Here is a 144,179-nt window from a genome sequence, read left to right as displayed (position 1 = left end):
TTTCTCAGCAGCTTTCTTTTCTGACTTCTCACCTTCTCACCAACCTTTCTCTCCTCTCTTTTAGGTGGCCATAAATAGCCAAGAAAATGGCATCTTTTTTCTAAGCTTTCTTTTTATCCCTGTGTTTAATAGCCATGAACAGAGTTTTTAATAATGCAATTATCAGATAGAGGAGGACACCGAAGAATTATGTGGATACCTTAAATGTTTAGGGGGTTTGTTTCCTAATGAAAAACAGAAGTGTTTGCCTAATGATTGCTCTGCACGTCTATCATTGGCCCAAGAGAATTGTTCTGAGAATGAAAGGGGAGAGCTCCCATTCATATTGATGAAAACATATAATGTGGTCAGTTTCATTTATCTAGAGTATAGGGCAGGGGTGGGGAACGTCTGCCCCACAGACCATAAAAGGTCGGCAAAATCATTTGGTCTGGCCCTGGCAAGGCATTAGGGGTGAGTTCATTAAATGTTTGACCAAAAATATCAGGCTAATTTCTTAACTGATAATTTTATACGGCCCACAAATGAAATATCCAAGTGGCCCTTGGCAGAATAAAGGTGTAGGGGAAGGAACCATTATGAATCAAATGTTATTTCCCCATCCCTATAGATTTGTTTAGTCCCTTGGACAATGTTACAAATTAGTCCTGTGTGGAGAGATTGTTAGATTCCCTGAATCAAAGGTTAGATGTTTCCCCTAAACTTGACCTAACTCTCCCATTAAGTACTGGATGGCTGTTTCTCTTCTATTTATGTATTTGGTTATTTCCCTCCTTTTAATATGTTGTGCATTCAAAGTGCCCCCTAATTTCAGATAATGTTTTAAATCTATTGCCTCTGTCTATATTATAGGAGGGGGAGGGAAAAGTTCTTTATTGTAACAACTATGCAAATACAATTCTATATGTGAATATATATACATTATATATTAGGCACTTATGCGAATATTTATTGGTAATAACCACCAAAGTCCTGCTCTTTTCTCTTTATTAAATGTATACTGACAATTAGACAGTAACATATAAATGAGCAGCATTGCTAAGCACTAAATATTAGGCCAGAAATGACAAATCAGTGGTATGCTGTTCCCACATCTCCAAATTCATCATGGACATTTCGAACCAGTTTCTGGCCCTCTCTCACGGAGCACAGACACAGCCTCAGAATTCTTCTTCCCTCAGCTCCCCAAGTGGCCACTGATTAAAACTGTATCATAAAACCTATTTACTATTCCTAAATAAGGCAATGCTTTAATGCAAAAAGGCAATGCAGCACTAAATCAAATTCCTATAAAAAATGAAACCCAGTTAACATGAGTTCAATTGCATAAAGTCTAAGGCTTTGTTACTGGGTTCAAATTCAGTAGAGTCCCGGAATACAGTAGTGAATAGGGTAGGATCTACATGAATCATTTATCTTCACATTCCCAGTCTCCCACACCAATCATTTGAAATAGTTGGCCTTAATTAGTGCTTGTTCAAGTGAATTAAGATTCCAGAGTGGCAATACAATGAGAATACACTGTGTGGAACATGTAATCATTTATGAAAGCAGGTGAGCACCAAGAGAGATACAAATCAAATGACTACTCTACTTTAAACCATTTCCCCAGTTGCAACATCTGTGCTATTCCTTCTTTTCCTTCTACCAGTTCCAACTCCTGCCATAAGGGTGAACAAATGACCCATTCATGCTAACCTTAGAGTTGTATCCCATGGAATGGAGAACAATCCAAGGGATAGATATATAACCTAAGCAAGACCAATCAAAACCCATTACTGGCATTTTTCAAACTGGAATATAATAAGAGAATCTCTCTTTCCCACCTGATGGCTTAGTCATAAGGATAGTAAGTCTGAATCTTTCAGCAGACACACCCCCTACTAAAGAGAGAAAATTAGCATGAGATGATGAAGCTAATAGAAATAGTTGAGGGGCAAAGGGAACCATGAGGGCATTTGAGAATCTTGTTCTCATTTTTTCTGAGCCCAGAATACCCCCGACTCTTCGCATGATTTGACTCTGCTGGCTGACCCCTCCTTTTTTCATTAGCTAGTTTGGGTTGGATCTATATTTCTTGCATTTAGAAGACTCCTAATTAACGTAGCCAACATTGTCATGGTTTATCAAGGGGTGCCTCACAAGTGCGTGAAGCACTTAATTAAGCATGTCTAGAAGTTAGCAGTATCTGGAGAGCTTTTCAGCCAGGCTGGTTGCCAGACCACACAGGTGGGGACACAGAAAGCAGGACCCAAGCTTTGGGCATGAGACTCAAAGAAAGAACATGAGCACTTGAAAGAAGTAGAGAGAAAGGCAGCACCTTGAAAAGAGAGGCCTACCAGGCAGATTATCAAGAGAGGCATTTAATTGTCAGGGAGCTGGATTAGAGGCCTGGGCACAGCTCAGAATCTGGCTGCGGCTAGTATTGACTTCTCAGTTTTCCAGATACACAAACCGATACTGAACAGCTGATAGGACACCTTTCCTTGGAGTGATTAGGTAGCTACCCTACAGCACATTGACTCACTGGGACAGCTGCCATCCTGAAAGGGGTACTACTTTTTCCTCATTAAATAGGCATTCTGGGTATGGATTTCTAATCCTCCTGCCCAGACTGTTACCAGTGGATTTATCGAATGCCCCATCCACTATTATGGTATCCCACACAGCGTTTACTCTGATCAAAGAATTCACCTCACAGTAAATAAAGTGCAGCGATCAGCCCATGTTCGTGGAATTCATTGTTTTCTTTTTACCAGGTTTCCTATCACCTTGAAGTAGTCGGCTTTGATAGAAGAGTGGTGTGATCTTTTGATAACTCAGTTATGTTACCAGTTATGTTGCCATATGGTGCAGGGCTGGGGCAGAATTCTCTGGGAGGCTTTATGTGCTCTGAATTAGAGTTAAACATGTGGGGCTGTTTCTTCCCTAGGTAAGAATCACAGGTCCAGGAATCCAGGGTAGAAATGGGAGTGGCTCCAGTAATCTTACCCCTAGGACTTGCAGAATTATGGTAGTTCTGTCCTGGTTACCTTAGTATTTTATAAAAAACAAAACACCCCAGTATACACAAGGCCCAGACAGGTAACATAAATTAAGGAAGGGGATCAGGTGAGTTTCTGAAAAACTAGAGAAGACACGTGGTCCACCTGAAGGAGCCAATGTCACACAGGCTGGCTTGCTGATGCCAAGAAGGACTTGACCTATGGTTGCCAGATCTTTTGATTTTGTTTTTAAGAGAAGACGATAAAACAACAACTAGATTTTGATGAGACATCTTCCAATTTTTATGTACCTCAATTATTTTTTAAGCACTATATAGTTCAAAGAAAATGCATGTGTGAATACCTGCTTACAACTCACCTCGAATCCTAGTGGAATTGGATATAAAGTAGGATTAGCTTAATCTCATTCCCTTTTCTTTCTTTTTTCTCTTTCCTGGCACTTGTGCCCTCCAAATCTGTCTGCCATATAATCCTTACATATAGTACTTCGGTTTCTCATCTAAGAGCATGAACATCTCAAACCATATAACAAAGTAACTGAAAGGGGAAAATGGTCCTTTTCGTGGTAACAACTATGAACACTGAGACAAGAAACCACATAGCCAAACACTGAGACCCAGCACTTAAGGTTTAAAAAGATCTAGTGATAAATTCAAATGGAGCTTGAAGTTTTACAGAATGTTTCTTTTTTTATTTTTTAGTGTTTTGGGGTTTTTTTTTGCTTTTTGTTTTATGGTCTCTCAGTGGCACCCAACATCATGCAGATGGAAATCAGCTGTTAAGAGAAGCACTCAGAATACTGAAGGCAAGGATCTGAAAGTGCTTATTTTGATGTGGCTCCTTGAAAACTAATTAGCAGCTGGCTTACCTCTGAGATGTGCTCTCTGACCTCAGTTCTACAAGCCCAAGCCTATCTGCAGTGGCTTCTTCCCAGAATTCCTTCTGAAACACCACTTAGAACTGGGGTCCTGAATCTACCTGTGGGATGCATGGATTCCTAAGAAAAGAATAAATGAATTTTAAATAAGACCCTCACAGAGAAGATGAGTATCAGTTACCTGCTTCTAAAATATTCTCTCCCAGCATGAATTTGAATATTGGCAGATGTTTTAAGAGGATGAGCTATTTCAGACCAAGGAGCACAGGGGATAAATTTACCTTAGGAGATGTTGCCAATAGAGAAAGGAGTCCAAAATGGATTTTCTAAAATGTGCGATGAATGAAAATGTCTTGTATTGTTTTGTGTGTGAATGTCCTGCTCTTCACTAAAATCGAACACAAAAGAGTTTAAAAAGAAATCTCAACACTTCCCTGTGGGGTATTTTTAAAACTGCATTCACTAAGGAAGAAGGAAAATGGAGTGCTGGGCGAAAGTGTGAATTTCACAAGGTAGTGAAATTCCAATCTAAGGAGACTAAGTCATGGAAAGTATATCCTCCTGCACGTTTAGTAATGTGTGAACACCTTGATTAGAAATATTGATGGAGATTTTTAGAAATTATTTCCAGATTATCTTTCCAAAGATATTGATACTAGTAATATGTATTAAATATAACAGACATAAGAATGTTCATATCAATACCTGGCCCCAGGGTTATTTATGTTCTATCAGGCTTGTGATTAAGTTCTATTGTAAGATTAAGAGTTCACAGCTGCATGCCTGGTACTGTTATATAAAAGATTTCTGGTTATTATGTTTAGCTTTTCCTGGAGGCCAAATATCAACCAGGCACTTTACAGTAATGTGAGTGGCAGCACAGTTCTTCCTGAGTATTCAGTAACAACAGGCTTGCCTCACCTACACAACTACTGGGATTTGTAGATTATGTTTGTGTAATGTAAGTGTAATTTTTTCAGTGACTTACCATGATTTCTCATTGAGCGGATTTTTATATTACTGTATAATGGCAATGAGCCTTAGCTTATTTTGTTCTTTTTATGTAATTGTGTTCTCTTGAGCAAACCATCACCTTCCTTGAGAAAGAATGAAAGAATCCTCAAGAGGATTAGCAACACGATTGCACACACACAACACACAGAGCTCTAGGAGAGTCCTTCCTCACCTGCCAAGGGACCAGGTCCATTCCACCTCTGTGTACCTATAATATTGCAATTCTAGAACAATGCTTCTTAAATTTAATGTGCATGATTCATTGGGAGTCTTGTTATAATGCAGATGCAGGTTTAGTAGGGCTGGGTGAGGGCCCAAGATTTTGCATTTCTAACAAGCTTCCTGGTGATGACAGGGACCAAGGCTTGACTAAATAATTTTGATGCCCTTCTCCATCAAGGAATTAACGATTTCTTTATATAAACAGGGAAATATACACTTAAGAGAGCTATTATTTAAAGAAACTCAGATGAACCTTTGAATATCATTTTAAAAAAATCTAACCATAGTCATTTATCTGCCTTTTAAAATACAAGAGTTTTACCACTACCTATTTATGAGAATGGCTAATTTTTAAAAAGTAAATACTGACAACTCCAATTGCTGGCAACTATGTAGAGAAATAGTTACTCTTCATTCATTGTTGGTGGGAATGCAAGATGGCACAGTCATTTTGGAAGATAGCTTGGCAGTTTCTTGCAATGCTAAATATAGTCTCATTGTATGACCCAGCAATCATACTTGTATCTGGTGATTTGAAAATCATATTGCTAAGTTCAAGAAACCAATCTGAAAAGGCAAAACACTGTATGATTCCAATTACATGGCATTCTAGAAAAAGCAAAATTATTTACAAGCTAAAAAGATCAGTGATTGCTAGGGAATCTGAGCAGAGAAAGGATTAAATAGGTGTAGCACAACGTATGTATTTTAGAGAAGTAACATTTATTTTTATCGTGCTTTAATTGTACATGTATAACATATTTGTCAATATTCATAGAACTTTATGGTGCAAAGAATGAACATTAATGTATGAAATAAAAAATAGCAATTTAGGAGTTTGGGGGTATTCATATACGAAATGCAGATTTTTAATAAAAGAATCTATATGAGACAACCTCACTGAACAGGGTGATGGGGGATGATGCTCAACTAAGTCACTTTGGAAATGAGTAGAATCTATAGGACTAAATGCAGAAGGAACTGCACATAAAAATACACTCTAATTGATGAAGTTGTTTCTGTGGATCTGTGGGTTAAAAACTTCTGAAACTGCTATACATGTATACTGGGATTGACTAAATAACTTAATGGGAGATGGTGGGAGCCAGATTTCTCACTATTAGAGTGGAAGTTTACAGATAGGCAAGAGAAAGAGGCTAAAATGATCCATGTAGTAATGGGATAGAGTTGGAGGCATCAGCATGAACTCATGTTTAGCTTAATAAAGATACAGACAACTACTTAGAGAAATACTTACAGGTATGTGTACAAACACAGGTTAATATACAAAGGGTAATATGTCCTTGCCTTGTGAACTGAGAGGCCCTAAAAACAATAAGACCCCAGTAGCAACAAGTACACCTAGCACCCAGATCTTAATTTCGAATATCATTCTCCAATAAAGGAACTGAGGCTCCTTGGACAAATGGCTGATTCTAGGACTGGAGAATCTTATAATCCCAGCAAGTAAGGAAGTGATAAAACAATGTAAAGGAATCGACAATTATAGCAGTACATCAGTGGAGCCAATGGAAAAAACTCCCAAAGGCCAAACCAGCAACAATTTGAGGGGGGGGGGGGGGAGTGCATATTTGATTATAATTTAGAGTATAAAATAAATATCCATGATTCCACTGCACTTGCCAAAATCAAGTAAGAATATTGTGAGGCTTGAATGGACAATTTGCCTTCATAACAAACTCCTTATTTTCTCTCCAAGTAAATATTGGTCTCCCTAAGACTGATGTCCTTTGAACATAGACTCTGCTAAACCATTAGCCCATCACTCTAGAGGTTGGCTAAACCATTGGTACTAAAACTGCCTTCTCAATTCCCTAGGACAGAGTTGCTCAGGCAGAGAGGACACTAGCAGAGTACTTGGATGTGAGAATAATTATGTGACAGTATCCAGTTCAATGGATCCTTGCTGGTAAATGTTAAGTCATTAGTCTCAGGCAGGTGTTCTCACAGAAGCACAGGCTTACAGGATATTATGGCTCATCCTTTGTAAGAAAGGATAAACGATTATGTAAAACTAATATGCATGATTATCCCCCAGCTCCCTATAACCCATCTCTGCTTCTGTGTGGAAATGCTAATGCTTCAGTGAGACATTTCAGCCAGACAAATGAAACTCTTTGAGGGAATCATCTTTCTTCTTTATTATGGTATTCGCAATCTCTTTTATGGAATAGCTTAAGGAAGCAGAAGTAGCAAATCATATACTTCTATCACCCTGATGATTGATAGATAGATGATAGATAGATAGATAGATAGATAGATAGGTAGATAGATAGATTTTTAACTCCCATGAATCTCAAGCTAATTTGCCAATTTACTGGCTCTGATTGGTCCCAATTTGAAGCCTAGGTAGGTCCGGTGAGCAATCTCACTGGTCCAATTTTCGTCCATTGCACAAAGACTACATCCTTCCTATTTGGAAAGTGTGTTGATGTTTTGTCACTAATGACTCTGGCCTGCTGGGAGTCTCTAAGGACAATAATGGTTTTAAAGGGGATTTTAATTGTCAGGTTGTGCTAATGCTCCATGAGATCTTTGTTGTGCACAGCAGTCACCTAATACCCCCAATGCACCTGGAGAATTAAACTAAAGGGAAAACGAACAAAACCTCTAGTATGAAGTTGTAATGTGATTAAAGTTTAACCTAAGAAAGGAAGAACCGGAGTGACAATTTAATCAAGAACAAATATTTAGTAAATGCCTTTGTATCGAAAAGTCTGCTAGTGAGAACGATATGCACAGCCATAGAAAAGCCTAGTCTCTGACCTCAGTGAACTCACAATCTAATGGGGAAAACAGATGAAGGGAAACTGTAACACAGTGGGGAAAGTTGCCAGGGACAAAGCTAGTGAGGAAGGACTGATGCTTTATGGGGAAGAGATGGGGAGAAGAAGCATTACAGAGGAGATCACACTAAATTTGGGCTCAAAAGATGAGTAGAAATTTGCCAAAAGAAGAGGTTAGGGAAGGACATTCTGGGCAGATGGAATAGAACATGCTTATGTGTTGGGGGGAAGTCGGATAATACAATAGGGCAAGAATAGTGCAAAAGGGTGACCGTGGATCCGCAGCATCAGCATCAACATCTGGAAGCTTGTTAGAAATGCTAATTATCCAACCCCAGTCCAGACTGCCTGAATGAGACTCTCTGAAGTGGCGCCCTGCGCTCTGGAATTTTTTCCAGCTCTCTGTGTGATTCTGGCACAAGATTGGGAAGCACTGGCCTAGAACACTCACTAACTGTGGAGACGGGCCACAGGGAAAGTGAGCAAGAAAGAGAACGGGGGAGTCGATTGCAGGTGGGGCCAGGCTCTGATGAAAAAGTGTCCTTAATGAAGCATAATTAAGCAAACTGAAAATGTCGTGAATTAAAGACGATTCTGATCTCCAGAAAGTAAAGTATGGAATAGCTTTGGGCATATCAAATACTAATAATGACTGTGCTTAGTACCAAGTGGAGAAAGTCGAGGAACGTGAAAACAACACCTGACCATTAAAGAAGCCTGTAGCCCCCTGGTGCCTGCCGTCATTACATGACCATAGAAGGAAAGCATCATTGATGAAGAGCCCTTTAAGGAAAAGAGAGAAACTGTGTCCTTTTTACATTGTTTGGGTGCTACCTAAGGCCAGGTTTCCAACCCGTTTTACCGTTTTTAGTTATAGGAGATAATATTAAAGCAAAACAAACAAGACAACCATCTTCTACCAGTTTAGATACTATGCTTCATTAGTTGCAACCCAAAATATCCTAATACATCCGAGATCTCCCTTTGCCTCAGCTACTGGTTTAGATCACCCAGAGTGTACTGTTCTCTACCTACTCTCCCTCCCTTCCAGCATGAATAACACAGTGGTGACAAAGAAGACTGTTTATAGGCAGCTTAGAAATATGAAGTTATGAGTAGGTTATAACTACCATAACAACATTATCCTACACAGTTTGGGGCAGCGACAATCCTGAGTCATCATCTGTTTATGGTTAAAGAACTGACAATTTTCTCTTCACATTGAGTAAAACCCAAATATTTTCTTATCTATAAAATTTTTATTTTAAAGTTCTTCCCCTACAGTAATACAGTTTGATATATTTTTTAGGTATTAATCCCGACAATATGTAACCAATAAACCATAAGTTTAACCACAAGGCTTTGCTGATCTGCCTACCTAATCACATAACAAGCTCAAGTTTGATGGGCAAATGCAACTGCTGGCTCAGGTCTCTACCCAAAACTTGTATTTATCTAAACTTTGATTTGAAGAGGTGAGGTTATTACTAAAGATTTCAATCTTTATTAGTAAAGATTGATTTTCTACCCCTTAAAAACAAACAAGTGGATAAAGAAATTTGAAACTTCTTTGGAGGGAATTTACAAAAAGGCACAGAAATCCTTTTAATGGGAAGATTCATCTAGCAGTACAATATTAATCTCAAAATAATTATTCTGAGTTTAAAGAGACAGACAAAACAAGAACACCTACTATAGGAGTTTATTTATATATCATTGTATAAAATGCAAATTGATCTATAGTGTAGAAAGTGATAGATAGTGGTTGCCTGGGGAGAGTATGGTATGGGAAAGGAATTCCAAAAGGGCCTAAGGAAATTTTGGGAGTTGATGGATCTGTTCACTCTCTTCATCTTAGCGATGGGTTAGAAGGGCATTCCCATGTCAAAACTGATTAAACTGTACAGTATAAACATATGCAGTTTATTGTGTGTCAATTAAAGCCATTAAAAGATCATTATGATGACATTTCCCTGATTTAAGGATGGGAAAAATGCCAGTACAGCCCCTTCTCCCAGGTATGGCAGGTCTCAAAACGTAAGTTGTAAATGGCCCCCTATTTTATCTGTTCACAAGGTCACATTTAATATACTCCCTGCAGATCTCTTCTAAAAGGAATGTCATTAAAGACTCTTTAGCCCCGAATTTGCACACATGTTTATATCTACGCCCTTGCTATTGCATTGGGATTAATGCTTTGACAATCTCATCTTTAGGTCATTAAACCCAGGTCCAGATGGCACTGTGTGTGGAGATAGATTGAATTTCATTCTCATCTGTCTTTAGAAGACTGGACAAATGCCCCTGCTCAGAGGTGTTCTGTGCCTCACTGGAAAGAAGCATGCTCATCAGGAAAAAGTTCACCCTTAGAAAGGAATCCGACTTCTAAAAAATAAAGCAAACGCCTAATTTGTGGAAGATGCTTTAAATGCCCCATGTCACACCCCACGCTGATCTCAGAGTGACCATGGTAGACAGCCCCGTGCACTGGCGCTGATGCCAGCCCTCCCCCTCCCTAGGTTGCTTCTGGTTTTCTATCTCTGAGCCTCCTCTAAATCAGGGGTCCTTAAACTACGGCCCGCGGGCCACATGCGAATACAAATATTGTATTTGTTCCCGTTTTGTTTTTTTACTTCAAAATAAGATATGTGCAGTGTGCATAGGAATTTGTTCATAGTTTTTTTTTAAACTATAGTCCGTCCCTCCAGCGGTCTGAGGGACAGTGAACTGGCCCCCTGTTTAAAAAGTGTGAGGACCCCTGCTCTAAATGCTAGGCAGTCCCCACGGCCAGTGACCAGGCACAGGCCAGAGTGAAAGGTATTTAATGTTCCTTCAGGCAACCGTCAATGAATAGAGAATGAGAGTTGACAGAAAATGCTACCTACATTCAGAGGGAAAATTCTAAGGCACATGCTATGTGATGGCCTAGAGCAGCGGTTCTCAACCTGTGGGTCGCGACCCCTTTGGCGATCGAACGACCCTTTCACAGGGGTCGCCTAAGACCATCCTGCATATCAGATATTTACATTACGATTCATAACAGTAGCAAATTAGTTATGAAGTAACAACAAAAATAATTTTATGGTTGGGTCACAACATGAAGAACTATATTTAAAGGGCCAGAAGGTTGAGCACCACTGCCCTAGAGGTTCCCTGGCAAGACTGAGTCCCAGTGCACACTGTAAGCAAATAGGTTATACACTTTGATTGTCCTTGATAACTTCTCTCTTTCCCTCTTTCCAATTCCCCATCCTTGCTTCCGGGAATTATCTTCCTGATACAGTTAAGTACATCTTAGTCCTTATCTCAAGATCCAGTTCTCATCATTGCCACATCAGAGTCTGCACTTTCAAGCACTAAACAAGTTCAACAGCTAGATGATGGGTGGGTCTATAAAATAAGTTGAGCAAAGAGCTTTGGTCATGGAGAGTTCTTTCAAAGATTGATGCCTGAAAAATATTTTGATAATTTTTTCTTGAACTTTTTGAAATAACTTAAAATTTTATTAAAAAGTTAAAGAAAATTTCCAAAAAATAAAATGTCAGTAAACTAATGGACATAAGACACTGGGGGGTAAGGGAGGGTAGGGGTTTGTCAAGGGCGGGGGGGAAAAAAGGACACTTATGTAATACCCTTTGTAATACTTTAAGCGAAAAATAAAAATAAAAATAAAAATAAAATGTCAGTAAATAGAATTCTGACTTTCTATTCATAGGTTAAAAAATTACTTGAGCAAGGAAAATAAGGAACAAATATTTGTATTTAAAATCAGGACCAGTTTTACAAGAGACACTCCAATCAGATAGGTCCCGTCGGGCTCATTATGATTTGACAGTCAATGGCATGGATACACATGAAAACTCACTGCTTAGAAATCACATTGCAGTGCCCAAATTCACGTGTTGACATTAGAATCCTCATTACATACTATCATTTCTGCCTCACATATTGACTCTTTCCCCCCAAAGATTCCTGCTGTCTTCAGATACAACTTAAAACTGAAATTGAGATGCGAAGTGTTAGTCTAATCTAGTATTTAGGATAAAACACATTGATGTCATAATACATTTATGATGATCATTGATTATCCTTGACAGAAATGGGCTCATAGAAGACCATTAAACACTGTCTAATTCCTTCTCTGCATGACTAAATGAACTCTTGTGTTTGATTGATGAATATATTGTTATCCCCCAGATTGATGAGTTACTTTGTCAGCTACCTGTATAGAACTGGTAATTTAGATAGAAAACAGACCTTACGCAGGCTATGCTGGATCATTTGGTATTTGGTGTTTCATTTATATAAAAATCCAACATTTTTCTTATTTAAAAATTATCATAAGGAAAGTTATATAAGCATAGGTGAAGTAAGAGGTTGGGTGAGAGAGAGGAACAAAATGGAAGATGTTTGACATTTGAGTGATGGGGTGTACGCTAGTATTTCTCTGTTTTCTGACATGGGAAAATTTGTGTCTTGCTTGCTAAGAAGGGAAACTCTGTATCCAGTCAAGCTTCAAAGTCCAGGTATTACAGAAATATCTGCCCATAGTTCCGAGAGAATAATCCTGAGACATTACCCCTGCCTTTCATGCGTGTCCTAAAAAAAAGCAAAGCATAGTGGTTAAGAGCCAGGATTTTGGAGTAATACACAGATTCAAATCCAGGTTCTTCACTACAGAACCTTAGGTAAATTACTTAACTCTCTGAGCTTTAGTGTCCTTAGATCTAAAATAGAATTCATAATATCTATCTGATAGAAATATTGGGATAATTAAATGAATACAGTCTGCTTATAAAATGAATGGCAAATAGCAAGTATTCCAAAATTCATCTGCTGGCATGAAAAAGCAGCCATTATTAGACTGCCTTATGGGTGAATTGTGTCCCCCACCCCAGTTCATACATTGCAATCCTAACCTTCAATACTTCAGAATATGACTACATTTGGTGATAGGGTCTTTAAAATAATTCAGTTAAAATGAGTTATTAGAGTAAGCTATGGTCCAATATGACTGGTGTTCCTATAAGAAGAAAAGATGGCGATAGGACATGGACACAGAGAGGGAAGACCATGTGAAGACACAAGAAGAAGGTCACCTACAAACCAAGAAGCGAGGCCTCGGGAGAAACCAACCTGCCAAACCTTTACCTCAGACTTCTACTGGGTGTACCGGTTAATAATGCGGATTTTTTTTCACTAGATGGAGTTACACATATGTTGATGTATGTGAGATTTGATATGTATGTATGCTATTTTGTTGTATTGGCAACAAGCTTCAAAACTTCATATGTCAAATTTTCTGAAGGTGTTAACATCATAGATATTTTTATGCTTCAAAAATGTCAAATTTCATGCCAAAAAAAAGCATTTGCAGGATGTTTTTATTCATTACTTTATTTTGAAGAAAAGTGCTGCTGAAAGTTATCATATACTTTGGGAAGCTTATGGTGAACATGCTCCATCTCAAGATACTTGTGAACCCTGGTTTAAATGCTTTAAACGTGATGATTTCTATGTGAAAGACAAAAAACGTCCAGGTCAATGGAAAAAGTTTGAAGACCAACAATTACAAGCATTATTGGATGAAGATGCATGTCAAATCCAAAATCAACTTGCAGAAAGATTAAACATTGCTCAGCAAACAATTTCCAATCATTTACAAGCAATGGGAAAGATTTTAAAGGAAGAAAAATGGGTGCCACATCAACTGAACGAAAGACAAATGGAAAACCGAAAAGTCATCCTTAAAATGTTGCTTCAACAGCATGAAAGAAAGTCTTTTTTGCATTGAATTGTGACTGGCAATGAAAAGTGAATTTATTTTGAGAATCCCAAATTCACAAAATCATGGGTTGATCCAGGTCAACCATTAACAGTGACTGCAAGGCCAAATCGCTCTGCATTTGGTGGGATCAGGAAGGTGTGGTGTATAATGAGCTTCTAAAACAAGGTAAAACCATTCATACTGATTGATACCAACAACAAATAATTAATTTGAACCACGCTTTGATCGTGAAACTACCAGAATGTGCTAGAAGACACAGCAAAGTAATTTTGCTTCATGATGACGCACACACTTCAAAACCAGTTAAAGACACGATAAAAGATCTTGCTTGGGAAGTATTAAGCCACTCACCGTATTCACTAGACCTTGCTCCTTCAGATGACCACTTGTTTTGATCGATGGCACATGCACTTTCTGAGCAGCACTTCAAAACGCAAGAAGTGGAAAACTGGGTCTCTGAATGGGCTGCCTCAAAACAAGAAAATTTCTATTGGGACGGTATCCACAAATTACCTGAAAGATGAGGGAAATGGATAGCTAGCGATGGACATTACTTTGAATGAAGCACATTTGATGTTTCTCTTGAAATGATAGTGTTTTCTTTGATTACAAAATCCGCATTATTAACTGGTACATCTAGTATATGATAGCTGACAAACCTGAGGCAAACCCAAGAATTTTTAGAGAAACAGTAGCCTATAGATGGAGCACCCAGAGGTCTGTGACAGTGAATCTCAAGTGCCCAGCTCATTTCCTGATACATGAATGCATGGATGGATGGATAGATGGATGGATGATGGGAATAAGAAAATGCTAGGATGGCAATGATATAGAACCAAAAGAAATGGATGATGTGTGTCCGGTATTCGCTGGCACCCTGCCCCGGGGGCGAAAAGACCCCCTCCCTCTCTTGGGCCGGTGAAAAACTGACCTCACCACACTGACGTCCAGAAACTGCCCCACCTTGGTGGAAAGTCCCTGCGGGACAAATGGCTCCTGGAAATGGCCAAAACCGCAGGACAGACCGCAGGTTTCACCTGACCCTGGAAAACCCCCACTGCCACCAATTTCTGCCAGCATAAAAACTTGCCCCTGCTCCAGTCTGGCGCGGCTTCTCCTGCTCCCCTCTCCGAGCTGGTGAACCCGCCCGTGTGCTCCCAATAAAGCCTGTTTAATCTGGTCTCTGATTGGACTCACGGTTTTTCCTTGCGGCGGCGTAAAACCTAATAATGTGAAGCTGTTTGTCCAGGCTAGGGTGAGGTCTGATGGACCTCCTCCAATAGCAATTCCCTTGACCAATGGCCAGAATTGTTGTGACTATCAGGTAGGTTTAGGGACTCTCTCTCTACAACAATGATGGACTATCAAGTTGGCATCTTTTAGCCCAATTTTCTATCCATTACTCCTTTCAGCTGAAACATTCTTTCTTCAGATGAAATAATCATCTACACAGCATCCCCTCCACGGTGTGGGCTCCCTTGATTTTCACTCTGGGGGACAACCTTTCTTCCAAGTATTGAGTAGTTCCCTCACTATTACTACAAACAATTTTTTCTAATGTTTTTAGACATCACTCTCTTCCAAAAACAACTTCAGGTAGCTCACAAGAATGCATAAAATACCACAAGAGAATAGAAATTAGAAAACGGTGAAGGGAAATATAAGTAAAATCTAGGAAAGTGTCACAAAATGAAGCTAGGAATGATGTTAAAATCAATACAACAGGCCATTTTAATTCTAAGTTTTCTTAACACCACAAGGGATGAATACAATTATGAACCCACTAGTGGGAGTCTGGTCTTCATGTCCCCTAGATATCGGCATCTGTTCTCTAGCTGGGACATGAGGTCTTTTGCTCGTTCACACAGGACCCTCCTTCCAATTAAAGGGAGCACATGTTCAAAGACTTCACCGGCTTTCCTGCCAGCTCAAATCAAAACAGCCATCATAAGCAAAGCTGCTGCTCTGCCTTCCCTTCCCAACCCAAGAAACAGCGTCAGAAAGGTGCTGGGAGAATAAATGGACTTAGTGCTCCCTCTGTATTTTCAAAGGCCACACCTCTGACAAACAGCAGCTGAAGCCCTTTGTCATTTGAAGTGAATTAAGCTGAAAAATAGAAATGGCTTTGCTGTTATTCAAACAAATGCAGGCACTTCCACCTCCCTCCCCACCACCCCTCTTCCCATTTATTTTCCTGGCCACAATTTCCAGAGCTTTTCTCTTTGATTCTCTTATAAAGAAATTCACTGAGGGGAGAACAGAGAGGTTTTCGAGGGGAATTATAAACTTGACAGACTATGGATGTTCAAACTATTTTAATTAAATCCTAAATGCTTCAAAAGAACATAGCATACCACCGACAATGACAAAGCAAAGGGTCTTGGTTTTACTGCCAACAAAATAGATAAAATGAAGTAACACCATTCTGTTCAACAGGAATCTTCCTTCCTTTATTTCCCATGCTGTGCTCATAACGGATATGTCCTGGGTGGTTTTTTGTTGTTGTTGTTGTTATGTAGCCTGCTACAGAGCTGTCCCAAAAGCAGTCTCTTCTGTTCTCATCTTTGGGACATGGGATCTTTATAGGCTGAAATGCTGTCTCCAGCATTTTGTTGTTGTTGATAGAAAAGATAACTGTGCTTCAGAGATGCAGAGAAATCTTACCTTGCAGGCTGAGCGGCTGGTCCATTGGCTTATAACCACATAGTCTGCTCAGGGCCTGCTCTGGCCCCGGGGCTACTCTTTGACATTTAAACTTAACCATTGTTCAGCTGAAGTAGCAATTATTAAAACTATATTCAGTCTCCAAAGTTTAAAAAAAAATGCAAAGGATTGAATATTATTCTGAATGATTTGTTTAAAAGTACCCAAGCCGTTCTGAGGGGTTTTGAGGCATACAAAGGTGTTTCTTTAATAAGTGTCAGTTTTCTTAGTAATTAACAGTTTCCACATCTCTATGATAGTGGTAGGGCTAGTACCTTATGAGAATTAAAAAAGAAAATAAATGTAAAGTGTTATACACAGTGTCTGATGCATAGTGAACAGTCATTTAGTAATATTTATTAGTAGCATATTTAAAATGTCATATATTGAGCACATATTCTGTGTCATGCACTATAATCAATACCTTTTTTTGTACAATTATCTTTTATCCTCACAAGAGCCTGAAAAATGGGTTCTATTAAATTGGTATTTTTCTGATGATAGAGTAATACATACTTTGTGGAAATTTTTAAAAATGAATGAATGTATACATAAAAAATAGAAATTATCTATTATTCCACCACCTAGAATTAATCTTAATTAATCTTAATTCCTGCCACCTTTAATCTTTAAGTGTATTTTGTCCCATTTATTGCCCTTATATGTAAAATATATATATATACTTTACAAAATGGAACTCATACTACAAATAAATGTGGTTTCCTATATTCATTTAACTCTATAGCTTTCCCCAGGACATTAATTTTTTTTATAACATTGGTTATTGTACATGCCATAAAAAGGATGCGTAATAATTTCATTAATATTCTGCAAGGTAGCTGTTGTTGTCCTCCTTTTACAGCTGGGAAAATGAAGCCAGGAAAGCTGAGTAAAGAGCTAAGGTAGGGCAGTTTATGGGGAGCAGACCCTGGATTCAAAACCAAGTCTCTCTGGCTACAAAGCAGATACTCTGGGCCCCTCCCATATGCCCCTGGGCCACCTGCATTCCTTCCTGTACATGCCCATGTTTTCTTGCAACTCTATCTGAAGGTGCTCTCTAGCCACAGTGAGTGTGCTTAGCTCTGCAGGGGAGAAAATTTTTTTCCTCTACCTCTCTTAGGATCTCTACTGAAGCCCCTATAACAGAGGACAAATTAACAAGAGAACATCAAATAAGTTTATTAACATGTGTATCACACATATAACATATGGGAGTACTCGAAAATGAGTAACTCAAATAGATAGCTCAGAAATTGGGGTTATATAGTATCTTCAACAAAGAGCAATAAACTTGTAGAGAAATGGCAGAGCAAAGGAAAGATGTCCTTGGCTTCCAATGGTGGCAGACTGAGAAGGTAACCATATGGGAGGAAACTAATGGGTAAAGTTTGTTTGTAGATCCCTCTGGTGTCCTCACCAGTAAAAGAATTTATATCCTGCCGTTAAACAGATAAAGGGTGGGGGTGGGAGGGGTGGAGAGAACTTTTCCTGCTTTTGCTGCTTAGTAATTGCCTTCAAGTCAAAGTAATTTTTTTATGTCAAAGAAGTATATTTTGGGGTGACATATTGTGGTTTGCTTCAGCTCCTACATGTCAAAGCCTGGGAGTGTTGGGAGTTAAGGCCTCCTGGATGGGGTGGGAATTGGTGACTAAATACCTGAACTTTCTCCCTCCGGTGTACAATTCTGAGGAGTGCTGTACTGAGACCTTCAGAGGATCCTGGTAGCACTGAGCCCCTGGTGCCCACAGTGCTCATTTGTGCATCCTTTTTACTGTCCATCCTCCCTGTCCCCCTTCCCCACCTTCTCACAGCCCTTACCAAATAAACAACATGAAAAAAATCCCTTGCCTTAGTGCTTCCTTTTGGAGGATGCTCACACTAAGAAATCTCAGACACCCCCTCATTCTGCATCCCTGGGAGTTGCTTGGTGATCTGCCCAGTAAATGCTCCTTTGTCTACCTCACTGTCATGCTGATAGAGGATTAGCTTCATGGTGATCATCATATTTACAACAGTGATAACATTCATGACTACAGGCTTAAATCCTTAGAGAGTTCTTTCATATGTTGTTATATATTTTTTTTAGTTTTAGTGTTCATAGAAAACCCATTGGATGAGCAAGTCCATTCGCATCAGGTCCATTGTATACAGTAAAATTGACCCAGATGGGTTAGTTATATTATTCAGAGTCTCAGAGAGATATAATGATTATATTGTATAATTTCCCGTTGAATCTCATTACATACTAATTCTCTGCTAAGTATCCCTGCATGGCTCCATATTTCACAGTCTGGAATATGATTGATTGGCCATTGGATAAAAAAATAGTAAGTTAAACAGAAATAAAATGGCTGAAATTCTTAACACCATTACGTTTCAGAATTGTCCCATGAATTCAATGGATCAGTAATGGAGCTTCAGTAACAGTGAATTCAACCTTTCCTGTAAGAAACAATGAATAAAATATGAAAAATGAAAGGTCATGTTTTTAAAAGGTAATGGTCTTTCCCTTTTTAAGGTACTTTTTTTTCTATCTGACAAAATGTCCTGTTAGAGCTAATTGGTCAATGTGAGTGGATCCCAGGGCAGGCTGCCTCAAGATACACCCCAGAGCATATTGATTATTTCAAATTAAAATAACGCAGCAGGAATGGTAGGAGCTTTCTGAATCTCTAAATGCAGAAAATGAATGCCCTATGATAGGTGCCCTCTATGCTCCCGAGGGCTGAGAGACAACCTTGTCACAAGAGTTAAACTATCCGGAGTGCAAAAACCTGTATAAACCAACTTTGTAATGTCTTTACTAATATGCTACCCAAGCTCAAACCTGGCTTAGACTCCTTTCTAATAAGCACTAACTATCTTTGTCCTGTCAATGTCTCACAAATTTATTTTTCATTTGCCTAAAAAGTATACAACGATGCCTGGTTTGATCATTTCTTTGAGCCTTGTTTTGTGATCTGAGCATTATATTATGGTTCTTGTGTGCTCACATACTAAATTAGTGTCTCTCCTGTTCATCTAGTCTTGGGTAAATTTTATCATTTTATTACTAGTCCCGCTGCAAGAACTAAAGAAGAATAGAGGGGGGAATTCTCCTCCTCTCCGACATGTGCAAAAGGAACTTCATTCTATATGAATGGTTTGTGAATTGATAGTATAAGATGGAGTTGCTTTGGGCAAAACCTAAATAAAACTACACCAGAGGTATTTACACATATAAATACAGTACTACACGGCATATCTCTCACACATGCAGAGCTGGCTATTGACCTCTTCTTCTCTTGAGGCTGTTTCCCAGACTCTGTGTGGCTCTCTGCTTTTTTCCCCCCAAAGGTTCTCAATCTTACAAAATCTGGTATGTGAGGGCGATCTGGCTGCAACATCTGTCACCCCATTGATCGCCAGGGTTGAAATCCATCATTTCCATCAACTACCCTCTTTGTGGATCATTTTTTAAAATCTAAAACTCAAGATCCATTTTTATTCTGGCTCCAATCTCTTATCTTCCACGACCAACTGGGGATTTTTATTTAGCTGTCTGTCCTAGAACGGTTACAAACTCAAAATGTTCCAGACAAACGTTTGTTTCTTTCCAACATCACTCACTATGTCTGTACTCTCATTTTTTTCCCCTAGAAATCTTTCATCTTCTTTGACCCATCCTTCTTCTTTGTTCTCCATAACCAAAGACGAATTCTTATTTCCCCATTCCAAAATGGGGCCCCATTGCCACAAAGTCATGTAATCACACCTACCTGAGTTATCCCAACAGCTTCCCTCATTCCACGCAGCCCACCCCCCTTCTCTGCTCGTACTGCTCCTTAAAGCACCACCGGGACATTTCTTGGAAGCAAATTCCCTAGTGACTCCCTTTACCAGGTGTAATTTCCTCTGTTGGATTCTCAGGACTCTTCTCAATATGTTCCCATTTTGGTAAAATTTTATTATTTTTCATTCTTTCTATTTTGGTCAGTGTTCAAAGTCCCAGAGATGACTGGTCTATCAATTCACAGTTTTTTTCAGGTGCACAAAATAGATGCTGAAGGGAGGATTTAGTTCCTATACTCTGTTCACTAAATTGCCTGCGTACAATGTTAAGCATAGTAAAAGGTCACCAATTATTCACTGACTCGTTAAGTTTAAAGGCTAAAACCTTATTTTTGAGAGTAGGAGTATAGGTGCCAATAAATGAATCCATTTCTAATAAATATAATTAATAATTAATAATCCATTCTAATAAATATCCTAAAATTAGAATAAGTTTTAATTTATATGAATTCACCTTTGCTTTGTGCTTTGGCTCTTGCAACTATAATAGCTGACACATTGCCCCTGGGCTTATTGATGTGGAGGGACCCCTGTGGCCCACTCCCCAGGCAGAAATGCATTGTTGTGCAAGCCAAGGCTGTGGCAGCCAGAGAGCACAAAGTCTAGGCCACACTGAGTTGACACAGGGTCTAGTTGGCTCTCTGCTCTCCGCTTATACCCCAGATGGCTTTATTGGATGTTGCTGGTAGAACCTTGAAGGAGAGAGGGAAACTTGGTATTTTCTCCAAGAGGTAGTTGTGGGGAGAACCTTGCTCCCAATCTCATCCTTGCTCAGTCAAGCTCTCTTCTCTTGACTATGGAAGAAAGAGAAAATTCATGTTGTACCTGGAAAGAGAAAAACAAATGAAACACTGCATCAGGGCTCATTTTACAAGTAAAACCCCGTATACATGAGTCCAGTGTTGCTTTAATTTGACCACTTAGAAGCAAGTTCTGAACAGGAGAGAAAGATGAGTTTGATTTTGTTTTTCAAGGCCAGGGAGGTGGAGGGTGACTTTCAAAAGTATCAATGCCTGGGCCAGCAAGTAGCTCAGAAGTGGGATTCAGGCATGTGCATGTTTTAGAAAGCTCCCCAGGGAATTCTGGTCATCCAGTGTTGAAAACCATTATTTTAGATGTAGCAGCATAGGGTAAATGTACATTTAAGTTCCTTTCTATCTAAGGAGTCTATAATTTTACTGAATAAACGAAGTACTGTATCACAGAAGGCACTTCTGGGTTAGAAAAACATGGCTTAGTAGAGAAAAAAATATGTGCTATAGAACATATCATTAATTTTGATTCTCCCACATAGCAATCTCCTTCCAAAGGTTAAAGGAAATAGACTTGTTGGCTAACATTGACCTTATGGATTCTAAATGGCCACAATGTGCAACACCTATTGACCTCCCATCCAGGGCTAAAAAGTATTTTAAACCTAATTAGAAACATCTTCTTGAATCTTTTCAAGTAGGAAAAGGTCAAAATCAAGTCAATAAGTAGTAATAAAGGTTCAAGTAGGATATTTGTCAACAAGAACAAATCCAATGGCTGTCCAGTTAAAGAAAATTGACATGTTTATAAATGAGAAAAAGAGAGCCACTACTTTCTCAAAATAGTGAACACCATGGGTTTCCTTTAATTCCTGGAATGTTTATCACTTTCTCCTGTGTTCCCTTCCATTTTTTTATTCAGATAACAATATGTTTGAATTTCCATATGAAATATCATATTACATCACTATTCCATCCACGAATAAAGTTGTTCCATGGAAACATTCTGATCTTCCACAGAGAGCCTTTGTGCATTTTCCCACTACCTTTAGTGTGCTTTCCATTTAAAGCATCACCAAATGAGTTTTCACTTTGAAATAGATGTGATCATTCCTTAGAAATAGGAGAAGGAGTTTATTTCAGAACTTAGTTGACTCTACAACTTGATTTGAAAGTCTGAAAATACACTCTCTTGGGAGTGTCTTTTATAGACCACTCCACCAAATCAATGGAATTTTAGTGCCTTGTGTCTGTTGATTTAGGGTTGCCTCACAGGAAGGAAAAGATATATTTTCCACTTCAAATAAAGCCCCAAGGATCTGAAGGTCTTGCACAGGAGATAGCCATTGCTTTGGATTCATTTGCTGCTAAATGTTAGATAGTTAACGTGTTCACAGTCATTTATACCATAGTGTGAGCTAGTTTGTTAGCTAGTGACTACCAGCTGCTATTTTCCTTTGGATCAGGAGAATGAGATGGATAGTGTCATTCCCAGGATGTACCAAATTAATGTGATGACCTCCCTCCCGTCAGAGAAAAGGGCATCAATTCCACTGTAGCAATTACACATATCTGTCTGAGCAGTGAAGCAGGACATCCTGGGGCCAAGAAAAGTGTTCCTCCAGCAGAAATAAGAAATGGTCTGAGATGCAAACACATGCACTCAGCCTCTGAATTTCTCTACCCCACTTACCCACCAACTGGAAACCGAAAATTGGTCAGCTCCTGAATCCACACCTGGGTTTGTGGGATTCTCCCGGTGAATTTTTGTAGGTCCTTTCCCCCCTGTGCTTGGTTTTCCTTTTAACCAGTTCTTAACTCTAGGATAGTAGGGAAGTGGGGATGGTGAGATGTTGAGGGATTTGTCTTCAGCCTGCCCCCTATGCTGGGATGGTCCTAGGCAGGGTGATCGGTTTGGACCGTGACCTCTTCCCGAGGTCAGACTGGGGACATCCTGAGGTCTGAGCATCTGGAAATCAACAGAAAGAGGCTGGAGCCTGGGAGAAGATGAGCAGACAAGTTCAAAAGAGAGAAGTGGGAACATCACTTGCAGAATTCTCTGCCTCACTGTGGCACCATCATTTCCCCCGCTCACCCAAGTTGACCCCTTGGAAGTAATCATAGATTCGTTCTTTGCTTCCCCAAGCACAAGCCATGTTTCTGAACATTCCATCAGTGACTTCTCTCTTCCCCAGCTCAACAACTCTTCTCAACCAGACATTTATCACCTCTCACCTGGGTATGGCCATTTTCATTTACCTGATTTCCCAGCTACCAGTCACAGTTTCCATAAATCCACACCAACGATATAGCCAGAAGGATGCTCTAAACAGGTAAATTTCCTGCCTAAAATCCCTCAAAGATGTTCCTGCCACCCCAGGAGGGTTTCCCTAATTGTGGGAGTGTTGCCACTGACAGCTCTGAAGATGCTCTTAGAGACCACTGGTGACATTGTACTTCACATGGGGTCCCACAGCAGTAAGCCCACTCCCTTGCCAGCTCGTCTCCATCCTTCTAAATGAAAAGCTTGCCATATGTGCTCAATGGCTTTCACACTCCTCATAAACCTACGGATTTCCATTTATAGACAAGAGACAGACAGTAGGCTCAGAGCCTTTGCAGGAAAAACCATCCGCAAGAGTTTACCAATATAGTTTGTTTTTACTTTACTACTTGTCTCACCCGTAGCTTATATTTATGGCAAAATTATATGGGTTGTTACTTATAACAGTAAAAGGTAAATCAACTTAAAGAAAATATTAAGAGGATAAGAGAAATTCATGACTCACATCTGGCAAAAATTGGGAAGGTGATACTTACTGGAGTTTGGAAAACATTTACCAGATCATGCTTCTTAACATGCCACTCAAGGCATCCAATACCCATTCCCACCTCCCTCGTCAGCCTCATTTGTTAGCCCCTCACTGAGTCTTGTCACCTTGTAGCTGCCTGGAGCCCTGCCCTCCTGTCAGTCACTGGGCCCCTCCCTGGAGAGAGTGCTCTGGCTGCTCCTGCTCACCTGGCAATGACTTCTGCGTTCTTCCAGGCTCACCTCATTTTCTGTTCTTCCAAGTACTTCTCCTGCCAAGCTCTCTCCCCACTCCTGTCCAGTGGGATAGTTGGCCTTTCTGGATTTATTTATTCTTTATGTTTATTATTTATTCTTTATATACCAGACCCCCTCCTCCAACCAAATTCCCATGGACATGTGGTCTAGTGGGGGTGAGACCCCCCCACATACACACACATATAAAGGAATGATAGGATCACAACAGGGTGCAGTGATCACAGTTCTAACAGTAGTTATTAATATTTATTGAGTGCGTAGTATGTGCCAAATACTCTCCTTATAAGCAGTATCTTAAGTATTCTTCACAATAATACTACAGCCTGAGAAAACTGAGACATAAATAACTTTCTCAAGGCCGCAGAAGTACAAACATAGTAACCAGTCATGCCAGGGAGGCAGTGGAGAGGGAGACCTTTTGGACCTGTGCTGTTGGTTCAAGGCACATTTAAATGTAAATGGACCTGTGGATGTTACCTGGACACCTTAGGGATCGTGATTGTAGAAGCAGATTACATTTCCCTCAGATTCTAAAATGACTTTATCATCTCTCGTGCAGTCTCAATACTCACTGCTTTCAAATAGTGGGGTGCTGCCCTAGTCGGTTTGGCATCACTGTGGGACATCATCATTGTCTAGAGGAGATAGAAAGGATTTCTTCCTGCATAGCCAGGCACCCTCTCTGCTTCATGATCTATCAGGTTCCGGTCTGAGGTTCAGTTCTTACTGGTCTCTCTTCTGCTGCTCATTTCCCATCATCAAGTCCAGTCCAGACGTCTGGGACACTCGCAGTGTCTAGAGTCCCAGCAGCTGGGCTCCGTGCCACTGTCTTCAGACAGTGATGCAGGAACTGAGTATCAACCATGGGGAAAAGGCTGGGGAGACAGAATATGTCTGAGTGCGGTGCATCATCCCACACGGGGCCACTCCCTCCTTCTCCCTGCCCACCACCTCCCTCTACCATTGGCCTTGCATTTCCATCAGTTGAGGGAACAAATGACTCTCCATGAACCTGGCCCTGTCCAGCTTTATCTCTCACCACATGCCCATGCTTTAGCCACACCAGACTCCTCTCCATCCCCTGGAAGTTCATGTCTCTCAGGTCCTCATTACCTTTAGCATTTCTTAGTTGAGAATAATGTGCTCTACCTTTTCCACATGTAAACCCTGCTCATCCTTAATCCTCAACTCAAATGCCACCTTCCTTCATCATTTCTCCATCTATCCCTTCTCTGGAACTCCATAACTCCTTATTTCTGATGCCACATATCACAGAAGTTACAAACATTTGCTTTAGAGTCATCCTGATCTAGACTCAAAACCCAGTTCTCCTAATTGCTAATAATAACACTGGAAAAGTTATTAATTGCTCTGAATGTCTCCTCACTCATTCTAAAATGGGAACAATAATAATAATAGCTTCCTCAGGAAGCTAGTTTGGAGCTAAATGACTTGGAACTATATATATATATATATATATATATATATATATATCATGTACCACAATGTTAATAGAATACTGTAACATTTAATTTTATTTTTTAGCTACCAATAAGATTTCCCACTCTATATTTTGTAGAGCAGTTACTTTGATAGGTGTCATATACTGCAGCCTGCATTTCCCCATGGGTTTAGTCTTTGGCCCACCCCAGAAGAGAAAGTGAGAAAGGCTAGAAATGATGAGACATGGAGATTAGAGTCAGCATAAGTTTTTATTTGCCATCTTCTTCCCAGTAGAAAGCTGCTGTGGACACACCAAAGCACTCCTGCTCCTCCAGGTTGTAGTCATATAACCAAGAACATCCATGAATTTGTCAGCTTCCTCCTCAAGTCCTCTGATACTGTGAAGCATCTGAGATGCCTGGCTCTAGGCCCTGCTACCTACCCAAAATTTTGCAGCTCTGACTTTCCTGGTGGGCAGCCATAAAAACTCCTCACCTTATGTCTTGGAACCCCTCTCAAAATTGCATTTTGGGCTTTCCCTTTTGTGAGCCCTCATTTTAATTCCCAGTGGGAGATTTTACGATCTCTCTCTGTAGGTAGAAATAACTAATACTTACATAGGGCTTATTTGAGCTTGGTATTCTTTTGACCACTTTGCAAGACATTAAGTCATTTAGTTCTCATAATGATCATAGGAAGTAATCTCTATTATTATCCTCATTTTACAGATGAGGAAACTAAGGCATTAAGAGGTGCATTTACCTGCCATAGAACAGCTAGTAAATGTCAGAGCTGGGATTCAAAGCAGAGCCATGACTATATCTCTAAGCCACAACCCCTTAAGGGGAAGGCAGGTAGAAAGTCATACAGATGTGGATCTAAAGATTGATTTAGTTTTCCCTTTGAGACTCAGCTGCAGTACCACTTCCCCTTAGACACTTCTCCTAGCACCTGCCCATCCTCTCCCCCAAACCGAATTAGGTCCTTCCCTTCCCTTCCCTTCCCTTCCCTTCCCTTCCCTTCCCTTCCCTTCCCTTCCCTTCCCTTCCCTTCCCTTCCCTTTCTTTCTTTCTCTTCCTTCCTTCCTTCCTTCCTTCCTTCCTTCCTTCCTTCCTTCCTTCCTTCCTTCCTTCCTTCCTTCCTTCCTTCCTTCTCTTATCATTCTGGATCCACCTCAATTGTAACTTGTGACCCTTCACTAGACTGTGGGCTTTGGAGAACTGACGTTTTATTTATCTTTGCCACACCAGTGTCTAGCACAATGCCTGACACAGCAAATTTTGATGACTGAATGAATAAGTGGTTGAGGCTGTGTCTGTGTATAAAAATATATTGGACTCAATCAATAATATTCCACTTATGGAAAGCAGGGCCTGTGTTTTGTACATTTTCATATGCCCTCAAATGCTTAGGAGCCATCTCATAATAAAGGCTGCCTAAATGCTAGTTGAAGGAGTGGATGAATAAACAGCTCTTTTCTGGGACTCCCAATAAAATCGGCCTCTGCTCCTCTTTCTGCTCTGAGTCTCTTTTGTCTAATGCTTTAGCCCCACAAGCTTCTGTGTAGCTTATTCATGTTTAAAAATGAAGATGGCACTCTACTATCTTAGAAATACTCTTGACTCCAACTGCTATTTTTAAAATGGACAAGTGCAATTGTGGTTACAGATCTATGAGAGGAACAGCAGGAGTTTATCATTTGTTGGTGCTGTGGAATAATTCCAACATTTATGGTTCATTTCTCCCTTTCTCACCCCATCGGGTTTTCTCAGTTCCTGGGCAAGATTATGTCCTGCCATGATATGAGAAAAACAGTACTAAATCTGATGATGAATCTGTGCCAAGTGAGGAGTTTGGAAGTTATCTCTCTCTCTCTCTCTCTCTCTCACACACACACACACACACACACATACACACACAAAATGGGCGTGCATGTCCTGAGAAGGTTTAACTACCCTCAACATATCACACTCAGTCAGTGGTCTCTAAGGCACTGTGAAGAATACAAAAATAACTAATTTATATAGCTCCTCTCTTTCCCTTTTTCCTGGTCTTCTATCAAGAAAAAATATGTCTATTTTAAATAACATATAACATATGCAATAAATTATTTATGAAAAAAAAGAAAAATATGCCTAGATAAGCCCTTCTCTACATTCTCCATGCCAATATATAGCTGATAGGGAGACCTCAAACCAAGGGGTCTGTTGGGTCCCTTTCATGTGATAACTTCAATTCTGTAGGCGATGATGTGCAGCCTCCAACGTGACCCATGGGAGTCTCTGCCCCTGGGAGTCACACACTTCTGCAGGACCCTCCATATTCCATTAGGATTGACCTCCGTGACCAATAGCATTTTATGACAATTGTGCTAACATATCACTTCTGAGATTAGGTTAAACACCTCCTAGAACTTGTATCTTGATATTGTTCTCTCTCTCTCTGTCTCTCTCAGCTCATTCACTCTGGGGAAGCCAGCTCGCATACTGTGAGCAGCCCTATGGACCAGCCTACAAGGTGAGGAGTTTAAGCTTCCTGCCAACATGCATGTGAGTGACTTTGGATCTCTAAGCCAGTGAAGCATTGGGATGGCCACAGACCCAGGAAACATCTTGACTGCAACTTTAAGAGACTCCCTCAATTGGAACCATCTCTGATTCCTAGACCTCAGACAGGTGAGATCATCAATACTGGTTATTTTAAACTGCTAAGTTTGGGGATAATTGTGCAGAAATATTTAATGTGTACAGCTTTATAGTTAGATCGGAGAGTTGAAATCAAACAGGCTGTGCTGGCACTTTCTAGCTGTGTGGCCTCTGTGAGCCCCTGTTTCTCATCTAAAAAATGTCAACTTCATCTCATACCTTAAAGGGACATGATTAAATGGAATAAAAGGCATGTAGAACCCTTAATACTGGGATTTCCCAGGATTAGTGATAGGTCAGTGTTCATTCGTTTGTGGGTTTTTTGTTTGTTTGTTTTATTTTGTTAATCCTCACCTGAGGATATTTTTTTCCTTTGCTTTTTCAGAGAGCATGAAAGGGAAGGAGGAAAGGGGGAAGAGAGAGAAAGGGAGAGAGAGAGAAACATCGGTGTGAGAGGGACACATTGACCAGTTGCCTCCCTCTCTTGCCCTGATCAGGGTCTGGGAGCAAACCCACAATCCAGATAAGTGCCCCTAACCAGGGATTGAACCCAAGACCCTTCAGTGTGCAGACTGATGCTCTCACCACTGAACACACCAGCCAGGGGTCTAGTTCTTAATTTAAAGAAACATCTAGTATAAATCTAGATATTTTTAAAAACACCTATTTCATCTGCATTGGGTGTACAACTAGTTTCTAATGAAAACAGTTAGAGAAAACATATACCAGTAAGCACACAATGAGCAGTAATGATGACATGGGTGGGAAGCAGGGAAACATGTTGGATGCTCAGTGGTCCAGAATGGAGCCCATGGTCTGACTCATTTGCATATTAATAAAAATCACCACAAAGAGATTTTTTGCTTAATTGAAGGTCCTGGACATTTTTTGCATGACGGCCCATACTCTGGGGAGAAGTCCTATTGCTCAGATAGACTTGAACAGCTTCTTTTCTCTCTTTTAAGGATGTTGTGTTATAAATTTTTAAAACCTCTTCTTTTCCTGACACCCCAACAAACCCCCAAACAGGCTATGAGCACCTCATGCAGGTGGCTTCGTGCACTAGTGTGATACCAAGGTTCACCATAACTCAAATACAAGGTTTCAGAGCCTGTTTCTACAGGCAAGTTTCCTATCTTTTTCAAGGCAACGTGCCATATTTATTGTAGTCTTTGTACATTTCTTAACCATTAACATTTGTAAATTGTAACATTGGTTTAATTAGGTTCCTATCTTTTTCTGTGTATCACAGATTGAGTTTGTGAATGTGGTTTCCCTAACCCCATTTTTTTTCCTCATAACTCCTGTTGTTTTCATCGTGCAATTTTGCATACTGCTACACAGCAGGGTCCCTGATCAGAGGTCAGCAAGTTATGGTTCTTATGCCAAATCCAGACCATTTGGAGGAATATAATATTTCTGGAACACAGCCATGCCAATGTGTTTATATATTGTTTGTGGTTGCTTTTGAACTACAGTGGCAGAGTTGAGTGTCTGTGACAGAATTGCCACGGCTCACAAAGACTAATCTATTTACTATCTTGCCCTTTACAGAAGAAGTTTGCTGGTGCCTCATCTAGACCAAAAGAAACCTGGAGGATCCAAATGAGTGTGTCTAACAAAGGTTAGGAGAGTGAAGCTAAGTTTTTCAATCCAAGGTCATGAACCCTTCACTCCAAGGTCAAGATCACTGATTCAATATCAAGACATTTTGCAGGAGGATGAAAAAACTCAGAGGTATTAGTACTGGATACTCAATAAACAAGGTAAATATGGGGGAAATACCTTTGATAAAGTGTTTTTAGATGTTTCCAAAAGCATCAATGTATTCATCATAGGAAAAATTAGGACTTTTTTGGGTGTTCCTTACAGTTTATTCATTTTTTTATTGTTTTAATTTGAACTGCATATGGCATGTGCAGGCAACTCTTCCATGCTTAGGGTTTCTAAAATCTTAATTCAAGGAAGAATTGTGGCTACTGGACTAGACGTTAAGATTAAGGCAGGGCAACAAAGGGTTGTCAAATCATTGTGGCTGTACCTCTTGGTGTATCCCTCTTCCCAAACCACTTGACCTGCCTCTTCTACTTTCTAATACATGACTTCAGTGTGAGTTCCAGCCCCATCATTTTCTGCTGTTTGGGGGGAATTACTTAACCTTCTTCTGCTCCTATTTCTTATCTATGAATTAGAGATAGTAGTATCTATTCAAGAGATATTTCACAAAAAGTCTTTAACAGTATCTGCTACACAATTAAGCATTCAGAAAATGTTATTTTAAATTTTATTTAAGTTCCCAATATTTTTCCACAATGACTACTTAGTAAATACTGGAAGGGAACACGTAGGAGTGAATTCTTTTCTACTTAGAAGAAATCAGGTATTTTTTTTCCTCTAATGATCTTAGATCTTCGAAGTAAAACCATGCTTCATGTCCTAATTTGTATCAAATGGTCCTTTAATCACTTTTCTACCCATAAGAAGACAAACCACTTTTGAAAGGATTTTAGTCCAGAAGGAAAAGAACACACACACACACACACACACACACTGGCTTCTATGCTGCACCAATGCTCTCTATTTAAATCACAACAGTCCTATCTGGTTGATATTATTTGCATTTTACCTTTGAGAAAACCAAAATTTGGAATAACTTTTCTGCTTCCTTGATGGCCCTGCCAGGACTCTGATTATCCTGGGTTTCTTTTGCTTTATCAACCGGGGGCAATTTTGCCCTTTGTGGGACCTTTGGCAACGGGACCCGGGAGAGGTAGGGCATGGGTGCCATTAACATGTAGTAGGTAGAGAGGCCAGCATGCTGGTAAATAGACCCAAAATTTTCATCCCAAAGTGGATATAATGCTGAGGTTGAGGACTCTGGGCCGTGTCATCCTGCTTCAGAGATTTGAATAAATGGAAAGAAAACATATGCAAATGAGATTTCTAAAGGACTTGCTGAAATGGTTTTAGTTAATTATTAGTCAATTAAATGGATAAAATGGACTCCTATTTGAAATCTTTTAGTTGCGTTAACATCTATTTTTCACCACTTCCACTGCTCTCTGCGACTAGTTAAATGGCTGTTTGCAAAATGTGTGGAATATTTCAAGGAGAAAAGGGAATGCTCTTTGGTGTTGCAAATACCATGTTGACATTGCCCAACATTAGCAGAATTCCCTCAGAATAAACTCCAGATGCCAGATGTGATTCTCAAGGCCACTCTGAATAATGCTGTGCCAAGCAGTGATACGAAGAGAACATGCTCTTGGGTATGTTTTTTTTAAAACTGTGATTCATATCTCCTTGGGACCGGCAGACATGAAGCAAATGCTGTTGGTGCTTCATCCAAATCCCCTCTACCAGATAGGGGTGCCCAGCTTCTGTGAATTTTGCTGCTGAGGGTACACAGCTGCCCCCAGGGAACTTGGGCCCCATCCTGACAGCAAAGGCTCCAGGCTGCCCACAAATGGGAATGAAAGGCTGGTCCTCTTGCCTTAAGGAGGACCAGCTCCATGGTACACTTCATATTCTGGAGCTCCCCATGGGATCAAGGCTGAAGCTAGACTCTAACTAAGACTGCATCCTTGCTTAGATTTCTTCCCCTGCTCTGTTAGGCCTCCTACACTTCTCTTCTCCTGAAAGCAGCCCGAATCAATCACTTTTACAAAAATGCCTGCTAGGGCTCGGGGTCTATGGAACTGGACCCAAACCACATGGGCTCAACACATACAAATGACTATGATGAGCCTCCACAGTGACATTCTCCTTGACCCCAGTATATCTCTATTGTTCCTTAGCCAGAGGTAAAGGAGATGCAGGCGTGATCAGAGCTCAGAAAGGTGTGGTCAGAGAGGTGCCAAGTTCTGCCTGCTGACCCAAAGAATACTGGGAGCTTGTCTTCCCAAACTCAAGCTTTTCCCCAAGAGGAGCAGTTTGTGCCTTTGGCCTAAAACCAGGCCTCAAGGCAATTGCAGATCTGCCACATCCCCAGCTCCCACCAGACTTAATGGAGAGAAATTTATCTTACTTCATCATTTTTATTGAATTTACACATTTAAGATTGTCAGCACAAAATAGTCCATGAAACTTTGCATCCCTTAGAAAGACCATTATATTTTATGTGAAATGATTATTTTCTGTTCTTTTTCTGCCATGATTCCTAAAGTTCTTGAGACTACCCAGTCCACCAACACAGATTTTGGTCAGCAGGTAATTAAAATAACAATTAAGACTATTACTTAAATATAATTTTCTAAGCAGTCCTTGGTGAATATAGGATTTTTCTCCAGGAAATGTTGGGCTTTTTTAAACACACAGTCATGAAGTTAAAAGGAAATTTATGAGTTTTCTCTCCTCTGAACACACATTTCAGAGGGGTTTTTTGTCCAAGAGAAGATATACATTTATGTATTAATTCCACGTGTATTTGTTTTTTTAAAATATATTTTATTGATTTTTTACAGAGAGGAAGGGAGAGGGATAGAGAGTTAGAAACATCAGTGACAGAGAAACATCGATCAGCTGCCTCCTGTACATCCCCCACTGGAGATGTGCCCGCAACCAAGGTACATGCCCTTGACTAGAATCGAGCCTGGGACCCTTCAGTCCACAGGCCGACACTCTATCCACTGAGCCAAACCGGTTAGGGCCCACGTGTATTTGTTTAATACCTTCCATGTGCCAGGTGCTGTTTTAGCCACTAAAGATACAAAGATGAGCAAAACAGACAAAATCCCTCCCTTCTTTGAGCTTACTTTATAATGGGGACAGATAAGAACATGAATACACTGATAAACATATGTTATTACATAGTCCTATATATCAGTGATGGCGAACCTATGACACGCGTGTCAGAGGTGACACGCGTGTCAGAGGTGACACGCGAACTCATTTTTTTTGGTTGATTTTTCTTTGTTAAATGGCATTTAAATATATAAAATAAATATCAAAAATATAAGTCTTTGTTTTACTATGGTTGCAAATATCAAAAAATTTCTATATGTGACACGGCACCAGAGTGAAGTTAGGGTTTTTCAAAATGCTGACATGCGGAGCTCAAAAGGTTCGCCATGACTGACCTATATAATAAAAGGCTAATATGCAAATTGTCCCCTCAACCAGGAGTTCAACCAGGAGTTTGACCAGGGGGGCCAGCTGGCCAACAGCCCATGGCCCCTCCCCTGGCCGGCTGCTGCCCCTTCCCCTGGCCAGCCCCCTCTTTGCCCCCCACTCAGATTGGGGCAGGCTGGCTGAACCCCACCCATGCACGAATTTGTGCACCGGGCCTCTAGTATATTGATAAATGAAAGGAAGAAACATTTAGCAGAGTAACACCTCACCTTAATGAAGGGGATACTGATTTAGAGAAGATTATGACATAGTGTAACAGGACCAACGCATAGGAATATTTGGGGAAGAGCTCTTAGGCAGGGAGCAACTAGTGCTAAATCCCTGAGACTGAAACATGATTGACAGGTTCAAGGAGTGTCAAGGTCACTAGCAGGAGCACAGAGAGCAAGGTGAAGAGTGGGGTGAGTAATGAGGCTATTGCATCTTACCAGAGATGCTGAACAGTTCGAGTAAGTCAGTTCTTCATAATCCCTCCTATTACAGGACAATTGGCTTCCTCTGCCCCCGGTTACCAAAGGCTAGTAACACCCAATTTATTAAACAGCCAAACATATGTCCTACTCATTTCCAATAGCACACTGGAATACAGAATTAGTCCCCGTGGAGGACTAAGCTTTATAACAAGGAAGTGACACGGTCAGGTTTATATTGCTAAGGTCACTGTGGCTGCTGAGTAAAAACAGATTGAATGAGTGTAGAGTGAAGAAGATGCACCATTTATAATGCTATTGCAGTGGTCCAGGTGAGAGATAATGATGGCCAGAGCTAGGAAATGTCAGAGGAGGTGGTAAGAAGCAGTTGGTTTGGGAATATAATTTGAAAGTGGTGTTGGCTGGATGTGCTGTTGTTAGAAGTGGAGTGAGTGAAAGAGACATGTCATGGGAAACTCTAAGGTTTGCTATTATTATTGTTCTTCTGCTTATAAGCAAGTGTTAGAAATAATGTAGTTAGCTACTTTATCTTTTTCTGGTTAATTGCTGCATTTCTTGTGTGTGTGTGTGTGTGTGTGTGTGTGATGCAAGCCTTCATATTTGAATGTTACTTCTATCCCTAGATTTTTAGTCTTGACACTGTTTTGTTGGGGAGCTGTTCTGTGAATGGTAGCTCGTTTAGCAGCATCCCTCTGGCCTTTATCCCGGCAGTATATGCAAGTAGTACCTTACTCCTAGTGTGACAACCAAGACATTGTCCAATGTCCCTGGAAGGGGGAGGGGCAAAATTGTCACCAGTTAAGAATCACTGCTCTAAGCAAAAGTGACAGTGAGGCTGTGGTCCTGGTTCTGCCTCTGAGTGACCTTGGGCAAGTCACCAAACCTTCCAGGGCTCTATTTTTTGCAATGTGTTTATCATACATATAAGTAGGGCATCTGTAAACTCAAGATGAAATTGCTATAAATTAGTTAACTAAGTTCGCTTTCCTGAGGAATTAACTTCCATTGAATTTAAAATGAATAGAGTCTCTAAAATATCTATCCAATATAAACATAAAATGAGTTTTCCTTCTGGAAGAGAAAAAATGCCCCACCAATTATAGCTAGCCGGGAAATTTTGCTAATAGGCATTCCCAGATTCTAAAATAGCTTCTCAGCTTTCCTGTTTACAAAGAACAATTAAGAACTTACAACCACAGCTGTCTGTGTATGGTTTTCTATGGGCCTTATTGGGCAATTTGGTTCAATAAAGTCTAGCTTTTGGTTGACAATATTGAATTATGGCAGGAACTGGTGGGGATTATTTTGCCACATTGCGTATGCTCCTTTGCCCAATTAGAGCTGTCCATAAACAGATGTTGAAAAAGAAAAAAAATTGTAAGAACCTCTTCTAAATTATCTTGTAAATCTCCCGAGATTTTTGTGAAACTATTTCCTCTAAATCAGGGGTGGGGAATGTCCAACCCTTGGGCCGAATAAGGCCCATGGAATCATTTGATCTGGTCCTGCCAAGGCATTAGGGGTGAGTTAATTAAATCTTTGACCAAATATATCAGCCTACACTTTAAGTTGATAATTTTGTATGGCCCTCGGATGATGTTATAAATACCCAAATGGCCCTTGGCAGAAAAAAGGTTCCCCACCCCTACTTTAAATAAGGGGATATTTTCCTTAGCTACCCAAAATTTGAAATTGAGGGGTGTTCATAATTAAAAGGATGGTTCTCATTTGAATAAACTGAGATTGACATGATATAGGCTCACCTCTAATCAGAGTGGAATTGGGACTAGAGTCTAGGTCTCTTCATCTTAGGTCTTAGACTTAGACTATGCTCACCACATCTACAATGCCTGCTGCTTGCCAGATATTGAGGAAGCAGGCCAGCACATAAATCTATGGTTGGTTATGAAGGTTTATTTACAAAGTCATGGATAAAATAGTAAGTCAAACTTTATTTCTATATATTAGTGTTTGTGTTGTAAAATGGCAAAAAGCTAGTGTGTGTGTGTGCTCGCGTGTGTCTGTCCTCTATTTGGATGACTTATATGTGGGGTTTCTACTTTATAAAATCTGTGGATGCTTTTTATTAAATGAGAAAGATAAATCAATTTTCTATGTTTATCCCAGCATTCTAGCTTCACTAAGCTTGGCCACTGCCAGAGCCTTTTAACAAAAGCAGAGTCAGCTGGATGAGCCAGGCCCCTTTTTGTTTTTTTTCCTGAATTCTAGGTGGCCAGGGATTTCCTTCCTGGCCATATTCAGTGGTCAGTGCTGGATGCTCAATGTAAATTGATTTGTGGTATTGATTACTCTAAATTAAGTAATATATATATATATATATATATATATATATATATATATATATATAGTGATCCCAAGAGGACTAGCTCTGGTGGCTTTGAGAGGGGAAACCTTGAGATGACTTTCAGTATTCTAGTGAGAGTAAGGCAATTAAGCTTTGGGAAGATGGCAGTGCTGTGACCCACCATGTAAAAGGCCAGGATTACCTGGCCAGTGTGGCTCAGTACTTGAGTGTCAACCTATGAGCCAGGAGGTCACAATTGTATTCCTGATGAAGACACATGCCTGGCTTGCAGGCCCCAGTAGAGTGTGTGCAGGAGGCAGCCCATCAGTGATTCTCTCTCATCATTGATGTTTCTATCTCTCATCCTATCTCTTCCTCTCTGAAATCAATAAAAGATATATATTTTTAAAAGGCCCAGGATTTATGGACATCTCAACTCTGAAGAGCTCTGTGGAGCGGGCTCTCCCTGGAAAAGTGGTGGAATAAGAAAACAACACATTTATAGCCCAAGGCAGATCACCAGCATACCTTAGAATCCATATGGCTATTTACAGGAGATTCTAAATTTTCGTTGGCTAGAGGAATTTCAAAGCACTTATTACACTATTTTTTTTGTTCCATAGACATTTGAATATTTATTTATACATAGCTTAATTCGAGGCAGAAAGGGGAATACAAAGGACAATATGACACAGGGCTTACTCAAGAAATGTATGAAGTCATAAGGGTTAGACTCTCATAGATATTCCTAACTGTACTACATAATCATGGCAAAATAAAATAACTACTGTGATAGAGAGGTAGTCAAATATCATAGAGTAACAGAAGAAAGTACAATTAATCCACTTATAAAAGCTCTAGATAGCAAGTATATTAATTAGTATGCTTCCAACTGCAAGTAACAGAATACCTAATTAAAAGTGGCTTAAACCAGTACTGGGGATCTTGTTAAAAAGCAGATTCTGATTCAGTATTTTAGGGATAATACCCAAGATTTTGCAGTTTTCACACATTCTAGGATATTTTAAAAACAGTTGGTCCACTGACCACCCTTTTGAGTAGCAAAAACTTGTAAAACAAGGTTTTGTATTTTCTCATAACAAAAGTTTAGAGGTAAGTGGTTACAGGGCTCATTATGACATCAATAAGAACCCAGGGTCTTTCCATTGTTTCCCTCCTCAACATGATGGGTACTGTCTTCAGGATTTTTCCCTCATAGTCTCAAAACGACTGTCATAGTTCTAGGCTTCATGCACAGAAATGGAAAAGTACATAATTAGTAGAAGAGAAGTGTTGTTGTTTTTTTTCTCAAAATTCTTGTTAAAGGGAAAAGGCCCTTACTAAAAAATGTACTAGCAGAAAGCTTCCCATTGGTTTCCATTAATCAGAATCATGTCTGATGCCCATACTTCATTGCAAGGGCTTCTGGGAAAGCAGGTTTTCAACCTCTATAGTGAGATATGGGCTCTGTTGAAAAATGTTGGAGAGGAAAATGGTGATTTAGTTGGATTCCAGTGGTATTCTGCCATGTGAGGCTTGAATTCTGTTGGCCATGAGCATCTTGAAGTGCTAGTCATACCCCACTGAGTTAGCACGTGGAAGGGATGATTAGAATCTTTCATAATGTAGGTATTTAGATCATGTGAGATGCCTTAATTTGCCTCATCACCATCTCCCTCTATTGGTTCATGACTTACCATACCCCTTCGATGGTATTGATTCAGAACACTAACATTTCTCACCTGGAGTATTGTGATAGAATGCTAATGATCTCACTATCCCCGTCCCTGTATATACACCTCGCATCCATCTTGCATACAGCAGTCAGAGACTTCTAGCCTGCAAATGTGACTATGATAGGCTTGTTCAAAATTCTTTAATGGCCCCCATACCCTTCAAGATAAAATATTAACTCCATAGTATAGTCATCAAGTCTCATTATAATTTCCTCTCTGCTACTGATCCAGCCTCACTATCCAACACTCCCTACCAAAAGTCAAAGTCACTGATTTAAAGAGAATAAGAGAGTAATTTTCCTAGGACTGATGATTAAATTCTATGTGTATAAAGTCATCTACTTAAGAATTCCTTTCAATATCTCCACAGATCATGAAGAGTGATTACTGGGATTCCCCTGATTTAGAACATCTATATTTTCTGAGCTACTTCATATCTTAGATGCTTAATCATCAAGGTCATCCTCAAATATCCCAGGAGGATTTAATACTGAGGTCTCTTGGGCCTTTCCACTCACTGAGACTGGAAGCCATTAGGAGTCCAAGTTCTTATTTCCTTAATATTAACTTTAGTATGCCTTCATGTCCATGATTTACTATGTTCTACCCTAGAGGACTTTCTGATTTACTGAAGTTTCACTATGCATGATTTTTTTTTTATTCTATTACTTTTATCATTCTGTCAGATGTAGGTCACAGACTGCTTGCTTTCCCCACCTGTCTACCATCTCCTAAAATCGCAAGCATGGAGCCTGACATATATTAATAAGTGCTTAGTAAATGCTCTTTCCATTCTCTTCCTTAGACATTTATTGAGCACCTCTTATATGGTTTGGTGGTAGAGTTGAAAATCCAACTCTAGGTCCCAGCCATTAAATGATCAGACTTGAGTTCACATTGACCATGGTAGTTTGATTATTGCCTTATCGATAGTATGTACATAGGACATTTGGAATGAGGAGTTAATAGTCTTGAGGTCTTCCTGGAGGATTTGGAAATGTAACTTGGGGATGATATAGTGGGAAACACTTAAAAGCTATGGAGAAACTGGCTTCCTGAGGTTAAGATGCTGGACAGTATCTCAGCGAGAGGCACATGAGTGTGGAGAATTTGGGGGGACTGCGCAGCTTAACTTGCTGGATCCTAGAAGAAGCAGAAGTGGCAGAGGTTAGTGCTATTAAAATCCACTGGAGATTATAATTAGACTGTAGGCTGTATAACGAAGTTAAGATTTTAGTATGAACCACTGAAAAATTTTGAGTAAGATGTGCAGGCTAGGGAGAGGATTACTCTAGCTGTTGTGCTTAGAATAACGGGAGGGTGGGTGGAGAGCTGGGGACAGAGAGACTTTTTAGGAGGGTGTTACAGTACTCAGGTAAGAAATGATAATGCTCTGAATCAAGACAGCAGTGGGGTGGAGGTTGGATAATGTGGTACAGATAATTAGAGTGATGTTTGGTGGTGCATATGGAGGGTAAAGGTGAATATGACTTAGTGGCAAGTATGTAAGGAGCAAGGAGAAGACTATGAGTTTCAGTTTTCTTCATTATGAAAAGATCTCCCCTTGCTGAAATTATTGCATGGCTCCTTGTGTACCAAGCTGTGTGCCAGACATACCAACAACCTGTAAACAGAACTCAGTCTTGATTCCGGGTAAAGCTCACTGGCAATATCTCTCCCAATCTAACTCTTGAGGAAATGAGTACTGCGCCTCATAGAAACAGAACATTGGCCACGTGTGAATATTGCACTTGCCTCTGGAGTATGATCTCTATTTTTATTGAACAACTGTCAGTTGGCCATGCAGCATTGCCAACAACACACTGAAAATAGAATGACGGCAATTACCTCAGCAAAGATTAACACAGAAAGTAAAATTGCACTTATGTAATACTCATCTTCCAGGCACTGAGACCAGCCTTCCGTTGGTTTCTCTGTATCAGTTTCAGCATCATAAGAAAATGACACCGTCCCTATTCCCATTGGAGGTATCCACCCTCTCCAATTCCTGCTTCTTTCTTCCAGTGTTCTCTAAACCTTTTCTCAGAGCAAACACCAGAACACAGAGCTTTTTCCAGTAATTATTTCCCATCAAGACACTGCAAACAGATGAAAGATAATATTAGCTAACAACATATCAGCACTCCTCTGGTGTTTGGCAACTACTTGTCAATAAACTTCAGGGAAAAATGCTTGCATTTTAGGGAATGTCAGGACTAAGAGGAACTTGAGAGGTGATTTAGGCCAGTCCTCTCAATTTACAGAGGAAAACATTGAAGCCCAGGGAATTAAGTGATTCATCCATGGCTTCCTTTGCCCCTTAAATTTGGAGAAAGAACTGAAAACCCAGCCTCCACCCCAACAAGGGCATTTCCCCAATGCCCTGGGCTTCTTACAATAAACCAGGGATGATAGGAATAGGGGAAGCTTCCTTGTCACATCCCTAACACCACCAGGAGTAGAGGAAGCTTCAATACAAAAGAAGAGAGTCAACCCCATAACTACATCCAGAACTGACTCCAGACCAACCAGAAGAAATATTGTGCTAGTTTCCACGAGTGCTACCGAAGAGGAAGGAAAGCCTGAATCAGCAGTTACACACTTAGATGTGGATATGATAGAATGATTCCATTTTTATAAAATAATAAAATAACTATAATGGGATATAAAAAAATAAGAACAACTAATTGCTCAGTTTCTTCTTTCTTTTTAAAATATTTTATTGATTTCAGAGAAGGAGATAGAGATAGAAACATCAATGATGAGAGAGAATCATTGATCAGCTGCCTTCTGTACACCCCACACTGGAGATTGAGCCTGCAACCCGGGCATGTGCCCTGACTGGGAATGGAACCGTGACCTTCTGGTTCATAGATTGAAGTTCAACCGCTGAGCCACGCCAGCTGAGCTGTTTCTTTTTTAAAACTCATTGATCCAGTCCCTTCAGGGTCATAGTGAAGGGGCCAGAGAGTTACCCTAGAGGCAGACCCTTGAGATAAAGGTGAGAGTTCCAGTAGTTTGTTTGGAAAGTTCTGGTAGAGGTGTAGGGAAGTGAGGCATGAAAGGAAAGGGAGCCAAAAAGAGTTCACATTTAAGAAGTTAGTGTGTGGGTACTTGGGCACAGTCACACTGAGGACAGTGCAGAACATTCCTTAGAGTCATACCAGCAGAGGAGTAGAGTGTAGGGTATCTACCCATCAATTCTTATCAGTCACTGGAGGTGGGGCAGTAGGTCCCCTGGGTAGCACTTCCAGGCTGCAAGGGATGAGCCATAGAGCAGCAGGTGCTTGCAGGAAGCAGTGAGACTGGGAATGGTGATGCCTAGGGCATGTAGTGGAGCACCAACAGCTACAAGCTTCCATCCTGATGATGAGACTTTCCAAGGAGAAGCTAACTAGCAAGTACTGGAGGCAGCACCATAGCCCTGAACTCACTTGTCTATAAAGTGAGGACTAATTCTGTGTTCACTAAATCCTTAATAATTAGACCTGGAATCATATAGGAAGCAATATTACAGTCCAAGATTACCTCCTTTCAGCTTATTGCTCCCTAAGAGATTTCTGCCCCTTGGAGAAATATGTTAATATGTGATTGTGGTGGGCTAGAGTGAGCACACAGTGTGGAGTTCAAATCCTGATGCCAGTATATAGAATCTGTGTGCAAACTGTTGGATCAAACTGTTTACTCTCTGAGAACAAGTTCTCTCAATTCATAGTTGCCCCCACCTCTACTTCTTAGTCTGGTAACAAATGAAATGAGATGTTTGATGACCCTTAACACAGTGGCTGGTTTTTAGTGTGAATTCAATAAGTAGTAGTTTTGGGGTTTTTTTCCTATTTCTTTCTGGAAGTAAGGAAGAGATGCAACAAAAAATACATTAACTCGCCCTGGCCAGGTAGCTCTGTTGGTTGGAGCGCCACTAAAAGGTTGTGGGTTTGATCCCCAGTCAGGGTGCGATGAGAAGTAACCAATCCATTTCTCTCTCTCTCCCTCCCTCTCTCTCTCTCTCTCACCTTCCTCTCTCTAAAATCAATAAAACATATCCCTGGGTGAGGATAAAAATATTCATTAACTCATTCAACAAATATTTATTAAATTCCTACTATGTGCAGAATTCTATTACAATCACCAGGGTAAAGGCTCAAAGAATTAAAATCCTATCCTCATGAAGCCACCATTCAGGTAAATCACAAAATACTGGAATCCTGTTTGTACGTGTCAGATCCTGTTTTTATTGTCTGGAAAAATAGAGTTAAATTTATGTTATTCTTTGGGCTTTTAACTTCTCAAAATATAAACTTCATATCAAAATGTCCCCAAGTGCTCTCTCTCCAACCGTTAATCAATCATATCCTGAGAAGCATTTCTCAAATCTTTCTTTGATATTGCATTAGCTGGAATTCTTTTGGTCCCAAGTGACAGAAGCCAAATTTGAACTAATTTAAGGGAAAAGGTGAATTTATTGAAAACAGAAGATGAATAAAAAGCTGTGGGAAAAGCGGACACATGGCTCACCCTCCAAACAGCTGGGACCAGGGACTGAGACCCTATGGAGAATCATTCTGCATCTCACATCTGGCCCTGGGTGGTGGCTTTATCACACACACTGCACTGTGGCTTTCTCCACATGGAAGAAGCGTGCCTGCTCACAGCTCCAACAGTTTACATCTTGCGGCTTTAGCCACAAAAGTGAATAACCCAAATCTCCCAATGTTTTTGTCTAAAATTGCCAGGGAAGAGATTCTGATAATCACAGCTTGAGACAGGGATTCCCTATTGGATCATTCAGCTTTGTAGTTACAAGATATTTACCACATTACTGGGGACTAAGAGGGCCCTCATAGAATCCTGTAGGTACCCACACGACTTGTCAAGACATGGAACATCCAAAAGGCTGATACTCACATCATGGACACCTTTCTGGCAGGTGTCAATGATGTGAGAATATAAACAAATATTATATATTTATGTATACATAGCAGCTCTGGAAGCTGGAGAAATGAACAAAACAATAGAGCTGGAAGAGGCCACATCTTAGTCAACATAGGTATCCATGAATAGATTACTTCCTGCAAATTAGTCAAGGATATTAAAAAACATTAAAATGGATTATTCACCATTTATGTGTTGGATAATTAATAATATCTTAATAGATCATATTAATGTTCTTGAGTGCTTCCAAAGTACTGTGGAACTTCCAAACATTTTCCAGTTTCATAGACTTCATTTGCTCCCCTGTGGAGCAGCTCAGGAGCAATATTACCAGTTTGGAGATGGAATGATTGAGTTGGAAAGGCGGGGGGCATTGAATTATTCAACTTTTCTTTTTTTTTTTTTTTTTTTTTAAATATATTTTATTGATTTTTCACAGAGAGGAAGGGAGAGAGATAGAGAGTTAGAAACATCGATCAGCTGCCTCCTGCACATCTCCTACTGGGGATATGCCTGCAACCCAGGTACATGCCCTTGACCGGAATCGAACCTGGGACCTTTCAGTCCGCAGGCCGACGCTCTATCCACTGAGCCAAACCGGTTTCAGCGAATTATTCAACTTTTCAATAAGCAGGTATCAAGTACCCACTCCATGTGTGGCTCTGGGCAGATGGTTTTGTGGGTATAAGCTGATTGAAATCAAGTCTCTTCTCTCATGGAGCTTATAGTCTAGTAGGAAAAGTGAACTTGTCAACAGCTAGCTCTAATACAAGTCAACATAAGGCCCAGATCAGATGGATAAACATGACAAGCTAGAGGAAGCTATGAGATAGGTCTGGGAAGAAAGTTAAATTGCAGAAACTCATGAAAACCATATAAAATTTGGTTCAGTCTGTAAAGTTATAAATTCATATAAATGACTGTCCTCTTATTTTTTTAAATGAATAGTAAACCCATTTCTCATATCCCCAATTTCTGTCTCTGGCAGTCACCAATCTACCAATGGTATTCTGTATCTAATTGTTTTTTAAGTCACGTATGAGTGAGATCATATAATATTTGTCTTTGCCTGACTTATTTCACTTAGCATAATACCCTTGAAGTCCATTCATGTTGTCACAAATGGCAGGATTTACTTCTTTTTTATGGCTGAATAACATTCGTGCGGGGGGGGGGGGGGGGGGCGGGGGGGGGGCGGGGGGGAGGAGGGGTGGGTGCGCGCACGCGCGCGCTTGCGCTTGTCTCACATTTTCTTTATCCATTCATCCGTTAGTGGACATTTAAGTTGTTTCCATGTCTTGGCTATTGTAAATAATGCTGCAATGAGCATAGGGGTACAGACATATGATTATACATAATAATTTCATTTCCTCTGGATAAATACCCAGAAGTGCAATTGCTTGATCATATGACAGGTCTATTTTTAATTTTTTGAGAAACCTCTATATTGGTTTCCATTGTGACTGTACCAATTTACATTCCCAGTTAGTTCTCCAATTCTTAATGGCATGATCTCAATAAATGAAAGAAAAATTGATCCATTTGCCTAAATCATTCAGACAATGAGCTTGTTCACTCATTTATTTTGCCCAGTGAGTTCTGGAGTAAAATTTATAATAGTGGGTGGAGACTAGATTGTTTGTATAATGGGCAACCTGGGTTTTCATTACTCGGGAAAGGTCTTATTTCTATTGGGGTTCTCATTGTGAACCCAACTGCCATGAAGTGAGGAAACCTATGAGAAACTGTAGAGAGATGCATATGGAGAAGCCCAGGTGGAGAGAAAGTGAGGTCCCTGGCCATGAGCTCCTATTGAATGCCAGCGGCCAGCCCATTCTCTAAGGCATAAGAGTGAGCCATTTGGGAAGCGCATCCTCCAGTTCTGAGTTCAGTGGCCCTAAGCTGACACTGAGTGGGCCAGAAATGAACCTTCCTCCCTGAGCCTTGTCCCAATTCCAGATTCAGGCTAATAAAAGATAGTTATTATTTTAGGCCAAGAAGTTCAAGAGTGGTTTGTTATTAAGAATAGTTCATTGGAACACCTTCCACAAAGAATTCATGACAGTAACATTTTTTTTTTTTTGCCTTGATTCCATTCATTCATTAGACAGCAAGGTTTTAGAAACCCCAACCACTGAGATTTCAGAAATTTAACTCAGGATCTCAGAGGAATGCTTTTCCATTTCTGTATACAGTTTCAAAGGGAGAATACAACTCAAAATTCAAAGAATTTCCTTTACATGCAAAATTAATTTTAAAACGATGCACTCCCATTTCTTAAAAAAAAAAGTTAAACTAAAACCACCAATAAATGGTATTTGCCTCTATATATGTAACAGTTGTAATATACACAGACAAGTTTTACATAATCTCCATCTCTGACCCAGAGGGCACTACTGTAGATGTGAAGGTCATTGAATCTCATGACCTTTCAATGATAGGCTTTTGTCTCTAATTCACTAATCAAATGTTACAAATATAGCTTCTGTTACCTCCTCTCTCTTCTTCTTTTTTTATTGGCTATCAAGACAAGGCAGGGCAGCAGCCAATCAGCTCTTTATATTAAACAGTGAATTTTGCTGAGCTGGACTTGACTACTGGTTGCTACAAAACAAATCTAAGTTTATATCAGAGGTGACAAACTCCATGCCCTGTCATTTATCCTTTTTATAGCATGGGTGACACCGATAGTCAGCAAGTCTTGTTGATGATTATGTGAGTCAACTAAAGCAGAAAACATCTAAGTCTATAGATTTCCTATGTTAATTGTCAGAAATTGTTTTCTTTTTAATAAAAGAAAAACTAAATTAAAAACAAATTCCACTGCTTTTAATTACTAGACAAATTTTTTTAAAAGAAACCCATCATCTCAGTATTAACAGCCTTAAACACTATTAACTCTGGGGTGTATTTTAGTCTAGACTTGAGCTAAATACATACATATGTAACCAAAAATGCACTATACCAAGAACTCACCTTTATAAAGGGTGTCCCAAAATTCATGCAAGAAGTAATTTTGATATAAAACACAGGTTTATAATTAAAAATTGTAAATATTTTATTGATTCATAAAGTATACAGTATAGGGTTATGTATGGAATAGAATATCGGGTAAATGGCCTCCACGGCTTTGCTGGCACATACGCAAAGCAAAGCTGTGGTCTTCATTGGTCTTCATTGTCCCTGCTCCTGGGCCATAATTGGTACTTGGTAATGCTTATCAAATTGAAGGGATTGAAATCAAAGGGCAACAGATATTAGAATCTGATTCAATAAACCAAGTAAAATGAGGCTTTTATTTTTTGTTGTTGTTAATGCTCACACAAAATTCAAATCTTGCGTGAATTTTGGGACACCCTTTACATTTAATGATTTCCAAAAACCCCCAAAATATATTGAAGTTTTATTATGTAGTAATAAGCACTGTACTAAATGCTTCATAAATACTATTTTATTTAAAGCAAAACAGCAATCTGAGATAAATATCATCAATCCAATTATATAGCTGAGGTCTTAAAGGTCAAGATCACAGCTAGCAAGTAGAAATGTCCAGCTCCAAACCTAAATTTGTCCAGATTTTAATTTTTGCTGTTCTGTCTCTCATCTTGTGCACCTGAGTTTTTAAACTAAAATTATATTATAATTATCCTTCATGACAATATTCGCCTATTCACTTGTAACAGTTTAATGTCCAACTAGTATTCCATTTATAGTGTTTTAATATATTGTACCATTCCTTTCTTGCTAGATATTTGAATTTGGTTTTGTTTGTTCTCAATTTTCTCCCAGTATAAACAACACTGCAGTGAATATTCTTGTAGATAAATATTCTACATCATGAATTATTTCCTGAGGAGGAATTTCTAGAAGTCAAGTCATTGGGATAATGGCCTGCAAAAATTTTATGTTTTCAATAATGATGCCAAGTTTCCCTTCAGGGAAATTATACCAAATTGCATACCTGCCATCCATATGTACCTATATCTGGGTCCTAAAACCACATTTTCAAAAGCGAAACAAAACAAATAAAACTTCAAACCACAACCCTCCTAATCACAGTATTATCTTAGAAGATATCTTAGGAGTCATTTTTCCAATATCCTACCCATTATGGACCTGTCATAGAGCATCCCGATCTAGGCTATCTATCTTCTATCCTATATAATACATGGGAAGTTCTGGGGACAGAAAATTTAAAAAATGATTTTAAATAGCCCTAAACTACAAAGCACATTTTTAAGCCTCTCAACAATGAAATATTGCCCAAACGGTCATAAAACTTATCCAGAATAAGAGAGTGTCACTGGAAATCGGGAGACCTAACCAGCTTTTAACATACTTGACACAGGTCACCAAATGATAAAGATTTTTTGGTCATTCTTCACCTGGAATGGGTCTGCTCTAGGTTGGCAGCTGAGTACACATCTCTTACTTTATGCTGTTTCCCTTCGCCTTTGGGAGTTCAACAAACAGAGGTAGGGTGGTCAGTGGGAGAAAAAGATTGCCTAGAAACAAAAATAAATTAGATAGTTTCACATTTCTAGGCCAAAGGGGCTGTGAGCATAACTATAAATGTCCTCTCCTCCCCCCAAATCTCTTAAAAATTTCATCACTGAGTCCCACTAATTCTAGAGACACTGGGATTTAAGTATGTTTAAAGGAGAAAATGACCTTCAACTGGTTAAGCTTCTCTTGAATACCCATTAGATACAAAAGAAAGCTGGATGTTGCAGTGGGCAAGAAAGAAAAAGGAAGGAAGGAGGGAGGGAAGGGAAGGGAAGGGAAGGGAAGGGAAGGGAAGGGAAGGGAAGGGAAGGGAAGGGAAGGGAAGGAAGATAAATGGTGATACAGGAGAATGAAGCAATATAAATCAATTTTTAAAAATCTAGAAATATGTAAGTTCTGCATCTGATTGGCAAACACAACTATGACAGCAAAGACAAGGGAAAGATTAATTCTGCCTGGGGTGAAGGGTGAGGTATGGGGACTATGAAAAATGAGGTATTTGTAATGGCTGGTCAGGACAGTTCCTTTGGCCCAAATTGGTTTTGTTTTTTTGTTTTTGGTGCAAATCTGATAAATAATTTAAAATATGAAAGAAGAACATTACTAAAACTAATCTGAAAACACACTTTAAGGGCCATACAGATTCCATTTAAGTTGCACATTTACCGTTATTCCTGGAAGGCCAGGGGAAGATGAATTCTCCTAACACTTTCTGCTTTGGGAAACTGAACTGGTTGGGGTTAGAGATCAGGGAATAGGACTCAGCCCCAAAACTCTGGGCTGCAGGAACTGCAGGGGATCCTTCTGAGATATGCCCATGGAGCCTTCAGGGGGATATCTCACCTTACACATCTTCCCTCCACCCCCAAACGACCTAGTGTAGTACTTGGCACCCAGTAGGTGATCATTTGTCAAATGGATTTTTAAGCATTCTCCTTTTTCTCCAATAGAGGACAACTAGCCCATCACCACGTTCTGTTTCCCTGCCAGCTGCATTTAGCTCTGGTCTCAGTAGTTAGGCAAACAGGAGAAATAATGGGGCCATAGCATCCTGAGAGTGAAGCTATGCAAGGGGGTGTTAGAAAGAAAGGCGAGGGCAGCAGAGGGTGCTAATACTCCCACCTCCTCTCCTCGCCTCCCACTGCAAAAGCTCAGCCCCCGCCCTCTCTCTCCATCCCGGACCCCCACCTGGGAGATGAGAAGGCAGCACGGGCGAGGCAGCGGCAGGGCTCTGCCACATTCATTTCCTGCTTTTCCAGTCCCTCGCCTCTTCTCCCTCCTCCCCAGCCCAGGTTTGAAGGCGATTCCCCTCTAGTGACTGAGCCGATTGCATCTGGACGAGCTGCGCTTCGCCACCCTCACGCCTTTGTCTCCTCCTCCTGCGAGGCTCCAGGCTCCGGCCCGGAGCAGGGTCTGCAGCGGTCACCGCAGCAGCTGGAGCCAAGCCGTGCACCGCCCGGCTGCCCGGGGCGCACCCGCGCCGGGTGGAGGCATCAGAGGACGCCCGCGGAGCCACGCACCGCCAGCCCACATCCCGCGCTCCAGCCGCCCGGCACCAACCCTGCCGCCACCGCGGCCGGGGAACCAGCACTGCCCGCCCACCGGGTCCGGAGCGGGCAACCCAGCTAGCAGTCGGTGCAGAGAGCAGATAGCGGCCGCTGCAGTTCTGGAAGAGCCCACACCCCCAGGCAGACGCACCCCACGCCTCCTCCCTGCGCCGCCAGGATGGAGCTGTCACCGCAGCCCGGGGCTGGCTCAAGGTAAGGTGCGGCCGCCTGTTGCTTTCCGCTAAGCGCAGTATCACCCCTCTGCCCGGGCGCCCAGGGTGCCTAGGCCGTTCCTCCCGGAGCAAGTGGAGGAGAACTGTCACACCACTTCGGAGACACATCCAAACCCCCTGCTCCCCTTGGCGCAGACTTTGGAGAGACCCCTTCTGAGGATGGGGGGGCGGGGGGGGGGGGAAGGGTGACCCTCTCTCTTAGCTGTTGCAGCTGGCTACCACGCAATAGTCGGAAAACTTTTGTGCCCCCCTCCCTGCGCGGTGCTCGCCCCATGCCTGGCAAGTTGCACGCCTAGTTCTCGCGTGCGCCCTCCCCCCGCCCCCTGCCTTGCCGTATACATCTGCCCATTTCACTCTGTGTTCTGGGCAGTGGACTTTTCACTCCCTGCAGCTACCGCCAGACGGGCGAGGGTTTGAGACCCAGCAGTGCTCATCCAGCCTGTAGGGGCAGTTTGGGAGCCCAGGTGGTGGAATAGGGGAGGTGGGAAGTGGGAGAAGGCTGCGGCCACCCCGGGGGACTCTGCCCAGCGCGGCGGGAGTCCTTCCATCCTTGCGTGTGCCACCCCCAACTCCTCGGTCCATGAAACCCTTGGCAGCGCTTGCGGCTGTGCGCCCGGGGAACGGCAAGTGCAGGGTGGGTGAAGTGAGTGGTTTTGGGAGGGAAACGGTTGCTCGCAGGGGTCGAGGAGGAAACTGAGCGTCAGGGTTAGATCTGATTGAGGGGGAACCAAAAAGGCTCAGCTAATGCATGCGGGCGAGGGGCCAGTTCCCAGCAGGCATCTGATAGGCAGGAAAAGGGATTTGAATCCCGAGGGTGCTGGCCCCAATGTGTAAATACTGGGGGGGGGGGGGGGGGGGAGGGGGGGAGGCTGGGTACCTGGGAGGCGCAGAGAGAGGGATGGAGCCCTGGAATGCTGGCCAGGGACCTGGGAAGGCAGGCTTCTGGTGACTGGCATGGGGCGCTCTGCTCTCCCTCTCCAGGGGAGACAAACCTCCGGGCAAGATTCTGAATGCGTTGGTGTCTTGGGCGGCGACGGAGTGGTTTAGAATAGATCGTGGACCAGGGATGCTTTTCCCGTCCTCCCCTCCTTCTCAGGCACCGGCTTCTCTGCCCTTCCACCTCCCGAGTTGGTCTGTGGACCCACGCCCACCTTCCCTGCGGGTGCTGGGGAGTTGGGGACGTCTCCATAGCCGCAGGGTGGGGAGGGGGCTCCTGGCCCCCAGGGGGGCGTGTGTGCAGGGTGGGAAGAGAATCCCCAGCGCCTAGCAACTAGACAGCGGTCCGAGCCGGTGGACCGGGAACCCTGGGGTGGCGGCTGCAGTGGGAACCTCCTCTCCCTCCTCCCCTCCGCAGATTGCACCTGGGCGGAGCAAGCGAGTGGGGGAGCCCCGTGGAGCAGAGTTGAGCAGGGTGTGCAGGGCGAAGGGGTGTGGGCATTGGGGGAGGGAAGGCCCCTCCCCCCCCGGGCCCCGGAAGTGGGCTGTCCACTTCGCAGCCCCTTCTGGGCAGATCCTTTGGCTTGTTCCAGACGCTTTAGCCAATGCCGGAAGGCGAGGCTCTTTTCCCCTTTGCAACCCAGCCATCTGAATGGAAGAGCAGTAGCGGGAGGGAGCCTAGACTGCCGTTGCAAAAAAAGGTGCAGCCCCCGGGGACCCCATTTATCCCGGTAGGGAGCACAGCCGGCTGGGCTACGTCAGGCCCGGACGCACCTCCTTCAACCCTTCTCTCTTCGGGTTGGCGCACGCCCCTCCTAGCGGCGCCTGTGGCTGAGTCCGGCTCTCGGTTCCTACTGTACCTATAAGAGGAGAATTTGCAGGTTGCGTGGATCTGGAGCCTGTAAAACCCTCTAGTCCTCCCTGTTCAAACCCACCACGTGCAGGCTTCTAGGAGCACAACCGTCTCTGCGGTTGCCTGGTGGATATCTCAGGCTCTCCTGTACCAACTGGGAGAAAGCTCAGCTCAAGGCAGTTCCCTTTTTGGGGGGCCCCACGCCTTGGCCAGACCCTCCCGCCAGAGACATCGACTTGCAAAGGCTCCTGGGAGGAGTCCTGAGGTTGGTCCTCCCATCTGGGGGCACCGCGGAGCAAGGAGTTCCCTGCAGCCCAGCCTCAAGCTTCAGAGCCCCAAGGAGCAGGACCGGGGATTCCCTCTGAGCTGGCTCGGGGTGCAGCTCCTCAGTGGGGAGAGAGCCTTGGCTTCTTCTGAATTACCTGGATACCTGAGGTAGGACCCCAGAATTCAAACCGTCAGTGGGCAAGATTTAGCTTCGGATGCCCCAGGATCTGGTGTTGGGGGGCGGGGGGTGCTTATCACATGGATTTGTGCACAAGCCACTTCCGTTTGCAGTAGAAATAAGATGGAACATGTCCTTTGAGAACTCTTGAAGGAAGGTTTCAAACCCACACCAAAGGGATTTTATCGAGGTGTTGAACTATCCTGGGGAGACAGGTAGTAATAATAACAACCAGTGCCAGCATTTATCGAGCTCTTACTCTGTGCGGGCATTATTCTAGGTATTGTATGTGCACTGTTTTAGTTTGAATCCTCCCACCAACCCTGGAAGATATTTAAATCCCATTTTATTGGTGAGGAAACTAAGCCAGGGAGAAATTATCTGCCTCATAGTCATCCAGCCAGTAAGTGCTGGGGCTGGTGTCTCTTGCGAGTGGAGAACACTGGGTGTGTTCCACACTCCCGGCCCTATTTGCTACTAAAGACCCTTTGTCCACAAGGGAGTGTGGTGAGCCTCCAGCCCATCACTCCTAACCCCAGGGGGCGTACTGTCAGTGCCAGCCCTTGCCTGTGAGCCCCTGTGGCTGTGGCACTGGGGAGACTGATGGTACATCTCACCCCCCTCAGAGTCTGTTGGGGTTGATCTTGGTAGGCTGGGATCCTGATACTGAAAGCAGACTTAGGGAACTGGCTGCTGACATTGGACTTCCTTTCTGAACCTTTTGGTAGACATTCCCTTCTGAAATGTGAGGAGAAATGGAAGGAGGGATCCAAAGGTGAGAAGAGATTTGCTGTGTGGTCAGAAACTACAGACATTATATTCTGCAAATAAATCTCTAGTGATGGAATCACAGAATATTAGAGCTAAAGGGAGCTCAGATCTCCCCCCCGCCCCCCAAGTCCAAGGGCAGGGAGGTGATACAGTGATACAGTGATGGGCAAGGCCACTCAGTGTGTTCCTAGTGTAACTAGTATTGGAACCGCTGTCTTCTGACCCTGGTCAAATAAACTGTGTTTGTGCATCAATACATTATGTTCACTGCTGCTATTTCTCAGCATCCTAAAATTAATTAGGGGAAATGGTTGTTAAAAAATAGATCATTTTGCTAATTTTTCATAAATGCCTCAATCAGCATAACCAGAAAAAGTCACCATCATATATAATGGGTAAATCACCACAAATTGCCTGTTTTGCAAAAGATTGCAGTAGAATATTTATATCTTCAAATCAACTAAATCAACTAACCATGCAGCCTTTTTAGATGATTCTAAATAAAAATTAAATGGATTCCCAACCATTTTAGCCAAGTTCTTCTGTCAGGTGGAGTAGGTCTTTCTTGCCCCACTCCCAGGTATGGCTGAAAGCAAGAGAAAATGTTAGCACATCAAAGGGGAAAAAAATCCTTTTGAGCCCAATGAAATGATTTGTTATTATTTCTTTTGGATTTCTGACCCTTCAGTTAAATTGAGGCTGATGTAAATCTGAGGCCAAACAGACTTGGGGGCTCAGAAAGGGGAAAAATAGTTCTTTGCTACTTTCTCACGCATTGAACCCCTTGACAAAGGGAGCTTTCTCCAGGGGCTTCGGGTTCCCATGTACCCCTAGGCATTCTTGTAGGACAGAAATCTGGTTTCTAAGAACATTCCATGTCTGTTCTCTGTGGCTGTATTACCAAGATGAACTCCCCCTGGAGACAAATCAACAGTTAGCTGGAGTAAACAGAGAGGAGGGCGGGAAAAGCCTGTTTCTCAGAATCACAGTTGGGGGGGTGGGGGGAGGGGGGCGGGGTAGAGGAGTAAGAATTACAGGCAGATAGTGGAAACTTGGTGCCTTTATGTCACCAGGACAGGATTTTCATCCCTGATGCTGTGACAAGCCAGGTCAGAGGCCCTCTAGCAGTAACTAGGGGTGGAGGAGGAAAAGGTGAGGGTGAGGGAGCAGTGCTGGCAAGGAGGCACGGGGTCAGGGAGAAGGGCCTTGGTTGATCCAGGGCTTTGGTGTGACAGAAATGGCCCTGGAGAGCCTGCCCCAAGAGATGCTCTTCTCCCTTTCCCTGCTTCCCACCACCTCAGTCTGGCCTCTGTGTTGGGTTGGCTGATCTGAATCCCAGCATCCCAGTGATCTCAAGGGAAGCATTCACTTTCTAGAGAATGCATTAGAAACGAACATTGTCTTTACAGTGTAAGTGGGGGAAATATGCACCAGCTGGCCCACTCTTCAGGAAAAACTATTAAACATCAAATCATCCCACAAGGGTACTCTGTGAAGGTGGGATATTGTTTAGTTTTATTACAGGGGGTGTTAGAGTTAAAAAGATGTAACATTGAAATCAAGCATGACAAAATCTAAAGGAAATGGTCTATCTGTAGGAACTACAACAAGAGAATCTTTTTGCACCTGGATATACATCTTGGATTCCAATTCTTAGCTTTTCCAGGGAGGATAGGGGAGTTAGCTGTAGCCTCATCCTATTTGTGGGGCCCTCGTGCCCTCTACTTATTTTACTTCTGTGTGGGGTAGTATTAAAGGGCAAACACAACACCTCGACTGGGAAAATTTGGGGGGTATGTATTTATCTTAAATCATATATATATGAGTTTGTTGACAGTTGGAATAACAATTTCTATTAAGCAACATGCTCTGGGGAAAAGGTTATGAAAAAAAGAACTTTTTAAATTTAGAACACAGTGAATAAATATGTTTGTGAAATACATAGTATGAATGAAAATTCTCAGTTTTGGTTAGATATTTAAAAATGAAAAAATCCAAGAACCAGAGCCTCTGAACTCAACCTTATTTTAATAACAAGAAAAGCCATGCCCAGCCAGCATGGCTCAGTGGTTGGGCATCGACCTATGAATCAGGAGATCACAGTTTGATTCCTAGTCAGGGCATATGCCCATGTTGTGGGCTCAATCCCAGTGTGCGGTGTGACAAGGCAGCTGATCAAAGATTCTCTCATTATTGATGTTTCTATATCTCTCTCCCTCTCTTTTCCTCTCTGAAATCAATAACAAATATTTTTTAAAAATAAAAAGAAAAGCCAAATAATAAGGTTCTGTGGAGTTTAAAGAAGACCTTAGCAAAGGGGGAAAAAAGAAGAAAACAAGATGACTAAGTAGAACCTGTGAGGCTTTATGTTCATAGTTTTTATTTTAAATAAATATTATAACATCTTAATCTATATTTAGATTGGAATAGCATAAGATTAATAAATTTATCTGCAGATTGACAGCTTAATGAGCTTTATTCTACAAGTGATTGGGAACCAGGATGGAAGCTCTTATATCTGATATGCTAGTTATAGCTATATATGCTTTATAAAAACTTAATGAATTAAAACACAACATGACACCTGAAATGCCTTTGAATATGAGAATAAAGTCTGAAATCTTCTCAAGAGCTTAAAGGCTTGGAACATACTATTTTCCCAATGGGAGTATGTTATCAGTAAGGGCCTTACAATTCATTTAATATAAATAATTGAATAAGTATTAAAAAGAACCACATTGATAAAAACATTTTTTCCTCAAGAGGATAAATGAACAGATCAGTACAGTTTATAAAAGTTATGGTTTTATTTTATCCTAAGCTCTCTGAGCTGCTTTTTATGTTAGCACTAGTCCAATGCAAGTGTTCCTACACTTCAGGTTTTATGAAAGGCTTTGTCCCTTTTATTACAAATAAAATGGAAACAAATATAAAAAAAATAAAATATTGTGAGTGATTCTCACACATGGAGTAACACTTGATAAAACTAAGTATGGTATCATATACAGATTGGTTTTCTTTTTACTCCTTCCTTCCTTCCTTCCTTTCTTCCTTCCTTCCTTCCTTCCTTCCTCCCTCTCTTCCTTTTTTCCTTCCTTTTTTTCCCCTCTTTCTCTATTTCTTTTCTTCCTTCTTTTCATTTTTTCTTTCTTTCTTCCATTCTTCCTTTCCTTCTTTCTTCCTTTCTTGGGTCATTGATAGAACTTTCAGACTGCATGTAAGTATTCAGTACCTAGCTGGGAGAGATGGCTATTTAAGGGCAAATATTTCTCCTGGTGGAGGCAGGGAGAAGGTACAGTGCATTTGTATATTTGTCCAAAGCTAAAACACAAAGGTCATGAAGTCACACTGACCTTTCCTCTAATCCGCTAACCTCAGTTCTGCTTTAGAAAAGCATTCCTGCTACAGAGGGCTCACCCTGTTAGTAGTGACTAAGCAATGTGCTTCCTTTTGCTAGACTGGGAATTTATGCAATGAGAAGAACCCAGCCCTGTCTGCTGACCTCCCCTACATGACTGGTCATCAGGAATTATCAAGAAGAAATGTTTTCCATCCTTTCTACAAATTATATTTAAACTTGAGTTTACAAAGTTATGTGGCCTCCTTCCATAATGTTTCATAGTTGTTTATGTGGGTGGTGAGTTTAGAAACAAAATTAATACCCTTCTCTAATAGAAGGGATAATATAGACTCTTGGTGCCCAAAGTATCTGCTATAAACTCATGAAAGAGGGATGGCTGATCACCAACCAGGTCAAGAGAGTCCAGAGAGGCAACGGAGAAGCAGCTGGGGATGGGTGTAGAGGAAAGGGGGAGGGTGAGAGAGAAAGGCAATCAGGGAAAACAAACCACCCAAAGGAAGAGAAACGAGTGATTGGCACAGGAAAGTGAAGAGGTGTTTGAGAGTAAGCTGAAATTGAAAGATAAGAAAAAGGCATAAAAATAGGAGAAGATAAATAAGGCTAATAGGAGTGATAAAGAAGAAGAGGTGTGTATGAAAAAAAAACAACAACAACGTTGCTAAATAATTCCTCAAGGTCTAGATAACTCAGAGGCAGCCCGACTCCTCAGCTAGGGGATGCTGCTCTTTCTCACATTCCCCTGTCCCTTGTTAATGTGCCTTCTCAATTGCCAGGTCAAGGGCTCTTCATCCTATTTATGTCTTGGTGCCCTTTGTTTTTTTTGTTTTGTTTTTAATGAAACATTTCTTTTTTTAAAATATATTTTATTGATTTTTTACAGAGAGGAAGGGAGAGGGATGGAGAGTGAGGAACATCGATGAGAGAGAAACATTGATCGGCTGCCTCTTGCACATCTCCCACTGGGGATGTGGCCGCAACCAAGGTACATGCCCTTGACCGGAATCGAACCTAGGACCTTTCAGTCCGCAGGTTGACGCTCTATCCACTGAGCCAAACCGGTGCTGGCTCTTGGTGCCCTTTGATGGTCTGACAGGCTGAGGGTCGCCAGAATGATGTGTTTAAATGCATGAAATGGAATATGGAAGATTGTAGTACAAAGTTTATTGAGATAATGATATCGAATGTATAAAACAATGTGACCTATTCATGTCTTTAGAACAAGATCTAATTGTGGGACCACTGGCTACCATCACTTTGAAGTGGGAATGAGCATACATACTGCTATGAGATCATTGCAGGAACTGTGCTATAATATGAAAATATCTGATTTGTTGATGAAATGGTTGGGGCTGCTGCTGCATTTGAGGTTTGTGGCCTGCATTCATTATACAATGAAGTGCTAAATTGTCCCTCAGTGCTCGCAAACAAATTTGTGACAGTTTTCCATTTGAGTTTATGGATCCCTTGAATTCTATTGATAGGTGCCATGGAGGTCTGCCACCCCAAGGTCTGCCACACCCTGGACTGGGGTGACCGTTTAATTTGCTATCTACACCTTGAGTACTCTTGAGAATGAAAGGGATCCCAGTTGTTACCCTGAAACAGCAAATGTGAGTTGGGACGGGCCTGGGAAAACTGTGACATAAGTCCTTTTAGCAGCTTGTCCCTCTCTGAGATCTTTCTCACCAGATCAGTTTTCACTTCTCTGGCCCAAGGAATTGGATTTCTCTGCCCTGTTCATACGGATGATGGTTGTGGATACTGAGTGGCATTGGAAGTGGAGAATAGTTTTAGCTGAAAGAAGGTCACATGTCAGGGCCACAGCCAGGCTACGGGATGCCTTCGTAAGAACTGGAAAATGGGCTTCATTGGAGTAGCAGGCTCCGGCTTCTGGCTGGGTGACCATTGACCTGTATTTCAGTTTCCCCCTTGGCCAGATGCCCTGTAAACTTGGCCAATTTCACCTGTAGTGAAGTTCAACTATCAGACTATATTGCATTTCAGCCAAAAGTTTTATCTTTCCCTCTACCAAGCGTTTTCAAAGCAGAGGGTCCACAATGGCTTTTCAAGGTTCACTTCCTTTCTCTGCCCACTTCCTCATTATCAGGAACTTGCCTCAGTACAGGCAGGTAGATGGAAAAGGCCAAGATCTAGAGAATTCTTAAATTGGACAATAAGGCCTTGAGTGATAGGGAGGGCACCGTGGCCATGCAGAGTTTCCTAAACAGATGGCTCATATTGTCAGATCCAATGACGGGACCAAAGGCTACATCACTTTGAAGGAGGGATGAGCATACATATTGCTGTGATATCATTACAAGATATGAAAATACCTGATTTGTATTGTTGATGAAATCATTGGGGCTGTGATTTCATTAATAATACTGTGTTGGGGGAGGATGACAGGATGCCTCTCCTCCCAGATATCACCATGTTTCTGTCTGTTCTAATTGGTGAAGTGGAACCTGCTCAGTAGAAGAAAAAGATCTTTTAAGAAAGCCTTTGATGCGGCAGGGGGGAGGCCAGATCTAAGAACACACTCTCTTTATGTGCATGAGTATTTGACTGGGAACCAGGCGACCTGGTTCTAATTCCAGCTTTGGTTCTAACCAGCTTGATGGCCTTGGGCTGGTTAAATGGATTGCCTCTCCCCCGGTAAGAGAATGATTGGAAGCTAAATGGTTCCTAAAGCCCATTCGGGCTCTATGCTCTGTAATGTCACAGATGTGTCTGGCATTGTTTTATTTATACTCATATGGTGGCTTCTGTGTTTAAGCTGGTTCAGACCCACTTCTTTGCTTAGGCTGCCCAGCCCTTACATGCCACAGGTGCTACAATGATAGGTGGACACTATGACCCTGAGGGTCTAAGACACCTGGAGCACATGTGGGAGCCTAGAATAAGGGGATGGGAGTGGGGAGGTGGAGGGGAAGATACCTGACAGGTAAAGAGATAGAGTAGGAAAGAAATGGAACCAGTGATAAATTTCCTTGTAGCAATCAGTGTTACTCAGGAAAGAGGAATAGGGGTTTCTAAAATGTTGACTGTGTATCCATCCTGTGTCTAACTCTTTATAACCATAAATCATGTCACCCCCTATTAACAACTTTTTTTTTAAAATATATTTTATTGAATTTTTACAGAGAGGAAGGGAGAGAGATAGAGAGTTAGAAACATCGATGAGAGAGAAACATCAATCAACTGCCTCCTGCACATCTCCCACTGGGGATGTGCCGGCAACCTGGGTACATGCCCTTGACCGGAATCGAACCTGGGACCCTTGAGTCCGCAGGCCGACGCTCTATCCACTGAGCCAAACCGGTTTCGGCCCTATTAACAACTTTTAAATGACTCCTGGTTGCAGAGAGGAGGATTAAATCCATGGTATGGTTTAATAGGTCCTTCCTCACCTGGTCCTGCCTGTCACTTCATCTGTCATTTTCCTTGGCGTATCCTGTGCCCTGATGTGTTAGAGCTGGTTAGCACAGGCGATTGGTCATGAGTCTTCTTTCTAACTCTGGTAGCTTAAAATCAGCTATGATAGCTGATTTACACCACAGATACCATCAGACACTTCAGAGCAGCGCTCCTCCCCTTCACCCTCCCACCCCCAAGAGTTTGTTGTTAAAATTTACCATCAGGGAGCACTGCCCCCACCTTGCCCAAAGACTTGAAGTTTCTATAATAGAAAGTGCTCCTTCACATCTCTCTCCATTGGGTTTGCCATTCCCCATTCCTGGTGGTTCATCTGTCCCTCCCTCCTTTTCTTTCTCTCTTCTTCTTTCCTTCCCTTCCACCCAACTGTCCATCCACTAACCATCCACCCATCTATCCAGAGATAGACAGACTCAGTTCTCATTTCTCTTCTGCCACTTAATAGCTGAGTGAGTGACTTGGGGAAATTTTCCTGACCTTTAATATGCCTCCGTTTTCTCCATGTAGAGTGGGTATAATAATAGGTAGTTGTGAGGCTTAAATGAGTTAATATGTATAAGGTGCTTTGAATGGCATCTGGAACATGAGAAATACGATTTAGTCTTTGTTTTAGGAATTATCACAATATTATGGATTGCTTACTATGTGCCCAGCATTGCATACACTCATGGGATGTGAAAAGAGGTTCGGTAAAACAAGCACAAGAAAATGTTCAAGAGCCTCGAACAAAGCCTGGTTAGTTTTTCCAGAGATATCGAAATTGACTTCATGGAGCCAGGGGCATTTGAACTGAATTGATTGATTACACACACCCACCAAACTGGCAGGACAGACAGAGGCGTCCCAGGAGGAGCGAAGTCATTTGAGCACAGAATTGTGTGTGGCTGAGCATGAGATCATGGAGGGGGCAGGGGGGCCTGTGATTATATTTGGGTTATCATAAGATCCATGGGGAAGTGAGCTGCAGTGCCCTCTGTTTCTGTTGCCTGTGCCAGTACAGGACAGACCTTTGAATTTTCTCCCCCCAAAAGTCAGAAATCCAGATTTTTTATGTGAAAGCTACTAATGTTTAATGGTAGAACTAGTTCAATTAACAACAAAGCACATCCACAGGCTCTATTCAGCCCCCTGTGCAGAGTGGAGTCCTAGGTTCCCAAGCTTGGAGAAAGATGAGGTCTACAGCCTGGCCTGCGTGGCTCAGTGGTTGAGCGTCAGCCTGTGAACCAGGAGGTCACCATTCAATTGCAGGTCAGGGCACATGCCCAGGTTGCAGGCTCAATCCCCAGTGTGGGGCGTGCAGGAGGCAGCAGATCAATGATTCTCTGTCATCATTGATGTTTCTCTCCTACTCCCTCTCCCTTCCTCTCCTTGATATATATTTAAAGATAAGCTCTACAATTGGAATTCCTGGTTTTGAATATAATTCTGCCACTAGCTGTATGACCACAGGTGAGAGCCCTTACGCTCTCTGAGCCCTAGTTTCCTGCGAAATGGCTATCATATTTCTTGTCCTACATACCATGCGGTGAGGAGCCTTTGGACCATGGAGATAAAAGCTCTTGCAAAGAACCACACAAGCTTTGGAATTATTCGTCAGCCCTACATGCTGTGGCAGAGCCCTACACTTAGTGCAGCCTCAACCCTTATTTGAATCACACCCAAATATTCCCGAATGTCCTCACCTGCCTTTTTAATTTTAACAGTAGATGGGGGAAGAGAAATGTAGGAGTCATTTTTCCCCTTCCTTCTGCTAAAAACATCACAAGGAGCTTGACATTCGTTTAGGAAGTCTGTATGTCAGAGAGTCAGCTAAAAGTTATTGATTGCTCCTGCATGGGTCCAGAATCATGGGGGAAAAGCACACGCCGCCTCTGTGTGGTGTGTGTTGGTTGTTTGAGGTGAGGGGGGGTTCTCTGAGAAATCAGCCCTACGTGTTAGTCTAGGTCATGTCAAAATCTGCACCTGCATTTGTGTAATTTCCCCTCTTTTGATCTCTTTCCATTCCAGGCTGGCTTTGATCATGTAGGCTTTTAAGGGAATGATCAGCCTTAGAAGATTCAAATTATTTCTAGTTGAGGGGCTGAGCTTGGAGGGTGTTGACGTTCACACAGCTGAGAGATGGCTATGCATCCAGCCTACTCCATCAGACCTGGTTAAAAGCACAGTGTAACTACAGCTTTGCAAAAACCCAGGCTTGTTCTGATACATTGACTATCTGTGTCACTCTGATTTTGTGTTATCTTTATGTGTTTTGTTGAATTGCTTGATTGAACTTGATCCTGAGAAGCTTCCAAGATGCAGGCAGGGCTTGAAGTACACATACCTGATTTACACAAGCACATCAGTTATGGATTTGGGCCCCACTGCACAGATCTTACCACCTCTGCTTCAGGAACTGACCTGAGCCTCAGAGTCTAGTTCATTCTCTTCCTAAGCTCCCTGGGCTCTCAGTACCGAGGTGTCTGATGCCCCTACAGCTCTCATCCCTTGCTGGTGTCCGGGGTCCTGTCCCCCTTATCCACTGCAGGAGCTGAACCACAGAGGAGCAAAGGTCCCACTATTCTGAGATGAATTGGAAACATGTAGGTCTATTGAATTAACATTATAGGTGAAATAGCACTTTTGTTATTAAGGAAGTGTTAGAGCACTAACTCCTAATGTGATGGTATTTGAAGGAGGGGCCTTTGAAAAGTAATTAGGTTTAAATGAGTTCATGAGGGTGGGGACCTCCTGATGATATTAGTGCCCTGATAAGAAGAGACCAAAGAGCTTGCTTCCTCTCTTTCTACCTACAAACACAGAGGAAAGGCCATGTGAGGAAACAGCAAGAACATGGCCATCTGCAACCTGAGGAGACGGTCCTCACTAGACATTGCTCTTGCTGGCACCTTGATCTTGGACTTCCAGTCTTAAGAACTGTGAGAAATAAATTCCTGTTCTAGCCAGTCTATAGTATTCTGTTATGGCAGCCTAGGCTGACTGAGACAGGAAGTTACTATAGGTTAGATTGGGTTCCTAGCCACCTTGTGAAACATCTCTTTGAACAAAAATCCATCCTTGCTGCTTGACATACCACTATACCTGATTTTTCACCACCAGCCTTTTACATAACAGGCACTCAGTAGCTACTTGTTGAATGAATGAATACTAATAAATGGAGTGAAAACATCCAATTTATGAACAAACATTTAGAAAACCATTCAAGTGTTAGGGATTCCCTGAATTCCTGAAATCATGGTTTGAAATGAAGGGAAATAATTATCTTAAGTATATATATATATATATATATATATATATATATATAATGTAAATTATATATGTAATATATGTATGCATATGTATAATATGTACATATATGTAAATAAATATACATATGTAAAATCAAGCTTTTAACAGCTTGCACTTTTTTACCAGCTCATCCCATGGAGACGTAATGATAGTAAAATAAATACAGTCAGCATGGTTTCCTGTTTACCCAGCATGCAAGCAAATAATGCTGGCTGAGTTGGTCTGCTGACTTACCAAAACTTAAGTTTAGCAAATAAAAAAGTACTTTATTTCTAGGAGAATCATAGCACCTCAATATTGGAAAGGACTTCTGAGGCACCTTTTCATTTCAAATCCCCGATAGGCAGGTTGCATAAGAAATGAGATTTTTCTGAAAGCATGGTGGCTTTAGGTTTCTTTCTCATCCGCCTAAGAAATCGTACAGACTCGACGAGGCATTTGCTCCATGGCTTTGCCATTTGAGAATGGAGAAGCTGTTTCCTCAAGATGCTATTCATCTTTATTCATATCTGGGTGCAGATGAGTTCAGAATGTGTGGGTGTGGGATTTGAAGAATCTGAAGTGCTTAGGTAACAGTTGGCGTGCCAGTTGTATAATGAAGAACATGTATTGACAATATTAAATTGTGGGCTGAATCTTGTTTTTGGTGTTTAAAAAAACCCAGAACAAAATTTCTAAAAGCGACAGCCCTGTTTTCATGCCGGGATGTTTCTAAATGTTGGGACAACAGTGCTGAGAAATACGGGCCTCCAGTATGCATCACTTTCTTCTGCCTTGCCCAATATGGAAACCGTGCAGCTTGCTTGTTAAGTGGTAGGTGCTGTGGTGTTTCTAAATCTACATGCATATTGTAGCCAACTGACAGAGGGAAATAGCTTCGGTGATAATAACAGGTAAGATGTGAGGTCGCTTTTCATATTGAAGCTGGGAGAGTCAGCTGGTTTCTAGAAAAATTGGTGGCAATTTATTAAGTTACTAGGAAGTGACTGTTTGCTTTTCAAGCTTCAAACCCTCTAAGTCATCGTCAACGTCAAGGGCTTTTTGCATATGAAATTGTGCAGCATGACTTTAAAAAAAAACTCATGTTCCTTTCTCTACCTTTGTATGTGTGTACTGACAACAGAGGAGGAATACAGAGAAGCCTTCTTTCTACTCAGTTGTGGGTGGAGTGGGAAGTGTGAGCATGACTGTGACCAGTGAGAGGTAACATTTGCAGATTCCACGTGCAGCAGGCATCTCTAGCTAAAAACACATGGCTGTCAGGGTTCCAGATTAGTCATGTAATACCTAGGGCAGGTTTTATTTAACTGCTTTTTCTTTCAGAAGTCTAGAGAAACCTATGTACCCCTCCTTATTTTTAAAAATTTGTTTACATTAAATGTCAAAATATTTTTAGATGTAAAGTATATAGGATTCTATATTTTTGTAAGTACATAGGATTACAAAAACAAAAAAAATACACAAACACACTGATTCTCACAGAACTTACAATATTTTGCACGACCTACATCTCTTCCCAATCTGTCAAAAATATTTTTAGAATTTACTTTAAATAACACACTTCAGTAGTTAACTTACCCATCCGATGTGTTTGAACTTGCCTGGTCTAGACTTGCAACCCACATGCCTCTCACATTTCAAAAGACAATGATAACTTAGGAGAATTAAAAACTCTCATTAGTATTGTTCAGTTTTGCAAAACTGCAACAAATAATTTAAATGGCTGACTTCTTTTCATGAATCCATAAAGAATAGACGAGTGCAGGCAGGGGAGACCGTAAAGCACTGTAGATGTGGGGGTCACAGTGAGGAGATGCAGCTGCCCCCTTTGTGACCAAATGAGAAGGTGGCCATTAGTTGCCTCTGTGTATTGTGAGAGTCTATAGTCAGAAGAATGAATTCTAATGCTCTTAAAGTCATGATGTGTATAATGATATTTCAGGATTTCTGGAACAACTGTGTTGTCATATTTTTAAAAAGCTGTGAGTTTTATTGGTGACATGATAGTTACTGATAATAGTGTAATCTGTTGCTTGCCTTTAAAATGAAAGGAAGGTCAGGTTTCACTCCCCTACCACCCCCTGGTTTTTGTTGTTGTTGCTGTTAATCCTCACCCAAGGATATTTTTCCATTGATCTTCAGGGAGAGTAGAAGAGAGAGGGAAAGACAGAGAGAAACATGGATGTGAAAGAAACACCTTGATTGGTTGCCTCCCGCACAAGCCCTGACCAGGGCCCGGGCCAGGGAGGAGCCTGCAACAAAGGTACGTGCCCTTGACCGGAATCAAACCCAGGACCCTTTGGTCCGCAGACTGACTGACACTCTATCCACTGAGCCAAACCAGCTAGGGCTCGGATTCCCTTTGGAGATCAATGGAAAAAAATCAGAAAATAAACTTCACAGTTGTGGATCCCGTGCATTCTAGCCATGGACACACTGGGGGACTATTGACCCTGAGTTAAAAACCTCTGTTTCAATGTGCAAGTCAACACCTGATAACATGGCAAATTACAACCAAAGCAGCTTTCAGATAGATGAGACCCATAGAGGGATTATAGAAGAATGCCATTTTCTGTTTGATAATTTATGTGACAAACATGCCAGAATTCTACCTACAGAATGTGGCTGGCTTCAAAACTGGCCCCTTTGAAGAGAGGGATGCTGTTGCCTTTATTCAAAGTAGCACTGGGTCTTTTTTCAGAGGCCACAGTGAAATGTTTTGAATATTCTCATCAATGTCAATTCTCAAGTGGTTTGGAGTGGGTCAGGTGTTTTTAAATAAGCCAAAGTCATTTGAAGTAAGGCTGCTGAATGAAGAGGGTGATCAAAGTGTGCTAATACCAGCCTGGGACTTGAAAATCCTAAGGCTAGTTTTTGGAAGGGGCTCACCAGCTGCCCTGAAGGCTGCTCCATAGTGGGTGGAGGAGGGAAGGGATGAGACCCTGAAAAGATTGCATTTCCAAATTGAGTGTGTCCTTGGAATCAGCCTATAGCCCTCTGAGGGGGCCCTCAATTCCCTCCATTAGGTAACATTCCAAGATGATTTCAAAATATTTAGTGACAACATTTGATAGTCACATTCTACACGTTCTTCAGTAAAATTTTCCAATAGAAATATAATACTAGCTACTCGTGTAATTTAAAAATTTCCAATAGCCACGTTAGACATGTATAATAAAAAAGATGAAATTAATTTTAGTAATATATTTTACTTAACCCCGCATATCCAAGATTATCACTTTAACATAGAGTCAAATTGAAATTTATTGAATTATTTTCTCATCTGAGTCTTTGAAATCCAGGGTGTGTTTTATATTTATAGCGCATGGAACAGAGCACTGAATTTTCATCAGAAACACTTGACCTGTATTTAGAATTCATAACATTTACAGTTGAAAAAGCAGGCTTACATAGCCAAGTTGTTTCAACTATACGTAAACGTTTTCCAGTTACTGAATCGAGTATTGGTTTTTAGATTTAAATTTAAATTATTCACAAAGTTAAAAATTTAGCTCCTCAGTGTCACTAGCCCCATTTTAAGCGCTCAGTAGGGACATGTGCCTAGCAGTTACTGAATGGGGTGGTGCAGGTCTGGATTATATGAGGGAACAACTGGAGAGGGATCCATAGGCACAGTGGGGACGGTTAAACCCTCTGGAAAAATTAGGAGGGTGCTTATCTTCCAGCTTTTTTTGTCCTTTCTATGGATCAGTTGTTAGTTTGTCAATTCAGTATTTTTCCAAACGTTTAGGATCCTTTGATATGACCCCCTAAAGGGCCTTTCCTTGAATATGTTCATCATTTACATCCAAGGCTTTGTAGATGGAAGGTTCAGGGGTGAGTTTAGATGATCAGATGAAGATAGGAAGTTAATGCCCCTGCCCCGGGTTCTTTTGATGAAGCAGTTAAGCCAGAGGAGTCAAGTTTCCTGACCCTCAGCCCACTAGACACCTACCACTCTCGAAGCACTTCATATTCTGAAGATTTGGGTGGGACCAGGGACACTGCATTTTTATCAAGTCTTCCTTGCTTTCCCTATCTCCCTCTACCAAGGGATTCAGAACAGCCCAGTTTAAAAGTCACTACCATAAGCAGCCCTTCTTCCATGATATTCTTTGTGCTCATGGTTCATAAGGTGTGTTTCCAGGATCCCCTTCATCAGAATGCTGTGTCTTGTTAAACTGAAGAGTTCTAGGCTCTGCCCAAAACCAGCTAAATCAGAATATCTAACATACCCCATATTCACAGAATAGCTGTGGCACTAGGAATCTGCACTTTAACAAGCTTTCTAGTAAGTCTTATGCCCAGTAGACTTTACAAACTGTAGGCTCTATGCAGACCCTCCAGCTTAGAAAAATGGAATTTTTCAACCCCACCCTTTCTCATCCACCCTCTTTCCCCATGTCTGACATGTAGAAATCCACAGTGCCGCATGTATTCTGCCTCCCCTGTGTTCAGGTCGTTTAACAAACAGGCATTTGTTCCAGAGAATGGGGATACAGAGATATAGATCATGAGATCCTGTCTCTGATCTCAGAGAGTGTTCAGACATAGGAGGGAGCTATATCTGTGGAAAAAGCATTACAGGTGGAGAGCTACATGTATGTGCTGCATGCAGCGTGGACACAAGGAAGACAAGGGTCATATCCACCTGGATTGTGAGTTTATGATAATGGTTTTAAAGGGCTTTTGAGACCCTGGGTTGATTTAGGAAAGATAAAATTTATATCCCAACCCTGATTAGGTTGCTCAGTTTGTTAGAGCATTGTCCTGATACACCAAGATTTCAGGTTAATCCCCATTCAGAGCACGTACAAGAATCAATCTATGAATTTATAAATAAGTAGAACTACAAATCAATGTCTCTCTCTCTCTCTCTCTCTCTCTCTCTCTCTCTCTCTCTCTCTCTCCCTCCCCCTTTCTCTCTCTTTAAAATCAATTAAAACTAAAATAAAATAGGTATTCCATTAGACAGGAGGGGAAAGACCCCTGGAGACTTGGTATGAATTAGGTTGTGAGCAGGGAAGCGGGCTTATTATGAATGATATGGAATAATGGATTTACTGTAGGGATCAGACCTTGAAGAGTTGTGGGAACAGCTTGAGCTGCAGAGGTCTGGCAGGGCTCAGGTGGAGGAGCAGAGAAAAATCACTGAGCAAAGACCATGAAGGGAGCTGATGAGGAGGTTGACAAAAGGCATTGCCTCTGCTGCTGGTGGCGACCTGAGGTTGCCCATAGGGCTGATGTGAGAGGAAACAAGGACACACTGGCACCTGGGAGGATGAACTGAAACCTGTGCCTGTAGAAGAGGCTGGTGCTCTTCACCCAGGAGCTGCACACACAAACACAGGAACTAAGGGTGGAAGCCGGTGGGAGCTGGGGAGATGTGAGTCCACCTCTGCCCTCACAGACTAGGTAAGTTAGACGATCAGAGATAACATGTAGGAGCTGCGACAGTGCCTTTCATGTGCAAATCTGAGGCTTCACTTCTGCTTCCAAATTTCACGCATATTTCTATTGTGGCCAACCTTAACTTGACCCCACAGTTTTCCACAGATATGTCTCCCTCCCACAGGTAAGGGAATTCCAGGAAACCTGGTCAAATGGAACTAAGTCAACACAATACAAAACCAATGCAGTTGGCTTAGGCAACCTATGCTGGGAGTGGCTAGATGAGACACAGGGTATATTGGGGTGAGTAGTCAGGTAGTAGGTGGGTGATGACCCCTGTGAAGAGATAAAGTTGCAATGGATGGCCTTGAGGGCCTTGCTAAATATTAGGCTCTTTATCCTCTGGACAGCAGTGGTTTATAAATGGAGGAGTAACACGATAAAATGAGTTTGCTTTAAGAAAATTGAAGCAGTGGTTCTCAAACTTTCTGGTGTCAGAAACCTTCTAGATGCTCAACAATTATTGAGGATCCCAAAGAGTTTTTGGTTTATGTGGGCTATATTATTCATATTTACCATATTAAAAATTAAAACAGAAATTTAAAACATATTTACCAATTCATTAAAAATCACAATAAACTCATGATGTGTTAACATAAAAGCACATTTTTTTGAAAAATAATTTATTTTCCAAAACAATAATTCAGTGAGAAGAGTGACATCATTTTACATTTTTGCACATCTCTTTGGTGTCTGGCTTAATAGAAGACTTTCTCATTCTCATGTCTGCTTCTGCATTCACTCTCTTGTGAAATCCCATGTTAGAAAGACTTTGGAAAACTCCACTGTACACTTGTGATAAAATAAGAGTAGAAAAGGCTACTCATATGTTTAGCGTTATGATGTAATACTGTGGGAACAGTCTATATTATGTCTATAGTCAAATCATGTCTACAATATTATAGGTATAATCTCATCCTCATGGATTCATTGTACAGGTTTCAGGGACCTCCAGGAGACCCAGGACCAACCTCTGAGAGCCATTAGTGCAGAGGGTAGCTTGGTGGGCAGGCAGTGCACAGGGCTACAGGAAGGAGTTCTTGTAACTCTTTCCTGGGGAGGAAAATAGGGCCTGCACCAAGGCATATCAGCCAGGAAGGAGAATCAAGGATGGAGAGAGATGCTCAGTCGATGCCATAGACCTTAGTAACCAATTAGGTGTGGGGATGAAAGAGAAGGGAGAGTCTCAAGCCAATGAATGGCTGGATATTTACCAGTCCAGGTGTGGGGTGTTTTTCAATCCATACCTGGGTCAGCCTTCTATTCCACAAGGGTTTGACCTGAGGTAGAAAGGAAGGGAAAAGGAGGTGAGAGGCCTAGCCCTGAGCTGGGGTATTTAAATCTGACTTTTTATAGTATGATCATACATGGGTAGAATTTGGGGTGGCCAGAGTTACTAAAAGAATTTGAATGCAGGCTGTGCAGTTCACACATGCAGGGACACAGAAAGATGGCCGTTTGGTGACTAAAAAAGATGACAAGGCTTGGACACATTTTTGGTTGAAAGAGAAGTTTAGGATGGGCTCAGGAAGCCAGAATGGGGTTTTTTATATATATACTAGAGGCCTGGTGCATGAAATTTGTGCGGGGGGGGGGGGGGGGGGGTTCCCTCAGCCCAGCCTGCACCATTTCCAATCTGGGACCCCTCAAGGGATATCTGACTGCCTGGTGGGATCAGGCCTAAATAGGTAGTCGGACATCCCTCTCACAACCCAGGACTGCTGGCTTCCAACCACTCACCTGCCTGCCTGCCTGATTGCCCCTAACTGCTTTTGCCTGCCAGACTGATCACCCCCTGACCACTCCCCTGCCAACCTGATGCCTAATTGCTCCCCTGCCAGCCCGATTGCCCCTAACTGCCCTCCCCTGCCAGGCTGATCGCCCCCAACTGCCCTCCCCTGGTCACCCCCAACTGCCCTCCCCTGCAGGCCTAGTCACCCTAACTGCCCTCCCCTGCTAGCCTGATCGCCCACAACTGCCCTCCTCTGCTGGCCATCTTTGACCACATGGGGCGGCCATCATGTGTGTTGGAGTGATGGGCAATTTGCATATCACCTCTTTATTATATAGGATATACATTTGTATATGCATGGTTTATATATGTATGTGGTTATATGTATGTGTGCATGTGTATAATCTGGTTTTATATATGTATATGTTGTATATGTATAGGTGGTTTTATGTAGAACTAGCTATACAGGCTCAGGCCTCAGCATGGGAAGTGGAATGAACTGGTCCAAGCATCTGAAGTTGTGGATGAAGTTCCTGGTTTGCCACCAACTGGAAGTGTGATCTTGGACAACCCGCTAACTGTTTCTGGGCCTCCATCTCCAGGGAAATGTGGATGGTGTGAAAGATCAGGAATCCTATGATCCAATATGCATATTTTTCAGCTACAAAGAGTGATCTTCCATCAGTGTCAGAGTTTGCCTGACAAGCCTTTTTCTGAGCCTCGTTTTCAGTCTTGCTGGTTAAGGGTTTGGGAAATGAATGGAGAAGCAATCAATCTGACATCAGGGGACTATAGAGAGATGCTCTGTCTCTCAGGAGCTGCTGGTCTTGTCATTGGTTTGGATGCTATCCCCAGCTTGGCCTACCAACCATGGCACCTTCTTGTTTCCTTAGTTCTTGAAAAGGCAGGCTTTTCTGCCAACTCTATCTACATGTACATAAACACACACGCACTCACACACACACACACCAATTTGATTACACTCTACTCAGAGTTTCCCTAAGTACTCCATCATGGTATCAGAGGTAGTTTTAGATATACACAAATATTTTTTTGATATTTATGTGTACTTTGATAGGCATTAGAAAAATACAGTAAGCATAGCAAAACCACTAATATCAATATTATTTCTTAGGTTAAGAAATAATTTAAATAAGTCAATTGAATTAAATGATTGCATTAATGTTAATACCGGTAGAACTTGGATGCAACAAAATTCTTGAAGGGAGTATGTGAGTGACTAACATGTGGGAAGCACTAACTTAATTGTATTATGAGGATTTTAACCAATTCGGAAAAGGTCTTACCAAGTGCTATCTGAAACATATGTCAGAAGTGTTTTATTCTTCATTGTATTGGCATTTCAGCCTAAAAATTCCTTTAGGAAATCTGAGTTATTTCACATTCACTTTATATTGGTCATGTTAGGAACTTTATTTTATTTTATTTTTTTAAATATATTTTATTGATTTTTTACAGAGAGAGGAAGAGAGAGAGATAGAGAGTTAGAAACATCGATGAGAGAGAAACATCGATCAGCTGCCTCCTGCACATCTCCTACTGGGGATGTGCCTGCAACCCAGGTACATGCCCTTGACCGGAATCGAACCCGGGACCCTTGAGTCCGCAGGCCGACACTCTATCCACTGAGCCAAACCGGTTTCGGCAGGAACTTTAAATGTGAGACTTTAATCAGATATAGTTAGGAGAAACAATTAGGCCAATTAAAATGAAGGGAAATTCTGTAAAACAACTGGACTCTATAAAAATCTCTATGTCATGAAGGACCAAAACAAATAAAAACAAACAAAGCCCAAAAGACCATGTCTGGGGAACCATTCTAAACAAAAGGAAACTAAAAAGGTATGACAATTCTATATAACAAAAGCCTAATATGCAAATCGACCGAATGGTGGAACAACTGGTTGCTATGACACGCACTGACCATCAGGGAGCAGACGCTCAACACAGGATCTGCCCCTAGCCCACAGGCCCCAGGCTGCCAGTAGCCCTGCAAAGGGAGGCAATCAGTGGTGGTGGCGGGGGGTGGGGCCAGTGAACGGGCAGCGCCAGGCTGACCAAAGTGGGTGCCCCCCCCATTGCCCTGCCAGTTGCCCCACAGATCAGCCCTGATCATCAGCCAGGCCTAGGGACCCTACCCATGCATGAATTTTGTGCATTGGGCCTCTAGTTAAATGTAATATATGGCCCTTGATTGGACCCTGGATAAAAAATAAATTGTAAAGGACACTAGGATATACTTAAGGAAATTTGAAAACCAACTTTGTTTTGGAAAATAGTATACTTCTAAATAATAAATTTTCTGAATATGATAATTATAGAATGGAGGAATAACCTTGCTGAAATATTTAGGGATGAAATACATCAATATCTGCAACTAACTCTCAGTTTAAGCCAAAGTATATATACATACACATATACTCACGTGCACATATAATGCCCATATAAACAAACAGATATATACATGTACGTAACACACATATGCACATACATATACACAGATGCATAAACATATGTGCTCACATTTAAACATATGCCGTAGATGCATGTACATGGAGAGGGAAAGCAAATGTGACAGAATATTAACAGTTGGTTAATCTGAATGTTCACTGTGCAATTCTTGCACCCTTTCTGTAGACTTAGACCTCAAATTTTTCAAAATAAAAAGCTGCAAGAAAATATTAGACTTTTTGAGATAGGTCACAGAGGTAATCTAAGAATTTCACTGTGTAAATCAAGAAGTAGGTGTTCACGCCCTGGCCGGCTTGGCTCAGTGGCTAGAGCGTCAGCCTGCAGACTGAAGGGTCCCGGGTTTGATTCCGGCCAAGGGCACATGCCTGGGTTGCGGGCTCAATCCCCAGTAGGGATGTGCAGGAGGCAGCCGATCAATGATTCTCATCATTGATGTTTCTATCTATCTCTCCTTCTCCCTTCCTCTCTGAAATCAATAAAGAAATACATTTTTTTTTTAAAAAAAGAAGAAGTAGTTCAGGAATTGGATAAAACTTTTTTTAAAAATCCTGTATAATAAAAGCCTAATATGCAAATTGACCGAACGACCAGTGGAATGACCAGTCGCTATCACATGCACTGACCACCAAGGGGTAGACGCTCAATGCAGGAACTGCCCCCAGCCTGCAGGCCCCAGGCCATCCAAGGCGTGTGCCAGCGGGGGCTCCCCTATCGCTCCACCAGTCGCCCCACAGACGGGCCCTGATCGCTGGTCAGGCCTAGGAACCCTACCCGTGCACGAATTTCGTGTACCGAGCCTCTAGTTATTATTATTTTTATTGCTTACCTCACCCTGTTTTTAAATTTTTGTTGTTTTTATTTTACCCATCTCCCCTTCCACTTTGACTACCATCAGATTGTTTTCTTATCTTTGGGTCTGTTTCTGTTTTGTTTATTCATTATTTTTTACATTCCACATGTAAGTGAGATCATACAATATTTTTTTTTTGTCTGACTTATTTCACTCAGCATAACATCTAGGTTCATCCATGTTATTGCAAATAGCTAGATTTTTTATTACTGAATAATAATCCATTGTATGTATGTGTGTGTGTGTATATATATATATATATATATATATATATATATATATATATATCATCTCTTCTTTATCCATTCATCTATCAGTGGACACCTAGGGTTGCTTCCATATTTCCATATCTTGGCTTTTGTGAATAATGCTGCAATGAATATAAGGGGCCATATGTCTTTTTGAATCAGTATTTTTGTTTTCTTTGGATAAATACCACCCAGAAGTGGAATTGCTGGCATGAATGGTAGCTCTATTTTTAGTTTCTTGGTGAATTCCCCATACTATTTTCCATATTGGCGGCACCAATTTTCAATTGATTTGCATTTCTCTGACGATTAGTGATGATAAGCCTCTCCATATATCTATTGACCATTTGGATGTCCTCTTTAGAAAAATGTCTATTCAGAGCCTCTGCCCATTTTTTTATTGGGTTGCTTGTTTTTTGTTGTTAAGTTATAGGAATTCCTTATATATTTTGGATATTAACCCTTTATCAGATTATTATTTGCAAACATCTTCTCCCACTCAGTAGGCTGTCTTTTGGTTTTGTCGATGGTTTGGGATAACGTTTTTCTTGAGCCCACTAAGGAGCATGCTTACATTGGTGCAGAGACCCACAACAGCTCCACAGCTATCCCTCCACTAAAATTCCCTCCACCAACCAAGTAACGATTAGACATAAAGTAGGTCTCTGGGCAGCAGACCCGAAGACGAACAGTTCATGGTGACTTCCTAGATTCTAGCTTGCATAGGCCTGACTATTACAGCCGATAAAACAATACAATTATAGAATAGCCTCTGCTCTAGTATAATAAAATGTTTGTGAATTCAGAAGTCCTTCAATAACTATTTATTGAGTGTCTACTATGGTCCAGGTATTGTTCCTAGAGCAGAGGAAGATGGTTAAGATCTACTTCTCATGGAGATTACGTTCTTGAGTGGGAGGGATAGAAGTAGCCAAGCAAATACTGAGATGAATTGGGTGATATAAAAAATTGCCAAGTCTTATAAAGAAAAAGAAAGTATGAGAGTAACGTGACAGGGAGTGATGAAGCAGGGTGTTGTGGAAGGCTTCTCTGAGGAGCTGATGGATCATTAATATCACAAGGAAGAGCTATTTTGCTTTGAATGTCTCTGCTGTTTATTCCTAATTCGCACGGCCTTTGAGCTTGCCTCTGATGTCAAGGTCAAGGATCTTCTGAAGCCTGACTGTTCTGCTGGACTGCCTCAGGGTCAGTGTGTCTGGTGTATTTCACACCAAGTGACTACAGTGTGGGGCCGACGCACAAGTGTGCTCTCGTTCCCCTGTGCTCTTGTTGACGAATGCAGGTGTTTTCTGTGTACTTCTCATCTTTATGATGGACTTTTAAGGAAGTTTAATTCACAAACCACGCAAAGCTCATCATTTGCTCCTACTGACACATGGTGATGAAAGTGAGTTATTGTTCCTGAATAATGCTGCAAGGAAGCCTTCCAACCAGCAATTTTCAATAATGCCACATTGGCACCCCTCTGAATTACTATCTGCTTTGGCTAATTCAATATGACAGGTTTCTAAAGCAATTTGAGTTCATGTGAAAGCAGTGAGAGAGAGTATTCAAACTTACTTAGAGGAGGGCGGGAGGAAGGAACTTATATTGCAATCTCCTGTAACACAGATCGAGATTTACTTGGATTCATTTCCTGGAGACATTCAATATGTTTTATCTTTTTCTTTTTCAGTTGCCTTTTCAGTTACATCTGATAATTATATTCTATCGGCCGTGCTTCAGTTTACCCCAGAGTATAGAATCCATCAGCTGATTCTCTGGCTCAGAGGCCAATATTACTTAGCATGAGAGAAATTCCAGTTTTTAAAAATCAGGTCAACATATGCCCCACATATAGAAATCACTCAGGAAATAGGCCAGCAGGTAAAAAGGAACCTATGTAGGATTCTGAATATCAATGTTCCTTCTCTTTCCCCTGTTTCCACCTGGCTGAACCAAAGCTGGCCTTCCAGATGGCAAGGTGTGGGCCAGGCAGCGTGGTATTGGTATAAACGAAAGGATTTGGAGTCAGAGAACCTGGTTGCAGTCCCAGCCGTGACACCTATGACTGTGAACTTGGCTCAAGGCCTGGCTCATTGTAAACATTCAACAAATATGAGCCCCATTTCCTCCTCCTCCTCCATCTTCTTTGCCTTACCATTCTGTCCCTCAGCTCCCATCAGGCATGCTGGCCTTCTTTCTGTCCGTAGAACATGCCACACATATTCCTGCTTTAAAGCTGCTGTACTTGCACTTCCTTCTGCTGGATATGTCCCTCCCACAGATCACCCCATGGCTTTCTACTCACTTTTAGTTCTCATCTCAAATGCCACCACTAAGAGCAGCCTTCCCACGCTTGGTCACTCTCTAACATATTACCCTGATGGTTTTTCTTCATGGCTCCTCTCACTCTCTTTTGTTACCTTGATAATTTATTTGTTTGTTTTTATTATCTCTCACCCAGTTTCCACCCTGAGCTCTGTGGGAGCAGAGTCTTGACTATTGTGGGTATACCAGCACTGGGACATATTAGGTGCTCAATAAATATTAGTTGCATGGAAGTAATTGGGACCTCCCTGAGAGATGGAAGAGCCTTGTGTGGCTGTTCTGAAGGTCAGATGATACAAATCTCAGGGAGTCATTTGGAAATTATCAAACACTTATTAAGTCTTCTCCATCTCATCCATGAAGCACCTCTTCCCATCACCCCAGACTGAAGTGCCCTTTTCGTATTCTTGGCGGCTTTTTCTGTAAAGGTCTCACTTTTCTGACACGTAATTTAACTCCTGATACCTTTCATTGACAGGCGTTTCAAATGAAACTCGGAAGAATTTAAAGCAAGATGAAAGATTCTCCAGCTTGGAAATTGGTACTCAGCCTACAGTTTAGAGATGTAAGTACACAGAGCAGGCAGCATTTACACAATGCCCAGCAGCAGAGGGAGACCGTATTGAGAATGCAAGCTACACACAGCCTCCCTGTGCCAAGTTAGGCCTAAAAAAAACAGCATCATATGCCTGGTTTGGGGGAGGCAGGACATAAATGCAGAGGGTTCTGCTTGGCGGCAGGCACACTGGTGCCAAGGCCACGGCCACGGCCCATTTCTGTTCCTTGTGTTCTTTCAAGACAGCAGCTCTGTGATGGAGGACAGTGCTGATAATGAGTTGCCGGGGACATCTTGCCCATGGAAAGTAGAAGGATTCTTTTTTTTTTTTTTATCTACCTACCTTCGTGGAAAAATTTCAACCTTTACTATTTATAACCTTTTCCGTCTTCAATCAACATGTAGTATGTTGGCTTTGAAACAGCTTGATTTAAATTATGGAAGAAAAGGAAGGGGAGTTTTCAGAAATCTCAATCCATTATTCATGATGTTTAGAAAGATGTGTGGTTTTCTGTTTTTTCACAAGTGAGAAAATCATCCTGATAGAAGCTGAATCAGGTAGCAAATTGTGTTGATTTCAGAGGGTGAAACCCCTCCCTCACTGCCACCTTGCAGACACAATACTGTATTCAAGGGCCCTGTGCCTTCTCCCCTCCCCATCTCAGTTTTTCCAGGAAAGGGGTCATTTAATGGTCAGTGGAACTTGACATTTCTAGTTTAAGAAAATGTAACCATATTTTGAATTTGGGGACAATTACTTCACCCGTGGTTCTTAAAATGCATCACCCCCCTCTATTTTGAAGTATAAGAATTTTGGTAAACTGACTCCAAAAAAAGGAGAGTGCACATCCGACCTGCTTTCTCCTCTCCCTTTCTCAGAGGGGCAGAATCCTGCCCAAACCTCCTAGGACCTGGGCTTTCATGGATAAACACCCAAGAGAAACCTTATAGAAATGCTCATATCTACTGAAAAAAGAAGTATATAGCACAGGATTTTGATACAAAATGTTTTAATTATATAATTTTTTTATTTGAGTGACTTAAAGAATGAACAATTGAAACATCAAATTTGTAATATGGGCTATACTTTAAAATGATGAATTACACTGTGTATATTCTCTTAAACTCACATTTCTCCCTTTAGGCAACTCAAAAATAAGAACTGGCAATTTTTATTCTTTTGGAGAACTGAAGATTTCTTGTAGGGAGTTTTGTTTAAAGAGGAGTGGTGAATAAGTCAGCACAGGAGAAATCACAAATTAAATGCAGCCCCGAATACAGCTCATTCAGAGGATTCAAGCATACCTCTTTTGTTATTTATTTCTGGAGCTCCTTATGTTTTTAAGAAAACAATTAGAAATAGAAGTGGATCTTAAAGGGGTCCAAGGGTTTCATATTGTATCATCTAACTCAAGGCCAGGCTGCCCCAGGTAGGACCAACCACTGGACAGAATTTCCTTGGAACATCACATGAGTGATTCTTTCTCTTGCTGGCTTGTTTTTGAGGATGAAACGCTTCCACTGGCCTTTGTGAAGAAACTAACATTTGAGCTCCAAGGTTCAAAGAGAATGCTTTGCCCTCTGACTTCTCTGTGCTGTTTCTTTGGAAACTTCAGTTCAGAACATTTCGTCTTTAGTTCAGAACACCACAAGAACAAGGAAAGAGAATTTTTCTAGATGCCCGTTATGTGACAGTTTTCTTCAGGTCCTTTTCACATATTTTCCATATTTAAAAAATCAAACTCTGAGTTTTAATTTTATGGTGTTTGACTTACATACATTCCTATTCTATTTAAAGGAGAATTCCCTCAGTTGAGGTCTCTATCAGTTTATGCCTGTTCTCAGATTTGCTTGTTCTTTACCTTCTTCCTCTACCTCAGGCCTTACTTCAGAGTACCACCAGATTCATTTTCCCAAAATGCCACTTTGAGTTGGTAACTTCCTTGCTTAAATTACTTGGTGACTCTCAGCTATTGATTAAGTCACATTCCTTGACCTGGCATTCAAGGCCTAGCACGGCCTCCTTCTCCTTCTCCTAATATATTTCATGGTGGAATTCAAGGCCAACCATAGCCTCCTCCCTCTCCTATATTTTTCATTTTGCATCTCAGTGCTCATGCTGGATGTGATACACACTACTGATGGTCTTGGCACTCTTTATTTTCTATGCCACTCATGTAGTCTCTGCTTAAGACTTTCTCCCTTCTCTTCCCTTTTACTTGTCCATTCCTATTTTATCCTTTCTAGACCCAGGTCAAGAGCTAATGCAAGTAGTCGAACACCTCTGATTACAATAATCCCTCCTTTTAAATAAACTTTTTATTTTGAGATTATTTGCTCTATTTTTTCCCTTTTATAAGCTGTGTCTTTTATAAGACTACATGTCTTATGGTCCAAGGCCATGTCTCATAACTTTGTGTACCTCTGTTCACTGTGTAGCTTGCCATCTGATACATGATAAGTATTCTACAAATATTTTTTATTTGTTCTCAAAGTGATGTAAGGCTCTTTATAATAAATAGGAAGCCTAAGTGGCTTCCATTTCTTTTTTAAAAAAACTTTTTATTAAATTTATTGGGGTGACATTGGTTAATAAAATGACATAGGTTTCAAGTGTACAGTTCTATGATACATCACCTGTATATTGCATCGATATTTACCACCCAAACTCAAATCTCCTTCCATAAACATATATTTGACACTCTTTACCCTTTATTATCCCCCAACCCCTTTCCCTCTGGAAACTACCACACAATTGTCTGTGTCCATGGAGTTTTTCTTTATTTATCGTGTTTGTTCATTTGTTGCTTCCAGTTTTATATCCCACATGTGAATGAAATCATATGGTTCTTGACTTTTTCTGCCTGACTCATGAGTCAACTAAGCTTTTCTGTTGAACCTCGGAAACCATATCAGGTCACTTTACTTCCAGAATATGGGCTGTTGTATCCAGGGTCTGAAAGGCCCAGGAAAGAGAGTGTGAAACATATTTGGAAGTGGGAGCATGCTAGATCCAGAAATGGGGAGAAATGGGCCGCCCAGCTCAACCCATAAGTGGCATATCTAGGGTGGGGCAGTAGTAGCAGCTTACTGTGGGGGCAGGCAATAAAGGCACATAGAGGATTTAGAACTATCATGAAACCAACTAAGAGTTGTTCTGCTTCTTATCAGCAAACACCAGCATTTCTAAACAATGTCAGTAATGAAGTACTCTTTCCTCCCACAATATGCATATTTATTACTGTTAAATTTTAATAGTATAAGAAAGCTCCAAATTAGCACATCACCATTATTATTGTTATTATTATTATGGAATAAATGCTGTATTCTACACAGAAGTTAATTCGGAGAAGTCCCAGATATGCAGACTGGCACACATGGCCTCAGTTACCCACTCACAAAGAAAAACTGAATGGTTCCAGATCCTTCTCTTGCTTCCCGAATAACTGGTGGCTACAGCCCAGTGGTACTGCGTATGTTTGCATTAATCTAGTAGATTTGGAGCAAACAGTGGAGCACTGTGGTTGTAAAACTAAATAGAACTTGAGTTGCATTAATTCTGCCATTTTCTGTGACCACTTGTGGTTTTTCTCGGTGTTTAACTGTTAGCTATTTCCAAGTATATAATTTTGTTTGGTGAGTGTACATTTTTTAAAAAAAACAGAACAATTTTGTTTTTGTTTTATTATTGATTTTCAGAGAGGAAGGGAGAGGAAGAGAGATAGAAACATCAATGATTAGAGAGAATCATAGACTAGCTGCCTCCTGCACGCCCCCTACTGGGGATCGAGCCCGCAACCTGGGTATGTGCTCTTGTCTGGAATCGAACCTGGGACCCTTCAGTCCGTAGGCTGACACTCTACCCACTGAGCCAAACCAGCTAGCGTGGTGAGTGTACATTTTAGTTTATACATGCAGTTATGTTTGCTCCATTTCATGATGATCGTGGAGAATCATTTCTTCCATATAGGGGAGGGTATGTTAAAATGATTACTCCTAGAGGCATGTATAGTAAGAGTTCCCCTGCATCAGATGTGCTTGTTTTACTGAAGAACAATTTCTGAAGCCTCCAGACAAGGCTCTACACAAATGTCATGTTATCAGGAGGCTTTCTCTGCCACCATCTGAGATACGCAATCATACCCCTACCCCCGCCCACCCTACTCTTCATCATTCTTATCCCAGTTTGTTTTTATTCACAGCACTTACCACCCCTGGCATATTATACATGAGCCTGTGTGTGTGTGTGTTCACTTGTTAGTATTTGTCTCCTCTGCTAGTCTCAGCTTCCATAGGAACAGGAAATTTGCTTCATCAATGCTGTATCCTGGACATCTTTCAATAAATACTTGTTGAGTGAATGAATGAGAGAAGTGTCATAATATATCCCACAGACACCTTTCATTGATTGTCTTCTCTCTAAACAAATGGGTTACAGAAGTACTGTTTGCCTATTCTAAAGAATGTGGTGTTCTTGAAATAGATGGAAAATCACCCAAACCTCCTTACCCACCTATTTAGCCTGCAAACCTAACTCAGAAGGGGGCAGCATAGTCAAAGTGACCATATATTGAGAGTTTACTATAATTAGGCCCTTTAATATGTATTATCTCAATGAATTCTCAAAAAGGCCTTGTTATAGGTGATGAAACAACCACACTTGTGTGACATCTAAGCCCGTCCTGTCCCTGGGACTGGGAAGGAAGGACAGCTGGGGACTGCATTTCTCACAGCCTCGGCTGCTTTGGCACCGGCTTCTCCCAGCATCTGCTGCCGGGAAGTGTTAGGTGTCATCGCACAGCTGTGAAGTGGGGCAGAACCAAGAAGCAAATGGAATAGCACAGAGGAGCCAGGGAACTAAATGCCAGCCTTCAGAGGGTAGGAGAACAGACTCAGCTCAAGTTCTGCAAGAATAAAGGTGCTTGGGGGAGGGCGTGTAGGAATCCGTTAGTCCAGAGTCAACCGCGCATAAAGAGGACGGGCCATTTCCAATGTCCCTGACTCAGTATGCCTCTGCAGAGGTACTCATTATGTTGTCTCACACTTTGCACCATTCACCCACAACCCCACTTTTTAAAAACAATCTTTTTAGAGACATTGTGACAAAACATTTTTAAAGTGCATCCTCTTTTATTTACCAGTTTGAAATGCAACTAACTCAGTTATAACAGCAGAACAGAGTTACAACACTAAGGAAAGTGGACAAAACATCTTCCTAAATTTTATCATACTACAAAACATTTTCAATTTTTTTTCGGGGACGTAAGCTGATCCATATGCATGCCGCTTTTACTGTGGTGTAAGCCTGTAGCCTTACTGTGCTGGAAACTGTTTTCACTGCCATCAGTACAAAGCATTGCCAAGGTCATGGAGGAGGTGAAGGGATGAGAGCATCCTTGGTAGATAGATACATGCTTAGTGAGAGGCCACCCCAGAAGCTGAGCTGGAGACAATAGAATGAGCAAGATGTGAATGGATACACTAGGGAAGGGAGAACGAAAGTGCCTACAAGACTGGATTTAAAAAAAAATTGAAGCGACATAGGTGAGAGAAAAGAAAAATGAGGTAAGAAGAAGCTATTAGTGGGAATTAATGAAAGGAAAATGACTTGCATCTCTGACATTAAGTTTGGCTAACTCATGTTGTATTATGATGATTTTTCCAGGAAATCTAGAATTTCTGACATTTTTCTACAGGCAGAGTAACAAAAACAGCAAAAAGACTGATTTGAGATATTCTCAAAGATGGGCTTGGTTATACATGTGAGTTCAGATATTGGCCTGTCATTAATAATATTTTTGGAGAATCTGACATGTCATCTCTCACTGATTTAAGCCTCCGGGAGACTGAGAGAGATGGAGTATAAAACAAAACCTGTAAACTGTCAGAAGGAAGAACTCACAGAATATAGAGCTGATGGTGTCCTTTAAATCACACTAAGATAAGCCGAATTCCAGCAGAGATTTTGAAACTCTTGACCATGCTGAGTGTATTAGGCTCTTAAATCATGTCTCTGATTACAGCCCAGGGCCAGGGGTTAGATTTTACTATGACCTAAGATGTTACCCATTTAAACGCACTGTTGTTTGTTTTGAGGAACAGACTGCACCCATGTGTGTGTCAGGAAGTGTTAGGCACAGTCATACTGAAAGACACCACGTTGGAAACAATTCATCTCATTGGTGGCATTTAGTTTATACAGACATGAGTTGTATCGTGTCTAAGTAACAACCTAGAACAGCCTGCATGATACATCTCCTAGATGCGGAAGCAGTACAAAGCCTGGTTGAATGTGGTGCCTTCCTGTTTCTGGTGATCTATCTCCAATAACCTGCACAATAAAGTGATAGAATCATGATGGGAATTCATTAGAGATGGGGCTGTGCTGGAGCAAGTCCAGGTCAGACTTAGCAAGCCCAGCCCCAGATCTGGTCAGAATGCTGAAATGGATTCTTGATTGTTTTCCCACCGCCATTCCATCCGTACCAAGGTGAACAGACGTAAAAGGCTGAAAGGTCCAAAGCAGGGGCCGAGAGAAGATCATATGTCTCTAGCGATAGTTCCTGAACTTTGCTGCCCATTAGTGACTCCGGAGAGCATCTCAGATCCTCCAAGGCCCAGGCTATACACTAAACCTGAGTGTCTAAGGCTGGGGCTAAAGCATCTGTCATCTAAAAAGTCTCCCAGGAGGTTCTGACATACAGCTGTAAAAGAAAGTAAGGCATAATGAATCCTGAAGAGCAATGTGGATAGGCCTTAGGAGTACTTCAGAGACGAGAGAAATAGCAAAAACTTCTTTGTCAGGGAGTAAGGAGGATGAGCTAGGCAGAGGGACAACCTAAGCAAAAAGAGAAATAAGAAAGTGTGTGGTGAGTCAGTACAAAGTTCTTTTTTGGCTGTAGCCTGGAGGCATAAAGGAACAGCAGGAGAATACCAGGGAGTATCAGAATATGCTGTAAAGGGCTGGATGTCAGGCCAAGGAAATAGTGTGTATAGTTTCATTGGCAAAGGTAACCATTGGAGAGAGAAAGTGGCTTTTATTTTTATTTTTTCATGAACACAGCACCAGTGTGAATAAATTGCTTAGAAGAAAACCAAAACTATAAAACCTATATCACATTAGGAGGCTAATGTTGCTTTAAAATGACATTTCCTAACTTTCGTTTTTACCTTACATCTTCATGTATTTTGGTGTACAATTGCCTAATGTTTTTTCTTTAAATTGATTTATTTTTACTTAAATATTTATTTAAAGAATACTAGTATCAATATCTATATGTCTGTCTGCCTATCAAATACTTCTATAATGCCCTTAAAGGAAAAAAAACAGTATCACTTTTCATAAATGGAAGTTTAGTTTTAGGAAATAATATCCTAAAAATAAAACCAAGTCGTTTCTTGTTAGATACGCACACCTGCCAGTGATTCTGAGTTTGAGGCCTAGTCTCTTCTTGAAAAGGGAAGATTGCAAGTGGGTTCAGGACAGAGTAGCACTAAGCAGGGTGGCGACCGTTAGGATGGAGAAGAGGGAATGGAAAGGAGACAGCTCAGAGGCAGACGCACCCAGTCTTTGGCCCGTGGTCCTTGATGTCTGTGCAGGGGTGTGATGAGCATTTTGTCAGTGTTACCCCAGCGAATGGAGTCCCAGTTCACCATGCTTCAGCTTTAATGCTAAAATACCGGCAAGGGACGAGGCTGAGAAACACAGTAAAAATCACAACAGCCAATCTTTGAAGGTGCTATCCGATCTAATCATCCCCTTTTGTTCTGCCTGCAGAAAAGGCAGCTCCTAATGGTTTGATAATCCCAGGAAGGATGTACTTGCTCTCAACGTGAATGCATTTTAACAGGTAACATATGATGTCACTAAATATACTTGAACTTAGAGATTGTCCTTTTGAAAATGCAATATTGAATAACATGAGACTTTGGCATGGCATGGCATTTGAAAATAATATACTGCATGGCTATCGTTTCATATGGGCACATTTTATTTTGGCGATGGTTTCATTAGGTTGAAAGCAATGGAAACCCCGTGGTGTCCACGTGTGTGTCTGTGTTATGTTCACTAAGCACTTTGGTAAATGGGAAGTTTCCAAAATCAAGATTTAAAATTATTAGGCAAAGATAGTAATGAAAGAAATCCGGCAGTCACAAAGCAAACATTATGACCCTATCACCATTAAGCCAGTTACCAACAGATAAGAAAATGTAACTCTTTTTAACCCTCTGGAATTCTCTGAAAGCCTCTTAGAAGCATAATATTGAATGTATCTTGAGTTACATGCTGCTTTGTTTATGTAGACTATTGGTAAAATCCAATCTGGAACCTTCTAGGTTTGCATGACTTAGGCATTTTGCTGATAAGTAGATCTTACTTGGCAGGTTGACCCGGGATGATCAGTAAAATCCAGTCATGCTGGAGATAAATGTGCTTCTGTTCATTTCACTAACTCATCTCAACAGCACTTACCTTTATCGCCTTGTCTTAACTGCCTTCCGTAGCTGTGTCCTCTTTAGAATACCAAATGAAGAAGAGCTCGTGCCTCTGATCCATTATTGACAACCCATACTTTCAGCCACAAGTCAAACTGTGTTGTGGTGACAGAAAAGGTCAGCAGGGCACATGCTAAATATGTATTAATAATGCCTATAGATTACCAAGTATCCTTTAGGTGGCAGGGTCTGTGCAAGCATATCATATAAGTTGTGATATGGCTTAAAATTCAACGTAACAGCCCTGGCCGGGTAGCTCAGTTGGTTGGAATATCGTCCTGTACACCAAAAGGTTGCAAGTTAATTTATGGTCAGGCCACCCACATGCCTAGGTTATGGGTTAGATCCCCAGTCAGGGCACATACGAGAAGAAACCGATATTCTCACATCAATGTTTCTCTCTCTCTCTCTCTCTCTCTCTCTCTCTCTCTCTCTCTCTCTCTCTCTCCCCCTCCTCTCTCTAAATATCAGTACAAAAGTTCACCATAACATTATTGCTGCTTATTATCATCTATAAAATGAGGAAACCAAGACTCAGAGAAGCTAAGGGACCAGCCAGAGTTTGAACAGCTAATAAATAACAGAGCTAGACTTCAAACTGAGATTTTTATCCCACAAAGCCTGATCTCATCTACTTCTCTACGCTGCCTCCAAATAGCTGTGTCTGATTGCTCGTCTCCCTGGGTTATTTTGACTGGATGAGTTAATGGGTGTCCCAAAGAATCACTGCAGGGATGGATCTGAGAGTCTCTGTGAAGCAGAGCAAAAGGTATGCGGCTGCTGCTGATGCCCCAGACAGCGGGATTGCAGGGCTGGTTGTGTATCAGGGCCAAGATAATCCAAGTATTAAAACAAGTTGACCCAAACATGATTGTTCAGGGCAGTTTGAGGTTGCTGGTGAGGTGGAAGGCAAAAGTGACTTTGCTCCCTGCAGTCACTCAGGGACCTAGGCTGACTGTGGCTCTGCTAGTGTCAATACATGACTGACAAGAGTGTCACTGTTGTCTCCATTCCAGTTAGTGAGCGGGGAGGAGGCTTAGAAGACTGTGCACATGACACTTGTATGGACCAAGCCTTAGAAGAGGCATACCTTGCACTCTCATTCCATTGACCAGAATTAAGTCACATGGCTGAACTGAATTGCAAGGAAAGCGATGAAATATAGTCAAACCAGGTATCCAAGATGGTTAGGAAATGGATTTCAGAGAGTACTCACATCAGGAAAGCAGAGAAAAGCTCCCCAGTTTAGGAACCCAAAGATTGGAGCTTCAGTCCTGATGACCCATTGCTAGAGCCATTGGACAAGCTTCTCGTCTGAAAATCAGAACACCAGTCCCTGCTGCTTTCTACTTCACAGGGTAATGTTAGGTCAACATTAGAGTGAAGAAAGGTACGTAGATATTCTTGGCAAGCAACTTAGGACTTAGCATGGGAGAGTTCACAAAGACCTAGAGTGGAATATAGAATCTGAGACCAAATTCTTTTTCTGCCCCTTCCCGTCTATGGAAGCATGACTCACTCACTCCGTTCTCTGAGCTGCAATGCCTTTTCTGTTAAGTCAGAAGGAAAAACACTTCCCTTATCTTCTTTATAGGGATCCAGAGTATCTACAAATCAGTAGCCTATGCGTAAGTGTTTGAAAACCATTAAATGTCAAAGAGATATTAAAATTTATGGTTTTGATTTTCACCGGGCCTACTGCTTATGGACCTGTTGCCTGGAGAGTGCTTTCTACATTCCCAGCTTCGCCCTCCCCTCCTCACCAAATGAAGCAGAGTATTTATGCATAAAAATAATAATTTTTCTCAAAATTGTAACAGAGGCTCACTCTTGACACACACCATGAGTGACTGCAGAGCACTTAAAGAACAGCCTGAATCGCCTCCATGTTTGAAATTCCCACCACGCTAGGGATATAGTTGCTGCCTAAGTGACACTTACTGAATTATATTCAATTTTAAAATATACTTTCTTGCCGAAGATGAAGTGACCAGGAGGCTGGCACAGTAATGGTTAGTGACTAACTCCTCTGGGGCTCCCATGTCTCTCTTTGAGGGTAGAGCTTGTCCTGAGTGATCCCATTACAACTTTCTTATCTGCGAAGGTCGCTTCTCTGAATGGATGATGTTAGTCATTTAAACAGATTTTGACTTTCATGCTTTAAGTAGTTCTAGAGTTAGAGTGATTCATTAAGCTTTTTTTCTTCCCCCGCCCCCTCTTCTCACTGGATGGAGTCTCTTGGAACTTCTTCATTGCAGCCAAGGTGTTTATTACCTTCCAGGTTGCCTTCTGGGCCCAGTTTTGCAGAGAGATGATCATCTGGCCTGGCTTTTCATTCATTTCTGGGCCCATCCAGCTATGAATCAACAGGCAGGCCTGCTCTGCTAATTATGGAGTGGGATGACTCATTCTTGTATTTTTCTGGGTTGTGGCAGGTTGAGGCCACATCTGCTGTTTCAAGCTTTCATAAGTAACTAACAAAAGACATTAGAGAAAATCAGGAAGAGCCTGGCTGTCTTTAGTTCTAGGCGATTGTTAAAGTGTACCACAGTTCTGACTATCAAATTTCTGCTAATCTTGACTAACCAGCCCCGGAACAACTAGCACGGTGTTATTCTTTAAATGACCCTTCCAGTAAAAGAGAAATTGCAAATAAACCACCTGCAGAGAGGTAGCCCTGTGCTTCTCCAACTTTCCATGCAAAGGGACCTGAGATCTTTTTGAAATGCAGATGCTGATGCAGTAGGTCTGAAGTGGGGCCTGGATTTGGTATTTCTCACAAGTTCCCAGGTCCTGCTGGTCCTGGGCCAGCCACCACCCTTTGAGAAGAAGGGAAGAGTGGGCGAGTGGGTGAGGCAGGGCCCATTCTTACCAAGGCCTCATTCTTTATACAGAACCTTTTCAGATGACGTGATCTCTGTGATAAGGGAGTAAATAGCAGGCTGCACTTGGGGAGATAGAGAAAAATTCGCAATCAGAGGGAAACTGGGATATTTTATGTTTTTTCAATCTACAGTATTTTACAAAGTGCCTCCTCCTCTGGGTCATTGTGAGTTTGCATAATTTAGGCAGCCCCAATTCTCTTTATATTTTTTAAAAATTTATTTTATTGTTTATACTATTACAGATGTCCCCATTTGCCCCCACCCCTTTGCCCACCTTCCTCTATCACCCCTTACCTGCCCTTACCCCTCCTTCCCGCTGGCCATCACCACACTGTTGTCTGTATCTATGGATTATACATATATGTTCTTTGGCCAATCCCTCCACCTTCTTTCACCCAGTCCCCCTCTCCCCTCCCCTCAGACAGCTGTCAGTCTATTCCAACTCGAAGATTGCATCTACGATGACAATAAACAGGAAGGTAACAGATCTCATTCCATCTGAGTGATGAGATGAGCATGACTATAATCAATTACCTGACAGAAGGATGGTGAGCTGTAAGAGCAGGGCTTTATCAGGATCCACACACAGTTAAGGCTCTGGGTTGGTGTCAGATGCTAACTTGCTAATGATTTTGCTCAGCACGTTGAGAGCTTTAGTAAATACAAGTATAAATATTGGAAACAAAACTTCACAAATATATATCTTTATGTTTGAAAGGAGAGGTGGAACCAAATATGTGTATGTATGTTAACAATAACAGCCACATGCATGGTACTTATGAGGTGCCAAGCACTTTGCAAATATTAACTTATTTATCCTTACAACAGTCCTATGAAGTAGGTACTATTATTATCTCCACTTTATAGGTATAGAAACTGAGTTATAGGGAGGTTAATTTCTTACACGGCCCAAATCCAGCAGGCTGGCGGCTGAGAGTACTCTCTTATCATCCTTTTCCTGGATTTGCATGTGGCAAGGACATGTGAGTTCAAGTTCAGGTTCCACAATTTGTATTTGTCCTTTAATAAGTCCTCTACTCTCTCTGTCTCAGTTCCATTATCTATGAAATGGGCCTAATGATGCCCTGGCAACCTCTTGGAATTGTTGGGAAGTCGAAATAAGTAATGCATGTAAAATTGTATAGATTATATACAACTGCGCAGACAGAACCTAGGGTTAGATGGAAGTACTTGATTATTATTGGGATATTGTAAGTAATATTGTGTAAATAGCCAACTTATGTCTCTTTAGTTTACATTTCTTTATTGTTGTTGCTTCCTCAGGAAGAACTTGTTGTGTCTGGACACTTAAACAAAAAACAAACCAAAAAATCATTTTGGATTTGCTTTCTTTAAGTTTTCTAAAAACAGAATGTTCTGTAGAGACTAAAAATCAATGGAAGATGCACCAGCTGGTTTCATTCATTCCCACTTTGTGAAATATTATTCCCTGTAGTCTTCTCTCCAGTGTTAGCCCATCTGAACTGAAATGATTCTCCAATGCCTCTTGCATTTAGCTCTTCATTTGGAAAAGTGTTTCATCATGAAATCAATTTCATCATAGAATTTTACACTCAGATTTAACCCATGATTTTTCTTGTTGCCTTGTTTCACTCCAGTGTGTTTCTCACTCTGCAAAAGTCCTCACTTTTCTTAGAACCTTAATGTTCCAGCTGCATATTCTTCCTCTAAGTTTTAGTGGGAGACCAAACAGGGCTCCCCTCATCATTATATTACTACATCCTTACTCAGCCCAAGAATTCAGCGAACTTGAGAATAGAGGACGATACATAAGGAGGACAAATTTATGGGGCTTTTGCTTGTGTTACTTGGGCCAAGATTTATTTCTATGCCTCTGGTTCCTGGATGTATGTGGTAGAGGTACCTCCTGATTATTCAATCAAAAAATTATAATTTCCATGGCAGCAAAGCTAGTGTATTTTAAACCAGAATTTTATTCTATTTCCATTCATTTTGCCAGATCAGAATTTGTTTCCTTTTAGGCTAAAAGTCATGACAATTCTTTGAGAATAAATGAGTTGGATACAATTAGCTCTCTTAAATAAATTAGCACCTTTAAAACAGAACAAAGAGGAAGGAATAAATTTTATGCATGTGAATAGGTAACACTTTAAAGATGACTTAATAAAAGAACCCAAACAATTACATCATCATTTTTCTTTAATGCAGCTGCCATCAATTTCTTAACTGCATTTTCTGATTTTCTTAGATTCCTTCAGCTCAAGACTGAAGTCCAAAGTTGGACTCTGACATTTGTCTTGCAGAGGCTGGAAGGTCAGGAAAGCACAGATACATCCAGAATGAAGAGAGTTTACTCATCCTGCCCAGATAACTTGCCCTCATGACTTCTCCACATTCTAGGTTCTGATCTCTGTGACTCCTCGGAAACTCTTAATAATTATCTGAGGGTGCTGAGGCTCTTCTGAGAAATGCTGTTCTGAGAAATGCTGTTGTCCTTAACATACCACCCCAGCATTTACTTCCTAGTATCCATTCCAGAAAACTGGTCATATTAACCTCACCATTAAGGAAATGTAAATTTCAGATCTTTCAGCAAGAGTCCCTCTTTAGTCTTCTCTTGAGTTAGATAATTGAGTCATTTCTTTAGTTATTAATGCTGGTCTGCCCTATCATCTTTGTTTTCTAGATCACTATGATCAATTTAATTCATTACTGACCTTAGACTCTCTTCCATGCCCTACTTGGGCTCCACATTCTGGGATTTGAAGAGTTTAGTAGAAGAAAAACATTCTTGTTTGCGAGGACTGATATTCATTTGATATGCTTGGCTACCAGGCCAGTTGTTGAAATATTGAAATGCATTAGTACTGATTAATAAATAGTTTCTGTTTCTATGTCCCCTTAATGGGCCACCATTTAGCCCCTAACATCTCCTCATTTCCAATATACCCTGGCAACCTCATACCGCCCTCTGAAATCTCTCTACCATCCAGCTCCCCAACTCTGCTGTAGCTATGGCACTGTTCATGTTGATCAGTTTCTGTCCATGTCTTTAGATAGATGATTGATAGATAGACAGATAGATGGTAGATGATAGATAGATAGATAGATAGATAGTGTGTGTGTGTGTGTGTGTGTGTGTGTGTGTGTGTGTGTGTGAGACACTATGCTCTGTTTTATTCAAACTGGGATTTGAGTCTGTAACTATAAATTTCTTGGAGAGAGGAACTCCTTTGGTGGTGGGGAAATCTCTTGATTCCCACGATTGCCTCTTACTCTTACCCACAACCCAGCCTTCTTCCCCAGCAGACAACCTTTTCTCAGATTCTGGTGAGATGTTGAGGCCCATTGATATTTCTCTTATTTTTGTGAAAGCCTGAAAGTGATCTTTCCTGTTGCGATTTCTCTCGTTTTGGATACCAAGCAGTTGAAGTCAAATGGAGCAGAGGGAAAAGAGAGATGTGAGTATATGCATCTCTGTTACTCAGGGAGTCTTTCTAAGAATCAAGAGACTGAATCTTTGGGCAGAAGAGGAAGTGAGTTCTGTGCTGACTCTGCTATTCTGTCACTTTTGCTCCCAATGCATCAGGGGCAAGAGGATGGGACTAGACTGGGTGGTATGTTAGGCCCCTCCAGATACAAAGGCACCAGTATAAAACCTCTTCCAGGCAATTTCCACAGGCTTTTCCCTTTTTTTGCAGGCATCTTTCAGCTTGGTGAAGAGAGTTTAATACAAGGAAAACATCCTTGTTTGCTAGAACTGATATTCATCTAATGTGCCTGGTCCCAGCAGACCTGTTGAAATATTGAAATGCATTAGTACTGATTAATATATAGTTCTGCCTGATTAATAAATAAAGCTCTGTACTGATTAATAAGTCATGTTCTGCCTTTGATGGGAATATTTATGTGCCAGAGTTAGGTGTTGTCTTTGCTTCGTTCCCAATAGTAATTTGTGGGATTCATTTTGCAGTTTGACATATTGACAGCTCATATTGGTTATGTTTTTGTCTTCCCCTGGTTAACACACACACATATATCTTCATTTTACTGTTTGTTCTTTTGGTAAACTTTTGCGTGTCTCTATGTCTCATTTTCTCCAGACTTGGAATGTTATTAATTGAGAAATATTGAACATTTTCATAATCTTTCATTTAAAGTAATCATTCATAAATCGTATTTAACTGAAAGGGTTTATTGATCGTACCTGTTGTTTTTGTTGATTTAATTTAACTTAATTTATTACTGCTCTTAGACTCCTTTCATACTCCACATTCTGAGAGTTGGAGAATTTAATACAAGAAAAACATTCTTGTTTGCTAGGGAAGATATTCATCTGATGTGCATGGTACCAGCATACCAGATGTTGAAATACTGAAATGCATTAGTAAGGATTAATAAATAGTTTCTGTCCCTATGTCCTTTTTAGGAGTCCCTATTTAGCCTCAACTTCCTCCCATTTCCACTATATCCTGGCAACCCTAGCCCCTTTGTATCAGTGGCAATTCCGTATCAATGCTAATCAAAGCTGCCTTGTATCTTTCAGCTCCGACCAAGTTTTCTACTGACTGTAAATTTAGAATATTAGTTGTATCTGGCATTCCCAAGATAGGGGGGCAATTCTTAGCATGACTGTTTCAGTCATCGTGCTAAACTAGCAAAATGGAAATGATTGTGACTCTAAGTTAATTTTATCACTCAAGCCAGAAAACCTGGGTTTGTCCTTACCTGGCTCCTCCCTGTCATTCAGTCGAAGTCTTGCCAATTTCACATCCTAAATATTTCTTGGGTTCCCTATGCTCTAGTTCGGGCCCTTGTTATGTCTTGCTTAGATGATCATTATGGTTTTTGACTTGGTTTCTCTGCTAATAGACTTGCCCCTCTTAATTCAGTCAGAAGGATCTTTCTATATACTCTGGACATGTTATTTTCATGCTTAAAACTCATCAGTGCATACCCATCATGCACATAAGAAAACGCACACTGCCTAGCCAGGTATAGAAATCCTCCTGTGCTTTGGAACTTTCCCATTTTTTCAAGTCCATCACCTGCCCATCTTCATTTTCAACTTGACACCACATGAACACCAAAGGATGTGTGGCTTTTCTCTGTTCCTCATTTCCACGTTTTAGTTCATGGTGTTGGCTAAAATATTGTCCTCACTTTTCATACTACGACTCACTAATTCTTGTCCACTCTTCATCAAGTAGGTTGAACTATTGCCTCATTCAGAAATTTTGAGGAGAAATGTTTCCTTAGCACTATTGAGAATTTCAATATTGCTCTATTGACAAAATCCATGCATGTGTCTGCTCCCCACCACTGTTAACAATAACCCTGAGTTTTCTGAGGGCAGAGAGAGTCCTATTTATATTGTTATGTCGAGCCTCTGGTATACAGTCTAGTAACAATTGATAATGTAATGCCAGGCCATAGGGCCATCACCAATGACGTTAAAATTTTCAGTGAAAGGGGTAGTTTTGGTTTAGTTCCCTATAAGCAGATTCTGAATTGGAGATTCATATTAAATGATTTATTAGGATGTGGTCCTAGGAAAAAAATGGTAGGGGAGGGGAGCAGTGAGGCAGGGAAGTGAAGGGAAGGAAGCCAAGTAAGGTTATGCATCAAGAGAGTTCCACAGAGGGCCGTTTTGGTTCAGTTCTACAGGGCAGTTCTGGGTTCCACCTCTGCTTTGTTCTCACCAGGGGTCAGACAGCCAGGGTGTTGGTATTCCCACATTTATTGGCATTGGCTAAGGGTTGCCTCTTCCAAAAATATTAACTCCCTGTAACTTGGCTTTCCAACTGTGGTCAGTGAGGCTAAAATGGAGCATGTGTCAGGATCAAGTAGAGGGCTTGTTAAAATGTATATTATTGAGACCTGCTCCTAGATTTTCTGATTCAGTAGGTCTGGGGTATGGCCCAAGAATTTGTATTTCCAACAGGTCCCCAGGTGACATTGAATCTGCTGATCTGTGGATCACACTTTGAGAAGTACTGGATTAAGCAAAATGAGTTACAGCACCCTGAGGGTCATCCTACAACAAATGAGAGTGGAGGTTGTAGGAGTGAAAGCACACCAGAAGCTGGTGTACTTGAGCCCATCAAGAGGTCCATGGTGATGAGGGTAGAGCAACTGCTTCCAGGGATTGGTCCTGACTAATGCCCAAGAGGATCTGAGCTGCCCAGAGCAGAGAACTGCTGGCCCCATTGCTCATCCAAGACCAACTGGGATGCGGAGGACCAACTTACCTGAGTATTTAACTTCTAAATCAGATTTAACTTTACTGTGATTAAAAAATCACAGACACTAAAGTATTTCTTCTATCTTCTTTAGTTTTCTTCTTGTGTTCCTCATTTTGTTTTTTTCATTTTTGCTTTAAAAAAATTTCCTAGAGGCACCACTGCTTTGTCTTATTGATATGTTTTTCTTCTCAGTTGACTCTGTGTGTTCTTTTTTATCATAATTTACCAAACAAACTTCAGAATGTTGTTATCTATCAGAAACGGGTGGAATTTATTACTGATAGCTACAGAAAAGAGAGTGGAGGCAACAAATGATAAAATATATGTGGTATTAGAAATCTATCACCAGACACTGAAATTGGCTAACTGAGCAAGAAAGAACCTAGAATTTAAAAAATAGCATGCTGATTTGCCAGACGCTCTTTGGAAATAAGTGAGGAATCTTTTGACAATTGTGGGAATTCCGGTCGAACCTTAGGTACGCTTTTATTTTACTAAAATAAAATAGGGTTTTCTTCGCTGTTTTCGTCCTTGTTGTTTGACAGAGATCATGAACTTGCAGGGTCATCTCCTGTTCACAAGAGTAACTCATGGTCTGGAAGATGTGTCTAACCTGGTGCTTTGAAATAAATAGGAGAGGAATAAAAGTTTAGTGTTGTAATTAAATCTGACATCATGCTGAAATTTTGCAAAGGTAATAAATCATTTAAGAACCATGAAACAATTATTTCACTGTAGTCCATGTTCATTCATTTAAATCAATTTAACAGAAACATACTGGGAACCTCCTGTATGAGATACCCAGGGAGAGAAAGAAGGAGGAAGAAAAGAAGAACTTTGTCCTTAAGAAGCTCACTATAGGATGCCTCTGTGAGGACACTTAGTATGATTCAGATCCCAAATCTAGTCTCTTGTATGGAATTTAGAAAGATGACAGATAGAAAAAACTCCAAGGAAGAATGAGGAATAACTATGAAAAAAAAAACACAAAACACCCACGCAAATAAGCCTGACAACAAATAGATAATTGATGGTATAGAAGAAAAGGGCAGGAAAACATCTTCAAATTTATAAGCATTTATGATAAGAAAATAAGTTTTTCAGCCATACCAAGACAGAAGTACATATAAAAAATTTATCTAATAACAAAAGGGTTGGTGGGGTTTAAGGGTTTACTTGGAAGGAAGGATATTGCCATTTATTGGATCCCTTCTGCAAGCCCCTGGCCTTATACCTATTATCTCAGCCATTCTCATCAACCACTTACCAATATATATTGCTATTTTTTAAATAAAATTTAAATTTAGAATGATTTTGATGCATAAAAGAGTTGTAGAGATAGAACAGAGAGTTTCTGTGTGTCCTCACCCAGTTTCCCTGATTATTCACATCTTATATTAGCTTTATTTGTTACAATTAAATATCCAATACTGGTACATCACTATCAAACAAACTCCAGGCCTTATTTTGATGTCACCATTTTTCCTGCTCTAGTGCTTCTCTCCTCCCCACACCCCACAAACCCTACTGCCCACCCCCCAGGACCCAGTCCAGAACCCACATTACCATTGGTCATCATGCTCCCTCATCTCCTCTGGTCTGTGACAATTTCTCAATCTTTCCTTGTTTTTCATGACCTTGGCAGTTTTGAAGAATGTTGGTTAGGTATTTTGTAGAATAGAAATTATTATTTTTACACTTTAGAAATATATCATCTGTAACATTTTTTTCAAAGATAGGGATTTGGGCTGAAAAGAAAAGTATCACTAATAGTTTCTGCCAGCAACAACATTAAAACTAAGAATGAATTTGAGCTGTTTTGTAGTGATGCCTTGGCTCCTTGAATTCTGGGAACTCTCCCTCTGTGATTTGTTTCACTTTTAGTAAAGGCTTCCTTTAAAGAAAAACAAGAAAAGAAAAACACTCAGTTTAGACAAATATACCCAACCCCACGGTCTTTCAGCCTCTGGGAGGTTTGACGAGGATGCTATCTTTCTAAATGAGCTGCTAAGCATCACTAATACATGATATTAACTAAGTGAACTTAGTGAGTTATTAATTTCATTAAGGGTTCTAATTCTGTATTCTGCTAAAATGCCTGGTTGTCATACAAAGTTTCATATATCTGTTAAGATTAAGGTTGACTACAAGTATAGAGATCTTTAAAAAGAAATTGTCCTTCAAATACCAAGACCTAAAGAATCCAGCGTAGGTGATCTAGAACTGGAATAAGAACTATAGAAATTATTCATTCAGGGACCTAATGTCCTCTGACTCACTATTTTGTCATTTCTAGACTGTGCCTCCATCCTAATGGTCCAGAAGGGCTAGTAAAACTCTACTTATCATTCATCACATACAATTCCATGCAATAGGATGGAGTAAGAATGGGTGTGTCTTCTCACTGATAAGATTTTCTGGAAGTACAGCACAACACAGCACTTGCTTTTAATATTTCCTTGACCAAAACTTAGTTGCATTTAAACTCCTAACTATAAAGAAGACTGGGGTATATGATTTTTATTTTAGGTGGTCATGTGCCAAGCAAAAATTGACTGGAAGTTGGGAGATAAATAGTGGTCACTACCATACTTGGTGCTGTTGTACACCCCTCCCGCATATATAGACATAAATAATTGAGTTACTAACAGTTTTCAGTGCATCAGGTTTTGGACCTGTCATTAATTTTCACGTAACTAGTATTTTTGACCTATATTTTTCAAATAATTAGATGATGGAGACATATCTGGATTGCTGTTAATTCTTTTAAAAAATGGGTTTGCTGTCTATGTAATCTTTCTTGGGAATGCATAGAATAGTGAAGCCGTCTTTGTTCCTACATAAGTGAATGCTATTAAAAGAACTGGAGAGCCTTTGTTCCAGAGGATGTGCTCTGGGAAATGACTACACTATTTTAAGAAATAGCAAGAAAGATGGCTCTGAAGGGCCTTGACAGGTCCAGAGATGGTTACTAAGCAGAGAGGTCAGGCATGAGACTAGGGAGTATCAGAAAGTTTGGGGCATGAAATTACCCTACAGGTCAGTGGGAGAGCCATTGAAGAATTTAGGGAGAAGTGTGATAGGATTACTTTTGTGATAAAAATGTAGTTCTTGCCATAGATTTTGTTTTCAATAAATATGCCATGGTAGTAGAATACACATTTAGATTTCCATAGTTTCCTACATCACTTTGCAGGAATGGGTCCCCATGAGACAGTGAGGGCAGCTATTAGGGACATTTCCCTAGAATCTGGGTTTGTAAGTTGACAGAGGATTGCCAAGGCCTTCCTGATATGGTGGCAAGGAAAACTTTGGTTACGTTTTTTTGTTTAGCTTTTTGTTGTTTTTGTTTGTTTTTACTGTGTAAGGGACAAATAACTATATTTGAAAAGTTGGAAAATACAGAAAAGCAAATAAACCTCCCTAAACAATTCTAAGCCCTCAGTGAATGCTATTACCATTTCAGTGTATAATCCTCTGGCTCTTTTTCAATGCATATAGACTGCAGGTTTTTGCAAGATAACATGCTGAAATGCCTTCTAAAAATCTATTTTTGTACCGTGGAGTCTTTAGTAGAAAGAAAGGGTTTAGTAGTTCCCATCTGGCAGCTGAAGATTCCTGGGGAGCTACAGATTACTTATAAGGGTCCTCAAATCCATCTACTTATTAAACATTGTCTGTTGATTGAACATTTTAATATGACACACACACACACACACACACACATTGGGTAAACATACAAAGATGCTAATTGTTGAGATTTTAAAAATGCAAATTTATTCAAAAGCACTACTGAATTTAGAGTACCTTGCTGTCATTAGTTATTTTTTTCAGTCAATGAATATTAAATAAGTTCAACTATGTTATGGTAGGCTCACAGATGCACTGGTGTTCCCAAGGGGTCCATGAGCTTGTGAAGGTGGAAACAAAAATTTGATGAGGGGATGAGTGACTTGCATAGTCATTGCTGCTTCCACCATATCACACTGCAGCCAGGGCAGACACATGCTTCCAGAACCACCGCCTTTGCCTTTGACTTTCATTTATTTTCTTTTACTAACAGGAAGGAAATTGCTTCCAAAGTTGGGTGGTCCTTCTTCTATAGTTTGTTTAATAAACCTGAGCTGTCTTCCCTAAGTCCAGAAAATGAAAGATTTGGTTATTAAAGCAAAAATATTGTCTGGCCCTAGGCACTTTGGCTCAGTAGATAGACATCAGCCAACAGACCAAAGGGTCCTGGGTTTGATTCTGGTCAAGGGCACCATACCTAGGTTGCAGGCTCATCCCCAGCCCAGGCTTTGGTCGGGTTCCTGCAGGAGGCAACCAATCGATGTGTTTCTCTCACATCAATATTTCTGTCTTTCCCTCTCTCTTCCACTCTCTCTAAAAATCAATGGAAAAGTATCCTCAGGTGAGGTTTAAAATATATATATATATAGTCTAAATGTACCAGTATCTATAAAATAAGGAGATGGTGATTATTACCTGTTTATCCCATTATTACCTCAGAGTCATGGAGCTGAAACCCCACTTTTACAAATTGCTTGTTTTTTTATTCTTTCAGATTTATTTTGTTAGTAAAAAATCTGTCTTATTTGAAGAGAGCAAACCAATAACTTGGAAAATAAAAGAGGTTTCCCATTTGCCATTCTAAAGAAAAAACTTTTGCACACTTCATTACTTTTCTTTCCCTGAAGTTGCACCTTAAAGTCATATGGCTGCTGTTGGAAGATGATTCCTTGTATTTTCCATAAGCAAGATGTGTTAACAGATACCCTTTCCAAGCCAATTATTTCAGTTTAGTTTGTTTGGCTTCACTTCTGTTCCTTGGGGAGTAGACACTGGCTCCCAGGTGAAAGATCAAGTCCCTTATCCCTCCATTATATTCCAACTTTAGTCACATTTCCTTGAGCTTCCTTCCCACGCACACTACTTAGCTTTCTTTTTTTAAGTTATTTGAATTAATATTCCTTCCCTTTCTGTACCTGATTGAGTTTGCCATTGGTTTAGCGCCTCATTCTAATCATTTCTCTCCTTTGTCCCATTCATTTTTATGCTGTGTGTGCCTCACAAGAAAAGTGAGGGTGAGTTAGAAACGGATGTACATTTCCTGATACATGCTCGGTTCCAAAGAGAAGTCATTTCATCACTTTGCCTCCCAGAAATGAGAGACGTGAACCAGTCTCCTAGAATACAGACAGACATATTAGTAGTGTTTCTCCCAAAATAGCTAAAGGAATTTGGTGTTGAATCCTGTCCCCTCCCTCCTATCTCATTACTTACTTGAATACCAGTCGGTGACACAGGTGGCTGGCTGCTCATTGTATTTTTATTCTGAAGCCTTGAATTCTTATTCACTCTGCCACTTATATCACAGGGCAAAATGTTTCTTCTTTCTGAGCTTCGGGTTTGTGTGTGTGTGTGTGTGTGTGTGTGTGTGTGTGTGTGTGTTTAATCTATAAAATGGAGCTAATGATATTTCCAGGTCGTTTGGTTGGGAATCTCATGAAATACCACCTGTGCCATAAAAATATCAGGAATTATTACAGCATCAAAGCTTTTATAATAAGCTGAAGGCAAAAGTCATTTATTTTTGTTTGTTTGTTGTTGTTCTTGAAGGAGATCATGAATCTTGTAGGAAATCCCAGTCTTTCCAGCTAACTATGTGATCTCAGGCAACTCATTTGATCACTTTGTGTCTGAGTTTCCCCAAGCATAAAATAGAGATAATTGTTGTACTACCTCGTTAAGTTAGGAGAAAGAAAAGTAATAATCCACATAAATAGTTCAGTGTGATATTAATAGAAGCTCAATAACCATTAATGCCATTATTATTACATTGAAAGAACTAACAAGAGAATTCTGATATTTTAATGTTTTTATTTAACCATCTTCATTGTATACTTTGCCATTTTCTTTTTTTAAAATATATTTTTATTGATTTTTTACAGAGAGTAAGGAGAGGGATAGAGAGTTAGAGACATCAATGAGAGAGAAACATCGATCAGCTGCACACTCCCTACTGGGTATGTGCCCGCAAGCAAGGTACATGCCCTTGACCAGAATCAAACCTGGGACCCTTCAGTCTGCAGGCCGACACTCTATCCACTGACCCATACCGATTAGGGCTACTTTGCCATTTTCATCATAGTGTTCTCGGCATTGGGAGAGGTTGACCCAGATCTCTTCTCATGTATCTTACAAAAGTAATTTCTATATTTAGAGTATCAAGACTAGCCCCATTTTGCAGATTGAAAAATTGAGGCTTAGAGATGTGAAGCAAATTAGTTTATCCAGGACCACATTCTGGAACTTTGAGTATCTGTCCTAGATTTTTTTCCTCCTATATTTGCAAACTTGAGCTCCACATCCTTCCTGAACAAAAGAGCCAAGAGTTAAAATGTTGTGGATTTTAAACACAAGATCTGCTTTCTTGCTAGAAAATTGAAAACCCAATAAAGTAACAATGACTCATTGTTAAACTCATTTTACAGACCTTTGAGAAACATGGTGACTGTGCACTCTCTTTCTCTCCAGCTCTAGGCTTCAACCCATTGAAATAAAGGAGAATTGTAAAGGGAAATTTGTTTTTCTTTTTCTGCATTTTAAACTTGAATATTCAATTATATTTTAAAAAATAAAGTGATAGGAAATGCTTTAATGCTTGTTTCTTGGGAAAGACCAGCCCTTATTCTAAAATGTTTCCCTTCCTATTTTAAAAGATGTCACTTCTCTTAGGAAATAATGAGGATAGCTGGCAAAATAAAACATGGCAACCCTATATCAGTCCTGGTTGATGTTTGAAATTCTGCATGTCCATGAACACTGGTCTCGAAGCGTGGTTTGGGAAGGTGGGAGTCTAGCCTTCATAGCACACACTCCCTGGATGGCTGTGTGGAATGCAGATGTTTGTGCTTCTGAATCACAGTGTAAAGCAGGTGAGAGGTGTTATGGGGAAGTAGAAGTGGCCCTCGTCCTGGATCAGAGAGCAGGATTCTCATTCCAGCTCCAACATGGACTAGTCATGAAGATGAGTCATTAAAATCCTCATCTGCAAAGTGGAGACAAAAACCACGTCCACCTTACTCACAGGGATGTGGAACAAAGAGAATAATGTTCATGCAGCACTTTGAAAATGGGACAGTGCTACATAAAAATAAGGCATTAATCATAAAGGACACCATGTTTTCCTTTGGGGGAGTGGGAATGTGTGTAGGTTGGTAGAAAAAATATTTAATCACCCGTTATGCTGCAGAGACTGCACTTCCCAAGAGCTACCACATGAGGGCGAAGTCTGAGGAAGGTCTGTCCAGTGACTGGCAATGGTCCCAAAGGAGGGGGAATGGGTGTGTGTATCTGTCTTAGAGTTGAAACGTTTGCTAGGGACAAGCTCGTGACCATGGTTCTGGCCACTCTGGAGGGGCTTGCATGTGAAGAAGGGGTGGTCTGTATGAGTTAAAGCAGATTGGCCAGTGGGCCCTTTGTTTGAGGGACACTGGGAGCACCCCTGTGTCAATGCCCTAGACATTTGAAAGTTAAGCAGAGCATGTAAGGATGATAATGCTATAATTCCAAAGAACAACATTGTACACATGAAACGCATTCTCGTTATTAGCCAAAATTGAGTGAACAATATAATGAGTAGCCAGATTAGGATTTTTTAAAGTTGTGTTAGGTGCACATGAAAGCCCGAGAGAGGACTTCTTGGTGAAACTTGTGAATGTCGGGCAGAAGTAGTCAGATTGTAGGTCAGTGTTTGTGCCTAAGGGACCAGATTTTGCACCTGCGAGCCAGGGGACCCTCAAAGCCATGTGCCAAGTATAATGCTGGTTTTTGAACCTTGTTCTGGAAGAAGGGTTGAGAAAACACCACATCAGAGAACATAAAATCATAGATTCATAGAATCAAAGATAAAAAATGACTTTGGACATCATCCAATACACAATCCACAGTCTGCTGAAGGTTAGCATGGAAGCCTTTGAGAGTAAAAACAGAAGAGCTTTCTGATAAGAAGGATTAGGAATTACTTTCTTATATTTAAGTTTTGCCTGTGAGAAAAATGTGTATTTTCTCATTGTCTTTCATTGAAAACAAAGTGAAGACTGGACTTCCTCTAGGAAGTTTAGATCTTCTAGGAATGTTTGGGTGAACTTTCTATTGACATGTCTGTTGTCCTATAGCAAATTCATACAAACTTGATGAGAAAAGATCTTAATGAATGTCATAGCATAGGATTATTTGCCTTGTGTAGGCAAAATCTTGACTACTAGAATCATAATTTATTAATGCACATATTAAGTTATTCATTCAGTCATCAAATACTTGAATGGCAGTATAAAATTCTCCAGGATGGACAGTCTATGGTGGTATAGGTGCTTCAGCAGGAGAGGTGATGGCAGGTGGCCTAGGTGTGATCACAACAGCCCGAGTCATCCTTTCAGTGTAGGAACCAGACTATGTTGCTTCTCAGCTCACAATCCTCCAGTGACTTCTCATCATGAGGTCCTCTGTGATGGAGCCTCTGCTGACCGCTCCAAACCTATCTCTACCATTATGCCCCTGCCTGCTCTGTTTCACCTGCACTGTACCTTTTACTTGTCTTCAAAGAAGCTCAGTGTCTCAGGGTCTTGGCACATGCTCTTCCTTCTGCCTGAACACTGCCCCCCCCCCCCCCCACTATCTTCATAGATCATTTCTTCACTTCAGTCAGTTCTCTGCTCAAAAATTACCTCCTTGGAGAGGCTTCCCCCAACCCCCTATCTGAAATAGCACCATCACATCTCAGTGTGCTCCAGTCTTCTATTTTGCTTTGTTATTATTCATAGGAGTTGTTGCCCCCTGACTTTGAATGATTTCTTTGTCGCTTGTTTGGCCCTCCCTCCTCCTCTAGAATGTGAAGCGAGCAGGGACCTGGTCTGTCGTGTTCACTGCTGTATCTTCAACTTGGGGAGCAGTGCCTGGCTCATAGGAGGCTCATGAGAAAATATTTATTGAAAAGGCAAATAAATGATGAAAGGAGAGTGATCAAAGGGCTGAGTGTGGGAGAAAAGCAAAGGAATGTTACATGAAGGAGAGTAGGGATCCCTTAGTTTCATTTGCTCCATCAGCCACCACTTTACTTAGGTCTTCACTTGCTTTCTTCATTCAGCCAGCAGAGGTCCAGGCAGAGAGAATCAAACATTCATGCGCAACACATCACCTGGATTTTGGAAAATGCAGACCCTTGGGTAGTGGTCTCAAGTGAGACCTGAGACGTTGCATTTCTAGAGATGCAAGAGCTGCTGGTCCACAGCCCAGGGGAGGACGAGGAACAAAACCACCCTAGGGCACAGGAGCTTCCCAGCCCTCCCGATCCCACCCACGCCCTGCCTGCACCTTTAGATCTTAAATGAGATGGAGTCATGAGGATAAGAGGCTAAGGTCCAGGTGTGAACCAGCTTCGCACCCGAGGGCAGCTAAGAAAAATGGCTCTTGAATTAGTTCTCTGGAATATCTAGTTTCATGCTATTTTCTATTTTTAAGAAAGTTACTCAATGTTAAGGAAACTGTAAAATAACAAAATCCAGGCTACTTGGAATTCTGGAATTTACATATTTTTGACTATTTTTTATTTTAAAATGTAAACCTTGCTTTCCCAGGTGTTGTTTTGTATTTTAAAGGGAAAGAAAAAAAAGCTTGTCCTGGGTCCTCCCCCTCTCTTAAAATGACATGCTTTCAATTTTCATGTGTCTCATTTCTGCTGAAGAGCCAAAATAACATAGAAGCTTTTTATTTGGATAGTTCCTTAATGCATTTGGGTATCAATTTATAAAGAGTTATTTGTCCTTTCCATTCTGCTTCCACTGATAGTGGAGAAAGACACCTGATGTGACAGTCTGGTTAGGAATTTGGTGCAATGTTGGCATGACTGGATAATTCCTTGAAGAGCTCAGGGTCCTGGGTGGCCAGTGAATGTGATGGTGGGTGATCGTTTCCTCTAGGGCAGCAGTTCTCAACCTGTGGGTCGCGACCCCTTTGGGGGTCGAACGACCCTTTCACAGGGGTCACCTAAGACCATTGGAAAACACATATATAATTACATATTGTTTTTGTGATTAATCACTGTGCTTTAATTATGTTCAATTTGTAACAATGAAATTGGGGGTCACCACAACATGAGGAACTATATTAAAGGGTCGCGGCATTAGGAAGGTTGAGAACCACTGCTCTAGGGAATGAAAACTGTGTGGGGGATATCGTTAAGAATCCTGTGTCTATGGTGTTAAGCATTCTCTATTGATTGTCCTGAACATTTTCTCGCCAGAACAAGAAGGTATCCTCTCCCTGTATTTTATTTGTAATTAACAGGTGAGGACTAAAGAAGATACACAAGACACCTCATGGTCTTGCTTTCATTTTGTAAGTACATTCACAGATTCTCAGAGCACTTAGGTCATCTGCCCAGAACACACAGCTGAGCCTGGAATGTGAGCCCCTCAACCTTGACCTCTTTCTCCGCCCCCTGCCTCCCCCTCCACCCCCCTCGGCCCCTGATGTCTTGCAGTCACTAAGATTTAGACCTAGGAAATATTTGTCAAATACAGAGATGCTACCATCTTGCTTGTGTGAAGTCTATAGTCTTGTAAAAGTAGAGGTTTACACTGTTGTACTTATTTCTGCATCCACAGCTCTTTAATCGGTGCCTGGCACATAGCAGGCTCCCAGTAAGTAGTTGTTGAATGAATGGATGTCAGTACTATTTGCTAAGATGAATATTACATTTTGTAGGGAACTGTTCAGACTCACAAGATAGAGCAACACCTGTCCTAAGAGTCAGACACATTGTGGCTGTTTCACTTGTCACGTTCTTCCCCTCCAGTAGCATTGCACACCCTCCTTGTCTTCTAAAGGTTTATTCTTTCTCTAACACTCAAGAGGCACATGGGCATCCCTGGCCTCTGCGTCCAGTATCCCTTATTTGAAACCTCAGACCCTTGCTCTCCCACCACCACTCCCCAACCAGAGACCTGCAAGAGAAGCAAGGTCTAGCCCAGAGGCAAGCTTTATGAAGGAGGGCTGTGATTTAGAAACCAGACACCAGTTTACCACCTACCCAACACAATCCAGCATGAAAATCCATTCTTTTAGAACATCAAGGATGCATTATTAGGTTAACATAGGTAACATCCATGTTATGTTTGTCTGGATGCAGAAAATAGCTACTCTGAGGATCCGTTTCACTGCAAGTTACTATTATTTTGTTTTTTACTCTATGTGGAGGACATTCTGAACACTACCTTTGCAAGAGTATAAAAAATTTTCTGGCCCATGTGAGCTTCACTTCCATTTCACCTGCAGACTTGGATCACAGGTCCTTACTACTCTACTGAAGAGTCAAATGGAGAATTAGTAGAATGACTGTGGAAGCAGATAAGTAAATCTTAAGGTAGGGACAATTGTTGTCCCCATTTTGCAGATAAGGAAACTGAGGTTCCGAGAGATTAAACTAACTTGCTGAAAGTTATATAGTTGATAACTTACAGATTCTAGCTTTTAGAATAGCTATTTTGTTTTGTGGAAGAAGTGGCAAAGGTACTTAATAGTTAAGTCTCTTTTTTTTTTTTTTAATTGGAAAGGGGATGTACAGAGCTTTAGTATTAACTGAAATTGCTGGCAGATCTCAGGAGATTTTCCATAGGAATCTGAATCTCCTGGTCCTTGCTATGTAAAAATTATTCCTTCTTACATTAATCTAAAGATATAATAAATAATGACTATTGTCCTAAGGTCTCAAGAACTTTCCCACTAAAAATATTTCCTAACAGAGAAGAATTGTAAGCGTAAATGTTCTGCTTGAACTATTTTTAAGAATCCTGAAAGATGTCTCATTAATCTACTTAAGAATCAACTACATTTTTGTTTAACAAATATAATTTTTTAAAGGTTTTGATAGCATTTCTTCTGGATGAGATCTAATGTCATGGGCAGAGATTGGAAACTTCTAGATGGGTCTGAGAAATGATTTTACATCTTTATCCACTTGTTGAAATGGTGGCCCAGAAATGTCACACATAAGGCACCTCTTTAGTTTCCTGAAGCCTCTGTGTGTCACCCAAGTCACAAACTTGCAGTTCCTACTCTGCAGAAGCCCAGAAGTGGTCAAACGACTGACCTTTTACCCGTTCAGACAGAATGCCAAAAGCCCATGTACAAATTGTTTGGGCGTTGCATTTGGCAAACTCTATAGCTGGCTCCTCCTTCTTGGTCTCCAAGATCTTTTGTTTCCTTGTCATCAAAAAATATCAAAGTATGGTCCAGCCCAGGACAGGGGACCTATTTGGGCATATCTTTAAACACAGGTTTCCATATATTTCAGAGAAGTATCCTAATTTAGAACTATGGCTTTATCTTGCCTACTTCATTTTTAATCATAGGATTTCCCCTTGAAAGCTACAACCCAAAGGTAACACTGGACCAAGAAGAGAAAACCTAGCCTTTTATTTTCTCAAATATATATTTTCTGTCACATACGACACAAGACAATTTAAATAATGTGGTCTGGACTAGGCTTTTAGAAATATAGCTTTTGAAGGAGTGAGACAGAACTAGGAAGAGGTTAGAAAGTGAGGTGACTAATACAGACTTTCTGTTCTCGCTGGCATTTGCTTGTCCTTTTCATTGTTTTGTGTGCATATGGAAGCTCTTTTAGGCAGAGATAACCTGATGTCAATCCTTTGGGATTGTGTTAATAAAAATTATAGGTGTAGATTTTATGGTTAAAAAAGTATAATGTTTAATATGCAGTTATAACAGGGAAATCAATTTGAAAACCAAGGCTAAATAAAATATATTTATGAGAACCTATTTGCAGCTCATGACACTTTCTTCTTCACAGTCTAATAGGGAAGAATAGACATAAACCCATTACTTCTGCACAGCAAGAGATAACATTCCATAATATTTATGAGCTCCAGCTCTGCAATCAGCATCTCTGGGTCTGCAGCTGACTCAAGCAAACATCTTTGGCCTTGATTTCCTTATCTGTAAAAGGGAATGATAGTGGCTCCCACCTTTCCTGATAACTCTGAGGGTGGGATAGGATGTGTGTAAAGCATAGCATCCAACCCGGTGGCATGGCTCGGTGGTTGAGTGTCAACCTATGAACCAGGAGGTCACAGTTCAATTCCTGTCAGGGCACATGCCTGGGTTGCAGGCTTTATCTCCAGTTGGGGGCGTGCAGAAGGCAGCTGATCAATGTTTCTCATCATTAATGTTTCTATCTCTCTCTCCCTCTCCCTTCCTCTCTGAAATCAATAAAAATATTTTTAAAAAATAAAATAAAACACAGAGTCCAAAGTAAGGAGTAAATAAATGTTATCCACTGCAATTATAATAATCATCGTTATCACTGTATTATCATTAATGTCAATCACATCTGGAACTGAGATGGTTGATGAACATGGTATGAGTACAGGTATATCTGGAATGGGCAAAGGTTCTTGAATTGAAGAAACAAACCAGTTCATTTAATAAATCAGTATGTGCAATGTTTACCAGATTTGGCAGCTAACCAGATCCATTTATACCATAGCCAAGTGGTGCAGTTAACCCTCAATCTTTCCTTATTCAGGATGTGGCGACAGCTTTGCAGCTAGCCCCTCCTCTCTGTCCAACCCATTTACTTCATGCTGCTTTGTTTTCCTTCTACATTCTCTAGGATTTAGACCTCCTCTACAGGCAATCTGTGTCCCATTATTGCCATCTTTCCCTCATAAATTCTCAAGTTTACTTTCTTTCTGCTTTGCTCCCTACCCACCTCCACCTCTGCATACACACATTGTCACCTACAGAAGAGAACTTCTTTGGTTGCTCTCTAGTCACCTGGTTTACTGCATGATTACCTTGCCTTTTCCTTTGTTCCTGGTTGGAAGAGCTATTTATTTTCCCCAGGAAGTCCTGCCAGTGAGATGGGAAAATAGATTTTCTAGCCAGGAGCCTCCAGAAAGCCAGTCCCAGGCCTGGAGAAAAATCAAATGTTCTCTTTGATGGTGGCATTGTTCACTTTAAAGCCCAACTGGACCTCCATGAACACCTCCCCACACACACCACAACCACCACCACTTTATGGTTCTCACACAAGAGTGTCATTATCCCAGTGGGCTGGTTCTTTGCCTTCCCATTGAGTATCGCCTGTGGTGTTCACCCACAGAATGTTAGCATCAAAAGATTGCTGCTTTTCTTTCTTCTACATCAATTAGCTCTCTATTTCTTGTTTCACTTTTCCATAGTGTTTACCCAAAACAATGCAAGAGCTGAGATTTCCTAATTTACACCCTGTGTTTCTCTACACAGGGATTCTGCAGCATGTATTAAAGTGACATGCAAAAGCAATCTGTCTTCATTTTCTTATACCTGTTAAACCGGAGCCACTCAATTTTGAGATTAGTTATATTTTAATCATGCTCAGTCCCAAGGCATGCTGACACTTCAGCCATCCCCTTTGGAAATGGAAGGTTAAGAAAAGTCAGGATCTGGGAAAGGGAAATGAATGAAGCTCTAGGGCTTCCCTTGCTCCATCCAGGAAGGGGGCAGCAGTTCAGATCACACCACCAGGGGCATGGTAAACACTGGCTGAATGCGGATGGCATTACCACCACCGTCATCTTATCTGTCGGGTAAGCTGCAGCAGCTGGAATCCCAGACGTTGGCAAAGGCAGATTTGAGCAGTTGCAGCATCACATTTCCTGGGGCACCCATCAGTTTAGATGAAGCATAAGGTCTTGCAAGGTCTAGAGAAATGAAGAAGGGGTTGGCAAGGATATACAGGGAGTTGGATCCCCAAGGAGCAGAGAGTCATGGCAGGGCCCCATGGGAGGCTATAGGATGCAGATCAGGAATGAAAGCACAGCCATTTTGATGGTCCAATGTGGAGAGGCTATGGTTATGTGGACCCATTGGTGCCTGAGACTTCTACCCTATTGAATAAGTAAACCAATCCCAGATTCCACTCTGAAATACTGCCTGCTCCAAATAGGACAGCTTCCCCCACTCTGAAGCCCAGTAGTCACCAGTTCTTCTGGCTCCAGAAGCAGCCTGGCAGACTTCCATTTTGTATTCCCCTGCTTGTTTATGCAGAGCTGGGACACCCACTCTTCCTAGATCCCCTACAGCAGAATGTCATGTCAATAAACCTCTATCCTAACTTTCCAGCAACTTGCCAGGCAGATATTGGTCCAGTTCTTTGGGCTCTTCTGAGTATAAGGCCTGGTGATATCTGGCATTGGCTGATCCTTAGCCTACAGGCTTGTCCCTCTCCGTGCTGTATCAGGATGCTCTGGCTGAATTGGCTGCTGGGGATTTGTCCCATTTCTTCTGATGGATCAGCCAGGTTAGATGGCTTGCTGGTTATTCAGTCAGGATCATGGCTGGATGAACATTCCCTTGGAAGCTAGCTCTCTCTCTCTCTCTCTCTCTCTCTCTCTCTCTCTCTCTCCCCCTCTCTCTCTCTTTTTAAAAATAAAGTTGGGAAAGTTCCAGTGCCCTCTGGGAAGGCTTTGAATTTCCTGATAGTGGTCAAGGACCTAAAGGTAAAAGCAGATTGCATGGGGCTGGTCAGTTTAGCTGGTTCCCAGAGAATCAGCTGAATCTCCACCTGCATGGCAGTGAAAGGACCGTGGAGCGTCAGGGATTGGGCAGGTTGTTGGGAAAATCTTGATGACGTCTTGGCCTTGACCATGGCACAAGCTGCATCTGAGCTTACACTTTTCTATCTCTTCTCTGACAATTTCTGGTCCTTGGCTCCAGTTCTCTTGCTAACTTTCTATAAACATATTTATTAAGTTCATGATGAACTCCTTATTCATGTGGTAGTCAGCACTCTGATTCTACCCTGGTCAGCACTTCAACATTCCCACACACACTAATACTTTACTTGCTTAAATATACTTTTTTGCCTTCTTGACATTGCTCAAGTTATTCTTCTTTTCTAAAATGATCTTGGCCCTCAGTTTCTGCTTGTCAAAGGGCTTTCCATCTTCCTAGTGTGGCCATGGACAAGTCATTAAACTTCTCTGAACCTTCGTTTCTTTATCTGTGGAAGGAGGTGAAGCAACTGTAATGGTGAGGATGGGCTTGATAGTGCTGCAATAATAAATAAGCCCCATTCCCAGTCAGGCACATGCCCAGATTGCAGGTTTGATCCCCAGTCAGGGCGTGTGTGGGAGGCAGCCAGCAGATCCATGTTTCTCTCTCACATAGATGTTTCTCTTTCTCTCTCTCTTCTCTTCTCTTCTCTTCTCTTCTCTTCTCTTCTCTTCTCTTCTCTCTTCTCTCTGTCTCCCCCCACCCTCTCCCTTCCCATCTCTTTGTAATCAATGAAGAGCATATCCTCAGGTGAGGATTAAAAGAAATCACTTAAGTTCTACTCAGAATTCATTAGCCAAAGCGATCACAAGGCCACCCCTAACTACAAAAAGGATAGAGAAAGGCAACCCTACTACCCAGAAGGAGCACTGAAATTTTATGAAGCACTGCAATGACACCTCTGTAAAACACATGGTAAACCCTAAGACATCATCCAGACGTTAAGTGATGTCACTATATTTCCCACTTGCAAGGGCCAGCTTCAATGTGCTGATGAGAGAGAGAACAGTTCCCAGCCTGGCTTAACCACTTGCTAACTCTGTGACCTTGGGAAAATTAACTAACTTCCCTGTGCTTCAATTTCTCCACCTGGAAAAAATGTGGACTATATTTGTAAATTTCTTGAAGGGTGCTTATGTGTAGTAAATGACTTAGTAATTGTGAAATTGTCAGATGCAGTTCTTGATGTCATATATGTATTTGCTGATTCGAATGGAATTATACTGCTAAGCACACTATTCTACAACTGGCTTTTTGAAAAAAATATTAGGATGTGGTAGACTTTATGTATGTGTGTATGTGAGTGCCTGTGTACAAGTGTGTGTATCGCTTTATTTCTAAAAATAGCTGCATATTATTCTACCTTAAATTTCTTAGGCAGTTCAATCAATGGCAAATGCCTGTAAGACAACTCCGGAAGCTCTTGGTTTCATGAATCTCCATTGATTGAGCTGTTTTCTGTGTTACTCCTCTCCGACGTCAGGTCTAAAGGCTGTCTGTGTCTAATGACATTCAGTGGGGGAGGATGTCCAGATCAATCAATACTTTAGTCTGGTCTCTCTGCTATTGATATCTTTATCTGGTGGCAAACGTTCTCTAAGATTATACTGCAAGCAGTTCCCCCACCCCCAATAGGAAATCATGTTCTAAGCCAAAAAAAGGTTACCTGCCCATTAATGGATTTAGCTGTGGTAGGGGATTCACACAGACTATGCCCCTTACCTTTCCCAGGTAAACACCACGCTGCCCCCTTCACTGTTCTCTTCCCAATGCTTGGCACCTGCTATGGGTGCCGTAAACATTTCTTGACTGATGTAGTTGTGACTTTGAGTGCTCCATGATCCGTATGGTTACTTTAACACTTTCTTTTAATATTAAATTTGAAACCAAATCTCTTTATTCCATTTCCATCTGGCTCATTGAAAGCCTTTTTCTCTCTCCTGCATTCCCCACTCCCTCTCCCCCACCAACTAGCATTTCTTCTTTGATGTGTTTTATAGCTTCTCTTCTTGTATACAGTGGGGCCTTGACTTACGAGTTTAATTCATTCTGTGATGGAGCTCGTAACTCAAATTACTCGTATGTCAAATCATAAAGTGAACGAGTGAGACACGTGATGCTGGGCTGATGTTGTGGCATTCACTGTGACGTTCGCTGCGCCAACTAGCAGTGGGGTATCTGAAGCTGGCTCGTAACCCAAATTTTAGCTCGCAACTCAAAGCAAAAAATCGGCCGAGAGACAGCTCGTATCTCGAAAAACTCGTTAGTCGGGACACTCGTAAGTCAAGGCCCTACTGTATATCAAAGCATACACAAACGTGAATCTTCAGCTCAGAGAACATGATAAGCTCTACATCTCAGGCAGGAAGAAGAACAAGTAGTGACCACTGCATGTCGAGCTTCTAAGGGAGAAGACTCTGGAAATGGGAGTCCACATGCAAGAGGTTTATTGAGAAGTGCCCTGGAGACCAACATTTGTGGATGGGAGCGGACGGATTAGAGAGAGGGAGAAGTCAAGCTGTGATGCAGACCCAGCGGTAGCCTCCGCCATCCCCACAGGCAGCCCTGATCTAGAATGACCCTTCAGAGCTGACCCAAATTAGGCCAAGATGGCCAGGCCTTTATCTTTCTACATAAAGGTCAGTCATTGGGTCGTTCAGTGGCTGTTCCCTGGGTGGCAGTGGCTCCTCGGGCTGTGGTTGCTCCTTGGGCAGTTGTGTTAGCAGCGGCTCCTCCGTTGATAGCAGGGCCTCTGGTGGGTGCTGTTCACAGCTGTAGTGGCTCTTCTGGCTGGTGGAGGGAGGCTTCACACACAGCAACTGTTCCCCAGACAGAGCATTTGGTGATCAGGAGGCTGCTGTTGCTTCAATCTGCTTTCCGTGGAGGGAAGCAGGTCTCCTCTGAGTTCATGTACTCGAGCTGCTTGAGAGCCGTTGCCTCCGGGTTAGTAGCCGATCTCTGGATGCAGATAACAGCTACTGAAGATGGCGCGGTCTCGCCGCTGGGCTGGCGCCCAGCGGGAGGTTTCAGCCTCAATCTCTAACCATCCCCATTTTCTAGGAGATCTCTGTCTTTCCTGGCTGCAGACTGTTTCTCAGCTGAATCTCCTCTGTTTGTTCGGGCTGATAGTTACCCGTTTCAGCTGCTCGCCCTTATCTGTTCCGGGACAAAGCACCAACACGTCCATCTATGCCTCCGCCATTTTTCTCCAGTCTGTCAAAGGTCAGTCATTGGACTTGGTCAGTCATTTGGCTGGAAGGCAAATTAACTCTCGGCCATGGAGACGATCCCTAAAGGGTCCGATAGCTGAAAATTCTCTGCCACCGGCATTCCCTGCAGCTGGGACAAACCCTTCATTGCAGGGGCATCTTGGTGGTATATCTCAGTGTCCACCACAGGGCAAGACAGGACATTGATGACCATAGTCCAGCCCCTTCCGATGCCATAGGCTCAGAGAGAGGGGATTTTCTTCTCCTCTCCCTGCCATCTTACCTGTGTTGGTGATAGTGGCTTTAAACATCTTAATGTATTTTTCTTCCTTTTCATTATCCTTTCAGGTTTTGGTACAGCCTTTGCTTGTTTCTGCTTCTGCTGTCCTTGGCATAATCTTTTGAGAATACTTTCTCATTTTCCTTGCGCTGCTATGACAATCAGCACATCCTCTGCATTATAATTGCTCTAAATTTGGTCTCAGCATCCCTGTTCCTCTAGTTCTGAGGGGATAAGATGCTTCCAAACATGAGTTTGTTTAATAAAATGTGGACTAATCTGCGTGGCATGCTGCCACTGAGCATATAATTCCCTTTCCTTTTCTTTGAAGAAGCTACTGTTGGAGGCAACTTCCCCCTCCTTTCTTCTTTCATCCCCCAGATCATTTCCATGCAGCCCACTCGATGTTGCAGGCAGCAGGGGGAACAAGAATAGCATGAAGAATTGAAACTCACAGGAGGGCTGCAGCCGCCTCCCCTTGTGTATTTGGGAGCTGAGCTGCTAACAAGTGGCTCAGTGGATTCATTTGAATTTCATCTCCCTTGGTTTCCTCTGTCTTCCCTCTGATGCTGGTGACAGTAAGCAGTGAAAGTGACCCAGGAGGAGGAGAGAATCCAGGTATTGAGATAATCCATACTTTGAATAATCACGAATTAGCCCTGGCTCCTTCATCTCCCACAGCTTTGTTTCATGCAGCCACTGGACAGTGCCACCAAACAAGGCCCTTCCGCAAGGGCCTCTGGAGAGATTTCTGTCCATTTGTTGGCACTATAAAGACAGCTCCTGGAAGCTTCCGTCTTGGTCCTCTCAGTAAAGGCTCAGGTGCACCTGGGAGACAAAATATGAAAGTTCCACAGTGATAGATTCATAGAAAAGGGATTAACCTTTACAAATATGTTCATACCCAGACAGTCAGGCATCTGTCCTTCTCTGGTAAGCGGATAAGAGAATGCTCCCTGCAAAAACAGGCACACATTTCAAATAAGGGATCACAGGAAGAATAGGACTACTACTTCTTTGTGCCAGGGGCAAAAGTCCAGCCTAGTTGGGGAATATTCACCAGCACCAGTAGAGAATAATGACCATTTCCACGTCACCCCCATAATTACTGCCTGGAGTACCCCTTTCAATCACTCCGCCTAGTTCTGGCTATTAAAGGGCAAGGGCAGCCTCTGTCCTATATAATTATTGGCTAGTTAGGACAGACCTACCTGGCTCCCCTAAACAGACAACAATCTGCTACCTAGGTAGGAGAATCAGTGCTTCACATGGCCAAGGTCATGGTTTCACCTCCACTCCAGGGAGTTCTAGCAGCTAAGCACAGGGAGGCTTTGTAGGCTCTCAGATGCTCCATATCCCTTGGGGATGCTGGTGCAGGCTTACCTTCTAGAGCTGAGACACAGTGCAGGCCAATTTAAAGTGAAAAATCCACTTATTACAGATTCACTCTCTCTGCCATTTGCTCCTCATAAATACTTTTAAAAAATATATATTGATTTTTTTAAAAAATTGATTTCAGAGAGGAAGGGAGAGGGAAAGAGAGATAGAAACATCAATGATGGGAGAGAATCATTGCCTCCTGTACACCCTCCACTGGGGATCAAGTCCAAAACCTGGGCATGTGCTGTGATGGGGAATCGAACTGTGACCTCCTGGTTGATAGGTCAACACTCAACCACTGAGCCACACCGCCTGGGCTCCCCATAAGTACTTTACCGTCATATTTTTGACTGTATGTTCTGAATAACAAGCCATGTCAGAGCATGACCTCCTGTGACCATGCCCATCCCTGGGTGGTTTGTGGGGAGCAGTGGTGTCTTCCTGGTGATCCTGCTCGATGCTGGTTTTCATGAATGGGATGCTGCCTTCTTCATTTCCCCAGGGTGAGAGGCTCTCTGTTTTCATTTTGAACCTGATTGCACAAGCAGCAGCTCACAGTTACTGGCTCTCTGTCCTCCATTTCCATGGGACTGCCATGCAGATGGGGGTAAGGGGTGGCTGATTTGCTTTTAGGACTTGAGCCACCACCCCATCTGGCTCTGAGGTTCCTGAGAAGCTTTTGCACTGTTGTCAGCCACCCAGTCTTTCATTGAGCAAACATTCCCTGAGCATCCACTGTGCTGTTGGCCCCAAGGCAGCTGTGGGCATCCCCGCGGCTGACACATTCAGATTCTCCACAGGCTCGCCCACACATGAAGGTTTTGCTGTTCTGTCCACCCTCCCATTTGTGACTTGAGTAGGAATCGGTGAAGTGTAAAGACAGAAAGGGAAAGAAGTGCTGGGGTGAGGAGTGATGGACTTTTTAAAAATTGTGCAAGCATTTAGGGGAGGCAGATGGGGCTTTATGTTATCTTTTTTCTGGAAATGGCTCGCTCGCTCTCTCTCTCTCTCTCTCTCTCTCTCTCTCCTCTGCTTGACTTTCTTAGCTGTGCCTGGACCGAGTCCTACTTTTTACTGCTCTTTCTGGATGGTTGGTTCACTGAGCTAGAGTAAATGCTAGGATGGAGAATACCAATTTCGTTTTATTTATGTAAACTGATGTATCAAAAAATACAACTTGTGTATCATGTCTGAGCAAGGAGATAGGGAAGTCCTATTGCATCAGGCAGACAATTAAATGAGTTTGGAAAGTTGTATTTGGTTTGTTGTTGACACAAGCTAAGTCCCTGGGTAGCTGTTAATTTTTCCGGGTGATTCCACCCATTTCCCTGTGGAACTTCTATGAACTACACAGTATGGAAAAGATAAACCATACATCTTGGTTCTGACTTCATTTTTGTCTTGTGGAGTTTCTTTACTATGAAGGGAAGATTTCTTATATTTGGGAGCAGCCTGTGTATAACCGAGAAGGTAGAAGGCTCAGGTGGAGAACAGAAAGAGACAAGAATATTTCAAGACTATATGCAATCCATTGATCTAAAAAGGGCTATCTCATTCATCCATTAGCATAGTTAGGTAAACAGAAGGCAGCCTGTCTGATGCTCCTTCTGATAGAATTAAATCAATAGTACCCAGGTGTGTTCTTTGTATGACTTTATTGTTCTATGGGTATTGGTTGGTTTTTCCATTCTGTCTTCTTCTTTAAGGAGGACCTAAGTTTTTTAAAAATATATATATCATAGAATAAAATAAATGAGGTAAACTTTGATCTTACATGATCAAAATATGGGACAAGATGAAATTTTAAAGTGCTTAACAGACTGAAGAATCTAAATGTGAAATCAAAGGCAAATTGCATGAAGGTTGGAGATGATTTACACACCATATATCTTTGCACATTTATGTTTTGGATGAAAAACAATAAAATATACCAGGCATTATATACAGGACTATTGAAAAAAATGTTAAAGGGGCTGAAAATAAACAGGGTTTTTTTAATACAAATTTTGACCAAAAATAGTAGCCTGCTTCTCTGGTCTGCTGTGCTCTGACCAGGGAGGAAATGGACTGAGCCAGTGGTCCTGTCAGATATCATTATGACTGAGATCCACAACAGCTAAAACTAGGAGATGGAGACAGCCTTCTGGAGCTGCCACTTTCCCTGTGGAACAACTCTACAGAGTTTGGTTTTGACATTATGGAGAATCAAACCAGTGACCTCTTGGTTCCTAGGTCTACACACAACTGCTGAGCCACACCAGTTGGGCCAATTCTGTTATTTTAAAGACACTGCCCATCATGTTATGTAATGGCCTTTTTAATAATATAGACCATGAACAGAATTCAGATGAGAAGCTGAGAATCCTTTGACTCAAGTAATTTCACTTCTAGGAATTTATATTAAGGAAATAATCTGACAGGGAAAATGTATTGACTCAAAACACACATTCCAGTTTCACATTACTTATGGTACATTATTAGCAAAATATGGGAGAAGACCAAAATATCTAACAAAAGAATAATGTTTAAGTAGGTCTAATATGTGCAGGTATTAAAATGATAAATGTCATGACAATTTAGAACCTTGAAAAAGGAAAAAAAGTTACCTATGCTAAAATTTCAATTATAAAACATATGTGCATATGCATATTTTATAAGGCCTGGAAGAATAAAATATGATTTGTTAGATTTTTGAATTCTGCATAGTCTTTCTTAATTTATAAAAATTGTGTTTATTTTATAATATTATTTGTAAAATGAAAAATTAATAATCTACAGGAGTTAATTTGTTATCTAGAAAGAGTGTGAGCCCTGAACAAAAGTCTGTTTTTGTTTTAGTCAGGGACACTATAGATTTGACGAGGCTCTCTCCTCATTCTTAAGGATGTTGTGTATAATAAGATTACCACGTGTCTCTTTTTGTCTGGATCAGTTTCTATTTGAGCCTGTTGTCCCAGTACAATTGTTACCAGTACTTCTTTTCACTGTCAGAGTGACTTTGTTTGTATAATAAATGTTATGAACTACTCCTCCCCCCCCCCCCCCCCCGACACACACATTATAAAGGACATGCTAACTATCCTGAAGGGACACGCTAACCATACTGTTCTACCCCATTTTCTATTATATCCCTGTTTTTTAAAAAGCATATTTTTTATTGACTTCAGAGAGGAAGGGAGAGGGAGAGAGAGAGAAACATCAATGATGAGAGAGAATCATTGATCGGCTGCCTCCTTGGGATCAAGCTCGAAATCCAGGCATATGCCTTTGACTAAAATCGAACCCGGAACCCTTCAGTCCACAGGCCGACCAGCTAGGGCTATTCTATCCCTGTTTTATTATGCATCTGTAGTATACATCATCCTTAGATGGTAATTTAGCTTTCTATGGCTTAGAAAGTCTTTCACAGAGCAGTGATTTCACCTTACGCTGAAAGCCAAAGAAGAATATATACGCATCATCAGTGAAAACTTAAAAATATTGTCCATTATGTTATATATGGTAGCCCTTTTAAAGGATCTTATAAAATTTCTGAAAATTTGAAAAAGTTTCTCTCTGCTAATAACTAATCATCTTTCACTGTATTAGATAATAACCAGTTTGTAACTTGATATTCTGGTCTTCCTTTGGCTGCCAAGAGACTCTGAGCTAAGCCAGGCATGTAGTTGCTGCACAAGTCCTTAACCCAGTGTAATAGAGGGTCAGAAGAACTGACTTTTTGAGTTGTTTCCCACTTACTACCGAGTTCATTTTTTAGAGCTGTTGTAACAAATTACCCCAAACTTTGTAGCTGATAGTAACACACATCTATTGTCTTACAGTTCTGAAGGCCAGAAGTTTGAAGTCAGTTTCACCGGACCAATCCCTCTAGAGGCTCTAGGGGAGAAGTTATTCCTTGCTGCTTCCAGCTTCTGGAAGCTGCCAGCATTTCTTGGCTTGTGGCCACATCACTGCAATCCTTTCTTCAATAGTCATTTTGCCTCATTCTCTTCTGTGTCACCTATCCTAACTCTTTCATATAAGGTCACACCCAGATAGTTGAGGATAACCCCTTCATCTCAAAATCCATAGTCACACCTGCAAAATCTCTTTTTCCATAAAATGTAACATTTAAGGGTTCAGCGATTAGGACCTAGATATTTTGGGGGACATTTTTCAGCCTACTATAATCTACTCTCTGGCCCCCAAAGATTCACATCCATCCCTCATGGAAAATATAGTTATCATATCCCAACATCCTCAAAAGTCTTAACCCATTATAGCAACAACTCAAAATTCAAAACCTCATCTAAATATTATCAGCTCAAAAGTCCCAAATCTTATCATCTGAGTCATCTAAAGCAGACATGGGAACACTCTGGGGCAAAATTTCTCTTGTCTTCAAATAAAGCATTTGGTCCAGTGTTTTGCACATAGTAGATGCTCAGGGAATTTTAGCCACTATCAGAATTATTCCATACTCTATTGCATTAAGGGGAAAGTAGCACTCCCTACTTTAGCCACTATCAGAATTATTCCATACTTTATTGCAGGGGTACTCAAACTTTTTAAACAGGGGGCCAGTTCACTGTCCCTCAGACCGTTGGAGGGCCGGACTATAGTTTTAAAAAAAACTATGAACAAATTCCTATGCACATATCTTATTTTGAAATAAAAAAACAAATACAATATTTGTATTTGCATGTGGCCTGTGGGCCGTAGTTTGAGGACCCCTGCTTTATTGCATTAAGGGGAAAGTAGCACTCCTTACTTTAGCCACTATCAGAATTATTCCATACTTTATTGCATTAAGGTGAAAGTAGCACTCCCTAGACCCCACATTGTCCTAGCTGAGAGAAGATAATGTGTAATGTGATGATGATGATGATGATGATGATGACGATGATATCAATATACATAGTAGTAGAAGAAATGATAATAGCAACTCTTACTGAGAGTTTCTCATGTGCAAGAAACTTTTCTGAAATGTTTTACATGTGTTTTCTCAATCCTCATGAAACCCCTTTGGGGTGGAAACCACCATTACCCCCATGTTCAATTGAGAAAATTTTTGCAGAGGTAACATAATTAGTAAGCAGTCAAACCATGAACTCCATGCACCCTAACCATAAGCAGAGTCCCCTGCACATGTGTCCTATGTCATGTTCCAGTCTTTTTTCTAGTCTTGGCATAAATGAGATGCAATTAAAAAACTACACTCATTTTACCTTAGGTTTCCATTTTGTGTCATTACAAGGCTATAAGCCATACATACTCTGACTAGTATTCCTAAAGTGGGGTTTTTCTTTTTAGTTGTTTATTTTTAAGTATAGGCTCTCCCCTCCTCCAAATTTTCATTTTAAAAGCTTGAAACTTTTCAGACACTTTGAAAAATTGGTACAATGGACACTTTTGTACTTTCTATTTACCAATTGTTAATCCTTTGCCACTTTTGTCTCTTGTTCCACATATAAATACAGTTTTGTTTTTGTTAGATTTGAAAGTTGCAGTCATGACACTTCACCCCAAAATACTTCAGCATGGGCCTCTTGAAAACAAAGCCGCTCTTTCCTACTCATATGATGAAGCCCAAGAAACTTAAATTTGATATAATATTTAACATGCAGTTTGTGCTCAAAATTTTAGCCAATTGTTCCAATAATTAGCTTTTCTGTTTGTTTGTTTGTTTGTTTGTTTGTTTGTTTTAATCCAGAAGTTCGCTTGCCTTGCCTTTAGTGGCCATGTCTTTTTTTATTTTTTATTTTTTTATTTTTTAATCTAAAGCAGCTCTGCAGCCTGTTTTTGTTTTCTGTTCATTTCCCTTCAATGACTCTTGAAAAGCCCCAGTCACCCTGTAAAATGTCTCAAGCTGTGATTGGTCAGATCACTTACTATTGATGATATTCAGGTTAAGTATATTTTGGCATATATATATATATATATATATATATATATATATACGCTGTGGGAATCATTTCCTAGTTGATTATGCTTAAGAAGAAGAAATGTGAGGCTCTGGATAAAGAATGATCTGACATTTTAGGAAAACAACTAAATACTGAAATCCGTAATTGAACATCATCGTTGAATGGTCATTGATTGTTTATGAAGCACATTTCACATATATTTATTTGATTTTTTCCTTATAACTATGAGATCTCTTATGTAGATATTATTGAGCATAGTCCTAGGGCAACTAAGACACAAACGTGTGAGCAACTTGCTAAATTTCTGGAATTTATTCCTAAGAAGATGGAGGTTGAATCCAGTTTCTGGACCTTGGTTTTGGATCTCAAGTCTGTACCCCTCCCACCCAGTCATGCATACGGCTAAGCAGGATCAATTTTTTAAAAAGTGGTAACAATCACTCATTCTACTCAAAAATGCAACAGAATTCAACATAAGTTAGTGCTTTCTAAAAGCAGCTTTCTAGTTGCCTCTGGATCCTGGCAAGTCTTTGGGAGTCTACATTTATGGAGATTCTGTGTTAAGAGTTTGCAGAGCTGACACTATTTTTAATACCATAGGCACTTGCTGGGAAATAATAGAGTAGCAGAAAGAAACTGAGAGGGATGAGTTCCCACTCAGTCTTCCTATAAACATGGGGCACGTTGAATAATAAGTACAGATATTAGCAAAGACATAGTCTTATCTTTATTCTATGTTTAATACCCACAGAGAGATACATGGTGGGTCCAAAAAAAGTGATTTGTTATTGTTGTTGTTGTTGTTGGTTGTTTTTCCAGTGTGCTCCTGGGTAGGAAGAACTTTTAAATCCACCCTGGAGATCATGTAGGAAGGAGGCAACTTGTTCATAAGAGTGGGTTTTTTCCCTCCCAGTACATTGAGAGTTTGCTTAAATCTTTATTTTATGAAATAGGTTTAAAAAGAGGAAAATCAATACCTAAAACTAACTAAGATCTGGAACGTATAGATGTCATGTTACTTTGACCAAAGTTGTATATCCTTATAGCTTCTAAGAGATTCTCACAGGAAAAGGGAGTTTTTCCTTCTTTTATTGACTTTCCCAAACTTTGTAGGAAGCTGTCCGCAGAAAGCTGGCTTGGCATTTGAAACTCAGCACTTCTATTTACAGACTCTCTATATCAAAAAGTGGCCAGTATAAGAATTACATAAACCAATGAGCATTGAATAGGATCTATTCTGCGGGACTAAGGAGTCCAGGTTCGTCCTTCTCCTCATCAGCTGTGTGACTTTGAGCAGGGCCCATTCAGTGAGACCCCCTACTGTACTAAAGTAGGACTCGTGATGTCCACCATAGGTATCCGACAGGGCTGTTGAAAGATAAGGAGAGCATATCCATAGACTTGCCCCACAAGCATCTAATGTAGGCATACCAAAGCCTTTCTGCCTCTCTCCTCCTATCCTTCCCATCTTTTTTTTTTCAGCACGTAATAATTCCCCCAATGTAAAATGCATCCTGGTCCTGGTTCCTCATCTCAGTAGAGTCAGCTGACAAGGAGAAAGAAAACTACTGTAGTTGAGATGTAAAGAGCTTCGTGGTACATTTTTGACCACACAAGCTTTGGAAGCCAAAGGACTGAGTTAAGATCTTGCTTCTGTCACTGGGCAGCTAAGACAGTGGGCAGATTGCATAACCTCTCTATGCCTCAGTTTCCTCATCTGTACAAGGGTCATAATTGTGCCCTTCTGGGGCTGTTGTGAGTATCCAGAAGAAAATGCAGCTTCACCTGTTGCCTCACCATTTCTTCAATCTCTATTCTGTGTGAGTGATCATCCTCCTTTAGTCTCTGAGTGAAAATGTCCATCAGTCCCATAATCTTGTTCTTAGTCTTAGATAATAGATTGTCCTACCATTACTTTGTCATAAACTCAATTAATTTAAACCAAAGTACAAATTAAATATGATAATTTCAATGCCTAGTTCCAGAGATTAACCTGTGCTCTGAATTTCTTTAATGTTCAACTATTTTCCCCTCCTCTTTGTTCCAAACTCAGGGGGAAGGGGATGTGGCGAGTGGCTTGATTTCTCCTCTCTGCTCTTCCACCCCATCTCTCTCCCAGGCCATTGACATAACTGGGTTTTAGCTGCTATGCTCAGAGACTCACTGGAAGGGATAGTAGGATGAACCTGGTGCTTCTCTCCCAGGGTTCTTTTATTAACCACCACCCCCAACTCTCACCCATAGGTCTCCCCTGACCCTTGTAGTGGATATATTTCAGATGGCCCCTTACCCAAAATATAAGCATCTACCCTTCATTGTCTGTTCCTGGGGTCCTTCTGCCCTACCATGGAATCCAAAGGGACAATGAGAACACAAGATACTCTCCATTGGGGATCTCATTCCTACATCTGGCCATATCTGACCTATAGGAAATAGGATGTCATCCCTTGTCTGACAAAGTTAGGGAGTGAAGGCTCACCCCAGCATTAAAATATCACCCAATCCCACCACTAAACAATGCATCAACATGGTTATTATTTTAGGACATTCTGCCCCGCAGCTCCAGGGGTCATGTAATAACTCTCCTCTTCTTGGGGAGGTGATAGGGTAGGTAACTCTTGATGCTTTTTACCCTCAAAGTAGGCAAGGGGATGTGGTACACGTATCAGTCAACCTTCACATGGCAACTTGCCACCTCACTTTGGATTTCTATATCCACTTAACTAGGAACCAAGTCAGAATTTCAATTTTACCATCTTGTTAAATGAGATCATCACTTAATACCTGGCATGCAATAAGTGCCAAATAAATGACAATTGTTTTATAATGAAATGAGAATGGGTCTTAATTCATTTCCTTTTAAAAATATATTTTTATGGATTTCAGAGAAGAGAGGCATAGAAACATCAATGTGGAGAGAGAATCATTGATCGGCTGCCTCCTGCACGTCCCACACTGGGGGTCGAGCCCACAACCCCTGCATGTGCCCTGACTAGGAATCAAACCATGATCTCCTGGTTCATAGGTAAACACTCCACCACTGAACCATACCAGCAGGGCTTAATAAATATTTATTAAATTCTTACCGTGGGCAATGTGAGAATATAAAATGGGTAAGATACTGACTTTACCATCTGAAATCTCATGGTCTGATAATAAAACTAAACAGATGTCTTTGAGAAGACGTGCCATTCATCTTCAGCTTTCATGTCATTGATCTATGTTTATTGAGCTCAGGTTTCTGTGTCTGGGTAAGGAAGCGTGGGAGACAGGATAAGAATAGAAGGATTGTTATGGACAACAGGGGGTCATTGCTGACCAGCGGGAATCCATGATTAGAGTATTTTTTAACCTGATATGAGAGGGGACTGGGAGCAGGGCAAGACTGTACGCAGGCAGACCGGAAAGGAGGCATTTTTGCTTTCTTCCACACTAATAAGATGGAGGTTTAAACAGAAAAGAGGCAGTGAAAATATAAAACAGGAGAGATAGAAGGGTTTTAAAAAATCAGGAGGAAAGAACAGGTGATGTGTAGCAGAGGAGGCATGTGATTGGGTGGGGATGATGCCTCCTGCATGCCCCCTACTGGGGATCGAGTCCGCAATCAGGACATGTGCCCCTGCTGAGAACTGAACTGGTGACCTGAATTCCTGAATTGACACTCAACTACTGAGCCACACCTGGCTGGGCCAGTCACAAGGTTTTATTTTCTCATTAATTTGAATTGTATGTCCTGAATTAAAAGATTCAATTTTGCTTTTTAATCAAATTATTCTGTTTGGTAGCAGAATTGCATGGGATGCAATTGGAAGAAATTGGAGTCTGGTATTTCTCTCTGAATTGTGCTCTCTTATCTCAAAAGAGCTAATGAAAGTTTTGGGGTTAGAAGTCCTGAGTGTCCCCTAATGATGAGAATAAAGAAACAGGAAACAAGACAGGGTTGTTAATCAACCACTGAAAGAACAGTCTTCTCAGGCAATCTGCTAAGGGCATGTTCTTTCCTTCTGGAAACAGTATTTGATGGTTGACACCCAATCCTGGCATTAATTCCTGTAGCTCAGAAACATGGGTGACAGGAAAATGTGAGCAAGGCATGGGTCCGGGGATAACATGGCCCTCTTTCATGGAACAGCTCATCCCTGACATCGTATCCAGAAATACAGTAGCTTCCTAATTCCCCCAGACCTATTAGAAGGGGGTGAAGGGATAAGGATAAAGTAGTCTAATGAATTGAGAATTGCATACAGGGAGTTAGGAAGTAGAAAAGATGCTGTTGAATTTGGTCTGTCCCTTTGGTTGGTCTTGTTCCTTATCAGGACACTGAACCACGCCAGCAGGGCTCAATAAATATTTATTAAATTCTTACCGTGGACAATGTGAGAATATAAAATGCAGTAGACTGCTGCTGCTATTGTTACCCAAATCAGTTGTAGGTTTCCAGGATCGTCTTTAACTCTGTACTCTGCTGCACAATAACTGATATCAGAAGAATAGCCACTCTTTGCTTTGAGGCACATATTCCCATGTCTTCCTGTTCCAAGAGCCACTGTTGACTTAACCAGTAATTTAGGGCAATGACAAGATGGTAATCCCTTTGGGAAATAGTATTTCAATATAGTAGAGTGGAGAGGCAGCTCTTCCATCCTCCCTGCTGGAGATGATCTTGACTCGATACTGTTGGCCTTGCTGTCTGCCTCCTGGACATCCAAGGGCTCAGCTCTCTATATCCTGCATCTCTTGTCACTTTGTCCTGGCTGAGAGTGGAAGCTCTACAGTCTGAATCATAGCAACTCAGCATCTATCCAATCCCCAAAACTTTTATTCCCCTTTTATCAAACATCATAGAGAGAAAAGTGAAAGTCTTTGTTTGAATCCAACTTCTTTGAATGAAAGGGATACTCTGAATTTGTACTCCTAATAAGAATTCCAGCCGAAACCGGTTTGGCTCAATGGATAGAGCATCGGCCTGCAGACTGAAAGGTCCTAGGTTCGATTCCAGTCAGGGGCATGTACCTGGGTTGCAGGCACATCCCCAATAGGAGATGTGCAGGAGGCAGCTGATCGATGTTTCTCTCTCATCGATGTTTCTAACTCTCTATCTCTCTCCCTTCCTCTCTGTAAAAAATCAATAAAATATATTTTTTTTTTAAAAAAGAATTCCATCCAGTATATAGGTGGACCATTTAGGGCATGAAGCATTTCATTTCAAGAGGGATTGCACACTGATGTGGAGAACTCAAGATTTGCCCTAACCATTTCCTATCTGTGACCATGACCATTGGATTGACCTTTCTGGAGAAACATGAGCAAGTCTAGAGGAGCCTTCTAAGAAACAATTCTATTCTGCTTTTCATCAACTAGCAGCCTGCACTCAGGATTTTTCCCCAAACCATTGTGTTGAGATCTAAAACCAATAGACATTTCATGAGCCAATATTTATGTTAAAAATAATAAAAGTAATTACCATAGGGAAGAAAAAGCACAGATAGATTCTTTAGTACTTCATTGGTTCATTCATACAATAGATATTTAGCCCTTACTACATGTCAAGCACTAGGCTAGGAGTTGGGAATATATCTAGGATAAAAACAGTAACTATAGCTAAAAAGTATTGAGCTCTTAACTACCTATTAGGCATTGTGGATTATCTCCTATAATTCTCAGATCAACCTTGTAATTAGGTGCTTTTTTAAATCTTTATGTGAAGATAAGGGAAGTGAGGTTTAAATAACTTGCTCAGCAGCACACTGCTAATAAAGACTATAGCTGGAATACAAACCCAGAGTACTTTCTACTTTTTGTTAACTTGTTTCTACGTGAGGCAAAACAAATCCCTGCCTCCATGAAGCTTGTAGTCTAAATTAGAGAACACTTTTCTTCAGACAGAGTCTTAATTTGTCTCTGAAGAGATGTGTAGTGTCCTCCAGAGAAGGCTTCCCACCTTTCAGCAAGACTTGATGGAAATTGCTCAATGACATGGACACCCTTTATTTTCTCTAGTCACATTCATTTCTCCCATCTTCTGTGTCCTTCTCATGTATCACTCCTAGCATCCTTTGCCTTGTTCTGCTGCCCTCTTTCCTGTCTAAGTTCTCCCCTCATACCTGTTGATTTTTTCTCTCTCCCATTTAGACAATTACTAGACTCTCTAAATGCCATGCAATGCAATTCTGAAGGAAAACATGAAAGGAAGAGAAAAATTTACTGTAAATGATGTGAGCTATTGATGGATGGCTTAGTAAGCCTAGGGGTCCTTCTTTAGCATTCTCTGGCATTTAAGGGACTTAGGATTCCAAAAGCACATTCGCACTATTCTGCTGTGGCCAATCTCATGTTTCCCATGATTAACAACCCAGTTCATTATATTTTCATCTCACATTAATCTTCTCTTCTGTGAGTTTGGTAACATTTGGAGTCATTTCCCTCCGTATTTATCCATCTGGGATCTTTAGAAAAGATAAGTTTGCAGAGAGTCATTTGTTGCTCATGCTGAAAGATGTTGTTGCTCACTGCTGTGAGAGGAATGAATGTTTCTCCCATCCTGAGAGAGAATCCTCTGAAGGCAGGCATGGATTCCCTACACAACGCAGAGGGGCCCCTCAGTGGAGGTTCATGGGGGTCCTCCATTTGGGATTGAGCTGCAACATAACAGCATCAGAAATCAAAACAAGCAATGTTACTTGGATCTTAATTGTCCTCATGGGACAGATAGATTTGGGGAGAGAGGGGTGGAGATGACAGAGAGAGTTGTGAGAATAATGAGTCACAACAAAGTCTTTGGCTTGAGTCCTTTCTTTACCACCTACATGCTATTTGACCTTGGGCAAGTCATATAATCTCTCTAAGATCCACTCATCTCCTCTACAAACTGGCCCCAAAGATGTCTGTCCTCTCTACAGAAGAGAGTAGGTTTGAGGGTTAACTTATATTCTCAAAGGGGCAAAGGTAGACTTACAGTTGTTCATATGCAATACAATACAATAATTAATACATAATAATAAAAGAATAAACTCTTGTTTTGCATACTCAACAACTGTAAACCTACTTTTGCCTTACCATGTATTTATGATTGGGAAGGAAAAATAGGCTATTGGGGAATTCATAAGGGCTAGTGTTATTTTTATTTCTCATCTTATATTTTAAAAAGGGCTTGGAGGTATGTGTCATAGTTGAAAATCTATTGTGGAGGGATATGTTATTTGGAGAATAGACAGAGAATCCTTTGGAAATTCAGCTAAGGGCATCCTCTAGGTATAATGTAATCTTGGGAGGTCACATGAGAGGCAATTCTTATGGAGATTCTGGGCTGTCAGTCTTTAGCCACAGTTTGTGATGAAGGTTGGGATGCATTTATTCATTTCTTAATTCAAGTAAGATATGTCTATAGAGAAAATATTCCACATTGGAAATCCATTAAAAAGCCATGACAGATACTGCTACCTATGGCCATTACCTGTGAAATATTATTGTTATTTCTCATTGCTGCCCAAATGCAGGGCTAAATTGAATTCATGCATGTTATTGTAGGAAGGCGGGAAGGTGTGATTAAATTTTACAACTGTAGAAGTGAATGGGTTCAGGAAAAGAACCAGCAGAGATGTAAGAAATCTGGACTGTTGGCTCTAATTCTGCACAACTAAAACAAGGTGACATCATGCGGAAATGTGGTTATTTATTGACAGTTTTCTCCCCCAGCAACTGGAATTTGAACAGGAGACTCCCATTACGCAGATAACTCCCAGTGGTGTTAGTGGAAATTACCTGTGTAACCAACCCTCCTGCCCAGATAGAATGCCAGATGCCTGAGAGCACTTTTAATTGCAATGTACCTCCCTTTGCAAAAAAAAGCTAATTGCATCTGCTTCCCTTTCCTTTAGGTATCCAAGCAAGGACAGGAATAATGAAGAGACACATGTGCTAGCGGCAGCCTTTTGAACCACACAAGAAGGAAATCAACGGTGTGGACAGAGCTGGAACCGTTGCCATGCTTGTCTGTTGGAGTAAATGAGGAATGGGCTTGTGATTATGCGGACATTCCAGCATGAATCTGGTAGACCTGTGGTTGACCCGTTCCCTCTCCATGTGTCTCCTCCTACAAAGCTTTGTTCTTATGATACTGTGCTTTCATTCTGCCAGTATGTGTCCCAAGGGCTGTCTTTGTTCTTCTTCTGGGGGTCTGAATGTCACCTGCAGCAATGCAAATCTCAAGGAAATACCTAGAGATCTTCCTCCTGAAACAGTCTTATTGTATCTGGACTCCAATCAGATCACATCTATTCCCAATGAGATTTTTAAGGACCTCCATCAACTGAGAGTTCTCAACCTGTCCAAAAATGGCATTGAGTTTATCGATGAGCATGCCTTCAAAGGAGTAGCTGAAACTTTGCAGACTCTGGACTTGTCTGACAACCGGATTCAAAGTGTGCACAAAAATGCCTTCAATAACCTGAAGGCCAGGGCCAGAATTGCCAACAACCCCTGGCACTGCGACTGTACTCTCCAGCAAGTTCTGAGGAGCATGGCGTCCAATCACGAGACAGCCCACAATGTGATCTGTAAGACTTCCGTGTTGGATGAACACGCCGGGAGACCATTTCTCAATGCTGCCAATGATGCTGACCTTTGTAACCTCCCTAAAAAAACTACCGATTATGCCATGCTGGTTACCATGTTTGGCTGGTTCACCATGGTGATCTCATATGTGGTGTATTACGTGAGGCAAAATCAGGAGGATGCCCGGAGACACCTTGAATACTTGAAATCCCTGCCAAGCAGGCAAAAGAAAGCGGATGAACCCGATGACATTAGCACTGTGGTATAGTGTCCAAACTGACTGGCGTTGAGAAAAAAATTTGTGTGCAATTGCAGTAGAATACGTGGTTTACTTCTCCCACCCATTGTAAACATTTAAAACTTTGTATCTCCGTTTCTTTTGAATTATGCCACTGTTGGTCTTTTAATAGACATGACAACACATGAAATGGTTTTAGTTTAGGTGATCCACCCCTTAATTGTACCCCCCGTGGTATATTCCCGAGTCAGCTACTATCTGAACATTATTTAGCTCCATCTCACTATTTAATAATGAAATTTATTTTTTTAATTTAAAACCAAATAAAAGCTTAACTTTGAACCATGGAAAACAGAGTGACTTATTGGTCAAGAAATCAGTATAGTCATTCCATTGCTTTAAAGAGGAACAGACAACTCTGGTTGAACCTAAAGAACTATCATAATGAAAGATGTGTTATTAAACCCTACTGTACACTGGGGAGCCATTGCTGAATTATTTACCAAGTGAAGTATCTGTCAGACTTTAGAATACTGTACTGAGCCTTTGTAAACCCAGGTGGGAATACACATTCTGCAGAGGCTTAATCAATTGGGATGCCTCCAGGTGTTTGTTATCTAAAAGTTGGTGTGTTTAGCTATAAAGGTCTTTTTATAGCTAAACATACTACTTCTACTCTATTCTAGAAATGTGGAAAAGAAAAAGACAATATTCTGTCTTCAACATTACCTTCTGGTGAACAGGGGTATGTGACAAACAGAAATAGCCATGGTAAAAAGGAAGGTCCTGATAATCAGCTGTGTGTAAGCACGGTGCAACGCATTCTAATACTATTATGTCTGTAAGCCTTCACTACAGGATGAAAAAGTGACAACTGTACTCCATTTACATAGGAGGAAACTGTGGGTGAAACAGTTTCAATGACTTGCCCGGTAGAGTATCGGAACTTGAATTTGAACCAAGTCTTCCTCTCTCCAAAGATGGAGGTCTTCCCATTATGTTCCTACTGGGTTGGTTTAAAGAGATATAAACTACATATTTAAAAAGGCACCCATATTAGGTTTAAAAAATGTATATACCTCAGGATATTATGTCCCTGATATTGTTCAGTGATATCTGAACAATAGGAGAAACCTCATTTAGTTCTTGGAGTAGGGAATTGTGTGTGTGCGTGTGTGTGTTTTTGTTGTTGTTGTTATTTTAGGGGGGGAGATGTTAGGGTGCCATTACAGATAATTCTCAATATTTGGGTGGGATCTCATCAGATGGTGATGTAGCCAAGGAAGGCAGAGGAAGCAGAGAGAGCAAAGGGATAAAAGTGTAGGGAGGTATTTGGGATGAAGGAATTTATATAGGGGGAGAAGTGAGAGACAAATTGGAGGCAGACCATAGGGATCTCAGTTCCAAACTCAGGAATAGGAGTAACTGATGGTATTTATGGAACACTTACTATGTACCAGGTACTTTTTTGGGGTTGTCTTAATTAATCCTTACAATTACCCTATGAGATAGTCTTTTGTGAATGAGGAATCAGAGACGTGGGAGTTTACCTAATGAATTCAGTTCCCTAGAGCTTATAGTAAGTAAAGCAGGTAATGAGACCCAATCAGTCAAATCCAGAACCTACAGACCTCTTAACCACTGTACTGTATTACTTTACAGTCATAGACTTTACTACGTAAAGTTGCTGGCTTCCCAGACCTAGAGGTTTGCACACTTCTGAGCTATGGTTGCATTAAAAAAATAAGAGAGGAAAAAATAGCCCTTTGTGGGGCTTTGGTAAGAAGGAGGTATCCTTTGCCATTTTTACCTACATCACCTTTTCTAATCCATTATTAGGTTAGCTTTGGGCTTCCAGGAATCACATTTCTGCCCTCAGAAAGCACTATCCTTTTAGACATATCAATTGTCTTTAAAAGTGTTACTGGCATGAACCATGAGGGTCAGACCTGCTGCAGGGCTTTCAGAGCAGGCTACATTGGGACAATTCCCTCCTCCCTCTCCACCCCCCCCCCACCCCCCACCCCCCACCCCACAAACGCCACTGGTTTTTCATGCCCACCCTAGTCTTTCTAAAAAGTTTAAAGCCTAATCTAGAAGCCTGAGATGTGAAATTCAGGATATGGGCCCCAACACTCCTGCATTCCAGCGAGAAGGAAGCCAGACTGTCTGCTTTGACAGCTAACTGGATTTGAAGACCTTCAGAGGATTTGGAGCTTTGCTGAAGATTTAACGCCCCCTGGAGGACAACATTATAATATATCTCTGTAAATAAGACCATAGAAAGATGCCTACCTAAATATACCCCTTTTTAATCCCCACCAAAGAAAGGAAAATCAAGCCTTTGCTAAGATAACCCTTTATAATTTTAAATAATTTGTATTTATTTGAGTGGTAAGTCACATTCACTTTAGAAACGCTTTCACAAATTACATACACCTTCGTACCTTCTAAATGTTTCAAATAGCAGCTTCTTTGCTCAATCTTCTCCTTCAGCTTCATAACCTCAACCTTTTACATTAAAAAATACCTGGGGATTTTAGCCTTATCATTGACAATATGTTCATCTGTGAAGCAAGGGAAATCATAAAACATTGCAACCCAACTGGAACATTTTTAAGAAAGGGCTAAAAAATTATGTAATGCAAGATTTAACTTTCAAGAACACCCTGGCAAATTGTAATGCACTGATATACAAATTCTGCCAGGTACACGCTGTTCTTTTCATGGTCTCCTCTGATTACCCACAATAATTCTTGTTCTGACATCAACAAGCATAAGGCAGTCTGAGATGTGGGTAGGTTTTCCTTATTGGCTTGAGACGTTCAGTTTATAGAGTAAGTTCGCTCATTTATCTGGCACAGTTAGAGAATGAAAACTCTGCTTAATTAACTCTTCAAGGTACTAGAGACAGGCCAAGTCTTAGAATGTCAGGACTGGAAGAGTTCTAGAGATCATCTCACCCACTGATTTCACAGGTGTTGAAATTGAAACCCTTCAGGCTTGGGGATTGACACTCATGTCTCCATAGTCCTCCTCCAGCATCCCTCTCAGAGAACCAATTGCCTCTCCCAGTAAACTGTTTCCCAATCTTCAGAGAAACAGAACAGCATAATAATATACACCATGAAAATATCACTGGCTATCAGCAGCTGTTTCTTGAGGATTCAGAAGGCATTTAAGGTTTCTACATTGTCATAGAGCTATAATAAGAAATAGCTATGATTCTAAAAAGCTTCTGATTTTTTCAGATATGGTGAGAGGATCTGTTTCACTTTCACAAATAGTGCACGATCTGGTTTTCCAAACGATCTTGGTGCAACTTCCTGAGGAGGAAGAGTTGATGAGCATTTGTTACCTTGACTAACAACATACACCCTGAATGGTCAAGTGCAGCCCTGCTGGCAGGGAGGGAGGGAGTGCGATTAAGCAATGTTCTTCTCCATTTCCAGAGCCCTTTCCCAAAGTGGTATCATTGATTCACCAGGTTGGCTGGTCTGATCCACACAAAGCAAACCAGAGGCAAACACATTTATGACACATTTGGAAATGCCCTCCCAGCCCTCTCCCAAAGCCAAAGACGTGAATCAGAATTCAGGGCAAAGGAAGACCTGAATTCCTCATTCCACATTTGCCCAAACTCGTTACATGGATGGTCCCAAATGTACCAAATGAATAAATGGGTCACATAGACACAGCAAGGAGAACTTCCCAAGGTCCAAGACTTTTCCATTCCAACCCAGAGAAGAGGGGTGACAGTAAAAGGAAATCCACTTCTATGTATGGCTCTAACTTCTTCAACATTGAAAGAACCAAAGCTAGTATGAATCACTTAAGAAGTGTGTGTGTGTGTGTGTGTGTGTGCGTGTGTGTGTGTGTTGTGTGTGTTCCCCAAGTTCAGTGAAAACCTCATGCTTCTCACTAATGGCAACTGAGTTGATCATGCTTGTTGATAAATCAACTGAGTTGATTATCCTTTGACTGATAAATGTTCTAAATTTTGCTCATTATTTTTTTTAAAAAAGAATCAATGCATTTACTTTCTTTCCCTGTGAGTGTCTGGGCATCCAACTGACAAAAGTTTTTTAGCTCTGACCTTACAAGCTAGGCCCCTAAAGAATACACTAGTTGGGACCAGCATTCTATTTTTTGCTTTGATATTTTATTTATTATTTTCTTCAGAGAAGAGTTTGTAAAATGGAGGACAATCTAAAATCTGGCTGTTGGTCGAAAGCTGAACAAACCAGCTGTTGGCATTGAATGCTAAATAGATTTTAATGGCCCATAGTGCCCAGCCATGGTGGCTCAGTGATTGAGCGGCGACCTATGAACCAGGAGGTCATGGTTCGATTCCCGGTCAAGGCACATGCCTGGGTTGCAGATTCGATCCCCAGTGTGGGCATGCAGGAGGCAGCAGGCAATGATTCTCTCTCATCATTGATGTTTCTTTCTCTCTCCCTCTGAAATCAATAACAATTTAAAAAGATAAAAAGGCCTATAGTGAGTCAGATAGGGCCAATCCAGCTTCCTTAGGGTTGCCCACATTTCTTCTGGAAGAAAAATACATAAAAGATGCTGGTTGGCCCTCAAAGTCTTTCATCCTCACAGAAGTCTTGCCAATTCCCTATCTCTCTGAGGAGCGAGATGCAGTAACAAGAAGAGAATGTGAAATGAGAAACAAAGAACAAAAACTTGGAAAAGTTCTACCCAGAAGCAAGGCTTTGGGGGAACAAGCAGGACTGACTTAAATTGACATTTTCAGCACTTCACCATTGACAAGCCCTATCTTCACATTGAAACATGAACCGAGGAAGTCCTGTGTATAAATCACAAATAACCTTTTACAAATGAAAGAGGTTTCACCTTTCCCTAACCAAAGCTATTATTCATTTGGCATTGTTCCTTTCATCTGTTCCTACCTTCCCTGGTTTTCACAATAGCCCTGCCATGTGTACATTATCATTGTTCCATTTTACAGATGAGAAAACTGAGACCCTGAAACTATTCTGCCCAAAATCACACAGCTAGTGTGCAATAGTGGAGCCAGATCCAGCTACCTGCAAAGTCCTTTGTTCCATCTAAGGCACACTTCTTAGTCATGTGTCATCCTTCAGTTTTATGAAGTCTAATCTTAAGGCCCTTAGTTTTAAGTTCCAAGATAAAAAAAAATGGAGGAGGGTAAGACATTTGTCTTATTTTGTTCAAGAGAGACACGAGGTTCAAATGAAAAAGGCAAGTCTTAGCTTACTCAGCCAGTGAGCAGAAGCCAGTATTTGGGGACCACAATGGTTCATTCTCACTTCACACCCATTCCTCTGTGCCCAACCCTGGAATCCCATGTGTAGCGACAGTCAACCATGGTCTTGGGAAGGGAAGACATGTATATTGCTCTCAATCATGAAAATTATGTCCTTTGGTTCCATGGTTGCTCCTGGGATGGTGGTGACAGTGGTATCCAATGCCTTGCTTTATGGAAGCCACATCTACCCTCACTCCTACCAGCCAGATTCTAACTGGCACCTCCTGCATGCATTTGCATGAGGATTTTCTCTGGCCACTTACAAAGAAGGTTGAAGATGCTAGGGAGTTGCCACCCTCTAGGAGCAGCCCTCAACTGATGACTACTGGGGACTCGATATATAAACAACCTGCTCTTTTGCTCCTGGAAGCATGTATCTATCCCACAATAGAACTCTGCTTTCTCGTGTCACCGAGTTTCCCCAGCCTGATGAAGCTCCACTTGCTCATCATGGTAACGTGTTGGTGAGGCATGACCAGGTATTTTGAGGGTCTTTCCTTTTTTGTCTCATTTCTACATTACCCTACCAGCATCCCCTTCATCTCCCACATAAACTCTTTAGACTCAAATCCTTGCCTCAGTCTCTACTAATTAGAAGAACTCAAACTAAGATACCTGAGTATACCCTACATCAATGCTTCCCATGCCTAGCTAATGATCTGACAGACTGAGACAGCTTGTGGAAGATTTGGGTACCTATGCCTGACCCAGACCTCCTGAACTGTGATCCCTGAAGGTTGGGTTCTGGTCTCTGTGTTTCCTGTTGGTTCCTCTCTTCTCTGGAGATCTAGGGTGGTCAATCAGTAACCAGCAATCAACAGGACAGCCTCTACTGGGAATTTCTTCTCCAACATTGTGCTTGATGAAACTTTGCTGCCTTAAAAAAGTAAACTGCTGTCCATCATGGAGAGTGTCATATGAACCCATGATAAAGTTCCTCTTTTGCCTCACATGCCATGAAATTAAGAGAGAAAAAGAAGAAATCTGTGCTTCTAATTAAGTAGCTGTATTTCATCGAGCTACAGTTTAATTTCCTCTTCTTTCATCTTCTGTAACATGTACAACATCAGTTATTCTGATTGTTTTAAATTCCTTATTGGAAATGTTCTATTTTATTACAAGTATCTCTTTAAGACTCCTCAAACCCTTATGTAATGAAACAGGGGGGGAAGTGTTGTTTATTTCCTACCTGTTACATTTCCTCAAATGTATAGAGTGTTCCAGACTCATTTCTTGTTCTATATTGCTTAAGTTCTGATTTCTTATAATTTGTTTCCCCATGCTTTCATGATCCAAAACAGTTTGATAGCCATTATCTTTTCTATGAAGCTATCCCTGAATCACCAAGATTCAGGAACACAAGTTTAAGCCTCACAATCACACAGCCCCCAATAGCTATTTGTCACATGACTCCCCCACCCACTTTGAAAGAAGATAGAGAGTATAATAACGTCATTTTCCAAGGGCAGTAACTGAGATTCAGAGATGCTAAGTGACCCACCCACGGTGTCTCCAGGTAACAAGTGAGTGAGCTGGAACTTGCAGGAAGCTCTGTTTTCAACAAAGCTCTTGCTTAATTCACTTCTCATTTATGAGACATGAATGTCTTCGGAGAAACTTCAGGGAAGAGCAAGGAGAAGAGTAATGATCTGGTTCAAGACAACATCTAGTGTTGGGGGGTGAAAAGGTTCACATTTACCTCGACTCAAAGTTGGCAGATTATATTGTCGTTGTTCATATTATAAGACAACAAGCAATAGTACTTTACTATGGGATTCCCGCCCCCCCCCCTCCGCCCCCCATTTACTCTTTCCAATTGGTGCCATAGTTATCACTGTAATTGTGTTCCCCTCAAAAGTTGTTTTATCACCCAATGTCTCAGAATGGGACTATATTTAGAGATAGGGCCCTCAAAAGGATAATTAAGTTAAAATGAGGCCTTTAGGGTGTGCCCTAATCCAATATGACTGGTGTCCTCATAAGAAAAGAAGATTAGAACATACAGAGAAATAGCAGGGATGTGTGTACCAGAGGGAAATGTGAGGACACAACAAGAAGGTGGCCAACTGCAAGCCAAAGAGAGAGGCCTCAGAAAATCAAACCAGCTCATATACTGATCTTAGAGTTCCAGAACTATGAAAAAATAAATTACTGTTGTTTAAGAAATGGTATTTTATTATGGTGGCCTCAACAAACTAACACATCATATTAACCCATGATTACCAGGAAGTATTTTGCAGGAAATGCAATTAGTCAATGCCATCACACATCTGGATTTTTTTGTGTTGTGCTTAGTTTTTACTAGGTGTACCGGTTAATAATGTGGATTTCTTTCAGTAGATGGAGTTACACATATGTTGATATATATGCGATTTGATATGTATGCTAGTTTGTTGTATTGACGACAAGCTTTAAATATTCATATGTCAAATTTTCTGAAGGTGTTAACATCATAGATATTTTTACACTTAAAAATGTTGGACTTCGTGCCAAAAAAAGAGCATTTGCGGGAAGTTTGAATTCATTATTTTGAAGAAAAGTGCTGCTGAAAGTTATCGAATATTTCGGGAAGCTTATGGTGAACATGCTCCATCTCAAGATACTTGTGAAGGCTGGTTTAAATGCTTTAAAAGTGATGATTTCGATGTGAAAGACAAAGAACATCCAGGTGAACTGAAAAAGTTTGAAGACCAACAATTACAAGCATTATTGGATAAAGATGCGTGTCAAACTCAAAAACAACTTGCAGAAAGATTAAACGTTGCTCAACAAACAATTACTGATCATTTACAAGCAATGGGAAAGATTTTAAAGGAAGGAAAATGGGTGCCACATCAACTGAACGAAAGACAAATGGAAAACCAAAAAGTCATCAGTAAAACGTTGCTTCAATGGCACGAAAGAAAGTCTTTTTTTTGCATCAAATTGTGACTGGAGATGAAAAGTGGATTTATTTTGAGAATCCCAAACACACAAAATCATGGGTTGATCCAGGTCAACAATCAATAGTGACTGCAAGGCCAAATTGATTCGGAAAGAAGACAATGCTCTGCATTTGGTGGGATCAGGAAGGTGTGGTGTGTATTATGAACTTCTAAAACCAGGTGAAACCATTAATACTGATCGCTACTGACAACAAATAATCAATTTGAACCACACCACGCTTTGATCGTAAAACCACAAGAATGGGCCAGAAGATACAGCAAAGTAATTTTGCTTCATGATAACGTACCATCACACACTTCAAAAAAAGTTAAAGACACGTTATAAGATCTTGCCTGGGAAGTATTAACCCACCCGCCAGTATTCACCAGACCTTGCTCCTTCAGATTAACACTTGTTCTGATCAATGGCACACGCACTTTCCATGGTTCCTCTGTCCTCCATCAAATCTCCATCCCCGCGTGCTCACACCCCCTGGGGAGCCGGGTCCCTCAGCCACCCGGGCCTCACTCTGCAGCCCTCCTGAACAGTGCCTGGCTCCTCAGTGCCCCACACCTTTCTTACCTCAGGGCCTTTGCACGGGTTGTTCCTCCACCTGATGGACATTCCCCCTCCTCCTCTTCTTCTTTTTTTTTTTAAATATACTGATTTTTTACAGAGAGGAAATGAGAGGAATAGAGAGTTAGAAACATCAATGCCGAGAGATAGAGAGTTAGAAACATCGGTCAGCTGCCTCCTGTACACTCCCTACTGGGGATGTGCCCAAAACCAAGGTACATGCCCTTGACCGGAATTGAACCTGGGACCCTTCAGTCCGCAGGCCGATGCGCTATCCACTGAGCCAAACTGGTTAGGGCCCCCTCCTCCTCTTATAACTCTGAGTGCACTGTGTCATCACCCGCTCACAGTCTCTCCTCCTGTCTGCACTCTGAGCTCTGTGCGAGTGGGCACTGCACTGTGCTGGTCATTTTGCACGCCAGCACAATGCCTGGCACCAAAGAGGTGCAGGAAATACCCTCTGGCTGGCAGAAGGGTGGCTGGACCGTTCCCAGAGCAGGGAGGGAGTGGAGCCCACACTCTTCCTTGGGCCGTGGGTAGGGCATGGCTGTCTGGAGGGGCGCAGCCTGTGTAGGAGGCTGGAGACCTTGGAAGGGTCTCAGAGAGGAAACTGAGGCAGGCCAGGTGTGTGGGAGGCTTCGGAGGACACTGCCAACTGCCCGCTCCTGCTCCTGTGCACAGTCCACGAATCTGGAAGTGACAGCATCTCTGAACCCCGCCTCAAGGGAGTCCCTCCCCTCCCCACACCCACAGCACACGCTGTGTCTGCAGGTACAGGAGGCTGCGTGGCCACGTCATGGGCCTCTCTCCTGCTGCCTCGCCTGTGGCTCTGGGACTTCCAGGGTCGGGCTCTTGTCTTCCTCTTGCTACCGCGCCAGGCCCTCCTGCACAGGGCCCCCGGGGGTCCTGAGGCTGGTGTGGCTCTTCATGAACCCTTTTAAAAATATATGTATTTTTATTGATTTCAGAGAGGAAGGGAGAGCAAGAGAGAGAGAAATATCAGTGATGAGAGAGAGAATCATTGATTGCCTGCCTCCTGCACGCCCCACACTGGGGATCAAGCCCACAACCCAGGCATGTGCCCTGACCGGAAATCGAATCATGACCTCCTGGTCCATAGGTCGATGCTCAACCACTGAGCCAGCCCAGCTCTTCCTGAGTTTTCACCTTCCACACCGTCCCCAACATAGCTAAGCCCTTTTCCATAAAAACCATGCCGCCCACAGAGAAGGCAGGCCCATGGCCCTAAAGTTTAATGATGATACGTGAAAATAATAGAATCAGACAAATACATGGACTTATGAGGCTTCATGAAACCAGCCTAATTACTCTAGCTAGGCAAAATGGCTTCACTGTCAAGTTTAACCTGAGGTAGCCAAAAATAGATTTAAACTGCATCAGAGATTAAATGGTCTTGGATCTGGTTGTCAGAAAAGGATGAAATTCATTTTATTTGAATGACCTCTTTTAATGAAGGCTTTACATCAAAAACTACCCGCTTGTCACCTCGCAGGAAAATAACTGAGCTCATGTTAATGCAGTTTATTAAATTTCTTTTCTAATCTTTGACCTGAGAATCATAATCAGCTGGAACCTTCATCCTCACAGCTCTTCCTACATCTCCATTCATGTGGGGACCTGTTTCTTAGGTGATCTTGGCAACATTTGAGCATTCATTCAGGAGACAGGATACGAGATGCTTGTACCTTGAGCTCACAAAAAGAGATGTTCTTTAAGAGTGGATGAAAACAACTGCAATATTCTTTCCCATGCCATTCAAATCTCATTACACAGAGTCTAAAAGGCCAACTAAACTGTTGTAAAGGGTTAAAGTCTAATTGTCAAAAAATAAAATGAAGTGCATTGTTTTTAAGACTCAATACAATCAAATGCTCTCTGGGGCCCTTTTCTGTTGCAGAAATCTAACACATACCACAAAATAATGAAAGTAATTATTTTTTAGTTGATAGTATATATTAAGCAATTAGTATGTACCATCATGCTAAGCATTTTCATGCCTTCCTTGGTTACTCTTCAGAGCAAACTTCTGAGGTAGATACTATTATGTTTCACATTTTACAGAGGAGGGAAATGAAACATAAAGAAATAATTAATTCACCTGAGGTAACACCTCCTCCAGGTGCAGCAGAGATTTCAGCAAAAGCAATCCAACTCCAGGGGCCATGTGACCAAACTACAGCTTCAGAGTGCTGCTCCAGGCCAGGAGAACATGGGTCTATACATTCTCATCATAATATTTAACACTTGGGCTAATTCATTTAAGCCCAAGAACACTCTGCATCATTATCATCCTCATTCTCTAAGTAAGGATCTATACCCCAAACCTTTAGGGACTCCCTGGGGTCCCTGAGCTGGTAAGACAGAGCAGGGACCATGACCTCAATCTTCTGATACTCCAAGTTCGGTGCTGCATCTCCTTATGTCAACATCACATGTCCCATCCCAAGTCTGGCCGTCACTCCTGAAGTTAGCTACCACCTGTCATGGGGAGGCAGAGCTGGGCATTTTGTAAATTAAGGGATGTTGAACTTCATCAGTGTTAATTATCTGTATGTCTTGACCAAGCTGCCATGCTTAATAACTCTTGGTCATTCTAAGTTATAGACTATACAACTTAATAACTACCTGAATGTTTGATTTCCACCTAACTACATTGCACTGCCAGTACTGAGATCTGTAAAAGGTCTTGCTTAAGACAATAAACTAAAATGATCACATTATTGATGTATGCTGAATCCCAATTGCTCTTTTCTATCACAGCATTGGGTATGTCAGCCATAAGGTACACCCTTTTCTTTGGGAAAATATGCATAAATTTAGTTTTTGATTTTTCCTAAACAAGAGAGATATGTTCAAAACACAACTTTGTGATTCATCTGGGAAGCAAAAATCAAAAATTAGAAAAATAGCAGCTTTGGGGATGAAGTAATTGCCATATAATTTTAGACTTCTTTTTCTTAGAGTTTTTTTTTTTTTTAAATATATATTTTATTGATTTTCCACAGAGAGGAAGGGAGAGAGATAGAGAGTTAGAAACATCGATGAGAGAGAAACATCGATCAGCTGCCCCCTGCACATCCCTCACTGGGGATGTGCCCGCAACCAAGGCACATGCCCCCGACCGGAATCGAACCCGGGATCCTCCAGTCCCCAGGCCGACGCTCTATCCACTGAGCCAAACCGGCCACGGCTTTCTTAGAGTTTTAACCCTATCTAACTTAAATGACATTTTTTTAAAATATATTTTTATTTTTTTCAGAGAGGAAGGTAGAGAGAGAGAGAGAGAGAGATAGAAACATCAATGGTGAGAGAGAATCATTGCTTGGCTGCCTCCCGAACACCCCACACTGAGGATCGAGCCTGCAACCCAGGTGGGTGCCCTTGGTCTTAGGGACCCTTCAGCCTGCAAGCTGACTGAAATCAAACCCAGGACCCTTCAGTCTGCAGGCTGATGCTCTGCCCACTGAGCAAAACCGGCTAGGGCTTAAATGACATTTTGAAGTGGCTGTTCATATAGGTATTATAGGAGTCAGAAGGCCTGATGTAAAGAGCCAATAGGGTGAAAACAAATACCCCTGTAGAGACTGGACCATGACCCAATGCCCTATGACTTGCAGCACCTCTCCCTGTTCAGAAGTAACAGTGTGCCAGTTCACAGTCCAGGCTTTAAGAGACATCGAATGCTTCCACTTGCTATTCATCATGAGAACAACATATCTTAGGTAGCCACTGGTCTAAGGAGAATGAGACACCCATGAAACAGAATTCCCAAACTTCCTGAAGCAAATCACCTGGTAACTTGAAGCAGAATCACTATAAACAAGAAAAATAAATGTTTCCTCCTTGTCTTAGTCTGTCTGGGTCTCTATAACAAAGACACTATAGACTGGGTGGCTTAAATGTCAGAAAACAAACTCTCACAGTTTCAGAGGCTGGGAAATCCAAGATCAGGATGCAGGTAGATACGTTGTCTGGCGAGAGCCCACGTCCTGGTTCATAGATGACATTCTTCTCATTTACCCTCATATGGCGGAGAGCAGTCAGAAGCAAGCTCTCCCAGGATTCTTTAAGACAGCACTCAGTCCCTGAGGGCAGAGCCCCCATGGCCTCATCTAATCCTAATTACCTTGCAGAGGCCCGGATCTCCTAATGTCAACCATGACATTAGGGGTTAGAATTTCGACATATGGGTATTAAGAAGACACAATTCAGTCCATAACATTTTTTTAAACCATTGAGATGTTTAGGTTTCTTGTTATGCACTATTATGGCAACAATAGCTGACTGTTACAATCTATAAGAAATAACTCCAACAGTTTATCTAAAGCTAAAGGTTTGAACAAAAGAATTCCTTCAAGAATTTTGTCTATTGCTTTAATTTAATAGTCCCCAACGTAAGTGGCAAGAAAATGATTAATGCCACTTCTTTCTAAGCCTGGAGGACACCCTTTATTTTAAAAGGATATATACTATGTGTATGATGTACATAGAAGCAACCCAAGTTCTTCCTTTGGAAAATTCTTTCAATACAAAATGTCACTCTGGTGTGTTTTATCTGATTCTCACATAAACGGCAAATAACTGTAGGCATACTGGTAAATATCAGCAAATGTTCAGCTCAGTTCCAAAAATCACCATAAATAATTTTTTGGGAAATCATTCCAGGTCATATGTCTATATTTTATCTGGGCTATCTCCTCGAGATTGCCTGAAACCTTCTTAAAATGTAAAGAACACATAATCCATGGGGAATGGAATGTGTTGAGGTTTTGTAAAGTAATTAGTACTTTGTTTAAGGACCAAAGTACATTGAGGAGATGCTAAGTAGGTGGCAGGAACGCCAAGAATTTTCACTTCACTTCCTCATTCACATCCTGGTGTCAAAATGCATTGATAGTCCACAGTGCGGCCTGGTATGACCTGCAAAAAATCCCTCACAAGCTGTATCACTGCACATGTCACAGCTATCCAGTGAGTCAGATCTAGCTTTGAATCCTTGGTTTTCCATTTCCTGGGAAGTCACCTGGGGTGATTTAAATTCTATGAGCTTAAGTTGTTTGGACCATAAAGTGAGAAATAATAATAACTATCTACTGGGGTTATTATGAAGGTTAAATGAAATGTTGTGTGTCAAGTGCATAGTAGAGTGCTTAGATATAAGTCATAAGACCTAAGATTTAGGTTCATTATCATGTGCTGTTTTGACATCTGGTGAAATTGGAAAGGAATGAGTGGACTAACTGCTAAGTTCCCTTCTGCACACTCTGATCCCCTGAGTAAGAACCCCTCACCAAACAATCCTCCTTTATCATCAAGACCAGGCACAGTCCTTGATTATCCCTCAGTAGTGTACTTCAGTTTCCTGCCAGCCACAGGATTATTCAAACAAGTCAAATACTTCCTCCCATGCAAACCAAAGAACACCTCAGTCTCTTACTCCTCCAAAGTCTTCCCATGGCCCCTGGCTGTTTCCTCGGTGCCCAAGTGCAACCCCTGTGCAACCTTGTATAGCGTGTGTCCTCTGGGCTGTGAGTACATGTGACTAATAAAGGCTGTCAACCTTATTTGTCCAGTGTTGGATGTCTTGTGTTTGGCCATCCTTGTAGGGCAAAATCTCTTTCTTACCAATGTGGTAAAGAAGAAATGATCACAACACATACCTAACAATGCAAATAATAAATGGTAAACGATAACAGAATTAAAAAAACAAACCTTAATATTGCTCTCCAGCCTCTTAGAAATTCCTTTAAGTTGCTTTTCCCAAAGCAGAGAGGTGCTCTTCCACTGTACTTTTTCACCCAGAAGCTGGCATTTGGGTACTGGAACTAAGGGGTGGGAGTAAGGACCACAAATGGGGAGAAATCAAGGGGCCTTTGGCCTCTATACTTCTGCTCCATGTGATCCATAATGTATAGGAAACAGAAATAAAAAAACACCAGGTTCCATAGTCACCATAATTCTCTCACCATATCTCGCCCCCCTGAGATCCTATGGGATCATCCAAGGGATGTGTCGGAGCATCCTGGCTCTGTTGTTGGCTGTGTCCCAGCATCCTGGGGACTTTCTGGCCTGTGAGCCTGAACATATAGCCCCAGGTGGATGAGGAGAAGCAGGAGTGCAAAGAGGACCTCCAAGGAGTCTGAGGAGGCTAGAAATGGAGACAACACTCCCTAAGTTGCTGGCTGCTACTACTTCCCAAGGAACACTTCTTTTTGAAGGTTCAGTCATTACATTAAGTAAGATGCAGTGACCTTGCTGTTCACTGTTGCCTTCATAGCACTTAGTGTGATGCCTCACATTTAGAGGGCTCTCAGCAAACATGAATTATTGATTGAATAAATGCAGAGAAAACGAATTTACTATGCACCTAGCACTAGAGGAGAGTACAATTTTAAAAACGTGGTCCTTAATCTTAAGGAGACCAAATCCAGAAACATGTGGAGCTGGAGGAACTCAATGTGGGAAGAGTTGGTGGTGGCTCCTTGAAGAAGGTGGGGGATGGGATCTGAAAGATCTGAGCTTTTAGGAAAAGACCTGAAGCGTGGCTCAATGGTTCAGCATCAACCTATGAACCAGAAAATCACAGTTTGATCCCTGGTCAGGGCACATGCCCGAGTTGCAGGCTCAGTCGCCAGGGTGGGGCATGCAGGAGGCAGCCGATGAATGATTCTCTCTCATCATTGATGTTTCTATCTCTCCCTCTCCCTTTCCCCTCCCCTCTGAAATCAATAAAAAATATTTTTAACTTAAAAAAAGATCTGAAAAGGGAATGAGGATAAAACAAGAAGTCAGCTGGGAGTGGAACAGAGTAGACACATGCCTGTGTGTTTTCATTGGAG

General features: G+C 41.3%; 1 protein-coding gene across 7 annotated transcripts; it reads left to right on the top strand.

Moving 5' to 3' along the window:
* The first annotated feature begins 48,625 nt into the window (after positions 1-48,625).
* Positions 48,626-128,861, top strand: LRRC3B (leucine rich repeat containing 3B). 7 transcript variants are annotated; one of them, XM_070391094.1, is made up of 5 exons: positions 48,626-48,954; positions 75,647-75,733; positions 83,502-83,574; positions 103,680-103,730; positions 127,606-128,861. In XM_070391094.1, exon 5 carries the CDS (start codon positions 127,770-127,772, stop codon positions 128,547-128,549), a length of 780 nt encoding a protein of 259 aa, XP_070247195.1. In that variant the 5' UTR covers positions 48,626-48,954; positions 75,647-75,733; positions 83,502-83,574; positions 103,680-103,730; positions 127,606-127,769; the 3' UTR covers positions 128,550-128,861. The 7 variants fall into 7 exon arrangements, with proteins under 7 accessions (XP_070247195.1, XP_070247194.1, XP_070247192.1 ...); XM_070391093.1 differs by lacking the exon at positions 103,680-103,730; XM_070391091.1 differs by lacking the exons at positions 83,502-83,574; positions 103,680-103,730.
* Positions 128,862-144,179: the final 15,318 nt, after the last annotated feature.

Source organism: Myotis yumanensis, unplaced genomic scaffold (assembly GCF_028538775.1).
Source record: "Myotis yumanensis isolate MYYU_CA2020_CCGP unplaced genomic scaffold, mMyoYum1.0.hap1 SCAF_14, whole genome shotgun sequence".
Taxonomy (NCBI): Eukaryota; Metazoa; Chordata; class Mammalia; order Chiroptera; family Vespertilionidae; genus Myotis; species Myotis yumanensis.
Note: the sequence above shows the minus strand (reverse complement) of the source record. Positions and strands in the feature narration are given on the sequence as shown.

Excerpts from the sequence above, each read along its gene's own strand:
- LRRC3B (XM_070391095.1), top strand. The coding sequence starts at position 127,770 with ATGAATCTGGTAGACCTGTGGTTGACCCGTTCCCTCTCCATGTGTCTC.